Below are 114,693 nucleotides of genomic sequence, written 5' to 3' on the forward strand. Positions count from 1 at the left end.
GCTCAGAGGTATGAAGTTAATTCCTCTCTGAGCTAGAAGTGGCTGAATATGTAAGGCAGAAAGGCCACAGGGAGGCAGATGCAGCACGATAGGCCATGGCCCTCCCTGAGCACATCGTGATCCCAAAACATGGAAAACATGGTGGCACAGTCTCATCACGAGAGTAGAGGGTCTGAATTCCTCCTTACCTGGTTGAGTCTGCAGCATGAGGACAGTGTGAAAGCCACTGCCCAGATGAGTCCTGTCCCATCCCTTCACCCAGCTCCCACCCCAACTCTTTTCCTTCAGACCTCTACAGACCTCATAAGGTACTTGAGCCCTTCTTCCCAAATAGCCTGAGATGGCCCCAGACAGCAGCCACACCCACACAGAGCCCAAGTCCACCTTGAGTGGTGACAGGCTTCAAAACCTTAATCTGGGGTAACAAATTCCTTCTTGGCAATGTCAACTAAGATACATGTGGCCACCCAAGTTACTGGGACCTTGCCCACCTGATAGCCAAGCTCCAGTCTATAACCACTTCTCTAGGGCCACAATGTGTGGACTGTGTCCAGCTGGCTGGGGCTCCATACACTGGGCCATTAGTCCCCATAACTCTTGGGAACTTCCTGAATTTCCACGCTGGAGTATCATTGTAGATATCATGGTGGGCCAGGGGCTACCACTGGGTCACAAGAAATCCCTTATCCCCGATTTCTGGGAGCCAAGCTTCCACCAAGATCCATGACTAGAGCAGCTGCCCCTCCTTGTGAAAAGGGCCTCCTTCAAGCCCCCAGCCCAACATCCCTTTATCCTGTCTTCTGGCAGCTTCTCCCCATTCTGGCCTTATACAAAGTCCTAACAGGGAGGCAGACCCTATCTCTGCAGGGAAGGGGTGGAGAGTACCACCTGGCAGGAAGCAAACTTGGGAAAGCTAGGAGGCTCCAATGGCTCATTAGCCTCTCTTTAATGTGCAGTCACTGTGCCCATGTTTTGTTTAAGGTTCTAGAGAATGAATGATGCTGGAGTGTAAGGGGTGGTGGTGGTGGTATCATCTTTCTCCCTTATCTAGTTTACACAAACCTGCACTGTGGGACCGGGTGACCAACAGCCCAAGGCAGAGTCTTGTGATGAGCTGCCCATCAGAACTAGAGCCTATCTATGGTGACCCTCGGTACTTCAGTTCTGCCACTTGTGTGTGTCATGGTGCCACAGAGCATGTGTCATAGCCAGGACTGCACCTGGGAGCTGCTAGTCCTGCTCTTTAAATCTAGAGGAACACGGTCAATGAATTTGACAGGAGGGGTCATCAGCCTCAGAGGAAGCATGGGCCTTTCCTGGAGAAAGGATGGGGACACCGGCTACACAGCCTTGCTTCTGTGACTAGCATGAGGTGTTGGACCACTAAGTCCCTGAGGCTTCCTCCAGCTCTGGGTAAAAACACCTAAGACTGGGTGAAGTACCAGGATACCAGCCAACCACCTCCTGGTCTTGGCATCTTACAGCCCTTCTCTAGGGAAAGTAGTCTTGGGCCCACTCTGCTAGAAGCCATACACTTGGGTGGCCTTATGAACCAGCTGATGGTACCCACAGGTCGACCACCACATATGCTCTTCCCACCATGTACACCTGCATATCCACTGGCAAAAACAGGAAAGAAAGCAAATTTTGGGGATGACCCCACAGTAGTCCTGGCAACCTAGTACTGGTTTGAATCACTGTCCAGTCTGGGCTTTGACTCAGCCACCTCAGCAAACAGAAACATGAGCTTCCTTCCAAGAGTGAGGAGGCCCAGGGATCCCAACAGGTCAGCACCATCTGGCTCTATGATGGTCTCCTCCCTACCCTACAAAGGCACAGCAGGGAGTTGTGGGCCTGCAGCCAGTTGGCCAGTTTTTCCTGGCACAAGGACCTGGGTGTATGCAGTGGGGGGACTTGGGCCTTCATCTTGGGAGGGATGAGTGGCAGGCCTACTCCCTACTGGGCACCTGACACACCAAGAAACCATGATGCCAGGGTCCTCTCATCCCCTTGAAGGAAAGGCCAGTGTGTTCAATTTTCATTCTTATTATAACCAAGAAAATGAGACAAAATGTTAAACCATGTTAGTATGAGCTGGCTGAGTGAAATCTGGAAAAGTAGAATATTAATTTTTTCTTCTTATTCCTGAGACTGACTGCACCTTCCTAACCAGGATTGACAGGAGGCACCCTGGGGCTTTCAAACCACATTCCTATGGGGTCATTATGGTATTCAGCAGACTTTCCAGGGCAGCAGTCTAGCTCAAACACCTGCTCCCCAGATTTTTAGTTAGATAGTGGACATCAATCTTGGCCATGGGAAATCATACCCAACTCTGCATCAGTCCCCCAGCTATGCAGGGCTGCTAGGCCTCTGACCAAAGGGGAAAGGGTTTATCAAGGGCTGACCAGACTGTACTGAGAAACTTCATGCTCTTTATTCACAAGAGAGCCATCTCATCCTTGGCTGAGCTGGCTGCCAGCTGGCTTGCTGGGGGAGCAGATTTGAGGTGGGGTGAGGGTCTGTTCCCCAAGCATGGTGTCCTGGCCAGCGAGTTCTCTGTGCAGCAGCTGACGCCTCCTGGACACATTTCCACAAAAACACTTCTTGAGCTTTTCCCTCCTGCATTCTTAGGGGCAAATTACTGAAGATCTCTCTCCTTTCTGGAGGTTCTTTATGGCCCTAAGAATGGACAATTTCAGTTAGCTTCTGATATATTCTTCATTTGATAAATACTTCTCACACCCTCAGGTCCTGCCCACTGAGAATGAGCAGGGTCAGAGGAAATAAGTTCTCCCTGGAATGGGGGAAGGACACAGAATGGAATAACCCGAGATCTGATGGGGTTCTGAGTCAGATGTCAGGCTGTCTTGGTGGAAGACAATGCAGCTAACCTGAAGATGTGCACCTGGAGGATCTGCGGCAGTGCAGAGGTGCCTGGAGACCCACGGGCTGGGAGATTGGTGAATAATGAGTGAAGGTGCCCTGTTCACCATCCAGCAGGGCCATTCAGAATTCTGCACTCAACCTGAGCCTTCAGGTAAACAGAATTCCAGACCTATTTGAAATTATGTCAGAGCTAGTTACATTCTTTTATCTGATCAAAAGCTTATAGGATTTCTGAAAGCTGTGTGAAGTTTTGCCAGGGCTTTTAGGCTGGATGGAAAAGATTCCCCATTTTGGTGTTGGCTGTATACTGGGGCCCAAAGCCTCATGATTAGAAATTGTGGGTAGTGACAACTCACAAAAAGAACTGTAAAGAGCAAATGCCACACTCAGAACTGCTTAAATACAGATTTATTGCAAACCAACACAGAGGAGCCGGAGCAGCTTTGCAGGCTGGACACCCCACTCTCCTGGGCCCCTGGACAAGGGGGATGAGTCACCCCATTTTCCTCAGACCTCAGCTGGTGGAACTTAGTGGCCAAACTGCGGCTGTCGTGTCTAAAAAGAGAAAATAGGCAGTGTGCCAGCTCCAGAGGCTAGACAGTCCAGCAGGAGCCCCAGCTTGGAGAATCATCCCCCAGCCTGGCTAGGAGTGAACCAGGCCAGGAACAAGGCTTGTGGGCCCAGAACCCACAACCACACTGTGTACCCAAGGACCAGACCAGGCTCCTGCCACACAGCTAACACCCAACGCTGCCCATCTCAGCTACTCTTTCCTAAACACTGGTTTACTGTTTGTTAAAAAAGGGCAGGGACTGGGAAGAAATGCAACACAGAAAGTAAATCCAGGCAAAAGGAAGACAAGTCAGAGAAGTGAACAACTCAGTCTCCCAAACAATGAGGAGCAGGGCTCACACACCTCATCCCTCCTGGAAGACTGTCCACAGGGAGGGGGGCAGGGAGGAGGCAGCCAACTCGGGAATCACAGATAAGATGGGAGACATGCACATTCATCCCGAGACCTCTTTTTTGTTAGGTGTGACAGTTGTATGGGACAGTGTTTTGCAAATCCTAGGACCTTGATGAAACTTCAGGAAAAAACAACAAAGGTTTCTTCAGAATCTCTTGAAGGTGAATCAGTTCTGCTTCCTGGGGTTTAAGATCTCTTCAGAGGGGCCACACTAGCTTGGTGACAATGTCAGACAGCAGAGCTCTCACATTTCAAAGGGGGCATTTGGGGTCCTCTGCTCTCCCTTGACAGTCAGTATGACATTTCTGGACCCATAGAATACCTCCCAGAATGTATGTATGTATGTATGTGTGTGTGTGTGTATATATATATATATATTTGTTTTTTAGTTGTAGTTGGACACAATACATTTTTTTAAATTTATTTTTATGTAGTACTGAGGATCAAACCCAGGGCCTCATATATGCTAGGTGAGTGCTCTACTGCTGAGCCACAACCTCAGCCCCAGGATGTACTTTTTATAAGGGCTGTTGGCCACCACTGTAAACCAGAAATCTAGCCCAAAATGACTACAACAAACTAGATCCTATCTACACAGTTCAATGTGGAAGCCTTTGGAAGGATGTCCCACCAACTCGTTCTCCTAGACAGTCCCTCTTGAGCATTTGCAGAGAGCTTGCAGGCCAGTGCTCTTTGCCAAGAGCAAGTTGCCCAGCATCTTTAGGCTTTGACTCCAGCTGGCCGTGGGTATAACCAGGGTACAAAGACTTGTGGTGTGACTTATTCATACACTGAGGCTGGCAGCTAGGTGAATGGACAGTGCTGGGCACTGATGATACCACATTCCTGGTAACAGGCAGAGAGAGTCCTGTAAGTACTTAGAGCACCTGGAGCCCAGCCCCTCAGTCAGGTCTTCATAACTTGGCTAGAGTCAGTGCTGTGGCTCAAGGCATGGGTTTGGGGATACTGAGATGGTACCTATTCCCTGGACAACAGGAGGGACAGACTAGGAGATCCAGGGAGCACAGTCCAGTGCCTGGTATGAGGGTCTTCAATTTCTTGGGATCTGTCACAGTGGGACAGTGTGCCTTCGTGCCTGTATAGAAATTCCTCTTCCTGAGGCACGCGAGGTCAAGGCTGCTCAAGGTTTGTGGCTGACATGATCTGCCAATGAGCTGCTAGACCTGGTGTGGTCTCCTGAGGATGCCTGGTTCTTGCCCATGCTTTGACATAGCACACCCAAAGAGGTCACACAGGGAGCCAAGCAGAGTGTACCATGCAGTGGTGGCCAGGCTCAGTTCACTTTAACAAGAAACAAAGCAAAGCAGCCGCAATCCGAGGGCAGACAGAATTCCCACTGCATCTGGGCCTGAGACCAGAACCCCAGACTTTCTCCCAACATCAAGAATGTGAAAATAGGACTGCAGTTTCTGCTGTTCTGCCTATGCGGCCGAGGCAAACAGAGCACATTTACAAATGGATGAGCAAGACTGCACGTGAACATACCTAATGAGGTCAAGGGGTACGGGTTTCCCACAGCGGCCCCAGCAGCAGCTCCACAGCTGTTCCCCACTTGCCTTCATGCAAGTGCTGCACCCCACACACTTCAACTTTGGCTTCGTCCAAGAGCCCAGCAACTCCCCACTCCCAACCAGAAGAAAAGCAAGCAGAATAGCATCAAAACAACAGCAAGCAGAGAGCAGAGGAGGAAAGAAATGCTGCCTGCAGTGGCTGGTTGCTGTGGAGACGAAGCATGTGCTCTCAGTTTACTGGGACGTGTCCCTCCTGCATTTCAAACACCTTCATTCAGTGTTGGCCGCAGCGGCCACCAGGCAGCAGCTGGCCCCGCACCTTCTCTGGAACAGCCTGGAGGTGCAAGGTCAGGGTTGATGGCCTGGTTCACCCTTAAAAGAAAGGATGGCTAGGGGTGAATGAGACGAGCAAGTCCCTGGCACACAGGGAGCTGAGAGAGAGGGACAGCTGAGAACAAAGCCTCTGCCTCCCTGCTGGCGAGTTTCCTTTCCTTCTGGTCATTAAAACTGCACAGCCCCCGGGGAGATGTTGAACATGGCTGGGTCGAATCGCTGGCCTCGGAAGGGAGAGCCTTCAGCATCCCACCCCTTCTTCAGCATCTCATGGACTTTCTACAAACAGAAAATAGAGAGATTAAAGGGGATCACAAGGGACTGCATGCTTCCTCCCAGAGCAGATGGATTGCAGGAACAGAATTGCTTCCTCAGGGATTGGGAACTTGCCCCATAAGACAAACTGGCTGGAGGACCGTATACCCTCCAGCAGCTCAAGACCAAGGGAGGCACTGGGTGACTGCCAATTCCTGTAAGACTGCGCTCCCCACAGACTGAATTTCTAATCCTCTCTTCTGTCTCCAGTAAAGCAATGACAGCGCTCTGTGGTTCACTTCTTCTTTCCTTTTCTACCAGGATTTCTGTCCATATTCCAAACAGCCTACAGAGCCTAGAACCCCACTAGGCATTTTCCCATATCGCCTTCCCAAAGGAAAAAGTTATTGTCATTGACAACTGCCATCATCACACAATTCAAGGTTGACCCAAGATGTGGTGCAGGAGGAGAGACCTCAGAATGTCCAGTAGGGAATCCACCAGTCAAGAATGTCCCACTATTTCCTTGGGGACCTAGTCAGGGGTGACAGACTTAGCTCCTTTCTAGCACATGACTACTGTAGAACGCCTAGCCTCCAAGTGTCAGCAAGCAGACCATAGCAGTATGGCCGTAGTCAAGGGACATCAGGAAGGCTGTAACCCTGAGGGAGGCACCTGAGCCTAGGCTGGTGGGCCAGCCCTTCTCTAAGCATCTGTCCTCCTCACCTGGTCACCTCAAGTGTACCCACAGATGGGGGATGATCTCTTCTTTCAACCACAAGAAATGAAGAGGCTGATGTTATAGGGCCAGGGGTTATCCCACCAATGGAGTCTGTGGTTTCTGTTGCAGAAAGCCTGAAGAACAGGCCTGGAAGACAGATACACAACTCTAACAAAAATTCCTTCTGGATTTTCCGCACCACAGCTTCTCCTTGTAAAATAAAACCTTCCTGACAAGGGGGCTTTCTTTTTCCTAGTAGCAATGAGCATGTTGGATCCGTAACACATATTAGGGACTGATCAGTATTCTCAACTTCTTATAGATAACTCAGATCAGAGCCAATGGAATGACCACTTTAAGGCACTGCAGTGGGGTCAGAGCAATTAGCGCATACCAAGTGACAGGGGTGGCAAGGAGGACTTCAGGAAGCCCCTCAGCACAACCCTGATGGCCTGGCCAACAGGAAGCATGAAGCTGGATGGTCTCAACCAAACATAAGAATGGACCTGACATGCTAAGCAGGAGGCCACAGGAGGCCTCTATACCCTAACAGAGCTGTAGTCAGCTGGAGGGTGAGGGGCAGCTAGAGGGCTAACAGTTACAGAGCTGTACAGCAGCCTCCTCTGACCCCAAGAGTCTGGAGGCTGTGTAGAGGCTCAATGTAGGAAGCCAGATGTAAGGAGTAGATTTTTAGACTTGATCTTAAAATTGTTGGAGCCCAGGGAATCAGGATCAGTGTCCAGACCTTCCCTGGAGCAAAGGTGGAGAGTAGACATTCCTGTACATCACCAAATTCACTCGTAGGTCCAGCCACCATATTAATGCTGGCATGTGCTTGCGCGATGTCAGTTACTGACTTTTAGGGTGAGTTCCACCCAGCTGGAGATATTCTAAATAGACACCTCTGAGTGCAGACTGAACACCTGTGCACTCCACCCTCCCTTTCTAGATGAGAAACCTGCTCAAAGAAATTAAACTGGGGAAAAAGATGAAGGGGAGTAAACTTGTTAACCTTGAGAAGAGGTAAATTCACAGTGACATCAAAAAATTTAAAGCAACAAAAGAAAAGTGTTATCATTTTGAAATTAAAATGCTTCAAAATACATAGCATCTGTGGCATTAGAAGCACAATTTGAAATCCTGGCAAATTTAGAAAACTCTGAGTTCACACCATAAATGGGCATCAATGCCAGAGCACGTTGGTAACTGTGACTACGCTGATGTGCGGCAGCAGATGGAGGCTGACAGGAGAACCTGGCCCTATTTCCATTCTCTCTACTAGTGAGGCCTGATGATCCTAGCGCAGCGACCTTGACCACCCACCTGACTTTTTGGAGGGTCCTTCTGCCCATGAGGTACCCTCATAACAAAGAGTAAAGTGTGACTAAATTATATGAGGCCACATAAGGGTATGGACCTTTCTGGGTCTATTTCTTCATTTGATAAAAAAGGAGCTAAGGATATTTTATATGGAACCCATAGGTTGTCAGGGCCCCCATGAACTGAGGACCTTTCCCCAAGCTGTGCCAAGACCAGTGAGGAGCTGACACTTTGGCATTGGTGTCAGGCAGGTTGTGGGATACACATTCTTCTGAATGACAACAGTTCCAAGAAGGGGGTTCATTAAGACCCACAGCCTAGGGGCATGAAGCTCTCTGGTCATCTAAGAGTAGGTCAGTCCTGGTGAGGAGTCACCCAGAGTCCTACTCATGGGCTGCCAATCCTGGGCTGCTGAGGGTCTCCCAGGGTAGACCTTTGGGCAAGGTCATACAACCCCTCAAATATCAGCATGCTGCTTGGACCATGTTGCAAGTTCATGGCTGAATCAGTTTAGACTCAAAACACAGATCTATGCACTAGACTATAGTGTCCTCAAGGTTCTTCTTTGGATATTTCCTAATTGAGTTACTTCCCAACCCCTAGGCTCCCCAATGCTGGTCACAATCAGTTGTCCAGCCGTCTATAGATATAGCAAGCCATCTAAAGCCCAAGGCAGTGCTTTTTCCTCTATAGTACCATGGAGTCCAGGGGGAGGCTGCATGTAAGTGCACAAATACATGGTGCACATGTATGGTATATGCTGCTGCTACTTCTTGCCCGGTGAAGCTAGTCTTTTTAGTAAAACTTTCCTGGAAGCTGCCTCAGTTTTCTAGGGATAAGCAGCAGATGATTCTGTTCCCAGTCCTGGGCAGTGGGCAGAATAGCAGTCACCAGAACAAGTAGCCCTCCGACCCCCCTCCCCCAACAGGACCGCAAGAATGAGAAAAACAGAGCATCCTTTTCCTGAAGAGGACCATCAATAAGACTGCAAAGCTGGACTGAACTAGTCTTTGGAGAGATCAGATTTAAGTGGCAGGACTCTCCATGCTTTCAAGGCAGATCTGTGTCTGCCCTTGCTGAGGATGCAGAGACTAACACCATGTCCAGCTCATGTCAGCTCTCAAGGACAGTGACACTGGGCAAAGCCAGAGGACATCAGCACTGAGTGTAAAGAAGGGAAAGAGAGAATGAGCCAAAGGTCAAGAAGAAGGAAGGATACAGGGAGGGGAAAAAAGGAAACAGAGAACAAGAAGCCCCAATACTTCATGTAGATCCTGTACTATTGGCAACTCCCAGACAAATGACATTACTGGTATTTTGCAGATTACATCTGCAAGAGATGTAATCACAGGGACCTTGAGGGCAGAGATGCAAAAAGTCGTAGAACATTCTAGCTTATATCATATATCATAGTTAAGTCTACCAAGACCTCACTGAAGCTTGGCGCAAATATAGTTGAAGCCACAATAAATTTAAATTTTTAGTGTTTCTCTGTAACAAAAACTTGATGTTGGCATCTGGGGAAGATGTGAGGATCTTGGGTCCTTGTTCTCTCTGTCCTGTGGCACAAATACATGCTTCTGAAGAATGCTTGATAGGATTTCTTTCTCATTTTCTCAGCACAATGGGCATCTGCATGTATGCTCTCCAGTCAAAATAGTTTCTCCTTCCAGGGAAGTCAACCTCAGCCCTCTGAGTGCTGACCCCAGACACAGGATGGACTGGTCCTCAGGCCCTACCCACAGGGCAAAGGCTCACAGGCAAGGGCAGTGGCTAGATTAAATTGCAACCACTTAGTTCTGGCTGTCCACATGATCTGAGATGATGCTGGGAGCTTTCTGTGACTTCTGTACCACAGAGACCCTGAAGAGATGTTGTTCAACCAAACTGTGCTCTAGGTGAAAAAGGGGGCCAAACCGAAAGGAACATTCTCTTCCACAGAGGAATGGGCTGAGCTGAGGGAGCCAGGTCCACAAGGACAGGAAGGTCTGAAATTAGATCTGGGGTCAAATCCTACCCAGGCTGCTTGAGCTGCCTAACCATATTCTGAGACCTTGAAAACTCAATCTTGGGGCTAGGGATAATGCTCAGTTGGTAGAGTGCTTGCCGCACACGCACAAGGCCTTGGATTCAATCCCCAACACCACACCAAAAAAAAAAAAAGCAAGCAAGAAAGAATGCTCAATTTTGCTTTTGTGGGGGGGGGGGGACCATCATTCCAGGAGTAGTGTGCAGAGCCTACAGCTAGCCAACCCACCCCACACATACATAGTATGTGCTCACTACATGCCCTGGTGTGGCAGGGCCTAGGAAGGAGAGGAAAGCAGCAAAACTTCCAGGCACCTCAACCTTATAGAGATAGGGACATACCTGTGAAGATAGGAAACAGTGGCTGACAAAGCAGCAGAGTATACAGAAGCCCCCAATATGTATTGCCACCCCAAAAAGAAAGGGAGAAACCACAACATGAGGCTTCTTCCAGAGACAAAGAAGAAAATATGAATCTGTGTGGCTTTTTGGACACTGACCCATGCCCAGCAGCTGACCTTTCCCTACTGATCCAAGGCTGTATTTGGTCCATGTGCATGCTACTGTCCAAACCTACAGCACTGTATGGATAAACCCTGGAAGGTGACAATAGGAAAAGCAGCCTTTTCTTCCCTAAGGCGCTACCTGTAGGATTATTAAAATAAGGAAAAGTGAACATGTTTTTCTAATCAATCATTTTCTTTGCTGGGTCAGACATGAACCAGCCTCCTGATCCCCCAATAGCTGCTGACCTCATACCTCCCCAGTCACAGCCCCAACATTCATTCACAATAAGTGAATTGCTAGCTACCTGCCTTATATCAGGCCCTCCACAGTCAGAAACCAGGCTGGCCCTACAGGCCGGCTCTCCCCTCCTCCACTGAGGGGCCCATGGAGCTCTAGGCAAGTTATGTGTGGATGAGGCACAGAGGTAAGAGCTGTCAACACTAGACATTTCTAGGCTCCAGTGTGGGCAGGGCACATTGCATAACATCCTTCCAGGTCCTGCCTCCTGGGCTCTTGGCTTGGATATGAGAATGTGGCTGGAATACCAGTGTGTATCTATCCTCAGGCAGGGAACAGGTGATAAAAGCAGGTAAGAAGGGGCCCCTCCTGGGCCTCCTGAGCCAAGACTGGCAGGGCAGCTTGTGGTACAGCAGGCTGAAGCAAGGCTGGCCCATCCACCACCCTCCTCCCCACCACCAACACTGCCCACCCCACTGCTGCTAGCAGTCTTGTCACCAGGGCAAGGAAGACCGTAGTGTGCATACCAGCTCGTGGCTCTGAGGCTTGCCCTGTAGCTTCTGGTGGTAGTCAAAGGTGAGCCTATCTAGGACTGCCTGCTCCTCCTCGTCCACAGTAGCCATGGAGCGCTCCTTGTTGATCTTGTCGATGTCAATGGGCTCCTCTCCCTCCAGGATGGCACTCCACCAGTACTCACCCACCTTGCTCAGGTTCACCTGGGACAAACAGGATAGAGAACTATATTAGGGATGGGAACTGATAGCCATGGGTCAGGTCTCCAAAGCTAGGGACAGAGCAGAGAGGCTGCTGAGAGACAGACATTTCAGGGTGAGACCAGGATCAACCATTCAAAGGAAGGCGCCATACAGGAAAGAGTGCCAGAACACTTTGAGCCCAAGAACATAATGGGAGCAAAGAGACCTACATCTTGCAGGTACCTCAGACCTTCACCACCAGGTCCCAGATCCTCAGAGTCAGAATGATGCCGACAATATGTGCCCACCCTGTCCATACTCACAAGAGGATATTCTCTTAAGAGATACTCCTGGCCCATCTGGACCTAGTCCTGGTCCACCCTAGCCTGACACAATCTTGCCATGAAAAGCCTATCTGCAGTGGGCAGTAGCGCATGCCTGTAATCCCAGTGACTCAGGAGACTGAGACAGAAGGATTGCAAGTTCAAGGCCAGCTTCGCAACTTAGCAAGCTACTGTCTCAGAACAAACAAACAAACAAACAACAACAACAACAACAACAACAAAAATATATACATATAAATTAAAAAATTTTAAAAAAGGGCTGGGGATGTAGCTCAGTTGTAAAGTGCCTCTGGATTCAATCCCCAGTAATCTCCCTGCCTCACCCCCACAAAAAAAGTCTATATATGTACGTACGTGCCTCTCCAGGTCTTTACTGCCTATTTGGATCTTGTCCCTGCCCAACTCTTATAAACCACCTTCTACCTCAATGATCTTTCTTGCTTCCAAGAATAAAGTTTCCTGCCATCTCTTGATGTTCTTCCTTGCTCCCTTACTGCAGTTTCACTTAGCTTTTGAGTTTCTGTTATTATGGGAACACCAGTCTCCTGCCATGTTTAGGTGACTGGGACTTATAAGACGAAGAGCTTGGCCTAATGTACGACAAAATCTCCCAGGGCCCCCTCACTCCCCAACATGGGGCCCTCGTGCCCATCTCCATTCCCTCCCTAGAGCTGGGTTTGCTTTCTGTGGGGAGTTCTCCAGATCCACAGGCAGAGATGGCTCTGGGAGAAGAAGCCCCATTAGGAGTGCCCCAAAACTGGTCCATGCCAATTTGGGCACCTCTCCAGGAAAGCCCAGACTCACCCAGCCTCACAGTACAGTCCTTAGTGTTGAGATCTGCAAAACTCATTACAGAAACACAAAGCAGAGCGGGACTAAAGCAAGGGAGCAAGGAATTAGCCGTGTACCATAGTTTGTGCCCAAGGGTACCTGCTGCTCAGTCTGCCACAGAGACAAATGGCAAGGCCCCAGATCCACAGAGACAAACAGAAAAGAGCCAGGACACACTATACCCTGAGGTCAATCGTCATAGGGATGTACAGGGAGTGGGCAAACTGGCTGTATCCCTCATGGTCAGTAGCTGGGTTCATAAAAAAATTCTTACCAGAGAAACCATGAAGGAACAAGTGGATTTTTCCCCACCTTGTCCTGTGACTCCAGTGGGATGAAACTGTTTAGTCCTCACAGAAGGGAGAAAAGGTGGAAAAGACTGCCAAGTGAGGGTAGCTCTTCTCACAGACGTGCATCCAACAGAACCACTGACCAGGGGTGAAAGCCACACTCTAGGCAATCATGACAGATGGCCAAGAGTATCCACAGAAGGTGCCACCTGTTTGATCAGGGATGTTGTGCACCCCATAGGGAGCATGGAGTCCTAATAGGGTCCCTCTACCTCCCATCTTTGAGCCCCTGCTGACCAAACCTACCCACACCAGGCTGAGGTGGAAGGGGCTATAGAACACACACAGAAGGGAAAGTTTTTCAGAACTAGGAAAATCAACACAAAAACTTGCAATCATGACATAAGGTCAGCATCTCAAAACCCTCCATTCCTGGCTCCCAGAGCAGAGGGGGAGTAAAGAAAAGGGGAGATTGCATATGCCACCAGATGACAGCTTCACTAATAAATGATTCCTGTTCTGCAATGCCCAATTTAAATTCAGGATGAAACTTCCAATCCAGATACTCCATTGAGCTGGCCTATTGCTAACTTCAGTTTGTACCTTCAGAGACTCCAGGCTGAGAACTCTGCCCCATCTTTAATGAGCAGAAAGCATAAAAAAAAAAAAAAAAAAAAAAAAAAAAAAAAACCCCTCTCAGGTTGGAAATACACTGTTTCCAGTTTCAGAGATTTTTGAGGCACTTATAAAACTGTAAATTCTGAAAAGATTTTGAAAGTTTTTACTATTATTTTCTTTAGTAATTATCATTACTGAGAACTACACAACATACTATTAGAATTCAGAAGCCCTGTAACATGCACACTATTATCCCTATTTAGTAAGGGCAAACCCTCCAAATCCCAGCTATGCCAATAGCCCACTAACAGAATCCTGAAGTCAGCTGGTTGACTCAGCAAGTCTGGGGGGCCCCATTGCTGCTGTTGGGCCTTTATACACTGCAAGACCAGACACAGGACTACAGACATGCCTGACTTCAGTGAGCACAGTAGGAGATGAACTGAGGATAATTCACTGGTCTGCCCAAGAAGAGGGAGAGGGCATATTTTAGGAAGGGGGCTCATTCTGTCTGTTCAGCAGAAGGGAGAGGACTCACCACCATGTCCTTGTGTCCACACATGCATTAGCAAACCCAACAAAAATTGAGATGAGCCTTGTACTTTTTTTCATCAGAAATGTTTGATCTGTATTTAGATTTCATAAAATTTATAATTAAGAGCAGATTCATATGCTCATGTTGTTTCAAAAATACTTAAAAGTTTTCCAATGACTATATCAAGTAGATTTTAAAATAAAATTCATTTAAGTAAAAACATCCAGTTCCTCCAACATGTCCAGGGCATACCTGACCACCATAAGTAGCCAGGTATACTGGATGGTAGGGTCTTGAAGATGGCTACCTTGCTGTCTGATGCCTCTCATGGGCACCACTGGTATATCTTGAAATGAGATGTGAGTTTCACTTTGTAAAAATATTCTTTTTAAAAAATACATGTTTTTTTTAGTTGTCAGTGGACCTTCATTTTATTTATACGTGGTGCTGAGAATCGAACCCAGTGCCTCACACATGCTAGACAAGCACTCTATCACTGAGCTATGACCCCAGCCTTAAAAATATACTATTAAATTAAGGTGAAGTTTAATACAACATAAAGTTTTTATTCATAGGCAAATGATTTAGTAGCATTCAACACATTCACTAGAGGGTGCAACCATCACCTTTATCTTCAAAATATTTTCATAAAAGGAAGCCCTGTACTCATTAGTGGTCACTCCTTACTTCACCCTAATCCTTCCCTTAAGCACCTTTCCCCCTACCTCTGGCAACTGCGAATGATTTGTCTTTATAGGATTTACCTATTCTGGACATTTCACACAAAAGAAATCCTACAATATTTGTCTTTGTGTCTGGCTTATTTCACCTAATCCTTAAGGTTCATCCATCAGAACTACACTCCATTTCAGGTTGAATAATATTCCATTCCATGGATACAACACATTTCTATTTATCTGTTCATTTGTTGCTGGACACTTGAGCTGTCTCTACCTTTTGGTTATTGTGAATAATGGTGCTGAGAACAATTGCGTACATTTACCTAGGAATGGAACTGCTGAGTGATATGGTAATTCTACATTTAACCTTTTGAGAAACCACCAGATTGTTTTCCACAGAGGCTGTACCATTTTACATTCCCACAAGCAGGCACAAGGGTTCTAACTTCTCTACATCCTCGCTGACACCTGCTATCTTTGTTATTACAGCCATTCTTAAGTGTATGACCGGCACCACTTGTCCTTTACCCTGACTGCATGTAAACATGCCTACTCCTCTGCCTTCAGTAGACCTCTCATCACTGTAGAGGCCTGAGCTGCCTTCAGTGCTGAAGCAGCAAACAGGACCTGAGGTTCTTATAAAGGCCCAGAAGACCAATGTCTCACTTCCAAAATTTTAGTAAATATTTATTTAGCACTTTTAGATTAATCTCCTAGTACTCTATTATTTAAGAATAATCAAACTAGTAAAAGAGTAAGATTAATGGCATTATTAACATGATAATTATCCTCAATGAGTTCATTCTAACATTCTTCTTCACTTCACTAGTCTGTCTTCCTCCACACTGGTCCCTTGAAGAATTCACCTCTCATTCTGGTCCATAACCCCCAAATGTAGGTCCCCATCTGCTTTTCTTTAAATGGCCCCATGCCCCAAAAGTCTTAGAGCTGACTAGTTTCTTTACGCTCGGAATCTCCTTACATTCTACATAACTGCTCTTATTTCCCACATTTAAATACTTTCCTTGGAGGGTACTTCTAGGAGGCCTCAGATCTAAATCTTGGGGCATTTAATCTTCAAAACTACTCAAGGGTTCAGAGTACACAGATCTTTCAAAGCCATCTCTGATACCTGGGCCAGAATGGGGGGCGGGGCAGAGGGGTCAAAAGGACAGAGGAGAAATGTTCCCAGAATGGACTTCACAGGTCCCTAGCTAAGGACAACACCCTTGGACAAGTAGTCTGATAATTTGCTTAGTATTTGACTTGTTTTAACATTTTGTGACTTTTTATAACAAGTCACTATTGTGGTGGTATAGTGTGCACACAGTAACTCACCGCTTGATATTACATCTCCCTGAGCCACTGTAAACCCCTATACCCTAGGCACCCTATTCCCCTTCACCTCAGCCTATGATGTTCATCTTGTGTCCATCTTGTCAGTGTTCAGAATGCCATTACAAAGAATCATATAGCTTGCAGCCTTGTGTCTGTACTTTCTTCCCTGAGTATGTAGGCTTTGACATCTGGCCAGACTATTTCATGATGCAGGTGACCACACATCTGTCCATGTTCATGTGGGTGTTCCCAGGGTTTGGCAATTAGATAAAAAGCTGCTGTGAAAATCTGCATGCTTCCATTTTTCCTTGGTTGGCCCAAGAGTGCAGTGTCAGGCTGTGTCCATACTGGTACATGGTGTCCATGCTCACCAGCAGTGCAAGAGTTGTGGCCAGCATCGTAGCTACTCCAGGATGGCACCTTTGGCCTCTCAGTAGCCATTCTCATGGAGGTAAAGAGGCATCTCTCGGTCGTTGTGATTTCATTCCCCTAATGATGCTGAGTTTCCTTTGGTGGGCTCAGAGTATAAGCTCATGTTTTTTTAAACTTTTTTTTTTTTTAATATTTATTTTTTAGTTTTCAGCGGACACGACATCTTTGTATGTGGTGCTGAGGATCAAACCCGGGGAGCATGCATGCCAGGCGAGCGCGCTACCACTTGAGCTACATCCCCAGCCCTTTTAAACTTTTATTTGGAAATAATTTCAAATTTGTAAGTTGCTACAACAAAATAAGTACAAAGACAGTCATACAGGTGTTTAGCAGTTGCGTGGCTACACTCTGTCCAGCTTTGTATGTGTAATATATGAACATTTAAAACAAACATAATGGCTTTTCTGAACCATTTAAGAGGAAGCTGAATGTTTTGGCCCTCTGCCCTATTATTTTCCCTTCTTGGTAATGGAGATAGAACCCAGGGCTTCATGCATGCTAGGTGAGAGTTCTACCACAGAGCTCTACCCACTTCCTGCCCTTTGCCCACAGTATTTCCTAAAGGTAAAGAGTTTTCTGAGGTAACAACTTTGCCTCATCTTCCCTCCAGGACAGGACCCTTCCTACCCACTTTGATCTGAAACATTTACATAATCCTTCTATCTCATCTGGTGTCTACCAATGAACGCGACTGTGTATGCCCAGCTGGACTTGCATATGTTCACCTGCAGGCACCTTGAGGAGGTGCTCTTCTGGGCCACCTGCCATACAGTAACTGAGGTGCAAACTTGTCTTCCTCAGAACCCCTGTGAGGATTCCTGTCTGGTCCTACCTTTCCCACAAACATTGGGACATCTGATGGTGGCATGGGCTCTACTGAAGTAGCACCTTCTCCTCTATAAGGAAGCCATCTGTCTTGCTGCTGTCAGCACTGCCTCCTGGATCCCTTGCTTCTTCATGGTGCAGACAGTTGCTCAAAGCCATCCTTCGCTGTGTTGGAGTACGACGATCCCAGATGAGGTCCATGGAGGTCACTGTAAACTTCTGGACCCACCATTTTCTGGGAACGTTCTCTTTTTCAGTATTATAAGACACCCCATGTTCTTTTATCTATCTGGTCCTACACCCACAATCCATTTCTCTGAGAAACCCAGACTGTTGGCTGAACAGTGCTCCCAAAAATGTCCTCACAGAAACTTCACCCTCAACGTGAATAAACTTACCTCAGCATCCCCCGATCTGTGCTGATGACTCACCAGCATTTATATCCCTTTCCTTCCTTAGTAACGGAATCTTATTTCTATTCAGGGAAGCAATGTGCCCAGTGAGGACGGCTTTACTCCTCACAGCTGCCTGTGTGATCAAGTTTGGGCCAATGGGAATGTTGTGGGATGTTCCTTCCAGGAAGGCACCTTGGAACAAGGACAGTTAACAGGGTAGATTTGACAGAGCATGGCAGGGGTCCTTGCTGGGTTTGATACCAACCACAGAAAAGATGTGGGCCACATGGCCATGACTGGGTGTAGTTAGAAGGCACATAGCTTTACCCAAGGAAGCAGAAAACCTTCATATTCTGAGTGCCAGGGATGATGGGGCAATGCTAAACTACGACCCATCCCCTCATCCCAGTGCATGAGAAGAGGGGCTATGGGCCTATCCACATAGGCACTTCAGGAAGCACCTTAAGCCAGCACTGCAGGAAATAATCCTGCTCCTACTCTTGACAGGCTACCGTGGGCCACTACCTTCTGTGCAATCCCTAAGCCTTAGCTCCTCCCTATTAGAATCCAGGGATAGGCACAATGTGAAGTACTATAATGCCCTGGAGACAGTGTTCACACTAAAGACACAAGGGCTCACATTTCATTTCATGTAAGAATTCCCAGGCTTAAGGCTCTTGCCAAAAATGCTAAACTAATTTAATCTGTAGCTTCTACTCTGAATTTATGAAGTCTGTTTAGTGATCCATAAGGACAGACTCACAGGGTAGGAAAGATTATCTGAGAAGGGAAAATGGCTCATCAACCAGGAAAGATAGACAACGGACCAGTTCATCTTCACAAGAAAGCCAACTGGAACAACTAGTGGTGTCCAGATAAACCAGTAAAGATATGGGCATTTGAGAAATCCATGTCTATGGTTACATGGGGATGCAGGTACATACATCACTGGCAACACTCCAGTAACAATCCATCCTCTAGGGAGAGCCACAGCAAAAGGCTCACAGACTGTAATTACCCTGGAATTCCACTTTTGAGAAATAATAACTTCATGAAATCATCTCAATCAGGAGGAGGGAAGGGAGTGCAGCTTATATAAAAATACTCACATGGTTCAAAAACCATAAACAAATACATTGCAGTGAATTTTAAAGCCTGAGCTTCAAGGTTTAATTCCTCAAAGAATATTCTAGAGCTACTTCACCAATGTTAAATGGCTTTGTGTGTACATTATTGTCAGTACATGAAGATGTGCATGTGAAATGGCAATCTCCTCCTATGTAGCTTCTACCACCATTTTCAATATAGACATGTCTGAGAGTACCCCTCACCCCCGCAGCAGAGAGTGGCTACCCACCTACAACCATTTACACAGTGTGGAGGGCAGCCTATCATCTCCCAAATGGAGGAAGAAATGAGGACAATGTACAAGCCAAGTGCCTAGCTTCTGGGACTGAATGAGACATCAGGAAAAGAAGCTGGCGCTGTTGCCACGGCTGACTTTATATCGCCGTAACCAGGCAAGTAGCTTGCCTGAGTCAAGAAGTCTCATTTAACATTCTCAAGTGTGGGAGGGAGGGAGGCAAGAGCTGTCACACGGTTTTAGCTGCCACCCCTGCCTGCCCTGGCTGTGTGGTATGGGATCCACTGCACAGGAGAAGAGAAGCAGTCCACGTGGAAATTGTTAATAAGCCAGTGGCATGTCTGCACTCACCTTTAAGGAGGTGAGAAGGTCAGAAGCTCTTACTGTAAAGTTAGGAGTGATAGTGATGACTCCAAATACCATCCCTCCTCATAGCAGCTGCAAGGGGAGACCTGCACAAGTGTTCCAGGGCTGCTATGACAGACGAGGGGATGTAAAAAACAAATATCTACTCTCTTATAGTTCTGGAGGCAAAGAAATCACAAAACAAGGTGTTGACAGGACTGTGCTCCTTTGAGAGTTCCAGGGGAGGATCCCTCCTGCCTCTTTCAGCTTCTGGAGGCTGTTGGCATTCCTTGGCTTATTGTCTCATCACTCAAGTCTCTGCCTAGTCTTCATATGCATTCTGTATATGTGTCTTCTCTTCTGTCTCTTATAAGGATACCTGTGACAGGATTTAGGGTCCACCCAGGTAACCCAGGAAACTCTCATTTTGTGGTCTTTAACTTAATCACACCAGCAAAAAGGTCCTGTCATAAAATATCTTCTGGAGTCCATAGAACATACCCTTGACTTCATCTCCTTGACTATAATCTGTGCCTATAGAGGTCTGGATTTTAAAGATAAGTTAGCCAACTAATGTGAACATCAATCAGGCCAGGCACTCTGCCTTGTCTGAAGGACAAGAAAAGAAGTCTACAGTGGCTACTTTAGCCCTCGACCAGTGCCAGCTTCATGAATGAAGGTTCGAAACGTGAGAAATCTCTAGGGAGTTTTGAATTAAAGAGACAAGACCCTAATTACCTTTAAACCAGCTCCAGGACGGTTCCTCCTAACTCCAGCCTCCAGCCACCTATTGTGGTAGCGAGGTTTGTTAAAGAGGATAGCCAGAGAGAGAACACGCCAGGGAGTGGATTTTTATTGGGGAACAAAAAATTCTGGGGAAAATCCCATCCAAAAAATTAAGGGGGGCAGCATCCCAAGGTCAAGGGTGACGCTTGGGTCTTCGGGGTAGTGGCCAGACACGACTCTGCATGGACAAGCCCTCAGACCTGAGAAGGGGTGGGGAAAGCTCTGGACACAGGATGTGCCTAAGTGCCTCTCTACCAGCCAGGGAGGTAATTCAAATCATGTGTGAGGATGGCCTCCCATAGGCTACAGTGATGGTCCAAAGCCAGCCCCCAATCATTAGCAACCCCCTCTCTGCATCCACATGCTCAAGGGAGACATTGTGTCAGGTCCCATACAGCAGATGCAGTGTAATATATGGAAGGTAATCAGGATCTTCATGAATCAAAACAATATGCTTACTGATTTACAATATTATCTCAGATACAAGATCAGAAGACAAATCTGGCCCCAAAAAGTCACCAATAAATAAATAATTAAATAAAAAACACAGTAAGCCCTCAGCTCCCATAAATAGTAACATTCCTTAACACTCAACATTTACTATGCTGGGGCTATATGGTCAGGAATGGGGAGAGTCAGGCAGAGCTCTACACCCCAGTCAGAGGTGACCCCAGGTGCAGGTTGGGACCTAGCTGATGGGAGAGCCATTGCAAGAGGGTTATGCTCCACATGACTCCTTTTTCTGTAGACCCTGTTTAGTACGAGAAACCAGATGGCCAGGTTGAGAGAAACCTATAATACAGTCAGAAACTGAAGGCCCAAGGGCCCTCTGTTGGGCCACTGGTGCAAGTTCTGTAGTTCAAAGTGAAACTATGATAGAAATATAATGCTATCCACTGACAGTAACAGCCTTCCCCCAGGAAAGGAGCCCTCTAGGATCAGGCAGGTGTGGCTTCATGGCCTACCTCCACCCCTGGACATCTACTTACCATCTTAGAATCTCAATATCATAACCTGTAAAACGAGTTTGCAAAGCGCCAAACAGCATTGTAAGGCACCTCACCTGAATCCTGGTCAGCAACATGTTCAATAAATGATGACCATTAGTATTAGAAATTAATGCTTTGGGATCTGACCATATCTTATTCCATTTGTATTTGTACACACAAGTTTACAAGACACTCAAAAAAAGTAACATGGCTTTGAAATATCCGTGAAGAAGTCAGAGTCACCTCTAGCAATGAAAACCCTTAAGAGGTGAGCAATATTGTAATAATCATATTTTACAGAAATAATGTAAAGTAAAAGGAATCTCTGGCAGATTATAACTCCAACAGGTTTTGAATATCATGGCTATGGGCTTAGAGACCAGTCACAAATGTTGGTCATAACTGTCACAGGTGAGGAAGTTATCAGCTTCAAAGTGCAGTAGACCATGTGAGGAGGGCTTGCCAAGGGATCCCCACTCACAGAGGGACTACTCAGAATACTGAGACCTTCCCCACACTCTGCACTGAAAATTTGCATGTATTAGAAAACTTGAAAGGGGAAGACCTGCTCTGAATGTAGGCAACACCATCCGGTAGGCTGGGGCCCAGATGGAAAAAGAAGAAAGGTTGTTGAAAGTTCAACAACCAAAGGCAGGAGGCAGGGCTGCTCCAGACAGTACATTGGGATAGAGGCCCTAGGGTCACAAAGACCCAGTGTGGTTCAGGTGGCCAGTACAGTCAGTGTGTTGCTCACATTCTTAAACCTCAATAACTGTGCAAAGCCCGAGTGAAGTACAGGCTGTGAGGATACTTGAATGTCAAACAGGACTCAACAGAAAGGAGTCAGTGGTGTTCACAGGAGGCTGCAGCCTGCAGCTATCTCAGTACTGCCTTGATACCCAGGTTTTATATGGTTTGGTATAGGGATAAGGGACTAAGATGCCAGGATGATAAGAGCTCTAAGGGTTCTCCAGAGAGACAAAACCAAACCGCTGTGTATGTGTGTTTGGGGGGGGGGGGTGTTTTCATTTATTTGATTGTCTCACATGATAACAGAGGCTAAAAAGTTCCATCTGCATTCTGGAAAGCCAGGGAAGCTAAAGTTACTTAGTACAAGAAACCAGATGCCCAGGTTGAGAGAAACCTATGATACAGTCAGAGACTGAAGGCCCAAGGGCCTCTGTTGGGCCACTGGTGCAAGTCCTGTAGTTCAAAGACCAAAGAACCTGGAGTTTGATGCCCAAGGGCAGGAAAAGTATGCCCACTCAGGAAGGAAGAGCCAGAGAGAAAGATGTTCTCCTTTCTTCCATCTGGGCCCCAGCCTACCGGATGGTGCTGCCTTCATTCAGAGCAGGTCTTCCTCTTTCAAGTTTTCTAACCAACATGCCAATTTTCTGAAATATATTCACAGACATATCTGTAAATATTTACCAGTTCTTACAAGCCAGTCAAGCTGATGCCCAAAGTCAACCTTTAAAGAGTCAACTGACACACTGTCACAGCACTCATGAACAGAAGAGCACTTTCTTCTTTCTGGCTGAATGCTACCTCAGCACAGGATGTGGGACAGAGTAAGATATAAAACAAAAATTGAACTACCTTGGCTTGTACAAGGCTGCCTGGAGCCCTGTGCCAGACCCCATGAGTATCACCTCTGTGAGCAGAGGTGTGCCGGGGTGCCTGGGAAAATCAGAACCAGGGACAGGCAAAGTCCAGTCCCACTGCTGGAAACTCTGCATATCTCACAAAGGACCTTAGGTGAGAGAGCAAGCCACAGCCCTGGCAGCACTGAGCACTTGCTATCTGTGCTTGGGTCAGTGGGTACCCCTACATAACCCACAATAAGCACCATTTTCCAGGTTTAATGATGAGATGGAGCTAGGACATTGACAGCACCTTCCCCACTTAGTCCCTGGACCATGTATTCCCTCTTAGCATGCAGGCAGCCAGGACAGAGTGCCTATGGGTCTGCAATGCTCTCTGCCCTGTTGACACCAGCCAGGATGGCCCAGAGAGGTCTACCACCACTGAGTACCTCTTACAGAAATTGAAAAGATCCTTGTTTCTTTTTTTACTGAATACTTTGCACATATAAAGAATATATTTGTATAAAACTTTGAGGTTTTTTTGGTTTGAAACTATATTTTTCTTTTCATCTCTACCATGCTCCACTTAAGCACCTCCATAGAAGGAAAGAAGAAACAAAAAGTTAGTTCAAAATACATCATGCACCAATTTTCCTGCAGGAAGCCTCTTTTTAGGTAGTATACACTCTCTGCTAGCAGGGATCAGAGTTGTCAGAGGCGACTTAGCAGCTGACATACCTGGCTCAGGTGTGCAGCCCAATTTGTGGGAGACTGTTAACTGATAACATTTGAATTTACCACTTAATTTGAATTTACAACTTAATTTCACTGTTCCAAAATTTAAGTCATGTTTTACCAGCTTTTGGGTGAGAATCACTTAGTCAAATAAACCTGTTTATCTGAATTTATTAGCTCTCACCCACTAGATTGGCATTTGGAAAAATTCAACCCACTTTTTTTTTTTTCAGTGTACTTGTTTTTGCGTTACATATACGGAATAACCAAGACCCTGAAGGCTGAGGCTGCAAATGGGAAGACCCACAAAGGTGCACTCTGAGCAGTAAGCAGAAATGCTCAAGAAATTCCATTTGCTCTGACTGCAAGAATGTCAAGATCTGGCTGTTGAAATGTAAAGACTGGGTCAAGGGGTATTACATCAAGTTCGAAACCTACCTGGCAGCTCTGCACACACATACCCACACTTACCAAAACACACTTCCCTGGCTCGAGGCTCCAGAGCGAACTCTCCGTGTTGATCTTGTGGGTGAGTTTCCCTTCCATGAGAACCCGCTCCCCGCTTTCTTCCAGCATGGCCACACGGATGGAGCCACTACTAAGGACCACTGAGACCTGGAACACAGAAGAAAATTATCTCACCTGTGAGGGTGGTCATTGGTGTGCTGTATGATGGAAAGACAATCATTTGCATACTATAACACTCATCAGCTTAACTAGGCATCTGTGTGAAGAAAGCCATTCCAGACTAATCCATACCCAGAGCTACCTGCACATTGTCAGTTCCTTCAGGCAAACACAGCAAAAAGTCTTTCTCAAACGACAACATCAGGTGCTATGTTGAAAGTTACTAGTTTTCTACCCAAGTCCCATTTACCTTCTCCAGTTAGGGAAACTGATTGTCAGGGTGGAAGGTAAGCAAAGGGGACAGGTGGTGGGTGTTTTCCCTGGCTTCCCTTGGAGGATATAGAAACTCAGCCCTGGACCACAGCATCCAGGACAGTTATACAGCCTTATGCCAGGACTGCTTGCTGTCATGCAAAAGACAAGCACAGCCTCTTTCTCTAAGTCGCTGCATAGCCTGTGACCAAAGGTCAGCCTTCACCTAGGACAATGAGTCCAGTTACTCTGGTTTGTATTTTGCCTTGGTTCTTTACAAAACCATGTTTTGAGAAGCCTTAGGTTATCCTCCTCCTTCTATGCATGTCCTGAGAAGAAACCAATTACATGCCTGCCTTGTCCTGGGCACACTTTTCCCTGTCCCACCACCTGTCTCCACACTTGATTGGGAACTACTGGGAACAGGTTCTCTTTACTTCACACCATGTAGCCCAGCCAACACTCTCCAAAGCAGAGTGAATGCCCACAAGAGGTCCTAGGATCAGCAATTGAAGGAGGAAAGAAAACAGAACTCTTCTTTGAATGTTACACTCACTCTTTTTAAATTCTAAAATCTACATGTTTTATCATGTAAAAATCCTTTTGTAAGAGTAAAGGCTGAGTATCTCTTGTCTGAAATGCTTGGGACCATAAGCATTTCCAATTTTGGAGTTTTTCAGATTTGGGGATATTTCTATAGACTTCAAGGATTTAGTATCCCTAATCTGAAAATCAGAAATATGAAATTTTTCTATTACAGATGTTCACCTATATTTGTACAATGTACATGTTAAATAGAAATTGGCAGAAAGTACTTTTGAAGCATTTTTCTAGTAAGTTTGTGGAATTACAACAGTTTAGAGACTATCTGGCAGTTGCTCATTAAAATGCTTAGAAAATGATTGAAAAAAAAACCCTCAAAATTACAGAATTTTCCAAGTGGAGTTTAGTATTTACAAATGAAATGATACTATGGCTTAAGTATAGTTCAAATACCCATGAATACAAAAGAAAGGGGAGTGACCATGTGCAGCAATTGCCCCATCAGATGCTTCTCAATGAAAGACTATGTGTACATTCAGGGGAGGAGGTGGCAAGAGCGCTGCCCCAGAGGACACAGGACCCCTGGGAAAACTCAGCCACAACATTCCACTTGTGTCAGGCTGCACTGCCAGTTTCAAGTACAGACTCAGAGAGGCATCCTCCCAAGAGGTCCCCTTGCACTAACCTCTCATACAAGTATTCACTGTAGAAAAGACTGTAACCTGTCAGCTCACACCAGAAAATCTTTCTCAACATAAGTACAACATCAGGTGCTATGGTGGAAATTACTGGTTTTCTACCCAAATCCCTCTACTATCTTCAATTAGGGAGACTTTCTCTCAGGCTAAGAAGGTGAGCAGAAGAGACAGGAAGTATGGGCTGGGGATGTGACTCAAGCGGTAACACGCTCGCCTGGCATGTGCGCGGCAGTGGGTTCGATCCTCAGCACCACATACAAATAAAGATGTTGTGTCCACTGAAAACTGAAAAATAAATATTAAAAAATTCTCTCTCTCTCTCTCTAAAAAAAAAAAAAAAAAAAAGAGAGAGACAGGAAGTAGGTGTTTCCCCTGACCTCCCCAGAGGCTAAAGGAGCTCAGCCTAGACCATAGCACATGGGAGAGCTGCGGTCCTGTAGAGCAGAATCACACAGCACTGCCCACCTTCTAACAGCAAAAGAACATAAGAAAACATGATGAAGCTCAGCTCATTTCTGGATGAATCCTCATAAATCCTGCACCAAATCCAGTCTGTGAATTTCTGTGGGTGATGACCAGACCGCAGGTCAAGACTCCCTTAGTACTGGAGTCCCAAGCCCACTTTAACAAATAAATTCTCCTAGCAGCTTTACATGACATGATAATTTCCAACTCTGGGCAAGATTCTCACATGGCCTATCCAGGGGAATGAACTAAATCCTCAAGGGAAAAAAAATCAGACAAGATTTGCTCGTTGAAAATATCACACCTTGAAAAGATGGACATCACTCTGATCTGCAGCCTACAGAAATGACATTAACAAAGAACAAAATCTCAGTTAGTAAAAGGAGAAAAAGTGGGAGCTCCCATTTTTTTGAGATGTTAACAAATCTATGGAAAATAGAAAAAGGAATGGCAACACGCAATAGATCTACAGAGTCAGGGACAGCTAGGGTCTCCAGCTGGAAGTCAGCAGGCATGGAAGCAAAGGTGAGGTCAGGGACACAGGGGAATAGCTGGGAGCTAGCCCCAGGGAACAGGTGCACGCATGGAAGCCCTGCCAGGAGAGGCAGGATTCCACTGTTGGTCACAGAGCAAAGGATAGCCTTCTTTCAGAAATCGACCAGGTATCTGAGGAGCGTGATATGGATATGAATGCCCCAAGTGAAGTCCTATTCACTCAAGCACTGGGACACCCAAGGTCTCAAACCCTATAAAGCAAAGCTAAGTGGTCTACCACTCAGCTGTCATATGGTGGGAAGAACAGATCACTGACACACAACAGAGAAACTGTCAACACTGCCCCACATTCAAGAGAACAGGGAAAAAATTTAAAAGAAAAGAAACAAAAGATGCTGAAGATTCTGAGGGACAGAGTCAACTATAGAAGAAAAAGAAACAAGTTCAGCATCTGTAGATACAATTAATAAAAATAGGGTGAATATGTGGTGGGTAAATTACCTTTGCAAAATGGTATGGCATGTAATAGTACTTTCAAACTTCTGAAATTCAGTCTAAGCTGAATACTGAGCTATACAGTAAACAATGAATAAAATTCAAAAAAAGAAAAAGAAATAAAAGAACTATTAGGGGGCATTACAGCTTTTGAAACCAGCAGCATGAGTAGAAAAACTTAAAAACAAAGATTACAGAGCTAATTAGAAAAACATTTATTCAAATATTTCAATTTTATATCCTGACAAGATCTGAGAAGATACTGCATCAGTGGAGCCAGGATAAAATATGAAAAAAGAGCTAGTAGGGCTGGGGTTGTAGCTCAGTGGTAGAGCGCTTGCCTAGCATGTGTGAGGCATTAGGTTAGATTCTCAGTACCACATAAAAATAAATAATAAAATAAAGGTATTGGGCCCATCTACAACTAAAAAATAAATAATAAATAAAAAAGAGATAGTAAACCAAAAAGAAAGAACACAAGAATTAAAAACATAGTGGCTAAAATAAAAATTTCATTAGAAAGGCCATAGAGATATAGAGATCAATTTAAGCAATTAATTGGACATTTCAAAAATTATGACAATAATAAACAAATTTCCCTGGGCAGAAGAAAAATATGCCTTCAAATTGAAACGATCTACTGAGAGCTAAGCAGAACGAATGAAGAATAATTTAAATAAGATCATGTAATTTCATAACATTGAATGCTTTAAAAAAGGTCCTTAGAGTTCCAAAGTGGAAGAGACCAAGTTTACTCACAAAGAATCTGAAAGGATGAGACTTTGAAAATTAGTAACACTGGACATAAGAAGTGTCTTTTTTTTTTTTTTTTAAGTTGTAGGTACACACGATACCTTTATTTATTTCTATGTGGTGCTGAGGATCGAACCCAGTGCCTCACATGTGTTAAGCATGCACTCTACCACTGCGCTACACAGCTCCAGCCCCCAAAAGAAGCATCTTTAATCTTCCAATGGGAGAGCTATTTTAAGACAGAATTCTAAATGTGTTGAAATTATGAAATAAACAAAAGGTTAAAATATACACACTTTAAGACATATAAGAACTCTGAGGTCATTTGACTTGAATCCCATGCGCATTTTTTTTTAACTCTGTTACATATCACTTTGAGAAAAACAAAATGAGAATGAAAACGTAAAACAAAAAAGTCAACTGGACCCCCCAACCCCCCCCCCATAAAAACAAAAACAGTGCACTTAATCTAGAAGTATAGGATGGTAGCTAAATAGCAGAACTACAGAGAAATCAGTCAGACTGAAGTCAGAGGTAATAGTTTCAGGAAGAAGGTGATTTCCAGACAACACAGTATAATTGAGTCTGAGTAACTCTGAGGTTATGAGGAAAGTATACTACTTTTGACAAGATAAAAAGTGAGGTAAAAAGAAACTACAGGAAAATGAAAACAATGGAAAATTCCTAACCCAAAGGCACGTCAGTAAATCCAAAGGTATGTCAATAAAAATGACAAAGTAAATAACTCTTACAAATCTCTATCTTACATAAAAGCAACAAGAAAAATGGCAAAAATTATCTGAATCAATTTCTTATGAACTCTGGAAACTAACCAAAGGTTTGTGGGAACTCAAGAAATATCTAATCACAAAAAATGACCATACCCTAGTAAGAACAGTAAGCTCTGTGACATTTTAATTTGTGCCAGATGCATCCCTACCTGGCTCCTTGGCAGTTTGCATTCCTAGTGCATCCTAGCAGCCATCATAGGGAGTAAAACAAAGCTAGAGCTCTTTCAAAACTTTATTCCAACAAAGGCCATTTTTTGACTTGTCTGTTGACTCACTGGAAGACCTTGCTTGCAAGACTGTTTTCAACTAGACTGTTTTACCCTCAGGGAGTGTTTGTTGAGAACAATTATGGGCAAGTGTTTAACTTTCAAATTATTGAAAGTAGTGGATAACAACTGAGGCAAACAAAAGTCTGGGGAATAAAATATTCACACAGCTTTGAAAAACTGACATATTCCAGGACATCTAGAAGGACACATAAATGTGCAGAGCTCAGTGCATGCTCAGGAAAAGCATGGTAAGACCTGAGGCTCTTATCTCTAGACTGACCTTGATTCTGAAGGAAGGAGGCAAAGGCTAAGGCAGAGTGTTAAGGATGAGCTCCAGTATGCACACAGAGCCCCTTGACAAAGGCTGAAATATTTACTGGTCTCAGATGTTTAAAGAAATCTACTTAATCATTAGCTGACCCTTAAGTTCACCAAGTAGAGTTCACTAGCCACCTACATCTAAGAAAATAGACTTTACAGAATTAGTTCAGGAAAGACACTAAGTAAATAAATAAACAAATAAGAAAAATTACTTTAAGTACGAATAGCAAACAACCATGGGGAAAAGAGGAAATATGATTCTTAGGCTTACCACATTGTGTTATTTAAAATATCAAGCTTTCAACAAAAAAATTACAATACTTGCAAAGAAACAAGAAAGTGTCGTCCGTCCATACACAGGGGAAAGAAGGCAATCAACAAAGTCTACCCCTGATAAAGCCTAAATATGGACTCAGTAGAAAGTCTATAAATCAGTTATTTTAAAAATATGCTCAAAAAGCTAAAGAAAACTACGTATAAAGAACTAAATGAAAATATGAGAAGCCTTAGAGAATCAAAAAAGTGAAAAGGCAACCCATAGAATGGGAGAAAACATCATGACAAAGCTGTGCTATCTAAAATATGTAACAAACTCTTACAACTCTACAACAAAAACACAAATAACCCAATTAAAACATGGACAAAGGACTTAGGTGGACATTTCTCCAAAGATATACAAGTAGACAAAAAGCACATGAAAAAATGCTCAATTATTAGTCATTAGGGAAATGCAAATCAAAACCACAATGAAACACTACTTCATATCCAGTAGAATAACTACAATTTAAAAATAAAAACAAAAACAGACAAGTGTTGTTGAGAATATGGAAGTTTGAAACTTTGAATATTTCTGATGGTAATGTAAGATGTGAGACAGTGTGACCATCTTAGAATATAGTTTGGCAATTCCTCAAAAAGTTAATTATAGCTAAGTATAGTGGCACACACTTGAAATCCCAGAGACTCAAGAGGCTAAAGCAGAAGGATGGCAAGTTTGAGACCAATTTTAGCAACTTAGTGAGACCCTGTCTCAAAATTAAAAAAAAAAAAAAAAGGACTGGGCATATAACTCAGAGGTAAAGCACCTCTGGGTTCAAACCCAAATACCAATAATAATAATAATAATAATAATAATTATAAAGATACCATATGATGCTGGGGATGTGGCTCAAGTGGTAGCACGCTCGCCCCGTGTGCATGAGGCTGGGTTCGATTCTCGGCACCACATAAAGATATTAAAAAAAAAAAAAAGATACCATATGACCCAGCAATTCTATGTCTAGATATTTACCTATAAGAAATAAAATTGTATGTGCAAGGATGGGTAGCGGAGGAACAGAATGGGGTGCAACTGGGCACAGAGTGGGGAACACAAAGATGTTCCCTTCTCTTCAGTCTCAGACCACAGGATAAGTCCAGAGATACAAGTGAAGGACTAGCAAGGCATCTGAAAGAGGGACAGAGGTTGAGGCTACATCCGAAACAACCTTGTGGCACATTCATGCTCAGGGAGATGTCACCTGGGGTACTGATACGAATCCTCTAAGATTAGAAATGATATCCAGAAAGCCGAGTGATTCATTATCCTTACTGTAATAGGATTGTACACAAGTGCACTGTGTAGTTATATCCCAGGAGCACATCCACATATGCTAAGCATAATGAAGTATTCAAGAACTGGTTTAAAACCCAAAGTATTCCCCACCAACACATCATACCAGCCTCATCCGCATACAACAATTTGTAACAGATGGTGCATATAATCTACAACAGTTTTTAAAATTACAATTTTTAAAAATCAACACTAGTGTCCATTTTCAACTCCAGTTGTTATCTCCCTAATTTTGTTCAATTTCAAGTTCACATGTTTTTTTCTTTCTGGTGGCACCGGGGATCAAACCTAGGACACCTTGAGAATGCTAGTCAAGAGTCCTAATGCTGAGCTACACTCCCAACCTTCACCTATATATTTTTTTAATAGTTGCATTCTAGAATGTCTGTATCTAACAAACACAATAGACAAGTCAACTACAAGTGATAAAGTTCATACTGTAAGGCTGTTGGTTATTAATGCATGAGATAGAGCCCAAACTGTTATACAGAAGGGTCTTCTTTGAGAAAAACATAATATTTCATGTTGACAACAATTATTTGGAAATATTAGTAAAACAAGACTGCTGTAAGGGGGATAAGAAGATCAAAGTAGATTATAAGGCAGCAAAAGCTCAAATAACTGGTTATCATTGAAACGTTGTAAAAATGCTATCTACTTTCCCTTTTCCAATCCTGATTCAAACTCCAGAGGCATTTTTATAAAGAGCTGATTAGCTGAGTGAGATGGCTCACACCTGTAATCCAGGAACTTAGGAGACTAAAGTAGGAGGATCAATAGAGTTCAAGGCAAGCCTTAGCTACTTAAAGAGTCTGCCTCAAAATAAAAAATAAAAAGGGAAAGAGGTACAGCAGAGTGGTAGAGCACCACTGGGTCCCATCTCCAGTATGACAAAAAACAAAACAAAAAAATTATTATGACTACATAAAAAAATTACTATGCTGTGCAAGGAAAATACATAAACCAACTCAGATTCTAAACAGCAAAACTAAACAACAGATGTGCAATATAGTAGACCTCCTCATGCACAGTTTTGCTTTCTGTGATTTCATTTACCCACAATCAACTGTGATCAGAAAATATTACATGAAAATCTCCAGAAATCATAATTTATAAGTTTTAAATTACATAATATTCTGAGCAACTCGATGAAATCTTGTTACCAACCCACCCACCCTACTCCATCCCACCTGAGACATGAATCATCCTACTATCCTGCATCTCAGTTTTATATGCTTTTTGCCAATTAATCACTTGGTAGCCATCTTGGTTATCAATTCTACTGTCATGGCATCATAAGTACTTGTGTTCAATAACCCTTATTTTACTTAATAATGGCCCTGAAGCACAAAAGTAGTGATGCTGGCAGTACGGATATGCCAAAAAGACGTTATAAAGTGCTTCCTTTTAGGGGCAAAAAATGCAAGTTCTTGACTTAATAAAGAAAGAAGAAAATTGTACTGAGGTTCTAAGATCAATGTTAAAAATGAATCTTCTATCCATGCAATTGTGAAGAAGCAAAAGGAAACTTGTGCTAGTTTTACTTTCACACTCCAAACTACAAAAGTTATGGCCACAGCATATAAGTACTTAGTTAAGATAGAAAAGGCATTAAATCTGTAGGTGTTTTTAATTGATGGCACTTTATTACATCAGGAAGCACTGAACCTATATAAAGGCTTCAGCAAGAGGTATCCTGAAATGAGTGCTACCAAGTCAATTTACTTCAAGTAAGGGATGGTTACACAGATTCAAGAATAGAATGGGACTTAAAAAATATAAAATATATAAAAATTACTGGAGAAGTTACTGAACAATATGAAGTATATAACAATTACTGGAAAATCTACTTTTGCTGAAGCAGCAGCTGCTACTAGATTTCTAGAAGAGTGGAAGAAGTTGAATATGGAGAAAGCAAGTTTTCAACTACAATAAAACCAAACTCTTCTAGAAGATGCCCAAAAGAACCTACATTCATAAAAGTACAAAGGAGGCAAAAGGGCATAAAACGTGGATGGGCAGATTAACCAGTACTATGAGGCAATGCTGTGGGGCATATGATAAAGCTAGGCATAGTATACGAAGAACCAACACACTCTCAAAAACAAAAACAAAAATTATTTGCCTATGTTCTAGCAACATAATCAGAAAGCGTGGGTGACAGCCATCTTATTTATGGAATGATTCCACCAATATACTTCATCCCAGAAATGAAAAAAAATACTTGGATGAGGAAGAATTGGACTTCAGAGTCCTATTAATACTAGATAATGCACCTGGGCATCCTGAATCTGTTTGCTATGAAAATAAAAATGTGGAGGTCCGAAACAATCTCACACCTTTAGCCCCTTCACCAGGAAATTAATTTGGTTTGTCAAGGCCACATGTAACCCCTGGTATCTGGTCACATATGATGAACAATTGATGCAGACCACAATCTGGACATAATGTACTACTTGAAATCATTCACTACTGCTGGCACAGTAGCATTCATCAAAGCTGTAATGGATACCAGAAACTAAATGCCTTTTGGAAGAACTTATGGAGAGGAGTTGTAAATTATGTTTGAATGCTTCCTGGGGACAGTAGCTGGAGAAATCATTCATGCAGCAAGATAAGTTGATGGAGAAGGATTTGGGTATGTGCTTGATGACAATGTGGAAGAACATATCAAAGGCCTGTAAGAAGTGATAACAAATGAGGAACTGGAAGAGGAAGAATAAGATGTTGAGTCATCTACAGAGGAAAAGGAAAATGAAGGAGAGACATTAAAGGACAAAATTATGGATAACAATCCTCAGATAGAACACATTAAAGTTACCCATATGACTACCAGGATTCCAACCTCTGCAGCAACATTTTGATAAGAATCCAATTACAATGGGTTTCATGAAAAATGTTTAACTATGGAGGATCTTCAACCACTGACATCACCAAAGCTCAATGATCCAGGATCACCCAAAACAGATGACTCTTTTCACGCATTATCAAAAAGTCAGTAGCCAAATGTGGTATCACAACGCTTATGTCATTCACCCCATTCATCTCATCATATAGGCACTATATAATGTCACATCATAACAAGAAGAATGGTGAGTATAGTAAGATATTTTGAAAGAAAGATCATATACATTCTCATAACTTTTATTATCATATATTGTTAAAGTTGTTCTATTTTATTATTATTTTATTATTGTTGTTAATCTTTTACTGTGCCAAGTAGAAATTAAATCTTATCACAGTAATTTATGTATAGTAAAAACAGTGTGTGTGTGTGTGTGTGTGTGTGTGTGTGTGTGGCGGGGGTGGGGGGATTGGTGCTATCACCAGTTTGAGGCGTGACTTAGGAGTCTTGAAATGTATCCCCCAAGGATAAAGGAGAACAGGTAGAACATAAGAACATATCGTTAAAAAAAAACTGATCTCTAATCCATACAGAACTCTCAGAAAAAGTGTAATAACCTAACAAAAATGGGCAGAAGATTCAATTTATTCTAAGAAAAGGCTCAAGTACAAAGATGCTTATTCCTAAAAGAAATAAAAATTTATATTATACCTAGATGCTATTTTTCACCGATTCAACTTTAAAAACCCAGAAGTCTGATAATATTGTCAGCAAATTTGTGAAAAAGCAAGTTTTTTTTGTACACTGTTGGTAGGCATGTAGGTTAGTACAACCCTCATTGAAGGCAATTTTGTAATACCTATAGAAATATATACATGTATTCTAGATGATTAAAGAATATATAAGTATATAAATTTATATGTTCTATAAATATATAGGTATAATTATGTAAATATATAAACATATTTACATATAAATATGTATATGAATATATTCTACATATTTAAAGATACATATATTATATATTCTATATAAAGATATATATCTTTCAATCTAGCAACTGTACTTCATGGAATTTACTCATATGGAGATGCATACATGTAAAATAAAATACATATTTATTGCTTTAGTGTTTATAAAAGACTGGAAGTAACCTAAATATCCATTAGCAGGGGACTTATTTAATAACCAGTCTGGCTGCTTATAGGGGGCAAAAGCAAAGGATGGAAGCCTCAGGTGTGAGGGGTGGCCACCTGAGCCAGGTGACTATGGACAGTGGAGTCCACCAAGCATAGCACTTGGTTAACAGAAGCAGCCAGAGCCACCCTGGTGGGGCCAGGTAGACACTGGGCAGGAACAGTGAGGTCATCTCAAAAACAGAACATATGTGCAAAAAGGGAAAATATGTATTCACACTTGATTAAATATGCATTAAAATATCTGATGAAATATTCCCCAAATCTGTTACATGATGACTTAGGTCAATACAGGGCAGAAAAAGCACAGAGCCAGGACAGTAACTTTTCATTGGCCATGTTATACCTGTGAACATACAAATGTGTCATGCATTCAAAAATTAGGGAGATTTAAAAATAAAGTAGATAAATGTAGTCTATTAGCCTTTTCTGTTATGGAAGTTTCCTATAATAAAAAGTCTTCCTACAGTGTTTTCCAAATAAGTTCTAAGAAGAGAATGCCATATGTTATGTATGTTATGGAGCTTTCAGCACAAATTCCAGTATCAGCATCAAAGCTCAGGAAATGCTACCACAGGTCTAAACCTGAAGACTGGTAAAAGACATATAAACCATGTCCAGGGGCTCTGGAAGGTTCTTGGGATGAAGACAGAGGTGGTATGGGCATACAATAGGGTGATGAGCACCCACCTGTATCTTTGAGAATGAGGACATTTCAGGAAGAAACAGATTTCCTTATCATTCAACAATATCTAATAATGATTGTGTTTACAACAATTTCTCAGCATTTTCCATGCAAAACAGTCAATAAAACAGGGTGGGGTGGGAGCTTGAGTTCTGGTCTCCATTCTATTGCCATTTCACCAGGAGAATTTTCTCAACTGCAAAATGAGAGGTTAAACAAAAATCTCCACAGTTCAATTTTCAAAAGCATTTAAATTTTATGATTCAATTAAATGCCAGGTTTATAACCACCCTGGTCAGATAAGCAATCACATTAATATCTGTCATCAACTCAGAGTTCCTTGTCCCTATTCTGAAGATACACTGAGGAAAGGGAGGGAAAGAAGTCAGCAGCTTTTCCTGAACAGCAGAAAGTGGATTATGCAAAGAACATGGTGAAAAAAATGACTAAACCACATTCTACTGAGGCAGGAGATTAAAAGCTTCATACTGAGGTTGGGGGTATAGCTCAGCTGGTAGAGTGCTTGCCTTGCATGCACAAGGCCCTGGGTTCAATCCCCAAGACAAAAAAAAAAAAAAAAAAAAAAGCTTCATACTGGGAAACTGTTCTTTCAATTTGCCAGTGAAGTGATTTTTTTTAAAATGCTATATGTAAAATAAGAAATTTTCTATTTTTCCTCTGAAAAAACTTGTAAGTTGCATTGGTGAGTTTCACAAATACCCCAATACTAATGCCTTGTGCACATAATCTCATTTGTTTCCCATGACCCTTGAGAAGCAAATGTGTCCTTGCCACCATACCAATTTCTGCAGAAAAGAGATCAATGTGAAAAAACTTTAGAAAGGAAAAGCTCTGCTGATGTCTGCAAGGCATCAAACTACAGCTGGAGGATAGAGGACCTGGACTCTGCTGCAATGCTCCATCCAGTAACACCCTGAGACTCACACCCTGCCCAGACCCAACACAAACAGAGCTGCCCACATAAGGCCTTTCCATCACCAACAGAACCAATTCTGACTCAATCTGTCGAGGTGCTACAATCGTGGCTACCATCATGATTATATCTGATAGGTGCTAAAGACAAAAACCAAAAATAAACACTGCTGACAGGCAGCTGTGACAGGTACGGTTAGGAAGCAACTGGAAAGGAGCCAGTCTAAAAAGAAAGTGCAACTCTAAGGAAAAGCCCTTAGACTAGTGAAACCCAATGAAATGAACTTACTCCAAAGTTTTAAATTAAACATGACTAAAACTCTCAGATCACTAAATGAGAAGCCAAAATTTTAAAGAGATGTTTACAGTATTGTAAAAATGACATGGAAAAAATGTTATTGATAAAAGAAAAATTTCTACTATGTAGGCCATGAAGGTTTTCACAAGTAGGTTACAAGTGCAAATTACATCAGTGAGTTTCACAAATACCCTAATACTAAATAAGTCAGTGGCTGATGCAAAAAGCCCCTTCCTTCCACCTTTCCATCCAGTGTGATAAGGAAATGCTCAGAGACTTCTATGTATAGGAGGGAGCCATAGGAGGAAGCACTGGCTTCTGACAGCTGAGACCTGCACATACTGCTCACCATCTTCAGTAAGTGTGCAGTGGGCCAGAAAGTAGGATAGGAAGAGTCACAGAGATGGGCACTCCATTAGTTCTGGATACACATACAAACTACCCATTTTATGTTCTGTATCATGCTGCTACCTGGAATTGCCTTGCTCATTATGTGCTGACTCTTACTACCCATGCAATAAAAGGGATATATACTTTGGACTGCAGTCTGGGGTCTGTCTTGGTAATCACCAAATAGCTCATGTGCTCAGAAAACATCCACTGCAGAATGAGCCAGATCTAGGGTTACAATTGTTAAACGCAGGGCTGTGCCAGGAGCATTGGTGCATGCCTGTAATCCCATGGGTTTGGAAGGCTGAGGTAGGAGGATCACAGTTTCAAAGCCAGCCTCAGCAACTTAGTAAGGTTATAAGCAATTTAGCAAGAGCCTATCTTTAATTAAAATATAAAAAAAGGGCTGGGAATATGGCTCAGTGGTTAAGCACCTCTGGGTTCAATTCCCAGTACCAAAAACATAAATAAATAAACAAATAAACAAACAAACCACCCTGAAATTGTGGTTTAAAAATTTTTAAAAAAAGATTATAAACTCATTTACTTTAAAAAAAAAAACAGGACCAATTAATCTAGAAGTCATAACAAAAGCATTTCAGAGAAAATAAATCTAAATCTGAGGCAGGACAGTTTGTCATTTTGCAATATATACAGGGCAAGACTCTTATAACTTGGTGCTCACAGAGTAGGAGTCACAGCTCCAACCTCCAGTTCGTGGGCTAGCACGGTTTCTGAGGAAGGAATGGCAAGATTAGTCAGCTAACCTGGGTCTATTGAGTCCAGGAAAAAAAAAAAAAAAAAAAAAAAAAACCTAGTTTGAGGACAGACCTATTTTCTACCCTTTCAGAGAAAGCCCCAAAAGTCAGATTAAAGCCCAGAAAACTATATAACTATATATATATATATATATATATATATATATATATATATATATATATTCCAAAGTGAATAAAGAATAGTAATCAACATTTTTCAGAACTTGGCAAACTTATCAGACAATGAAATGGAAATAACACCCAACCCACTAACACCCCAAGAAAATTCTTCAGAAGGATAGCCAGCACCTGTTCCTGACTTATTCAAACCAGACATGGTGGAGTCATTTGAAGCTGGAATTCTGTGCAGATAATCCCTACTGATCTGATCTGACCTGCATCCTAAAGTTATACTGAACTCTGATTCTAGGGGTCATGAGGTACTGGTAAAAGGTATACTATAATGGGTGGTGAGTGGGGGGCAGTGAGAAAGGAAGAGTTATGCAGAGAACTGCTTCTGCCAAAGCTACACCATCCACAGTTCACTGATTCACAGTTGTGATATCATAAAGGTTCATGGTTCCTATTTTTGCCCTGTTCATGGCAAATAAGCATGCCCTATCTGTCCTGTCACAGAATGAACTACATTCATCCAAAACTGGCTATTTCTCCTTATTAGAAGTCACAGTGGGCCTGCCATAGCCCTATCCAACAGCTCAGGTGCAAGACGTCTGCTTATTCCAAGCAGAGACTGGAATGCTGAGGAGAGCCCTGCAGGAGAGGCATGCAGCAGGAGGGCTGGAGGTTCTTGCTTAAACCCAGCTTGGATTTTACATCTACTTTGAGCCTAGTGATCTGTCACTTTGTAGGATGTGGGGTGCCAGCCAGTCTGACCCCACTGTCAGAGCAGAGAGTACCCCACAAAAATAAATGCAACTCAACTTCCTGTTACACACTCTACAAAATCTCTTCTTCCATAAACTAGCAATGCTGGTTGATTATTTATTTATTCTTTTTTGTTTGTTAGAGTTATTTTTCCTCCAGTACTGAGTATTGAACCTAGGGGCACTCTACCACTGAGCTATGTTCCCACTGTTTTGCTAAGGTGCAGAAGCTGGCCTCAAACTTGTGATCTTTCTGCTTCTGTCTCTTCAGCAGCTGGGATTACAGGTCTGCACCACAACATCAGACAATATTGATTACTTATAAAGTGAGGAGTGTGCCCAGAGAGAAAAGTATAGTTTAGAGCAGGCACACTTAAACCAAACCACAGCTCTGCTCTTTATACATCTATTCATGATGAATAAAAGCATAATTTTATAGTATAGCACCCCACACCCTACAAACTATACTTTTATTCATCTACTAATTCACCCAAACCTGTATCCAGAATGCTCCCTATTCTAGGCTAAACAAGGGCAGAAACACATGTCTGTAAGTTAATAACTTTTCTCAGTTTCAATATCTCATCTATAAAACAATAATACTTTGCTGGTTGCAGGTTCTTAGGAAGACTGAAGTAAGGACACAGTTCTGACACACAAATCAAGTCTGTTATACTGTGGATTGGAATTATGTAATGTCACATTTGGCATTATTACCTGGGTTTTTTTAAAGTGATGCCTACCTATTTACAACAACCTATAACAATATTCCTATCATAGTTTCCTGATGAAACATTTTTCTCCCTCTGAAAGATTAAATTCTACTCACTCTGGCTCACTAGATAAAGGTTTTAGAAATCAACTCAAGATGTGCATGTTACAGATACAACTGACACACCTTCTGTCCCATGAAAAAGCCCACAGGGACTGCAACTCAGTTACTGTGACCTCAGATTCTTCAATTTGCTTCCAGATTAGGCAGGGCTTCAAAGGGGTTTAACCATGACCTGACATGGTTTAAAGGAGGGTGTAGGGAGAGTCCACATTAAAAAAACAGAAGCAGTTAGTGCTTGTCAAGAGGAAAGAAAAAGATCATAGTGTGGCACTTATACCTGAATAAGTGGGAAGAGTTTCCCAAGAGCACTGGTGATGATAGGCCAGGCCACGAAGCCCAATCAGTGATGGGCTGCATCCAACAACACCAGAGCACTGGCCCTGGCAGGGACAGGATGCTCTTTAGGGAACCTAAACCAACTTTGGAAAGGAGACTTGGGGTCAGGGAAGCCTGCCCTCAGTGCTCATATGTCACCTATGTGAAACAAGCAATAATAAACAGATATCAGAAGAAGGAGATAGGGATGCTGAGGCCCACTGGGCCTGTCCCTCCTTCCTGGTACAGCCATCTTGCTGCCCCGGGAGGACTGCAATGTCTAGGATACACATACTTGGTCTCTCCTTCTTCCTCCTCCTGCCCAGTGATCGCATTACAAATATTTTATCTACATGGCACATAGTTCACCATACATGGAGGGGTGTTACCCACTGGTCATTTCTCTAATGTGAGTTTGCTAGGCCCTAGACTGGTGAATTTGGGAAACCCACAAGACATCCACTATGCAGCCACCTGAGTCCTCGTTATGAGTTCAGCCAACTGGACTTTTCCTGGGCACACTGAGGCAGACTTGATCTTTAAAGGAAATGTAGAATTCACCAAAGTAATGTTTGGGTATACTTTTGAAAAGTGAGGGGCTAGTGTTGTGGCTGGCTCAGTGGTGGAGTATTTGCCTGGCATGTGTGAGACCTTGGGTTCAACACCCAGCACTGCATATAAATAGATAGATAGATAGATAGATAGAGATACATAAATAAATAAATAAATGGTCAATTGACAACTAAAAAAAATTAGAAAAAAAATTTAAAAAAAAATATTAGAAAAAAAAGTAAGAGGGCTGGGGATGTGGCTCAAGCGGTAGCGTGCTTGCCTGGCATGCATGCAGCCCGGGTTCAATCCTCAGCATCACATACAAACAAAGATGTTGTGTCCGCCGAAAACTAAAAAATAAATATTAAAATTCTCTCTCTCTCTCTCTCTCTCTCTCTCTCTCTCTCTCTCTCTCTTAAAAAAAAAAAAAAGTAAGAAGCTGACCATCTTCAATGGGACCCTGAGAATGCCTATGACTTTATTAAGTCAGCTGAGGAAATCAAATATATGAAGTTCCCTCTTGGGGTTGATGCTGCTCAGAATGAGAACTGGATCTGCTGTCCCCAAGAGGAAATTCCTGCAGACAGCTGAAAGAACCTCACTGGTCGAAGGAGGCTTGAGGCAGGAGTAGGAATGTGCCTCATGTTCTGAAGCTGATCCTAATCCTCCTGCAACAATGCTGAGTCCCTCCAGAGACGCCTCAGACTGGCTGAGCCACTCCCTTGCCCCAGCTATTACCTGCTTCCCCTTTACCACATGCTTGGGCACCGGCACCCTGACCTCCAGGTCAGTGTAGTCCTGCGACCAGGTGTAATTCTCACGTACAGCACCGTTGTAACTGTCAGGGTTTTTCTGGAACTGCTCTTGAATCCTAAGAAAGAATAAGAAAGAAGAGATGCAGCCAGGTAGACATGAGCAGCAGGCCCTGCAGGCAGCCTGGCATATTCCACTCTAACATCCTGAGAAGTAACAGACCCAAGTTTCATGTCAAGCTCATTTGCTTTTGCACCTGCAACCCCCTCTATTTTGGGAGGATTTCCTTTCTGATCCTGACAAGAGAAAAGCTACAGAAAAGAAACCCATATGTGAATCCTCACATTTAGGAAAGCAACTATGACCACCATCAAAGCACAGCCGGGTCCTGCCAGCTGCCACAGTACTCAGAACTAGGCCTGCCAACTAGTCAGATATGCTCTCATTAACAAAATCCTTGCTCACGAAAGCTTGGTTTTTCTTTCCTTTTCTTTTTTGGACTAGGAATTGAACCCAGGAACACTTCATCACTGAGTTACATTCCCAGTCATTTTTATTTTTTATTTTAAGACACAACCTCACTAAGTTGCTTAGGGCCTCACTAAGTTGATGAGGCTGGCCTCGGATTTGCAATCCACCTGAATCACTGGTATTACAGGCAAGCACCACTGCCCCCAGTGGTGCTTGATTTCTTATACACTGCTTGGCAGGGCCTATCTTTTTAAAAAGGCAAAACAATTTAATTCTGCAACTATCAGACTTCAATCTTTATCTGACACTGAGTCTCTATTTTCTCTAGTAAGTCAAAGCCAAAGGACTGCATTATGCTGTTGCATCATTAATAAGACATAAGCAACATATTTACTAAGATGGCCTAAAAAACCCAGTCAACCAAATCCCTTTGAATATCTGTTACAAACAACATGCAAACATGCCTAGCCAAGAAGCTGATGTTGAAAATATCTGTCATAAAATTTAACAATGTTAGTCATATACATACTTAATTAAAATGAGGTTAGATTCACAATTCCACTTACTCATTTGAGGATCTAAGTCACAGACAAAAGCCTTATAACAGAAGAGGCAGCCAGACACTGAACATCCTGAAGTGAGTATACTCAGTCACCTTCTCCAGGGCCTGCTCAGAGAACAGCAGATGAAATCTGGTAGAGAGCCCCATAGACCCAAAAACAACAGGTACATTTCCTTTCAATCATGTGGGAAAACAAAATTTCATTTGTTTATATCTGTGTTGATGGAGACATAAAACAAGGGTCAGGAAGGGATGGTAAAAGAGGATATCCTTTTTCTGGCTAAAGTTTTGAGATAATAATATATTTGCCCACTTTGGGTGTGCCTATCTCTATACATGCATGAGGCTGGGCCTTCAATCCAGCCCAAGTTCTCTGAGCTGGTTAATGATGGCTGTTAAAGGTTGAATTGTATCCTCCCAAATGATATGTCAGAGTCTTAACCCTCAAGAGCTAAAAATGTAATCTATTTGGAAAGAGGATCTTTATAGATGTGATCTGGTTACAATGAGGGCATTAGAGCGGGCCTTAACCCACTATGACTGGTGTTCTCAAAGGGGAAACATACCCAGAGAAGAAGGCTATGTGAAGAGAGGCAGAGATTGAAGTGATGAGGCTACAAACCAAGGAACAACAAGGACTGTTGGCCACAGTCAGAAGCTGGAAGAGGCTGGAAGATCCTCTCCTATAGCCTTCTCAGAAATTTGAGGCCAATCACCCTAATCTCTGATTCCTGCCTCAGAACCATGATAGAATCAATGTCATTTAAGCTGCCTTTCTGTGGCACTTTGTTGTGGCAGCCCAAACAACCACAGTAGCTAATGGAATTGTTTTCAGAGATGAAACTCAAAATTCAGAACTGAATATTAGCAGGACCAATAAGTATGGATGCCAGCCTGAAACTACCCACAGGGACAGTAATGTACTGCATGGAGATGACACACAGGAACCAAGAAACACAGAGCATGTTTGCCTCCATGATTTGAGAAAACAGGGTGGAGTGAAGGTAGCAAACGAAAGATAATGTATATGCAATCAATAAACTGTTTTCAAAGACTAGTTAGACTATTTAAAGAACGCTTTCAACATACTATAAAAATGGAAAAAGAGATCTGTAACTTTTATGTATGGTATAGCCTCAACTTCTAAGAAGAAGAAATTATATATGTGCATATACATATAAAAAAACTGAAAGGAAGCAGGTTAAATCTCTGTTGTTAGCTCTGGTAGTAGATTAACAAAGAATCTGACCTTCTTCTTTGTACCTTTAGGTATTATTTCAAATTCCCTATAATATGCAGACATTTTAACCAACAAGAAAAAAATAATTATCTTCTGAAAAGTGTCAACAGGAGGCAGTGATGTTCCCTATGGACCTGATACCCAGTGCCCTCCTGAATCAATCCCAGAGTCCCTTGAATCAGGATGAGGAGGAGCAGGGATAGCCAGAGAGACTTGCCTAGCTACCAGTGTCCACAGGACCCTCCCATGTGAGCTCCAACTGAATTAAGCTCCCATCTAATATGGACACACATGAACATCAATGAATGTCTCTCCAAAATAATAAAAGGCAGCAGCAACACCCTCTAAAGCTGGGAACTGGGAGGAAATAGATGTCCTTCACGATAGCCTACATCTATGTTACCTTGTGAAATTAATCAAAATTATGAAAACATAAATAAAATATCCACACACACAAAATGAAAGCCAACATGGCCTTAGCATTTGACAGAGATGAGAGAATAAACATAAAGACTCCTCAAAAGTGGAGAGAAGGGGCTGAGGATGAAGCTCAGCAATATAGTACTTCCCTGTCACATATAAGGCCCTGGGTTTGATCCCTAGTACCTTCAAAAGAAAGGGCAGAGGATGGGGGAAGATGGTCCTCTAGAAAGGAGAAAATGTAACAGGGAGGGGCTGTGGACAGCTGTTCTAACACAGTGGACACTCACTCCACCAGCAGTGACATGGGCTCTGCTCCTCTAAGGACAAAGGGTTGCCAGTCTCAGCCTGGTGAGTATCTGCCAGACTGATCCCATGCCCTGCTCCCAAAGCTCTATACTCCTGGAGAGAGCTCTGGTAATGCATGACCCACCTGACCCATCCTCCCTCCGAATCCTCAGTTCCCTTTGCATGGTCCTGCAGCTTCCTTCCAAAGGAGACAAGAGAATCACTCCTTTTAAAACAGCCCTAGCAAGTTGTTGGGTGCTGTTTTTAGCACTCTGAATCCACATTCTCTTTAAATAAAGCTGATTATTTCCAGCCAACAGTATGTAAAAATAAGCGCCCTGTCAAGTGCAGGTGGCTCTGGGCCCCACCAAGTGAGAGTCCGCTGGCCACCCCTGCAGCTGTGGGCCTAGGAGGCGGGTACGAGAATGCACCAATGCTTAAGCACCAAAGGTGGGAGTAAGACAGTGAGTCAGCAGCCAGGCTGCAGATTATGGAGCAGGTCTCAATGAGGCTCCCACTACTGATGAGCTGGGACAACAAGATTTTTAACGTCTTAACAGAAAAATGCAGAACCGACCCCGCAACCAGCACTATGGCCACAGATCCTGTCTCTGACTGCCAGACCCTTCCAGGCAGAAAGTCCTTCCCAGCAGGCCAGGGCATTTCTGCATTGGGGTGAACCTGCACAGGTGGGTACAGGCAACACTGTAGCCAGGAGTTGCTGTCATGCCAGCATGTCGGAACAGGACTCGTGCTTGGATTGGGAACCATCCCACCCAGTCAGCCTATCCCAGTACTACCAATGGGAACAAAAAGTCCTCTCTCTTTCCATTTGTTTTTAAAAGCCTAAGGATCACAAAAAAATTCTGGATTTAGAACACCAAGTACCATTTAGTGCCAAGTACAAAAAATGATGAGCAAAAAGAAGCCAAACCCTCACCTAAAGATATTTGTCAAGAAAGATGGAGCCCTAAACTAGCAATGGATTTATAACTCAATGGGGCCATAAGTGCTGCCTTCAAGTTCACATTAGGCATTGATTATTTGATAGAAGGAACCAGGGGTTGGCTCTCCCAAGTTATGGTCAAAGTGAAGATGTCAGTAGCAGAAAATTGGGCCTGACACCTTCCCATCCCAGAGCACAGTGTTGTTGCCCATCTCCTACCCTCCAAAAAGCAGTTCCTTCATGTCTTGTAATCAATTCTATCCACACTTTAAACATTCATACTCACCCTGCGTGTGATACAAAGACCACAACCACTTTGTCAATTATAACATCCTATTATCCTTATTGCCCTGAGTCACCCCAGCTTTGACTACTCACATCACACCTCACCACCCACCTGAACTCCACTGCCCCTGCACTTTCAGGAGAAGCACTACAATATGTATGTGCTCTGAAATTTTGTGTCCCCTCAAAATTCACACTGAACCCCAATCTCAAAGTGATGTCTGTAGGAGAGGAGGTATGGAGGTGATTAGTCATTGGAGATGGGCTCTCATGAGTGAGATTATGTCCTTATTAAGACACCTCAAAGGGATCCCTTCCTCCTTCCACCATGTGAAGGAAGATACATAAAAGGCACCATCTACTTAAAAAAGATAGTGGAATGATATGGACATCATTTCCCTAAGTACATGTATAAAGACACGAATAGTTTAAATATACTTTGTATACAACCAGAGAGATGAAAAATGTGCTCTGTATGTAATATGAATTGTAATGCATTCCACTGTCATATGTAACAAATTAAAATTAAAAAATAAAATTTAAAAAAAGACACCATCTATTGAGCAGCATGCTCTGAATAGACACTGCATCTGCCAGCAACTTGATCTTGAACTTTCAGCCACCAAAACTGTGAGAAATAACTGTCTGTTGTTTATAAGCCACCCAGTCTATGGAATATTTTTACAGACTCCCCAGCAGACTGACAGTGTATGTCTAAATGTGGTATGTGCACATGTGAGTGTGCTGTGTGCATACAAATTATACATGTGTGGTGTGCATGCCTGCAGCAGGTGCATGCCATGGGTACAAGGCAGTCAGTAGAGAGAATGGATCATTCTCTCCATTCACTTTCTCCACCTCTCTCACACAATTCCTTCTCTTCTCACTGACCCTACATGTCCCAATGTGAGTTACATCCATGGCCTTTCTTGGCCTCTTCTTCTACCACTGTGACCATGTGGTCTTCAACAACCTTCTATGGTTCCCCATAGGCCTGGAGACAAAGTCTAATACCTCAGCAAGGCCCTAAAGATACAGTTTTAGTTGTCATGGTTTCTCCTCCTCCCCCCAATTTTTTCTCTGCTCCTACAAAGGAATCCTCCTCCACGCTCTGTCAACCTCTTCCTGCCTATGCTTAGTCTCAACCAAAGATTTAACAAAATCTTTTCCACCTGGTGAAAATATAATGACTTTTCTTCCGGGATTCTTCATTTCTGAAGTATTATAAAGAAGGCCCACCCTATGGCCCACTGCCCTGCTCCTGAAGCCTCCTACTTGTCACCTGCCTGGCCTATGTCCTGTTTTTTTTTTTTTTTTTTTTGGTCTCACCTTCCTGGAGTGTCCACTCCACATATTCATCCTTGTGTGCTACTCTCAATCCCCTAACATGACACATGATGTTTATACTCTGGCCCTGGCCTCCCAGTTGCCATGCATACCCCAGTCCTAGCAACACAGATGCAGCCTAGGACACAGCCTATACTTATATACCTTCAACTTTCTCTCTTACAAAGGGATGGGGTCAGACTGGGTCATCCCTCCAGGCTTCCCATCCAGATGAGCAATTCAAACCAAGCAGCCCTCCTGCAACTCTTCCAGGTCAGCTCTCTGCTGGGCAGCATCTCTACCTCCTGCTTGGATCTTCCTCCCCTTCTTTACAAGCTCCTTTCATTGCTACACATGCTTTACTTCTAAGTTCATGCTTCTGCATTAACAGTGATGTGACCCCTCAAGAGGCCAAAGCTGTGGACACCATGTCACCTCAGCCAACTACACGCCAGGCGCTACCGCTACTGCTACTGCTACTGCTGGTGCTACTGCGGCAACCACCACAGACCAAGGACTCTGGTCTCAAAATGTCCTACAATTCAAAGTCTCCAAGCCAGTCCAGTCCCTGAGCAGTCAAGGGCTTTCCCTAAATATTGTATTTCACATGCCTAGTGTGTCTGTGGGATTCAAACCCTGGTCAAGCTTGGCATTTCTGTGCAAAAACAGGTTATCTTGAGTGGGTCACTGGGTCTCTCTATGCTTTGGTCCCCTGATCTATAAAATGAAAACACTAACAGTATCTGTCTCAAAGGTTGGTGGGAGGAATAAATGAGATAAATCATGTAAAATGGCTAAAATTGGGTCTCATGACACTATTCTTATTATTGCCTATTAGAGAGCCTCTGGCTATGGACAGAAGACTCACAAGGCAATTTGTATGAATAAGGGATGACTCCTGACCCTCTCAGACATTTTGAGAGATATGTTATGCATTGTGCCCAATAATTCACGCTCTTACCCTTGAGCCTCTTTTTCTAAGAATTTAACATCATTAACATTTTTTACACTTGATATCACCAGTTTAGCATCTACCATGATTAGTTTTCCAAGGACAGTAGCTGACCTACTTCAAAGATGATGGTAATCCACCAAGAGGGGTCCGTGTTCCTCTAGAGGTAGCCACAATGCACAGGGAGAGCCTGAGCTGCATATCCTCCCAGCAAGCAAGGAAATCTCAAAGATCTGAAGCATCGTGTTGGAAGGATACATGAGCCAATTTCAAGGGGCTTCCACCAGGATATAATCCGTACATCAAAAACCATAAAAAGTCAAGAGTGGACTGAATCACAAAGTACATTTTAAGTCCATGAGTTTATAAAACAAAAATCCAAGGGACAGCTTTGGCAAGAGTAGATTTTTTTCCAAAAATTCATTAGTAAACTGATAGGAACCATAATTCTACAAGAGTCAAGGTCTTAAATGAGAATTCTAAATAATAAATGAAGAAGGTAAAACAGAATGAGAAAAATTACAATCTTGTGATACACGATAAAAACAATGAGTTGGCAACATTCCTCTACAGCTAAGCGCCAGGTGAAATGCTGATAGGAAACCTGCTGATGGACTGACCCAGAACAACTCAGAATGTCTGTGATGGCCAGATGCCAAACACTAACTGGGAGATATTCTGCCTCTAAACATGGGCCTAAAATCTATTTAAACCTAAAGGCTTAACCACCAACTGATAGGAAAGATGAGGGGAAGAAAAACATGGTCACCAAAACCACAAACACAACAACCAATCAACCCAGATTCTGATAAATTATACTAGACAAAGTCACAAGTTGCTTTGAGAAATATGTGGCAAGGGATAAGAGAAGAGAAATTAATCTAAGTTAAGAGTCTTAGAGACCCAGTGACCAACTTCAGTATTTAGAGCTTACTCAGATGCTCATGTGAGGGAGGGAAAAAAAAAAGTATAAAAAGATTATAATTAAAATTAATTAATTAATTAAAAATTAAGATTTTTTTAAAAGAGAGTGAGAGTGAGAGTGAGAGAGAGAGAGAGAGAGAGAGAGAGAGAGATTTTTAATGTTTATTTTTTAGTTTTCGGCGGACAAAACATCTTTGTTTGTATGTGGTGCTGAGGATTGAACCCGGGCCACACGCATGCCAGGCGAGCGCACTATCACTTGAGCCACATCCCCAGCCCACAAAGACATTTTTGAGACAATCAGGAATAAGGGAACACAGACTAGGTATCAGATGACTTTAAGGAATTATAAACTTTTAAGCTATGATAATCACATCAAATTTAAGTTCTTATTTTAAGTACTTATGAGTGAAATTATATGACGTTTGGGATTTGTTCTATCAAAAACAAAACCAACAAATGTCTGGGAGAAGGGAGAAAGATGAAGCAGGAACCATAACATGTTGCTAAGTGATGAAGCAGGTCGAAAGTTTCGTAGGCGTTCGTTAGCTATTCCCTCCTTTTTTGAAAATATGAAGAATTTGTCTTGGCTATACATGTAGGAGTAGAACTGCTGGGTCAGAAGTGTATACCTATCCAACTTTAAGTGATAATACCAGACTGTTTTCCAAGGGACTGCCCTAACTCACCTTCACCTGAAAAGTAATGCTGCAAACCCACAGGAGCCCTGCTTCACACTGTCAGAATTTGTAAATCCTTGCCAATTATAAAATATAAAACAGTATCTCATATAGCCTTCCTTCCTACCCCCCACCCCCAATAATGGAGACTGAACCCAGTGGTGCTCTACCACTTAGCTACATCCCCAATCCTTTTTATTGTTTTTACTTATTTTGAGACAGGGTCTTGCTAAGTTGCCAAGGCTGTCCTCAAACTTGGAATTCTCCTCTCTCAGCCTTCTGAACAGTAGCGGTAGCGGTAACATGTGCCACTTTGCAGCCTTCTGAACAGTAGCAGTAACGTGTGCCTCTAGCCTGGCTCTCAGTATAGTCTTTTTTTTTTTTTTTAATTTTTTTAGTTGTAGATGGACATAATACCTTTATTTTATTTATTTTTATGTGGTGCTGAGGATCAAACCCAGTGCCTCACAAATGCTAGATAAGCACTCTACCACTGAGCCACAATCCCAGCTCCTCAGTATAGTCTTAACTCACTTTTATCTGCTTACTCATGATGCTGCTTCATATGCTTATTGGCTATATCTGTGAAATTCCGTTCATGTCATTTGTGGTTTTACTTGTAATTCCTTTTTTTGTGAGTGCTCTTTATATATTTTGGTAAGAATTCTTCATTGGTTTAATAGTTTGTTAAGACCTTCTCCTGCTTTGCAAGTTGTCATTACACTTTAAGATATCTAAACACGAGCTCTTTGTTTTAATATAATCAAATGCACCAATTTTTTCTTTCACATCAACACTTTCATATCCTCACAACTCCTTCCTTCCTCAAGAACTAAAAGGGAGTTGTACCCATTTTCAACCAATAATATGCTCTCATAATTTTTTCCTTCTCTATTTGTTATGAGTCATTATCCCCTTTTCATTCTACCTTGATTTCTTTTGAATTCCTTTCTTCTCTTGACCAGATTTACCAGAAGTTTGTCTATTTAATATTTGTTTTGTCCAAAGAATCAATTTCTGTCTTTGTTGACCTTCTGTATTGTGCCATGCAGTCTAGCTGAGTAACAAAGAGTCCCCTGCAGCTCCCTTGTCTCTGAATTGCCTCTGCTAGGCTGCTGCACTCTAAACAGGCCCTCAACTCATGTAGGCAACATTCCAGGGTCCAGGGTAACCTTTTGGTCCTATCAAGCCACCTGAGCAGCCAGGAGATTATCTGCTATAGGTCAGTCAGGGAAACTCACACTATCAAAAATTTATTATAGAAAGCATATTTTGAAAATTTGCTTTTAGTTTTATAGTAACTGCTTAAAACCCCAGCCCTATATCTTAGTCTTTAACTCAGTATTCTTTTCTTATTCAAAATCAGAAACATTAATACCAGCTTTACTATTTCAACTCCCAAAAAGCCAAACTGAAAAATAAAGCCAGGGAAAACTACTACCACTCAAGCTTTTGAAACCCCCAGTAGCACAATTTCTCAAAAACATCTTTCTCTGAAGTAGGTAAGGTACAAGTGCCTTTAGCCCAGCATCAGACAGGGGTCAAAGAAGGGAGGCAGGGTAAGGCAGCGCTACAAGAGAATCCAAACACCTTCATGGTCTCAAAGTCTCTAGCTCGGGCAATGGCGCAACTGTTCCCAAAGATCCATCAACTCTATAATGGGATCCATCAATTCAACCACAATTTACAACTCAGACCCATGAATCCCTCCTTCAAATCACAGTTTCACAGATTCTCCTCACCTAGTCCTGATCTAGACCCTCACCCCAACTTTAGTCCCAATCCATACCACTACACCTAGTCCTAATCCAGACCCTACCCTTGGTACAACAAAAGAATTAGAACAATAAGACTATAAATTATAAACTGTTGGAGGATGTATGCCTCAGAACAGTGTTTTGTATAAAATCTCCCTGTGGATTAGAACTGAACAAAATGGAGTGAACACCTGCAGATGCACAGCACAGAGAAAAGAGCAAGCTGTTTTGTGAAACCGCCTGTATGTGTTACCTGGGAGCCTTGTCATATGCATTTCTCACCATGACTGCAGGTTGCAGTCAAAGTCTGAAAGTCACTGGCCGTGAAAACTCATCACACAGCACTGCAGTTTCTCCTGTACCACAGAAGGGGCAAGGAGGACGAAAGGAGGATGTCACATGGTCAGAAAGAGGCTCATATCAGAGACCATCTAGTATCTAGTGAAGAAATGAACAAACAACAATTACAAGCACTGCTCAAAGAGTATTCACCTCAAAAATTCATTTGCAGGAAAATGGATGGAACTGGACTATATCATGTTAAGCAAAACATGCTAGACTCAGAAAATCAAGTGTCATATGTTTGCCTAGCACATGTAAGGCACTGGGTTTAATCCTCAGCACCACATAAAAATAAAACAAAGGTACTGTGTCCACCTACAATTTTTAAAAAAATGAATGGAAGGAAGGGTACAAAACTCTTTCTTACAGAAGAACACCAACCTAAAATGTAGGAAGAATTAGGGAAATAGGAAATCACTGCTTATACTATCGCAGTAATAACACTGAATGAATCTGACAGCAATGGAGTTTAAGGGGAAACAGGGTATTTGCATAACCTTTAAGTATCTACCCAAAGATACTTATCAGTTACCTGGCAGTTTTAACACATGCCCACAAATTCCTTGAAAATTTTCCATCCTCCTAGGAGGTGGATTAACTTCATGCCCTGGCATGAGACTGGACATAATGAATCCAGTGAAGAAAGAAGAAAATAGGAAGGAATACATCAAGTAATGGTGCAAGAACCTGTAGACAGGCCTTGGTCACATGATCCAGGCTACTTTAGAGTACTAACTTGTGTTGACATCATGCACCCTATGTGAGGTGATAAGAGGGGCATGCCCTTCTTCTGTGTAATTAAGACTGGAGTTGGTCAATTAGATATCAGTCCTGGATACTGAGTCACAGTTCCAAGCAGAAAAATTTAGCATCACTTTTAACTCAAGATTACTGTATTTACTCTTTTCCTCCTTTGCCTCCCATATTTCCCCAGTCCACCAATTCTGAAAAGCAAATAGAAGGGCTTTTTCTCTCTGCATAACTCCCCGCTGGCTGCCATTGTTCATGGCACTTGACATAGCAAGTGCTGGCAATGTCTTTCCGTTTGCTTTATCTAGAAGGTGGTTATTTCTGCTCCTGCTGTTTTTGGGGGCGAAATTGTTAGCGATCTTCCAACAGGGCGTTCCATAAATAACCAACTTCTGTTTTCACAATAGTTAGTGTGTGGAGGGTGTTGGTTTCTTTTACTCATAGTAGAGCAATGATGGGTTTTAAGCCTAAATTAACTTCAATATGGAATAGTGAGATGGTCTTTTGTTTCCTGGGGAATATCAAATCCTGGAAGGAATTTCAGTACCTACAGTTACCTAATCTGTAGAGCTTAAAATAAGTTTTACACTGTTCAATTTTGCTTACCACAGCAATAGCACCAATCTATTCTGTCTGAAATATGGGTGCATGAGGCGTGAAAGCAACCTGCCCAAGGCCTTGCCATGCCCCACTTACTCTGCCTAGGCACTTCCTTGGGCTGCACCCATCAATGCCAAAGAGAAACCTCCTCTGCCCATGCTGGGATCCCAGGGTCCCAGGATAGGGTTCTGCAGCCAGTTGGCCCATCAAAGATTGCCCCACCTGCCATCCATAAGCACTAGCCCAATACCTGCCAGGTTCTTGCACTACTGCAGATGCCAGGGGCACATGAGGAAATAAAGTAGAACTCACAAACTCACAGTCAATTGAAAGCCACAAAGTGGCACCTCAAAACCCCTGGTTGCTACAGTGACAACTTGGGACCCAGCTCTCTACAAACCCACTGTGACTGTAGGCTCATGCCTCCATTTCCATACCTGTAAAATGGGGTTGTATGAGTGCCAGTCCCAAAACTGCTACTGGGTTAAGGAGTAGGTAGATACAAAGTTCTCAGAACAGCATCTGACTTAAGAGTGTCAGCTGCCATCACCTCTGTTCACATCCAAATAATAATCTTATCAATGTGGATTACCAATACTATTAATAGTATTATGATCCAAAGAAGAGGCTGTCATACCACATGATATAAGTACAGGACTTTCTAAATCAGAACTCAGAATTTAATTACAAAGTGATCATAAGTCACTGCAGGGTTGAAATGAAGTGACATTATTTGATTGTTTTTAAAAAGTCACTGTACAATTGACATGTGGAGAGTGGGCAGCAGAATGCTAAAGAGTGTGGATCTGGAGGGTGTCTGGGGGCACCAGTCGATAGAAATGGTACAAGCCTGAGGGTTTAAGAATGCACGTCGGGTATAGGGGTATACACCTGAAAAACAAGTGACAGAGCCAAGGACTCTAGAAACCAAGTGTGGGTGATGGCAGGAACTAGACTCAAGTTTACCTTGACTTGTTCATCTGCTCCTGTCTCAGCTCTTTTGTCCTCTTGCCTTCAAGCCTCTATCAAAACTGAACTTCCTTCTTAACCAAAAGAGAGAGTGGGGCAGGGATTTTTCCCTTTTCTTTACAGCTCCTTCTCACTCAACATCATGACATCAAATATCACATTTTATTCAAAACATATAGAGCAGTCATTTTTTCACTGGTTCATTTTACATTAACTAATACAGCCACATAAGATTATTTATAGTTGTCATGCAAGCCCCATATGAGATTACAATCTTCTAGAAAAGAGAACAAAATACACCCAGCACAGTTTGCAACATACCTTGCATACAACTGGGACAGTCAATATAAAAAACAGAACTTACAAAATAAGTGCAATAAAACTGCATACTAATTTTCTAGAAGACATTCTGTTTGTTTCCTTTAACAGGATTCCTAGGACATTATTATTTTTTTTTTTTTTTAGAAAGAGGAGAGGGGGGAGAGAGAGAGAGAGAGAGAGAGAGAGAGAGAGAGAGAGAGAGAGAATTATTTTTAATATTTATTTTTCAGTTCTCGGCAGACACAACATCTTTGTTGGTATGTGGTGCTGAGGATCGAACCCGGGCCGCACGCATGCCAGGCGAGCGCGCTACCGCTTGAGCCACATCCCCAGCCCCCTAGGACATTATTAAACAAGATAAAAGTAAACCAAACTCTGAGTTTTGTTTCTACTTTACAAAAACATCTCTGGAATTCTAAGGACTGGATGCTGTTTAATTCAACGTTCTCAACTGTCCTGGTGAAGATCTGGAGCCTGGCTTCTGTTCAAGACAGTATTGAGGAGGCTGGGGTTGTGGCTCAGCAGTAGAGCGCTCTTGCAAGGCCTTGGGTTCAATCCTGAGCACCACATAAAAATAAATAAAGGTATCATGTCCAACTACACCTAAAAAAATAAATATTTAAAAAAAAAAAAAAGACAGTGGTGAAGAGTCCCCACCACAACTCAAGGCCTAGTCATGTTCTCCTACAAGGTGTCAACCTTAAGGTCAGGTTTCTTTATGAATACCAGCCTCCTCTCATTATACCTTGAAATGCTTGTGTTTGTAAATAAAACTGTGCAGCTGAAATGCAAGAAATCTATGATATTTTATTCAAGTGACATCCCAGTGCACTCATCTGAGAGCAACACACTTAGATACATCTCAGCTTCATGAAACGCTATCACAAAATGAGACAAGCACTTTTTCTATAAAAAGAAAATCTACCGTGTTGAGAACAATGTTTGTGGAATAAGAAAGGCTCAGGCCAGTGTCTGCAGATACAGGATTCCAACCACTATTTTCACCTTCTCACCTCACTGCCTTGTTATATCACCTATTCCCAGACCCACCAAAAAAGGTAAAGGAGCCCCTTTTTGTAACCCACCACCACCTTTTATCTGGGAAGTCACTCATATAAAACAACTTTTGCTCCCCCCACCCACATGCCCCAGATCTGGGGAAAGTACATGTAAAGAACAGAAAACTGTCACGAATGGAATAAACTGCCTTATCCCTAAGGATCTTTGTACAGATATAGCATTGTTTGAGTCAGCTTTTTCACCACTGTGACCAAAGGACAAGAACAGTTTTTAGAGGAGTTAGAGTTTTAGGGGGCTCATTGTTTTAGAAGTCTCAGTCCATAGATGGCTAACTCCATTGCTGTGGGCCTGAAGTGAGGCACAACACTGTGCCAAAAGGGTGTGGAGGAGGATAACAGCTCAGGACATGACAATAAGGAAGCTGAGAGAGAGAGAGACTAAGCTCCGCTCAGTGGGGACAAAATATATACCCCAAAGGCACACTCCCAGCGACCCACTTCCTCCAGCCACACCCTACCTGCCTATAGTTACTACCCAGTTAATCCCTATGAGCAGATTAATAGGAATAACCCAATTATTTCACTTCTAAATCCCTTAGAATTGTCTCACACATGAGCTTTTGAGGAGCACCTAATATCTAAACCATAACAGGTACTGACAAATAGTCACAAGATGCTAAACAAAAGAATGTTTAAAAATGCATCTTTCTGTGTTGCGAACATTGTGGAGTGTACTCATACAAACCTAGATGGTAAAACCTACAATATATCTAAGCTATAACGCTTATTGGTCTTAGGCTACAAAACTATACTATAGGCAACTATAACAGTGGTATTTGTATATCTTCACATATCTAAACATAGAAAAGGTACAGTAAAAAGACAGTACAAAAGATTTAGAGTGGTACACCTCTCTAGGGCACTCACCCTGAATGCAGCTTGCAGACTGGAAGTTGCTCTGGTGGGTATATGAGTGAGTGGTGAGTGAATGTGCAGGCCTAGGACATTACTAGATGTTACTAGACTATATAAACACTGTACACTTAGGCTACATTGTTTATAAATTTTTTCTTCAATAATACATTAACTTTGGTTTACTGTAACTTTATAAAATTAATTTTTATAAAAACTTTTTGACTTTTATAATAACATTTAGCTTAAAACACAAACACATTATACAGCTGTTCAAAAGTAATGTAATATTGTATATTAGTATCCTTATTCAGTAGCCTTTTATCTGTTTTTAAGTATTTAAATTTTCTTTTTATATTTTGAATTTTTTTGTTAAAAACTATGATACAAACACACACATTAGCCTAATCCTATATAAGGTCAGGATGATGATCGTTATGACGGTCTTCTACTTCCACCATCTTGTCCCAATGAAAGGTCTTCAAAATAGACCTTCCTATGTCCCATTTCCTATGGCAACAACATCTTCTTTGGGAATTCCTCCTGAAAGATGTCCCTGAGGCTCTTCTTGAGGTGGCACTCTTTCAGAAATATGTCCATAGGGGTTTGCCTGGTTTCTTTTCAGCATCATAGATTTGCTATAAGCAGATAATAAACCATCAACATTCTTCTCTAGTAATGAAAACCTTTGGGTGTTGGGGCCATGTTTTCAAATAGCAGCTTGTTGAAGTCTGCAAAAGCTTCTGCTAAACCCTCCTCTATGAATTTTCTTAGAGGTTCTTCTTTTTCTTCTCCTGTACTTTCCTTTTCCCTTGCCTCTTCTTCAGCCATACATCACTAGGTGTTAGGAATTTTTCAGCCTTATTATAATCTTATAAGACCATCATCATTATGCAGGATATGACTATACATTTGCAAAAAGAAAATGCCAACAAACTCAGGAATTTGCTATTCAATGGAATCTTAGGGTTAATCCTTTTTTGTAAAGAGAAAAATTACTTTGACAGAATCCTAATTTTGAACATTTGTAGAAACACACTTTGGCATCGATTACTAAGCATCCCTAATACTAATGCTGAGTCCTGTGGGCCTGTGAAGGGTTCCTGCTCCCACCTCTAGCAGTCCTGTACATCAGTATCCCTTTGTCTCTAACACCATCATGCTCTTCATACACTCATAACTCACCCTACCCTAAAATCAAACAAAAGGATTCACAACTCTTCTTAAAGCATTCTCTGTTCAGGCCTGCACTACCTTTTTCCTTATTTTTTCCAACTAAAGATCCTGAGTCATGTTCTCCTCACCCTACCTTCCACCACACCTCTCTGCCCATCACTAGGGACTTCCAAGCCTCAAATCCAAACCTGTCTTCTTATAACTTCTGTTATATCCAGCTGATACTGCTAAAACATCTAATATCAATGCCCTTACCCCTGGACTTTCCCTCTCTTGCAATCACCACATGCACTGCCACCTGGTTGCCTTTGACCAACCTTTCCTGCTGCCCTGCAAGCTCCAAAGAACATAAAATCCCTGTGACTTGCACAAATAACACTGAGCCCTACAGTAGCTTCCTGATGCATATCTTTCCTGATCCATTATCCACTCTGCCTACTACCTGCTAACTTCCTAAAGAACCAAAACACAACAGTCTTGAGTTATAGACCACTGGTGTTTCTACTTTCTAAAGTCAAAACTCCAATTCTTTAGCATGTATCTGGGTCTTCACAGTGTGCAAATGAAAGTATGGTTCCTTTCATTCTCTTCCCCCAGGAATACAGAAATGTTAACATTACTTTAATGCCATCATTTATTTGCACAGGTTATTCCTTGTGGCTGGGTGCTTTTACTTTCTCAATCTGTTAACTTCCAATACCATCTTCTTTGGAAAGTCTCTAAAGGTTTCTCCACACTGACTGCTTCTTGGAAGGGTGAAGGGGTGATTGTGTATATCCCCACAGGTGTGCACAATGGAAGGTGTATCTGGCCAGATTAACACAACACAAACAGGCATATATGCAGCTGGGAACTAGGTTCAGCAGCTCTGAGTTGTTGTGAAGTCCCATGAAGCAATGCATTCCCTAATGAGAAAATGAAAAGCCATGGCAAAGAGTTATTTAAAAAAAAAAAAAAAAAAGTGAGATTTAAAGCAATACACATCTCAAGAGTTCCAAATAAAAGAAAAGAGGAGGCAGCACCACTTAGTGCTTAAGGGCATAGACTTTTGTCAAAATCCCTGCTTGGCTACTGTCTAGCAGTACAATGTTGGACTAGTTATCTCTAGCTCTAAGCCCCTGTCTGCTCATCAGTAAAATGGGGGAAACAGCATCTCCACTACAGAAGCTATACAGAGCTCATGAGTACTCGACATTCTACACACTTGCCTAAGACAATCTCAGTCCAATTTTTCTAAAATTGAAACACAAGGCTAAGCTATTCAAGTCCAAGTGGATGCCCTGGCCCATCCTTCTCTTGCTCAGCAAGATGTGGTCATATTCTCACAATGACAAAAGAGGATTTCCCTGAGACCATTTTGGGGTCTTGGGTAAAATATTGCTGTTTTCATCACCTGAGATAACAGCTCAACATGGAAAGGATGGCCACCCTCAAGAGCAGCAAATGCAACCACTGATGATAAGGCACCATGGGAGCACTGGAGTCAGCCAGCTTAAATCTCTGCAAACAGTACTTTTCCATTCTCATTAGTTACATGCTGCCAGAGAATTTTAGCGCTGAACAGAATGAAGACAGGCTGGAGAAACAGTCCTACTATTTATAAAGTCTCAGTGTTAGCCAATTTGATCCTCTTCTGCATGTAAATGGGCTAAGATTCTCCAGACAAGCCTGTTTTGATAGGGCTGGATATCTGCCTAGGATACCCAAAGACCCAGGCCATAGGCCATTCAACTGGAGTCCTTCCAACATGTAGGATGTAACTGTGTATTTTGTTGTCTAGGTTTCTATTTGACATCCAGGTAACAGACAGATTGTCTAGCTCACTACATACCCACCAGTCACTTTTTATTGCCTCCCTTAAATGTATTTCAGAGGAAGATCTTTAACAAATGTATAATTAGTAATCCTTATACAGTTACCTTTTTTTAAAGATAGAACTGCATACTCCATCAAACATAATTGCATGATTTAACTAAAACTCACGGGGTGGGGGGAAATAAATAAGCAATACCTCAGAATTCTGACCTGGTTTCTGGCAATATTCATCAAATTCATTTGAGAAATCTTTGTAGTAAATTATACAGTTTTTCAATAAGTACAGCCTCAATGAAACAAATGCCATAATGTCAAATTTGACAAAAGAGCATTTGCTTAGGCTACAGAGGAAAAGCAATTAGTTCTTGGCTTAAAAAAAAGCCTTTAACAAGGAAGAGTATTTCATTTCCTGGAGCAGGCCTAGTATAAGCAGAATTGGAAGTCCATCAGGAAGTGTTAACATGGGACAGTCCAGGCATGTTCAACAGCTGTGACCTTCACTTACCAAAGCCAAATATCTCCAGATGAAGACATTAAAAATGCTTCTTTAAATGACATTTGTCATCTTCTATGGTTTGAATGTGTCCCCTCCAAAATTCAGGTATTGAAACAATGTGATGGTACAAGAGGTGATTAGGCCATCATGGATCCTCCTTCATGAATAGGATTAAGGCCCTTATAAAAGAGGCACTTCCCAGCATTTGGCTTTCTTGCTTTTCCATCCCTTCCACTATGCAAGGACACAGTTTTCCTCCCCTTCAGACAATGAAGCAACAAGGAGCCATCCTGAAGGCAGAGAGAAGCCCTCACCAACACCCAACTTGCCAGCACCTTGATCTTGGACTTTGAAAATTGAGAAAATGATTTACGTATAAATTATCCAGTCTCAGGTATTGTTATAACCATAGATCCTAGGTGATGTCAAGTTCATACCACAGACCACCCATACATAATAGCAGTGCAAGGGGATGAAGAAGGACAGGCCACCAGCAAGGGGTATTTTTGCCTCAGCACACAGGACTACATGTAAGATTCACCACAACTGTAGGGGACTGTCATCTCCACAAAACAGGTTCCTAGAGAGGCTAAAGAAACAGTCAAAGGTTGTGAACTCTGGGTAACTGAGCTAAATCCTGGCCTCACACCTATTCTCCAAGATGCAAGAAGTCTACCAGGTTCTTGCCTGCACCTAGCAGACTCAGGGACTGAAGATGGAGTCAGATCCTTAACACTCGCTGCCACACTGTGGTCATTCTGTGATATGTTCATGTGACCTCCAGATTCTACTATCCTTGCACTTAATAGGTTTCTCTCCTTTTCCTTATTGCACTCCTGCCAGTCCTTTTAGGAGTCTAACAGGCAGAAGCTAATGTTAATTCCTGGTTTACAGCACACAATGAACATGAGCATCAGCAAAGCCTCTGGGAGCCATGGGCTGCCTTTCCATCAGTCTTCCCACAGGCACTCCCCAGGACAGATGACCCTGCCTGTCCCAAGAGAGACATGGAGAGTGACCGATGACCTGACCAAAGGCTCTTCAGAGAGTCCCAGAACATTTGCCAGAGGCACTTGAGAAAGAGTGGGTGTGATGTAATTCCACCTTAAGTTTAATTCACAGGTGATGATTCCACTTCCCAATGCTGTGGTTCTGAGAAGACTCTTGGCTTCCCTGATTCCAGAATTGTAGTCAAACCACAGGGGACAGTAACATCAGAGAGAAATTAGACTCCGCTGACACGTGGGAACTGTCTCCACAGTAAAATCTAGTCTAAGCTGACTAACAGATTCCTGAGTCCCCCCATTATGCATAAGCCCAGCCACATGCACCCATCCTGACCAGAGGCCCTGTTCTAGCTAAGGCAGGAACTAGACATAGACTGCCTACCACCTTCACTGTCCCATCCTTACTCCAAAAGAACAGATGTAGAGAAAAATGATCTGTAGGTCTTTCTCCTCAAGGATATGCTCACTTTTTTCAGGATATCAAGAGAAACACAGTGAAGTCATAACTCAGTGCTGACCTTGGGCAATGGGGAGAATGGTAGGATCCTTCACAGAGAAGATCCTGTAGATTTGCAGGATATGAGGACAACCAAGGTATAGGGCCAAACACAGAGAATATGGAATGAGCCACAGATGTGCAGTTTCATGCTCTGGAAGTGAATAAGTTCTCCAAGGGAAGAGATTACAGCAAGAAGAAAGACAAGGGCTGATTATAGACATATCTCCAGAACACCCACATTTAAGGGGTGGAAAGAAGATAAGCCCAAGAGGCTGAAAGACTAATCACTGGGAGGAAAAGAACCAGAAAAGCACAGAAACCAAACGCACTTATTTCAAGGAAGAGCAGTCAACAGCATCAAATGTGGAGGAGATCAAGAAACTTGAATACTTAAAGAAAGGTCACTCATTCTTGCCCCAAGAAACATTCCACAGTGTGAGAGAGCCAGATTTTTTTTTTAATTTTTTTAGCTGTAGATGGACACAATACCTTTATTTATTTTTATGTGGTGCTGAGGATTGAACCCAGTGCCTCACACACACAAGGCGCCCACTGAGCCACAACCCCAGCCCGAGGGCCAGATTTTAACTTAAAAAGACAAAAATCAAACTGCTAACACAAGAGTAAGAGACAAGGACTGGGCTGAACCACGGACAAAGAAGGAAGACAAAGGATAAAGTAAAAGGGAATAACTTGCTTGAGGAGAGGTGTGGGATAAGGAAGGATTACCCTTCAAAAATATAGATGACAAAAGGAAATTGGGGGGGGGGGACATTTGGTGATACGAGCCTGTAATCTGAGCAACTTGAGAGGCTGAGACAGGGGGATTGCAAAATCAAGGCCAGGCTCAGCAACTCAGCAAGACCCTGTCTCAAAACAAAAAATTAAAAAAAAAAAAGGGTTGGGAATATAGCTCAGTAATATTACACGCGAATACACGCATACACGCACACACAAACACACACACATACACAGAGTTCAGTGATTAGGAACTAAAGGTGTAGCTCAGTGGTAGTCCTGGGTAAATCCATGGCATTAAAAAACAAAAGTTCAGGAAAGAAGGACAGTCATTTCAATAAATGATACTGGGGCTGGGGATGTGGCTCAAGCGGTAGTGCGCTCGCCTGGCATGCGTGCGGCCCGGGTTCGATCCTCAGCACCACATACCAATAAAGATGTTGTGTCCGCCGAGAACTAAAAAATAAATATTAGAAAAAAAAAAAAAACAGTTAGCAGTTTAAAAAAAAAATAAAAATAAAAAAAAATAAATGATACTGGCCCAACTGAACATCCTTATACAGAGATGAACTTTAAGCCACACCATGCACCATACACTAAAAATAATTCAAAATCTGAGACTATAAAACTTCTCATAGAAAAAATGAAGGAAATATTTGTGACTTTGTATTAGGCAAAGATTTCCTAAATACGACACCAAAAAATGTGATCCATAAAAGAACAAATTGATATTTTGAATGACATCAAAAGACTTGTTGTTCAAAAGGCAATTTGTAGCTTAGTGGTAAAGTATGTGTTTAATGTGCACAAGGCCCTGAGTTTGATTCCTAACACCACCAAAAAGAGAGGCAATGTTAAGAGAATGAAAAGACAACCCAAAGACAGGAGGAAATATTTGCAAATTATATATCTAATAAAGTATTCATATCTAGAATATACAGAGAACTCTCAAAACTTAGAAAGAAAATGAACAACCCAATTTTTAAAAATAGACAAAAGATTTGAACAGACACATCACCAAAGAAGGTATAAAGAACTGCACTATCATTGCTTATTAGGGAAATGCAAATTCAAACCACAATGAAATACCACTGTGCATCTATGAGAATGTCTAAAGTTAAAAAGACTTAAACATCAAATACGATTAGGATGAGAAGCCACTGAAACCCTAAAATGCTGGTGGGTGGTGGCACGTGCCCTGGGCAGAGCCTCTCCTCCTAGGTTATTCACAAAGAAATGAAGCATCCATCCACACAGATTTGTACACAAATGTTCCTTCACAGCTTTGTAACAACCAACAGACAAGTGGATAGAGAACAACAAGAACAAGCCAAAAAAATAAATCACTGGGCAAAGGTTGTGGCTCAGTGGTAGAGCTTGCCTAGCATGCGTGAGGCACTGGGTTTGATCATCAGCACCACATAAAAAATAAAATAAAGGTATTGTGTCCACCTACAACTAAAAAATAAATGTTTAAAAAAATGAATCACTGTTATATATAACATGGTTGAATCTCAAAATAATTATCCTGAAAGAAACCAAACCCAAGAAAAGTATATACCTTGAAGAAATATTTGTACACTCATATTCATAGCAGCATTATTCATAGCAACTAAAAGATGGAAGCACCAAATATCCACCAATGGATAAATGGATAAACAAAATATAGTCTATCCATACAATAGAATATTATTCAGATTTAAAAGGAAAGAAAATTCTGATGCATGGATGAACCTTGAAGATATTACACAAGGCAAAATAAGCCAGTCACAAAAAGGCACTATATGATTGAGTAATCAAATTCATACAGACAGAATGGGGACTGCTAGGGACTGGGCAGGGAAGTGAGGTGCTGTTTAGTGGGGACAGTTTGAATTTGGGAGGATGAAAGAATTCTGGAGATGGATGTTGGTGACAGTTGCACAACAATGTGAATGTACTTAATGCCATTGAATGGTACATTTAAAATTGGCTAAAATGGTAAATTTTATGTGCTATGTATCTTACCACCATTTTTTAAAACTAAGTTTTTTAAAGGTGCATTCTTATGATTCTACCTACACAATTCTAGAATACATAAACTAATCTGTTGTGACAGAAAGCAAATAAGTGGTAACCTAAAGATGAACATGAAGGAAGCCAGCCACAGAGGGAGCACATGGAGACTCTCGGGCAATGGTTTCTTATGCATGTATATACATCATAACTTACCTAATTATTATATTACAAAGACATGCAACTTAGTATATAATACACAAGAAAATAAAACAGGCTAAATTGAAAAGAAGGTGGGCAAAGAGGAAGGATAGAAAGGGGAAAGGAAATCAGAGCAATATCTGTGACAGCTAACAGAATCACCCCAAAAGAAAGAACACAAAAGTATGCACTGTGGATTTCAGCATAACATCTCTTTGTGCAGGAAAAGTATCTAAGGAAAAGGAGAAAAGGCCCAGGGGAGAGAAAGTATCACTGACGAGGAGAAAAATGCCTTTCCTGTACCATATGGATGACACAAAATTTTGAGCAGTGTGGCTCAAAACTAAGTAAGAACCAGAGTGAAGGCAGACCCCCTGAGAAAGGGCTAAGAAGGTTCCAAGGACAAAGACAAAAAAGGCTCTATGACTAAGGTAAGAAGTCAAGACCAGGTATAGAGATGATAGAGGCACAGCACTACACCAGGACAATGAAGACAGCCCCACACTGTCAAGACAGCTTGAAGGAGCTTCCTCCAGGGGTGGCACAAAACCCAAGAAGTCAACAAAAGAACAGGAGCCGGCTACAGCCAGGCAAAGGCTCACAACGTTGCCTCTGTACCTCCTTCTCCTTAATGTTTTAGGGAGCAGACAAGCAAGGTTGTAATGTCACTCCTTTGCTATGAATGGTTTGATTAATATAATCGAGTCAGAAGGAGCAGGAAGGGCAGACAGAGAGACCGACCAGGCAGCAGAACTAGCCATTTGGCTGCCCTGGGCTCCTCTAAGGGAGAATTCACATACAAACGGTTGATGTCTGAGGTCATGAATGTAGACTCACTGAACTCTTAAGTCCTTCATGTGCTGAATCCCACCACTTTTGCTGTTCTGGGCAGCTTTGAGAAAGAACCAGCTGTGGGGTTAAAGTGGCATTGCTTTCCCAGTCCAAGAACTCAATGACTATTATAGAGGCACAGCAAGGTTCTGCATAATAGTACAGACTGCTGGGAAGAAGTGACTGTAGAACCCCATGGTGGGCCCTGGGAAGATAAGCTCACTAAGTCACTATGAAGAATTTCTTTCAGGACTTTACTGTCCCTATAACTATAAATCTAACACTATGATAAGTGTTGAGATGGTGCTAAGACTGGCAAGGCCTCTGTGGCTCTGAACAGCAGCACACCTATCCAGCAAGGACATACCCAGGCAACATCTAACACCCACAAGACCATGTGCAAAAGGAAAGGCGGTGCGCAGGAGTATGAACACCCCAACACCAAGAGGCTGGGACTGCCAAACATCTTTAAATGTAGAGAACAAAACTCCCACCTCCAAAAATTTGCAAAGAGCACATGAATAAAATGTATTCTCCATCTCAGGTTTGGTCACATTACTGTTGATCAAATGAATTTGACTCCTTTCACCTGCTTCCTACCCAAGGCAAATAACCACTAAAACCAGCATTCTCCTCCAATGAGGTCTGCCACCACCTCTGCCCTCTCCTTCCAATTCTTTAGCCTCAGGTCATTGAGGCCTTAATAGGACTTTCCTATTAAATCTCTGATGCAGAAACCTCCAGACTCACCTTCAATCTGTCCTATCCTCTTCTACAGCTACTCTTCTCAGCCACCTCCCACCCCTTATAGACCTTCCTCACCTTAGTACTGACCTTTGCTCTCCTCACTCCCTTCAGGGACATCTCACTGCCGTGGCTACAACCACTTTTAAGATGATAACTCCCAACTCTAGCTCAAATCTCTGTTTATTTCCCACAACTTCAGAACCCACTGCCAACTGTCCACTGGAATCTTCCATTTATATCTCTAACCATCCTCTCCTAGCTGAAAACAGACACACATCTCCTATCTGCCTGAAGAACAAGGATACTAGGGACCAGGATTATCTTTCTATGTGTTCCTATATCCCTCAAGCCCTCCTTCCCATCACTGTCCATCCCCCAACTCACATCTCTCCACCAGCCTGGGCCAGGATAGCCACCTCCTATAACAGGGACTTATAGGCTGCTTTGCTAAAAGCACTGTTTTAGCCCTGCAATGTCCAATGGGGTAACTAAAAGTAGAATAAAAACTTGACATCTCTGCCTCCATTGTGTTACCAATCTCCTTTCTATCTTAAACTCTGGGTGAGATTCCTGCTCAACTCTGCACATAGAAATGTCAATCATTTAAGGAGTGTCTGTTTAAAAACTGGTAATACAAGATTGATTGGCCTTAAAATTTACCTACTTCTCTCATTTTCCTTTAAGGCTGAAGACACCAGATAGGAAATAATTAAGGTATTTTCAAGATTTGCAGGGACCTCATAGTCAGAAAATTGTCAACTGTCCGCTTTTACAGCATCCTGTTTCAGGTCACTGGAGTAGCAACTGTAAGTTCCCAGACACTGTCCTAAACCTAAAGGAACTAACTCCATCCTGCCTTTCTGTTGTCCTTTTCTCTAAGTCATTCTCTCCTGCAGTCACCTTGGATTTTAAGAAAAGCAAGCCCTACAGGCAGATCACCATTGAATGCCCCCACCCACCCAGTGGAAGCAATTACCCTGTAAGAGAACTGAGGCTGTTTCCCCACTAAGTAGAAGCAATCATCTCGTGATGGGAACAAAATTGTCTCCTCAAGCAGTAACTTCTCCAGGACTTCACAGAACCAGACCTATCATCAATCTGACCAAATTTGATCAAGACCTTTTAACTATACATCTCTCTTGCCCCCTTCCCCAATTCCTCCCAAACCTGAAGCTCACGTCAATACCCCTAAAACAGGGCTGAGGATGTTTGGTTCCCTTTTGTTTTCCCAGTATGGCAATACTGAATATTAAATTCCTTTCCTACTTCACCATTACTCTTGCCATTTCGTTTTCTTTGGGGACAAATGACCATACTGCTATACTATATGTACCTGGTATATTGAGAATCCCTGACATCAGCTCCCTGCTCCTGGCCTGGGATTCCAGCAACACTCCCAGCCATGCTCCCTGTAGCTAGCCTTTCCCCTCTCCTTCCCTCCCAATCCTTCTGGTGTATAATAAAGTGTATAAGAGCTTACATTTGTGTGTGTGCATGTGTGTGAGTGCATGTGTGAACACATGTGAGAGGTCGTATGCGAGAACACTGTGTAAGGGTGAGAGAGCTGTGAGAGCAATGTTGAGTGTGTCTGTATGTCCATCTTCTCAACAATGCAACATTGCACCCTTGAAACTAGAACACAATATCATGTAAACAATAATAAGAATCACTTCCACGGGCGGGGGGTGGGGGAGCTTTTGGAAACTAAGAATGATAGCAAAGAAAAAAACAAAACTTCATGTGAGGACTAGAATACACAGTTGAGGAAATCATGTATGGGTTTCCAGGAAAAAGAGCAAAAAAGTCAGAGACACAGAATATAAGAGGAAAAAAGGGAATAAAAGAACTAGCGAACCAATTTCATAATTACAGAAGATCTAGACAGAAAATAAAGGGAAGGAAATTACATGAATTTAAGGGAATCTATAAATTCAGAGATAAATGACAAGACTCTGTAGCTAAAAACTCAGCAAGCACCCAGTACATAGGATTAAATTAGAGCCAAACTCAGATAAAGCATAATGTACTTTTACAACACTGAATGCAGGAAGAAATAAGAGCTTATAGAGAGTACAGAAGTACATATTATACCAAGAGCAAAATCAGAAATGTATCAGCTACCTAAGAGCCATGCAATAAGCCAGAAGAAAGCAGAGCAATGCAGGGAATATTTTCAACTTAATATTCAATTATCAGTGATGTATACATGCAGGCATGTGGCAGTGTGACCAGCTCACCCTAATTTGCCTAGAACCATCAATCCCAGCTATGGTTTGAATATTGTTTGTCCCTTCCAAAACTCATGTTAAAATTTATTCCCCATTATGAAATTTAAAATTAAGAGGTAGGACAAGGTGATCAGGGTTCTGTGTATATGAATGACTACTCCATTCACGTGATTAATAGGTTAATGGGTTAACAGGTTATGTTGAGAATGGGTCTGCTATAAAAGCCAGTTTGGGTAGGTCTCCATATATTCCTTTTCACCTGAACCATCTCAGGACTCTGTCAACAAGAAGCTATCAACAGATGTGGACCCCTGACCTTGAATCAGAACTATAAACCTGAATAAACCTCTTTTCTTTATAACTTACCCAGAACTGCACCTATCCTGGACAAACCATTTGCTAAGAACTGACTTGGTTTTAAATTAAAACTCCCATGTCCCAAGAAGCCCTCTCTTCCAGGAAAATCAGAAAGATGAGTAGAACTAAATGAGGTCTCAAAAATTTTCTTTCTCATAGTTACTTTCTTATGAGGATACTAAAGGATGTTCTCAACCAAATGATTAAAGCAAACAAAGAATAAAGACCACAGCTTGCCTCACCCTCAATGGTCAGAGACTGAAAGCTTCCTCCCTGAAGACCCAGGAACAAGAAAAAGATGCCTGCGCTCACCTCTGCACCCCCTGGTTGGCCGGCTGTTCTTACCCAGCTGCAGCCCGCTAAGCTTGTCCCTGCCCGACATGTCTGAGACCAAGAACAACCCTGAGAAAGCGTCGTTCTTCTTCTCTGAGATCACCAGCGCCTCGTCAGCCATGATCTTCAGTGCCCTGGGTGCCACCTATTGCATGCCCAAGAGTGGCACCGGCATCGCAGCTGTGTAAGTCATGAAGCCAGAGAAGATCATGAAGTCCATCACCCTGTGTTCATGGCTGGGATCTTTGCCATCTATGGCCTGGTGGTAGCTGTCCTCATTGCCAACTCCCTGAATGATGGTATGAGCCTCTATAGGAGTTTACTCCAGCTGGGTGCAGGCCAGAGTGTGGGCCTCAGTGGCCTGGCAGCTGGCTTTGCCATTGGCATTGTGGGGGATGCTGGTGTTCAGGGCACTGCCCAGCAGCCCTGACTGTTTGTGGGCATGATCCTGATCCTAATCTTCACTGAGGTGCTTGGCCTCTAAGGTCTCATCATGGCCCTCATACTTTCCACAAAGTAGCCTCTCAAACTCACCAGCCACAGAACACGATGTAAAGATCACCCCCTCCTCATTCCAGAGCTAACAGGCTGACACAGATGCACTGGCAATGGCCCCTTCCACCCTGTGCTGTGGACATTGGGCCCACTAATCTCCCATCCAGGCCCCACCAGTGAGAATGCCAGCCTCCATCCCTACACACACACACACACACACACACACACACACACACACACACACACTGCCCCAGAGTGTTCTGTGTAAAAGGATGAAGTAGAATTGTCAGTTGTGAAGCAACCCTTATCTCCCAACTATATAGTACCCTTTAGGTAGAGTGCTGCCTTGTGGGGTTCCCCTTGCCAAGACTCCTTGGATGGAACTGCCCCCTGTGCCAAGTGCCCAGGGTTGGAGGCAAAAGGTCAGCCACCAGGCCCTGGCTCCAAGCTGTGTACAATAAAGTTTTCGGATTTGGGGTGGGGTGGGGGGATCATGATGAGATACCAAGATACCAGTTCATACTCACTAGAATAGCTATAATCAAAAAGATAGATAACAGGGCTGGTGCTGTAGCTCAGTGGCAGAGGGCTTGCCTTGCACATGTGAGGGACTGAGTTCAATCCTCACCACCACATATAAACAAGTTAAAAAAAAAAAAAAGGTTCATTGACAACTAAAAAATTTTTTTAAAAGGATAACAAGTGTTGGTGAGGATATGGAAGCATATCTCATAAAACACCACTCCAGCAGTTAGTTACTCAAAATGGCCCAGCAATTACAATCCAAAGAATATACCCGAAACAAATGAAAATATGCCTACGTAAAAATATGTCTACATAAAAGCTTGTATATGAATATTTATAACACCATTACTCCTAAGAGCCAATTCAAATGTCTGATGAATAAATGAACAAAATTGGGAATATCCATACAACAAAAGATCATTCAACCAATAAAAGGAACAAAGCACTGGTATGTGCTACAAAATGGATAAACTCTAAAAACATTCTATTAAGTAAAGAAGTCAGACACAAAAGGCCACATATTATTACATTTATATGAAATCCAGAATTGGCAAATCTATAAGGCAAAATAGATTGGTGATTGTGTAAGGTTGAAAAGTTTGGGAGGAAATATGTATGAAGTTTTTCTGGAGTAATAAAAATGTTCTGGAATTGGATAACAGTGATAGTTGCACACTCTGTAAATACACTTAAAAATGCACAATTGTACATGATAAAGGGTAACCTTTAAGATATGTGAATTATATCTAAATTTAAAAATTGTGTGCATGCATCCACACTATACTGTTATTGGCTGCACAATTAGAAGGGATAGAGCAAATGTTTATTTTTACATATTTGTAATTTACTTGTCACATTGACCATGTATTTTCTAATATTAAAATTATCTAATAGCAAATGTAATTTTTTTTAAAAAATCAGGGGAAACTGAACAAGATACTAGCAGGATCAAACTAGAATAATTTTCTCTATTTTTCAAATTATCTAAAATCTGATCTTATTACTTTTATGATTAATTAAATAACTGCTTCCCTGTCATCCACCTATAACAAATATTGGGAAAGACACAATTCCTAAAAACAACACCAACATTAATTATCTACTAACGCAACTCAGGGCACATGAGATTTGCATACAATTCTGTAGGCAAACTTTTTTTTTTAAATATTTTTTAGTTGTTCATGTACCATTATATTTTATTTATTTATATGTGGCTGAGAATCAAACCCAGTGCCTCACACATGCTAGGCAAGCGCTCTGCCACTGAGCTATAATCCCGCTGCCTAGGGGCTAACTTTTGGTAACTGATTTTAATGGAAGAAAAAAGAAAGCTACCAACAATGGAATGATAGAACTTCTTACAAGGAATGAATAAAAGTGATCATATTCTTCAAGTTAATATGCAGTTTTAACATGATATCCTCAACAGGTATAATATAGAAAGAACCTCATCAAGTTCCAGTGAAATTCACTTTAAAGAAATCAAGCAATATTGAAGAAGAGTCTTGAGCCTTTTTGTAGATAATGAAATGGTACATTTAGCCTACAACAATCAAGGAAGAAAATTTTCTAAAATCTTAATATAAATTAAATCACTGACAAAATAACAAACCAACTAGAAAAAGGAAAGCAGTGAATGAGAAAACATGGAACATTTTATTTGTAAAATTCTATAGAAGAGCAATATCCAGACACTCATGAATGAGTTAACAAAATAGGAAATGCCAATAGTAAAATCAGATAGAAAATATAATCTTTCCTATAAATAAAGGAATGCAAATTAAACTATAAAGTATCATCATAACTGTAAATTTAAAAACAAGGCTAGCAGGAAAGTGCATATGGCTCAGCAGGAAAGTGCATGCCTGGCATGTATGTGGCCCTGGGATCAATCCCCAGTACCACGAAAAAAAAGTTTAAAAATAAAACATACTCATTAACATTATGACCTAGACCTGGCCTCTCACAAAAAGGTAAGGGCAGAAGACAATTAGGAACTTGCTTCACCAATTATGAATGTGTTCCACGGCATTAGCAATACGTGGGCAGTTACCACAAGACCCTGCAAATAAGATATCAGACTTTATGTACCACAAGCCCTCTTTCAAAACCATCAGCATTTAGAATTCGTACCATCACCAAAATTACATTAGGCAAAAGAAAAACATCTTTCACATGAATTTAACAATACATATATACATGTTACATATGTATATAAATGTTTTAAAAGAATTTCACCTGTATGTATATGTAGAAAATACCAACAAAAACAAATACACGAGTGAAAGGAAGATCAATAGAAGAGAGATGGCAGAATAGGGGGAAGGCGGGGAAAGAGGGGATGGGGACTGAAATAAAACTTCTTGCATGTATTATTTTATCAAAATGAACCCTAATACTATGTATAACTACAATGCGCTAATTTAAAAAAAAAATCTTTCACCACTGACTACATCTGGGTTTTTTTTTTAAATCAATGTTTTATTTAATATATGACAGCAGAATACATTACAATTCTTATTACACATATAGAGCCCAGTTTTTCATATCTCTGGTTGTCTACAAAGTATATTCACACCAATTCATGTCTTCATACATGTACTTTTTTTTTTTTTTTTTTTTACATCTGGGTTTTTAAGCTACCTGAGACTCTAAAACTATCTATGCCTCTATTTCCACAGAAGAAAACAGAACCAGATATCCCTCCTACACCCACTATCCAAAAAAGGAAATGAATGAACCATGAAAATAAAGATGAAAAGGATTAAATGCTTTAACCTGGGAGTGAGGGTACAAAAACTTAAGTCATGTATTCAGGATTCAACTCCAGCCTACCCTGAATTTCACAAATATCATGAAATAAGGCTCCAAGTGAATTAACTGTATAGATTACACTAGTCAGGTCCTTGCTACTATGCTTTTTTGCAAGATCCGCATTAAGAGATTTTTGGTTTCCTCCATTGAAATATCTTTCAATGTCTTTAAAAACATATTTGACCTCCATCATAATTCTTTTCTATTACCACACATTTCAGGTGGCCCCTTGACAACAGACCCAAGAACAAGAATGGACCCAATTCTGCTCATTTCAAACTTTCCTTCCAAACTCCACCCCTCTAAGAAAATCCTTAACACAAATCTTGCATCCTCTCTTCTTCCCTTCTCCTGGCTCCCCAAGACCAGGAATTCACAAAGGCCAGCAAAGGCACCCCCAGTCTAGGAAACATTTCTGAGATTCTAGGGACTGGGTATGATCCCCTCCTCTACACTCATTATGCTAGACTGCAGCTGTCTGCCCAAGTCCCCCTAAACTGTCAGTCCCACAAGCATCTCCCACTATGTGTGTGCAAATCCTAAAACAAGACCTGACACATCACAGAAGGTACTCAACAAACACAAGGAATGGAAGGATGGAAGGGTATATCACATATGAAGAAAAGTCTTCTCTAAAAATTAGTATGATCTGCAAAAGGAAGAGGTCATTTCAAATCATCCTGAAATTCCTGATGCTGGAGATATGCTAATAAGTACTAACAATTTCCCATTCATCATGGATGTTGTGGAAAGCACTGAAAAGCTCCCAGTGCTGAGTGAGATGGCTGTACACAACCTGCACCCTGCTGCTTAAAGTCAAGCAGTCTTTGAAGATGCACTAAAGGCAGAAAGAAAGGAGTCATTCACCAGCCATGTCACATGCAGGGTGGCCATGCCTCAGAAAAAGTGATTGTAAAGGGGCAGAAACAAAGAAAGAGGGAAGTCTAGGAGCCAGGCCCTGACCTAGGGCCATGTGAGAGTTATCCACAGTTGAGATGAACAGGTGGTGACAGGACAGTGTCCAAGTGCCCAGCTCTACCAAAACAAAAATCAGGGCTCAGACAATTCAGCTGTGCAAGCAGATGGTCCCTGAACACAGGTAGTCTCCCCAAGGAGATGTTTTATAGTATTATAGAAATATAACTCATGTAGGCCTATATTCAAACTCGGACACTTCACTATTCTGAGATAGAAATTATCAGGGACAGGTACACACATACACATACATCTTTCATACACACATATAGAGAGAGAGTGTAAGGGAAATACCTATCTATTCTTGAAGATATCTTGAAGATATTTTAGGTAATTCTATCAAGGAGCAAACTATATTTTGCTTACAAACAACATTTTATGAAATGCTTTGAAATTTCATACAAAACACCTAATTTACAGGACTTTAGTTACAGTTCCTGAACAAATGTAACCATTATGCATGAAATTAGCATTTCACTATATAATTAGCCAGAACAAATGAACACATACAACTTATACCTCTAAAATCCCCTAATGATCATGTCTCCAGAAAAATTCCTAAGTAAGAAAACACTGACCAATATATAACTTAAGTTCTCATGGAATAAAAAAAAAACCATAAAGCAGATTATTCCAACTTTTCAAATGTGAACAAAAACAGAAAATTATGAGGGAATACTGGGTGCCTCCAGGAGTGTAGGGACATGCAAGACAGCAGAGGGTACCCTCAACCACATCACTGGACAGAAGCATGCCTCGGCATGCATTTTACAATAAATTTTGTTAGGACAACTGAACAGCCATTCGGAAAGGATAAAATTGAATCCATACTTCACAACGTGGGTAAACTCCAAATAGACCAGAGATATAAATATAAAAATTGAAAACCCACAAAGATTGTTTTCACAGAACTACAAGTAAAAAATATAAGCACTACAGGAAAAATGGGTGAAAGCCTTCAAAACCTCAGGAAAGGGAAATCTCTCTGATTCAAAATTCCAGACACCACAAAAGAAAAATATTAAATATTTTATAACAAACATTTTAAATATTAAAAAGAACTCTTGACAAACAAAAACAAAAACTCAGAAGCAATAAAACAAAATAAAATAAACAGCATGTTCAAAGCCCTAGGTTTGATCCCTAGTACCACCAAAAAGAAAAAAAAAGATAAAGTGAGAGAAAACATTAATAATATATATTATAGGGGCTGGGATTGTGGCTCAATGGACAGCACTTGCCTAGCAGGTGTGAGGCACTGGGTTCGATTCTTAGCACTGCATATAAACAAATAAATAAATAAAGTTCCATCAATAACTAATAAATTTTTTTAAATAATATATATTATAGATGAAGTTCTAAAATCCCAAAATAAAAATGAAAAAGTACTCTTAAGACTGTGTATCTTAACACACAATTAAAACAAAATGTTAAAACATCAGCGCACACCACCTTTCAGATGAGTAAAATTCAAATTTTACACATATACTAGCTAGTGAGCTGTGGAAACAAGGCTGCTCATATATGGTGGAAGGAATGCAAAATGGCACGTCCCTCAAGGGAGGTTTGGCTGGCATTATCTACCAAAACTATACAGCCATTTTCCATAGGAATCTGCTTCTGGGGATGTATCCTGAAGATATAACCTCTCTCCAAATTAAAACACCAGAGAGCACAAGGTTATCACTGTGAAATCATATGTACCAGCAAAATATAAGACACTGTGTGAATGCCCCTTCACAGAAGATTGCAGGATCAATAAGTGATACACTGGAGGCTGATGCTGCAATCATAATCAGTGCAGATCTCAATAAACTGTGAGGGCAGGATTTCCAGGACATACTCACTGTCAGCTTAAAAAATAAAAAATGTAAGAGTACACAGAATACACTAGCTTATTTATAACAAAGAAGAGGAAATTTTAAAAAACATGCACACATATGATGTAGCATTATTTATTTTTGACAGAAAAACAAGAAAAGTACACCAGAAACTGCTCAAAATTGTTCCTGGTAGGGGTGGGGTCATTGAAGCAGAGTAACAGGCATGAACTTGCTCTCCAGACATCTTTTCATAAAACTTTGACTTGTGAACTATGAAAATGATTTAAAAAATCAAAAAGTGAATTTTTTAAAAAATGTTTTTAGTGGTAGATGAGCACACAGTGTCTTTATTTATTTTTATGTGTACTGAGGATCAAACCCAATGCCTCACACACGCAAGGCAAGTCCTTTACCACTGAGCTACGATCCAGCCCCAAAAAGCCAATTTTTAAAAAGCTCTAAAATTGAATACAAACTAAAATGAACCTAACTACATTGCAACCACAAAAAGAATTCAAGTAACTTCTAACTGGGATATGTTCTAATGACAAAAGCAACTACAGAGAAATCCTTAGCTTTTCCTGATAGGTTTGCTGTTGATGACAACAATGGTACAGGTATAGGAATTCTAAAATACTCTGCATGTACATTAAAATAGAAGAAACAGAACACTGATCTTGGAAACTGGGGTTCTTACTGTGAGAGAAGAGAAGCACAAGCCAAAGCAGAGAGAGTAGTGCTGTGGATTTGAACTGGAAGTGTCAAAAGGAACTTGTGATTCCAAAATATGATTCCTAGCTCTGTCCACTGGAAGGATCTAGAAGTAATTATTCTCAGCTGTGAGCACACTGCCTGTCTGTACGTTAAATACCATCCCACCAGAACAAAGCCAGAGCTTCTTGGGAAAAATAACTGGTCCCACAGCTGAGGCAGAGAACACACAAGTGACCCTAGTACATTCTGTGCCAGATCAAGGAGTGCTCAAAGAACAACACAGACATGCCAGACAAACAAGCCAGGCTGAGGAGTTCCCACTGGCCAAACCAGTGGACTGAAAAATCAAAGGAATTAATAACAGGAGAAACAGAATGAAAATCCTTAAGTCCACAGTAGTTAATAATATAATAATAATAATAATAATAATAATAAAGAAAGGAATGCCAGCTATTATGGGTAGAAGAAGTAATGGAATCTTTTTTGGGGGGAGAGGAGGGTAACCAGGGATTGAACCCAGGGGCATTTAACCATTGAGCCACATCCCCAGCCCTTTTACTTTTTATTTTGAGATGATCTCACCAAGTTGCTTAGGGCCTCACTAAGTTCCTGAGGCTGGCCTTCAACTTGTGATCCTCCTACTACAGCCTCCCAAGTCGCCAGAAATACAGGCATATGCCACCATGCCCAGACTAAGGAATCTTTTAAATTATCATTTTGCAACCACCAATGGCATAACTGATATGGGGAGAACCATCAATGGATACAAAAAGCTGTAGTAGCCTCAGATTGTCTCCCTGCAAGTTATTTATTAATGATGAAGAAAAAGCTGCCTTTCCTGAAAAGCAAATAACCAACCCTTCCAAGGGCACCCATCCAGAGTTACAACAGTGGGCTCTCCACCTCAGAGTCCTCCAGTGCAACAAGACCCAGGGCTGGACAAAAATGTCTCATCTGAATTTAATCATGGGAAGCAACCAAAGACTGGTCTCAACTTCATAAAAAGCCAAGATCAGAAATAACAGAAAAAATAATAACTATTCTAGTTTAAGAGTCTAGAGACACAAATGCAACATATGATCTCTGAATTCTGAACAGAAAAAAAAAACAATCAATGATAGAATGAATTAAATTATAGCCACAGAATTAAATATTATATGAAAAAGAACTATTGATTCTGTTTGTAAATGAGTCTTACAAGCATAAAAACAGAAGAGGTCAGACAAGGAAAGAGTCCATACCATATGATTCCATATGTAAACTTCAAAATCAGGTAAAGCTACTGTGCGGCTACAGTGAGATGAGTGGTAACCCACAAAAAAGATATGTCCATGTCCTAATCCCTAGAACCTGTGAATGTAGCCTAATTTGGAAAAAAGGACTCTGCAGATATAACTGTGTTTAGGATCTTCAGGTGATGTTGTTCTTGTAATTTCATGAGCCCTATCTCCAGAGGCAAGCATCCTTAAAAGAGACACACAAAGATGATCATGTGACAATGGACGCAGGACAAAGTGATGCATCCACAAGCCAAGGAAAGTCTGGAGTCACCAGGAGCTGAAAGAATAAGAAGGATCCTCCCATAGAACCTCTGAGAGTATGGCCATACTCACATCTTGATTTTAGACTTCGGTCCTCCAGAACCATGAAAGACTATATTTATCTTGTTTTAAGGCAGCAAGTTACTGGTGATTTGTTACTACAGCCCCAGGAGTCAGGACAGTTGAGCACCTGGTTGTGGGAGTTAATGACTAGGAGGAGGCAAGGGGGACACTTTCAATTACTGTTTATTTTGGTAATACTTTGCTATGGGTAGCAATTCCATAGATAGTTTATAAAATCATCAAACTGTACTAATGACTAGCAGCAGACCTTGGATGAGATTCAGAAGGTTCAAGAGAAGGGCACCAAAGCACCATGACTATCTGAAGATTCATAGTCTGACACTATCCTAAACAGGCAAGAGGTGTGTGATGGCTCAGGCTTACCTGGGCACATTCAATTTCATCACTTTAGTTAGTTCCCTAGCAGGTGGTTCTACTGAGAAGCTATATTTCCCAGCTTTGTGTTTAACTGGGAACCCTTAGAAGATGGGGTTAATTAACATAGTCCTAAATGCTGTCAGACCTGCAAGAATGCTCACTAACACTACACAGCAGAAAGAGCCAAATACACCAAGAATTTGCAAACCTCCTCCCCAAAACACCCTTGGGCCAATGCATGAGATAAGCCAGGATCCTACAGATCTGGACCTAGAAGGTTTAGCCCAGGTAAGCCAGTGAGCTGCAGAATCGCCAGGCCTGGTGATGCGGAGATATCTAAAGATCACATAATCAGAACTCAGTAACACACAGAGCAACCATGTAACCTTGGCAGAAATCTCTTCTTTCTCTCTGGATTTACTGCTGATTGAAGGAAGAGGAAGGAAGCAGAGTTCATTTAACTGTGCTATGCATAGCCTGCTTTCCACGAACAGGACTGTGATGCTAGGGAGGACAAGAGGTGCATGAGTGTGGTCAGAGTTTCTCTCCCCCAAATCAGGAAAGCAGTAAGAAACAAGCACAGTTCCATTAGGATGAGATTTTCAGTTTTTCTAACTTTTCCAAGATTTTCTAAAATTTCAGATTTTCTAACATTTTGAAAAGGAAAATAAAGTTACTAAAAAGTGAACTGTAGACTTCAAACATCAAGTAATAATGATCCACAGGAGGGAAGTGATAGGAGCTGGAGAGAGAGATTACTGGACATCAGTGTGAGGTGCCAAGCCTGGATACGATGGGACTATGTGTGTCCACAGAGTAGGACGGAAAAGATAAGACAGCATGTAAGGTGAGGGAAACAGAAAAGGAATAAGGGAGCTAGGAGGAAAATGTGCTAGAAGCTGAGGAAGGAGAGTGCATTAGGCATGAATATGGTAAGAAAAGAAGCAAGAGATAAACATGACTTCAAGAAGCTCAGAGTAAAGGGAAGGGGTGAGTTAACCAAAATCTTTAGATGAAGGAGGAGTGGTACTGGGGTTTCCCGTTATTTCAGTATACGTGTGTGCAGATGAGACTTAAACCAATTTATAAGCTAGAAGGAAAAACAATTCAGAGAGGGAAAACCACAGACCATTGGAGGATATGGGTCAGTTAGAACAAAGTCCTCAAACACCCTGGTCTGAGATATATAAAAGATACATCCCAACAGAGTTGGGAGGCAGAGATGGCTAGAAATCCAGTCAACTCTAGTCTGACTTGAGGAATTTTGAGAGTTGATGGAGTTGGGGTATAACAACAGAATGGTTACATGCCCATGCCCATGCCCATGCCCATACACACACATAACTCTACACACTGGAATACACACTGAAAGACAAGAGGCATCAAGACCAGAGGGAGGGAAATGGAGAAAGCAGACACTCAGTTTGAAGAGTAAGGCTGATGACAGACGCTTCATGAAGACAGGGCCCTTACCTTTCCTGAGAACTAGCAGCTGGTATAGTTAAGTTCACATCAAGTCCCCATCCAAGATCAGCTGCGGAAAGCTGATACAACTTCCAGACAGGCTGACAACCACCTCAAATATAGAAGTGAGCACAAAACTGAGAATCTCTAAACCCTGAGAAGAGGGCAACAAATTCTATACCGACAAAGGTTAATAAGGACATGGAGTTAATAAGCATCTGGGCTTCAGACAGGCCCAACAAATAGCCTCCTGGTGCTGAGAAGGGGGCACTGCCCTCATAGGAAAGAACAAGTGAACTTCAACACTAAAAAAACTGGGATTGCTGAAATTTTTTAAAATAAATAAAAGGTGAACCTAAGAACAGAGGTTATTTCTAGGAGGGTTCTAGGATTGGGGGATGGTCAAAGGGGTCTTGAGGTTTACATGTTTACAAAAGGAATACACTCTTTCTAAATAATAATTAATGGGGAGGCTGGGGATGTGGCTCAAGCGGTAGCGTGCTCGCCTGGTGTGCGTGTGGCCCGGGTTCGATCCTCAGCACCACATACAAAGATGTTGTGTCCGCTGAAAACTAAAAAAATAAATATTTTTTAAAAAATTCTCTCTCTCTCTCTCTCTCTCTCTCTGTCTCTCTCTCTTTAAAAAAAAAAATTAATGGGGCTGGGTTGTAGCATAGTGGTAAAATGCTTGCCTAGCACAGCTGAGGCATTGGGTTCAATCCTCACAACAAATAAAAATAAATAAATAAAATAATAGTACTGTGCCCATCTACAACTACAAGATTTTTTAAATAATAACAATCAGGAGCTGGGGTTGGGGCTCAGCGGTAGAGCGCTTGCCTCGTACATTTGAGACCCTGGGTTTAATCCTCAGCACCACATAAAAACAAATAAGTGAAATAAAGGTATTGTTTCCAACTATAACTAAAAAATAAATATTAAAAATAATAATAATCATCATCATCATTACAGGCAGAATCCCAGCAGCTCGGGAGGTTGAGGCGGATCACAAGTTCAAAGCCAGCGTCAGCAAAAGCCAGGTTCTAAGCAACTCAGTGAGACCCTCCCTGTCTCTAAATAAAATACAAAATAAGACTGGGTAAGTGGCTCAGTGGTCAAGTGCCCCTGAGTTCAATCCCCACACCCAAAAATAATAGTAATCAATGAATTGGAGGCTGAAATAGAAGGATCACAAGTTCAAAGCCAGCTTGGGCAACTTAGTGAGACCCTGTTTCAAAATAAAATAAAAGGCTAGGGATATTGCTCAGTGGTACAGCATTTGCCTAGCATGAGTAAGGCCTGGATTCAACCCACAGTACTGGGGAAAACACATTAATAAACATTTTCAAAGACATATTTTTCAGAGGAAGTGAGGAGAATTTCAGGTAGTATAAAAGACCAACAGAATTATTTCCTAAATTGGGCCTCCAAATAAAGTCTCTCAAAGGGACAGCAGACAAACTACCAAGGAAAATGGCTCCATGGTCCCATTAATTTGGATTAAATTACATATTCCTTCACTTCAGGAGTCTAGGTTAGAATGACACAGCTCATTCACTGAAAACAGTCACAGAAATAGGAACCCTAACCAAGAAACCACCAAATTTTGACATAAGCTTTACTTATTTACTTATATTTATTTTTTAGGTGTAGATGGACACAACACAATGCCTTTATTTTTATGTGGTACTGAGGATCGAACCCGGGTCCCGTCTGTGCTAGGCGAGCGCTCTACAGCTGAGCCACAATCCCAGCTCTACTTATTTTTTTTATTATGTGGTCAATAATCTTTTAGGAAGGTAACCCTATTCCTTGGCTTTTAGATTAAGACTCCCAACAACACTGGTGTTTACCACATAATTTCCAGCCCTCTATTCCTTATTCTAAATTCCTCATTGTGTTCTTAAAGTGCAACCTCCATCTTTAGGAAGTTGGGGAGTTTGAAACCTTTCAACATGTGACACAACACTATTCTGCAACAGCAACTTAAAATTAGTGTCATTTATTTTGGATTTTCAATTAAAAGTATCTGCAATACAACAAAGAAATTCACATGCATAGAAGAAGTACCTGGGCATATGAACAGAGCCCAATACAGATGTAGAAGAGTATCCAGTCCAAAGGCATGTGCCAGCAGAAGCAAGACCCGTGCCTATACTACAGATACTCCCTGGAAATTTTCAGGGAGCATTTTAAATCCCCCCCCCTTTTTAACCTGTTTTTTCAAATTTTCCTCAACATTACTTCTAATAAAATATTTCAGGATTTTTCTTTAAATCTCATAATCATTTGTTTGGTCACCATGGTCCCTATAATTCCACCAGGAATGAGGCTGAAAAGACTAGACACAAAGACAGCTAAAGCACAGTTCATATAGCATAACATGATAAGGACCTAAGGCCCATTCTGGTAAAGAATATTAAGCAAAGGAAGAGTAATACAAACAGTAGCTATCATCTGTGAAAGAGATAATTTTTTTTAGATGTTTACATGTGGTGCTGAGAATCAAACCCAGTGCCTCACACATGCCAAGCAAGTGTACTACCACTGAGGCACAGCCCCAGTCTCAAGAGATAAAATTTTAAAGGTAGAGAATGCAGGGTTTTGACAATGTAAGTTGGGGAGCAGATTATGAAGGAACTCTACTTTCTGCTCAATTTTGCTGTGAACCTAAAACCACTTTAAAAAGAAATAAGTCTATTAAAAGAATAGTAGGGGGAGAGACATAAATAAGTGCATTTATATTTCCAAAATATACCTCCTGACTGATATATAAGACACTGATCACAGCAGTCATGTAAGGTAGGGGATAAATCAGTCTCTCTATGGAGAACACAGCAGGGACTGGGCTATGGCTAAAAGGACACTGAAATTCCACTGCACACATTCCTGCACTTCTTTAATCACTTCTGGCATGTGTATGTATCATCTCTCAAAAGAATGGAAGAAAAGTTTTAAGGAAAAAGAAGTTCTGGGGTAGGAGGTATCCAAAGAGTCAGGTCTAAATAAAGGTATAAGCAGCAATATTGCAGATGCTTGGCCCCCGAGCTAAAAAGCCTACCTAAGAAGTACAGTTTGGGGACAGAAATGACCATGGATACTAAGTGTCATGGCCATTCAAAATGAGATGCTTCAGCAGCCTACACAAGACACCAGTTGCCAGGAGCCCCCATATAGCACAGCCTTAATGAAAAGCTCAAAATGTCCCTACAAGAAGAGACAACCACCCAGGGTCAATCTAAGGGAAGAAAAAAAGCTGAAAAATAGAAAATCTAAGAGTCCTCTTCCTCAGAGCTACACTAATGTGAAAATGCTCAGCTGGTGCTAAGTGCCTCTCAAAAAGACACTACCAATCAACATGCTGGTGGGGGTGGTAATCACATCCTATAACCTGAACACATTTCTGAGGCATGCTTCTGGCTCCTCAGCTCTGGGAGGTACCTAATGGGTTTTATTGCTTTTGTTATTTGGAAAGACTGAGGCTTGTTTTCGTTGCGCTGGGAGGGGGTTCAAAGGTTTCAGAAAGGAGGCTTCCCCCCCTCTCACAAGTATCCAGTGAGACCACTGGTCACCACAGTCACCTGTACAGGCCCTACTACCAATCATTCAAACATCAGCCTCAGCTACATGGCTTTAGACTCAGTCACACTACCTGCAAAACTGAGGGGAAACAAAGAATGTGGAAGTTTGCTCTCCTGGGAGAACTTGAGCTTCCAAAGTGACATTTCTCCTACTGTATTCAGCTTCTCACTAGGGACACCCAAATAATGCTGAAGTATTTTTAGGTCACAGCTAGTCCTACCTACCCACTTACTGTGGAGCTCTGGCAGCAGCGGAACAGGAAGCTCTGGATAAGCCTGCCAAGCAGGAGGCACGCTGGTGGGGGTGGGAGGGGGAAAGTGTGCAAACACTGCTGCTTTCTGAAATCACCAGGTCACAAAGCCTTCAGGGACTGGGGTGGGAGGACAACCAGGATGTGTGATAAAATCAGACACATGTTCCAGACCCTGCTCACAGCCCATGAGAGCACTGACTCTCCCTGAGAAAGGACTCTGGTTCAAGCTACAGTGAGGCCTGGCCACCTGCAGAAGACTGAAGTGGTCCTCAAAAGTTTCCTTCCCAGTATCTACTCTCACAGGCTCAGTAGTAAAGAAGGTTGTCTGACACCTCCTCCAGTCCCCAGAGGGCTGATTGCACCTGCCATTGACTGGTCAGCACCACACCCCTAGAGAAGAATGGATCAATAAAGACACAAGATTGAGCTGGGGTTGTGGCTCAGTAGTAGAGCGCTTGCCTAGCATTTGTGAGGCATTGGGTTCAATCCTTAGCACCACATAAAAATAAGTAAAATAAAGGTATTGTGTCCATGTACAACTAAAAACTTTTTAAAAATTTTTTTAAAAAGACAAAATTTATGCCAGAAAAGGAGGGAGGGAGGAAGGAGGAGTCCCTTCCAATGTACAACACAGTAATACCACCCACAGATCAGTGTGGGGGTTTGTTTTCAGAAGCAGAATGTGCCCAGACAGAATCAGGACTGCTCATTTAACTTGGGAACAGCGAAACACCCACTCCAAAACTCCTGGTAGTGGGTAGCCAGAAAGAATCCTTCCTTTTTTCCTTCCTGACTCAAACCATACAAGAGCTCAGGTGAACAAAGAACAGAGAAGTAGAGGCTCTTCTCCATCAGCCAGAGGCCAAGATCCCTGATAGAGGCCAGCAAAGACAGAAGAGGTGAGTGGAACAGGCTGGCATTCCCAAACCCAATTTATCCCAAGAGCCTGAAACAAACATAAATGTTTATTCATTGCATAAATATTTACTGAATCCAAGAATCAAATTTAGTACAGTCGTGCACCAGACAACGATGTGTCTACCAACAACAAACCACAAATACAATGATGGTCCCCAGAGATTATAATGGAACTGGAACAGGACACCAAGCTGAAAACAAGACAAGAGAAAAAGGAAACTTCAAGAAAGGAAAAAAAGAAGAATCTACAAGAAAACTCACAGTGAAGAGTTCAGCATAAGTTTTTGCAGACCTCAACGAATTCCTTAAGAAATCTTAAAGACATGATCCCAAAACCGGAAGGTTTCTTAAGAGAAACCTTTTAATATAAGAAACCTTATTAGTGCTAGGGTTGTGGCTCAGTGGTAGAGTGCTTGCCTAGCATGTGTGAGGCAACACCACATAAAAATAAATAAAATAAAGGTATTGTATCCATTTACAACCAGTATTAAAAATAAAAAGAAACCTTATTAATATAGGAGAGGAACGTTCATGGTACATTATCTGCTTATGAAGAGTTCTATGATGAAAAAAAAAAAGCAAACTACCACAGATATATTTCTGAAAAGTGACAGTTCCCCAAGAAGAGTCCTTCAGGAAGGACTTCAGAAGGCACTGAGTCACAGGAAATAACAGCTCCATGAATGTTACTGCTTCTGAAGACGTGGAGGTGAAAAATGGTGATAAAGATGATCCTGACCCTCTGCAGGCCTAGGCTAATATGTGTGTTCGTATCTTAATTTTTAACAAAAAAAGTTCAAAAATTCAAATGTTTAAAATTTAAAAACAACAACAACAACAACAAACGCTTATAGATGGGCTGGGGATGTGGCTCAAGCAGTAGTGCGCTCGCCTGGCATGCGTGCGGCCCGGGTTTGATCCTCAGCACCACATACAAACAAAGATGTTGTGTCTGCTGAGAACTAAAAAATAAATATTTAAAAAGAAAAAAATTCTCTCTCTCTCTCTCTCTCTCTCTCTCAAAAAAAAAAAAAAAAAAAAAAGCTTATAGAGCCGGGCACAGTGGTGCATACCTGTAATACCAGCAGCTCAGAAGGCTGAGGCAGCAGGATCGCAAGTTCAATGCCAGCCTCAGCAACTTAGCAAGGCCCTAAGCAACTCAGTGAGACTCTATCTCTAAATACAAAAAAGGGCTGGGGATGTGGCTCAGTGGTTAAGTGCCCCTGCCTGAGTTTAATCCCCAGTACCCACCCTCCACCAAAAAAAGCTTGTAGAATAAGGATATAAAGAAAGAAAAAATTTGGACAGCTATACAATGTGTTTGTCTAAGTATTATTACAAGAGTTGAAAAGTTTTAAAAAATTAAGAAGTTTATAAAGTAAAAAGTTATAGTAAGCTAAGGTTAATTTATTATTGAAAAAGAAAAATTTTATCAACAGTGTGGCCTAAGTGTACAGTGTTTATATAGTCTAGAATAGTGTGATAAACATAATAGGCCTGTATAGTCACTCACCACTCACTCACATACTCACCAGAGCAACTTCCAGTCCTGCAAGCTCCATACAGGGTGAGTGCCCTATGCAGGTGTACAACTTTTTATCTTGCTGTACTTTTCCTATGTTTAGGTCTGCAAATACTTACCATTGTGTTTCAACTGTCATCAGAACTTAGGACAATAACATGCTATACTGGTATATACCCGAGGATAATAGGCTTTACCATACAGCCTAGGTTTGTGGTAGGCTTAGCTTCAAGTAAGCACACTCTAAAATGTACACTCAACTCCTAAATCACTTAACGATGTTTTTCTCAGAATTTACCTCATTGTTGAGCAATATGTGACTGTATTGAGCTTGTACTGAAATTTTTAATTAAACTATCTCATTTAACCCTTACAACAGCCTCCTTTTTTATATATAAGAAAATTAAACCCAATGCAATGAAAGAATCTGCACAAGGCCAGATAGCTTATCAGAGCCAGAGCCAGCAATCAAATGTAGCATTTTCAGACTCCAAGATTTACAGTCTATACCATAAGATTTTTTAAAGTAGGCCAGGTACAGTGCCATATGCCTGTAATCCCAGCAACTCAGGAGACTGAGGTCGGAGGATTGCAAGTTCAAGACCAGCCTTAGCAACTTAGTGAGGCCCTAAGCAACTTAGTATGACACTGTCTCAAAATTTAAAATTTTAAAAAGGTCTGTGGATGTGACTCGGTGTTTAAGTACCTCTGGGTTAAATCCCTGGTACCCAAAATAATAATAATAATAATAATAATAATAATAATAATTTTAAAGGGGAAAAAGGTTGGAATCAGAAGATAAAAGATGAATGTAATGATTTAAAAGGTAAAGAAGCAAAACACAAAAAGAGCAGGAGATAGGCACTTTTCTTGCTTATCGCTGGGACTGGCTAAAAGTATAAAGGCACATACAGGCCCAGCTTCTGGTTTCTAATCAAAACATCAAGCCTCCTTGGAGAAAAGATCTACTCCACAGTTAAAGTAGGGAAACAACATAAACCTGGAACATCTCATGGGTAAGAATAAAAAGAAGTGCTTTGAAATGATGATTACATGTCTAAAGACTACATCAACTAGGGGCTGGGATTATGGCTCAGCAGTAGAGTGCTTGCCTAGCACATGTAAGGCCTTGGGTTCGATCCTCAGCATCACATAAAAATTAAAAAATAAAATAAATGTATTTTTTTAAAAAAGACTACATCAACTAGAAGGAACAACTTGAGCAATAAAAAATGTTAGCTATGGGATAAATATCAACAAATGTATACTAATATAAACAAACAAACAATGAATGAATAAATAAGTAGAAGAGAAAAAAGAACTCTTCCTTTCAGGACGTTAAACAAAAATTAAAAAATGCCGTTGATTTGCACTGAAGTTCCTACACTAGGTCCCAACAGACCAGACCAAAATAGAGTCACTCATTCTAAAAATCACCCAATCAAACTAAACTCTAAAATGGGCCAGTTTAAAAAAAAAGGCAATTCTAGTCAACCTGAGTCAGTAGAATAAGGAACTCTGACAGTCTATTTTTTGCTCCGTATCTGCTTACCTCAGCCATTTTCTGTCTATCAAACCAAACCCCTTCTCAGCTCAAGAGAACACTCATTCTATTTCACAAAATAAGGTGTTTCCTGATTCTTGAGTCATAAATAAAAAGCCAATTTGATCTTTAAACTAAATTCATTATAATTTTTTCTTTTGACAAGTATGATTATAGTTAATGAATGCAGAATGGTGAAAATATAAAATAATTTGGCAAACCAAAGTAAATATTGTTTTGGGCAAGAATAATCAATGGTTGCTAAGAATAGTGGGCAAAAGTCTGTTGAAAAACAATATTTACCTACTCTCAGACTATCTACCTATAAGAAACTTATTAATTAATAACACTGGGAAACATCGTAACTCCATGGTAGAAAAAACCTGGCAATCACCACCATCAGCAAAGTGATCATAGTTAACATTAGCAAGAATGAGCCAAATGAACATTGTGAGCCTCTTGACATGAGGTGACCATAACACAGCATCAGTTCTGTGGTATTCTTACCCAAAATATGTAACATGAATATAGTCATAAAGAAGCATCAGACAGAACTATAATAAGTTTTGTCCGTGTGCCCCTGGAGCCTATAATCTTAACAACTCAGGATGCTTAGGCAGGAGGATCCCAAGTTCAGGCCAGCTTCAGCAACTCTACAGGATCCTGTCTCTAAACATAAAATAAAAAGGGCTGGTGATGTTGCCAAATGGTAAGGCAATTAGGTAGTTCTCTTTAAAAGTGTCAAGGTTATGAGAAACAAGGACTAAGAAATTGTCCCAGATAAAGAAGGCAGAGGAGACATAACCAAAAATGCAATGACAATAACAGATTGAACCCCAGACCAAGGAAACAGGATATAACTGGAACAATGGGAGAAATCTAAACAAGGTCTACAGATGAGCTAATAGCAGTCCCTGGTTATAAAAGATGCTAACATTTGGGGCTGGGGCTGGGGCTCAGTGGCAGAGCACTTGCATACCACATATGAGGCACATGGTGTGATCCTTAGCACAGCATAAAAAAATAAATAAATAAAGGCATACTGTCTATCTCCAACTATTAAAAAAAATTTTAAAAAGAAGATGCTAACAACATTTGAGGTAGCCAGGTGAAAAAAGTATGAGGATTTTTAATATGATTTTTGAAAATTTTTTGATAGATCTGAATCATCAAAGTGTTTTTTAAAACCAGATCATCATCATTATCATCAGACACTGACACTTACATTGCTGGTCCTTGGTTAGCCAACAACAGAATGGCTCCATTCACAGCTGCCAGCATATGAGACACATTCTTGACCCTTTCTCTCCAGAACCCATGGCTTCTGCTCATGGGACCAGAGCTCCAGATCTCATTTTGCAGTTCATAGGACAATGAATCAACTGATCTAAGATGCCCTACTCTAAGGGATCTCAAGAACTCTGCAAGAAAGACTTGCCCCCACAAGTGTGCTAAATTGGAGCCCTACAACAGCCAGATACTCAAATGCTACTTCCACAGTAAGTTCCTCAGCTTAATAAAAACACTGAAAACTCAGGACACTACAACTCTTTCAAGCCTGTTCAATGTTCAAGGCCATGGGAATGTGGTCTGCACAGTCATGGGCTGTCACACAAGGGCCACATGCATTAGGGGAAGAGAGAGATGGGCAAAAGTACACACATCAAAAACCAGAGGCTTGGGCTGGGGTTGTGGCTCAATAGTAGAGCATTTCACCTAGCATGTGGGAGGCACTGGGTTCGATCCTCAGCACCACATAAAAATAAAATAAAGGTATTGTGTCCACCTATAATTAAAAAATAAATATTAAAAAAAAATAGAGCCTCCTCTGACCTCACAGCCTGAGGCTCAGTGTAGAGTAGAATGGAGAAATGGTCTCAGGACTCCATTCACAAGTAAAAAACAACTCAGAATTACTCTAAGATGATGGGAAATTAAAGAATATGCATAAATATTTAGAAAAATGAAAAAAGTCAAATGTTGGACTGGAGTTGTGGCTCAGTGGTTGAGTGCTTGCCTCACATGTGTGATGCACTGGGTTCAATTCTCAGCACCACATATAAATAAATGAATAAAATAAAAGTCCATCAATGACTAAAAAGTATTTTTTAAAAAGGTTAAAGATTGCTGTATGAAACCATTCATGAGCTATGTTAAAATTCCAAAATTGATCATTTTAAACATGAGTTTTAACTCCCATCATTAACTTGTTCAGCTCTTTACCAAGTGCCCCACTGTGTGCCAGGTGCTGGGCTCTCCAGTGAACAAGTAGATAAAATTCCCATTTGCATGGGAAAGTAAGACAATGCCAAATGGAATGCCTCAGTGGAAAAGACAACACCACAGTGGAAAAGTCAGTGACATCAGCTTAGGGCCAGTGATGGAGCTGGCTCAGCTTTGCATGCCTGACTTGTCTCCTCCATACTCTGCCCACAGAAAAGAGCACAGCAGTAGGAGGGGCAGAAAGAAAAGATACAAAGGGCAGTGTACATGGACGGATACATGGCGAGTTGGACGTGCACAGCCACCACGCACAGGACAGAAAGCAGAGAACAACAACTCGAAGGCAACCACAGAGCAGAGATGGCACAGAGATCCTAGATATGCATCTCGGTGAAAGGGCAATAAAGTCTAACCAAAGCACTCATGAAGACTTCAGGAAACATTAGAGCTGCAGCAGCAAGTCTGACCTCACTGGTGCTCTGCTTCCAGGATTCTCTACTCCTGGACCTCAATCCATTAGCTCCCAAGCTGGCTCTCCCAGTCCCCTTCTTGCTTCTGTAAGCAGAGTCTCCCTCCTCACTCTCCTGGCCCCTCCTTCCTCACCTGAGCAGAAGCTTCTTTGTGTCCACAACACCCAGGCTCAATCCCAGGACCTCTTCTGTCCTCTTCCTGCAGTCTCTGCCTCAGTGATACTCATCCAATCTAAATGCATCTAAATGCTAATGACTTTCAAATGCTTTTCAATTCCCTTTCTCCCCAGAACTCCAAACCCATGTCTACTGGTAACACCACATAGACTAGTGGGTCAGCTTCTCAGATCAGCAAAGCTGTGTTGCTGGCAGAAAAACCCACAGAAGTTCCTCCTCCTGTGCTTTTGTGATTATCAGATCCATCCTTCCAGCTGCTTGGCAACAAAGTTTGAGGGGGAGAAAAATATACAGTTACATATAAAATTTTCTAAGTGTGAAAAACATATAATTTATTACTAAATATAGTTATTATATAGCAATAAAATATCATTTATTACTAAATGTAATAAATACTAAATAGTCAACATACCTAGAAAATCTTCAGCAACCAGTAAGATAATTCAGTATTTGGTGTACAGAACCTATTGAATAGAAACATTAAAATTCTACAGAACATCATGAAACAAATTTTGAGTAAATAAGACAAAAACTGTTCTTAGAAAGTATAAAAATATCGGGGCTGCTAGCACAGGTGAGGCACTGGGTTTGATCTTCAGCACCACATTAATTAGTTAATTAATTAAAGTTATACAAAATATATATTTAAAAAATAAAGTATAAAAATGTCAACTTTCCCTAATCCAAAACAAATTTGATGTATTCTTAAGGAAAATTTCAACAGAATTTTCATATGAAAAAATTAATTTCAAAGAATAGTCAAGAAAAGTCGGGGGGGGAGATTAAACTCCAATCCTATCAAGTGTTAAATGTATTATAAAGCCATAGTAAATTAAAAAGCTCAATACCAACAAACAAATAAATGGTTCAGTATTTATCAATAAACAGAACAGTAAAGGGGAAAAACCCAGAAACATATACAAAGCCAAATTAGAATCTAAAATATGTCAAAAGTGAAGGGAAGCCCCATGTGGTGGTGCATAGTTGAAATCCCAGCTACTCAGGAGGCTGATACAGGAAGCTCAAAAGTTCAAAGACAGCTTGGGCAAATTAGGAAGACCCTATCTCAAAATGCAAAAATTAAAAAAAGGGTGGAGGGCTGGGGATGTGGCTCAAGCGGTAGCACGCTCGCCTGGCATACATGCGGCCCGGGTTCGATCCTCAGCACCACATACCAAAAAAGATGTTGTGTCTGCCAATAACTAAAAAATAAATAATAAAAAATTCTCTCTCTCTCTCTCTCTCTCTCTCTCTCTCTCTCTCTCTAAAAAAAAGAAAAAAAGGGGTGGAGAAGGCTGGGATTGTGGCCAAGCAGTAGAGCGCTCACCTCGCACAGGCGGGACCCAGGTTCGATCCTCAGCACCACATAAAAAAATAAAGGCATTGTTTTGTGCCCATTTACACCTAAAAAATAAATGTTTTTTTAAAAAGGTGGGGTGGTGGAGGTGTGTAGCTCAGAGGTAGAACACTCCTGGGTTCAGATCCAGTACCAAAACAAACTTAGTGGCATTTCAAAGAAATCCAAAGAAAAAAAGGTAAAAGTAACCCAGAAATGGGTTAGGACCCTTGCTAGAACTTGGATGGGATCAGGTTTCCTCAGACAAGCTGGCAGTGAGAGCAAACTGGTAGAATCTCTCTGGGGCTAATTTAGTAACATCGATCAAAACTAAAAACCCTTTGACCAAGTAATTCCTGTTCTGGGAATTCATCCAACTGATACTCAATCACATGTTCCAAGAAACACAAGCATATTCACTGCAGCATCAGTTAAGACACTGGCAGATTAGAAACAATTTAAATACACCCCCTTATACTCATTCAAAAATTATGTTAATGTTTCTAGGGTAGAATACTATATGGCAGTTAAGAAAAATCTTGGCAACATTTCAAAGTCACTGGAAAGCCTCTAAAAATCCATACATGACATGCAGCCCTTTTTATTTTGAGACAGGATCTTGCTAAATTGCTGACAGTCTTGCTAAACTGCTAAGGCTCGTCTTGAACATATGATTCTCCTGCCTCAGCTTCCTGATTCTCTAGGATTACAGATGTGCACCACCACCCAACAAAGAAATTTTGAGAGGTAAAGAAAAAGAGAAATAGAGGGTTAACCATTAGCTACTGGTGTTTGCAGTCTTATTTGTAGTCTAATTCAAACAACTTTTTAAAATTAGGACACTGAGAAAACTAAAATTTAAGACCAATTAAGTCAGATCTCTCAGGAGAGAGCCCCAATAATCCGCATTTTAAAGCCCCAGTGATTGCAAGGACAACCAACCTGGAGAATCTCAGAGTGAACCATCCTAAGACAAGCCCAGCTTCCACTGCTCATAACCAACAGGGGCATGAGCCATTTTTCTTAACTACAAACTGGTAAGCAAACAATCTACCTCATGAAATTGTAAAGACTGGTAAAAACCCACCTGTGCACAAAGGAAAAGGGTGCCTAGCAACAGTGCTACCTGCTTATCAAGCACAAGTGTTCACAGCACATTTGGGGATGCGGCAAAGTCAATACTCACAGATGTGGTATGTGTACACATATACTGTATACAATAGGTAGAGTATACACACACACACACACACACACACACACACACACACACATATTTACAAAAGAAGGTATTAACAATGGCTACCTCTAGAAAAAGCAATTCACTTTAATTGCACTTGTAACTTTCAAAAAATGTTACTCTCTTAATCAAACTCCAGGAAATAGGGCATAAGACATGTTAAAGCACATCATGGGTAACCATCAGCAAAATCAAAAAAATGGCAAAACCAACAAACAAATTGATTTCCTTTTCTTTTTTTGTTTGCTTTGCAATGTTGGGGACCAAATATAGGGCCTTGCTTGTGCTAGGCAAGAAAGCACTCTATTACTGAGCTATATCCCCAACCCAATCTGATTTCTTTTAAAATAAATTATTTTCTTGGTCTTGGAGATTGAACTCAGGCGTACTAGACCACTGGCTACATTTCCAACCCTTTTTATTTTGAGACAGGATGTTGCTAAGTTGCTGAGGGTCTTGCTAAATTTGCTAAGGCTGGTCTTGAACTTGTGATTCTCCTGTCTCAGCTTTCTGAGTCTCTAGGATTACAGTGTGTACTACCACACCCCACTTAACAAAGAAATTTTGAGGGGTAAAGAAAAAGAGAAATAGAGGGTTAACTATGAGCCACTGGTGTTTGCAGTCTTATTTTGTAGTCTAATTCAAACTATTTTTTTTAATTAGGACACTGAGAAAACTGAAAATTTAAACACTGGCTGAAACCATTACCAGATGAAATGGTATAAGGCAGAATTTGCTTCAAAATAACACAGGACAGGGAGACTTGAGGTGTTGCTTGACAATGAATACAAAGGAATCTTACACTTTTACATCAACAGTGGTTTCTATTTCAAGTTCTACCTAACAATTTTTTGTGAGGTATAAATATTACCTTTTTAATGAAGAGGGGAGAAAAGCCCTACCATAAAATATAGAAAAACATTCAAATAAGTTTTTTGTTTTGTTTAGCTTTAAAAAGTATCTCTCAGATTATCTGGTAGTAATTGCTTTTTTCTTCACAAAGCAAAGCAGATCAATCTATGTTCAGCCCACGGATGTAGTACCACTTTAATTTCAACACCTCTGGCCCTACTAACTGTAGGATTTTAAGCAAAGCACAATAGATCTCAATTTCCTCACTTACAAAAAAGGATGATCAGTGATTCTCAATATTTTGAAATACACATTTTTTTCAGGTGATAGTATCATGCCTCTTCCTTCCTCCCCAACCTGTCTGCTCCCTGAGACCCTCCAACTCTGATGTGCCAGAACACCAGGTCATTTTCTTTTTTCTCCTTAAATATTTTTTTTTAGTTGTAGGTGGACACAATACCTTTGTTCATTTATTTTTATGTGGTGCAGAGGATGGAACCCAGTGCATTACATGTGCTAGGTAAGTGCTCGACCACTGAGCCATGACTCCAGCCTACCAGGTCATTTTCTTTTTTCTTTTTTTAGTTGTAGAAGGACACAATGCCTTTACTTTACTTATTTTTATGTAGTGCTGAGGATCGAACCCAGTGTTTCACACTGAGCCACAACCCCAGCCCTACCAGGTGATTTTCTAATACAGCTTCAGTACCCAACAAACTCAACATAAACTGATGCTTTCTTTAAAAATGAAGCCAGTAAAGCTGTATTACAAGATAAAAATAAATGAATTGCAAAATAAAAAATAAAAATGCAATGTGTCTGGAGGGAAAAAAGTCCTCTAAACAATCCATATCAAGGTTTAGCTGACCTGTGCTTTAAATCAACTCCTCTGAAGGCCTCTTATGCCTGAATTCCCTTAGAGATGAGGCAAGAGTCCAACTTTCTCCAGTAGTGTGACTATATAAGCAGCAGCAGCCCAAGGCCCAGAATGCAGGCCTCTGTCTACTCTGAGAATCCACCTGAGGAACACCAAGGGGTACTGATGTCAAGATAAGTGATGAAACTGTAAAATAAGGGCTAATTCCCCCTCCCTGCCCCTAGCAATCATCCTAAAGGTATTGATATTTAGAGGTGGGCCTTTGGAATATAATTAGGTCATGAGGGCAGAGTCTTCGTGAATGGGGCTTGAAAGAGGCCCCAAGGAGCTCACTGGTCCCGTCTACCACAAAAGGACTCAGCAAGAAGACCGAGGTATATGAACCCGAAACTGGGCCTTCACCGGATGCCGAGTCTCATGGCACCTTGATCTTGGACTTACAGCCTCCAGAACCATGAGCAACAAATGTCTACAGTTAATAAATCATCCTAGCTATAGCTATCATATTTCATTACAGCAGCCTGAAGGAACTAAGACATTAAGCAAATTCAAAGAAAAGGTGCTAAGAAAAGAAATCCACCACTAGAGTACTCCCCTTGCACAGGGCTAGGATATAAGAAAGGATGGATAAGTCTCTGCCCCCATCACTGAAGACATGGGAATAGCCATTTTTTTCCCCAAAGGGAAAAAATGAAATGAGGTACAAATTCAGAGAAGACATGATTACCTGCTGGGCAGAGCAGAGATGCACAGCACTGGAGAGACCTTGCTGATGAGGTAGAAATGAGTGCAAGCATGAAGGAGAGTGAAGAGACTGCAAAGACTAAAGCAGGAGGGAAAAAAACAATGGAGATGGAGCATCTGCCAAGGGTACTATTAGGAAACCCAATCTTTCTCTTCCAAACAATGTCATTCACTTCCCAAGAAGCATGTAGGTCCCTGTAATACTGGGCACAAAAGCACACCATTAAAAATAAAATACCAGTTTATATGGTACGAAATGGTTCATAGGTCAAATAGTTCCATGATACTCTCTTCTCACACTGCCTCTACTTTGCTTCCATGTACAGAGAAGGAAGGATTGCCTGACTGGGCACAGGCTCATGAAGGTGCCCATTCAATAACAGCATGGGAGCACCATGTCTTTCAACCAAGGGACAAACAAGACACCCAGGCCCAGCACTCAAGGTGACTATTTCCCGATGATAACTGAATTATTTGCTACTTTTTTTCCCTTCATTTTAAAAGAATTCTGTTCATGTCTTATACAAGGAAAAACTCAAAACTGGCACAGCCTTTCAGATTTTCGTCAGCATCCCAGCACCATCAAATACCACTAATATTCTACTGCCTTGCAGTGACACCTGCAGGTCAATGGCCTGAACTGCAGGTACTGTGAAGCTCATGCTGTCAGGGAACCAACATCAAAACTACTGAGATGGAACCCAAAAGACAGACCCAACTCTTGCCTGATTATGACTGAGATGTAAGATGCTGCAGACGGTGTGTCCCACTACCTCTGCAGTGCTAGTCATGCCTACAAGCACTGGTCACTGATCAAGTACAATATAAAACCCTGAGACTCAAATAGTATTTTCACAGTTTTGTCTATAAACAAAGACAACTCTTGAAAAACTGAGAATATTGTAAGTACATTCTCCAATACTATCCTGTACAAACAGGAAAATTTTTCTGTGCAAAATTTTTCTACTTTGAGGAATAAGGTAGCAATTTAAGTACTGGGGCATTCTTCAAGGTCTCATTTTATTACCCAAGCTGAAGTTAATCTTGAACCTGTGGGCTGAAGGGATCCTTCAATCTCAGTCTTCTAAATAACTGGGACGATAAACATGCACCACCATGCCAGGCTCAGCTCTGGGGCATTTCTGATCTTTCCTTGACATGTCCAAGCAATGATAGTAGAGCAAGTGATAATAGCAATGACAGTAGACCAAGAATGAAATTTCCGGACAGTTGCAGCTTACTAGCTGGGAAAGTACTAAAATTAGAGTGATGGCAAAATTAAGCCAGACACAGTGGCACATGCCTGTAATCCCAGTGGCTCAGAAGGCCGAGACAGGAGGATCATGGGTTCAAAGCCAACCTCAGCAACAGTGAGGTGCCAAGCAACTCAGTGAGACTCTGTCTCTAAATAAAATACAAAATAGGGCTGGGGATGTGCCTCAGTGGTTGAGTGTCCCTGAGTTCAATCCCTAGTACCCACCCCCAAAAAAAGTCTAATTAAAATTCCTCACAGACCCCAAATCAAAAAAATAATTGTGATTTTATTATAAAAATATTATATATAAATAAAAATATATACTAGAAAACCCTTAGGGACAAACACTTCCAAGATTGCAGGGCCTGAGGGTTGAGACAAAGAAGCACAGTGAAGTCCAGAATGATGCAATGTCTCTAACATGATTAAGGACTTTCATGACAAGACTGTATTTGCCCAAAGTCATAAACTATATTCCAAACAGAGTGTACTGTTCTGTCATGTAAATTATACTTCAATAAAACACAAAAAAGTATACCCCAAACAATAACAAACAGCTTATAAAAGACATGCAAAACATAAATACATAAAATCTTTATTATCTTTTTTAATGTTTATTTCCTATATGTTCTTTATTTTTTAGTTATAGATGGACACAGTACCTTAACTTTATTTATTTATTTTTATGTGGTGTTGAGAATCAAACCCAGTGCCTCACATATGCTAGGCAAGTGCTCTACCAATGAGCCACAACTCCAGCCCCAAAATCTTTATTATCCTGTTTCATTTTTTTCTCCAGTTTCTATCTGAATTATTTAAATTAAACAAGTACATGATATGACTTTATTGTAGAATAAAAGAAAAGAGTGTCTGCTAAAGAAATATAGAACCAGCAGCAAACATGGGCCCAACAGGGGTTTTAGAAATAGCAATCTAGGACCTAGATTGTAGGCAATTAACTTTGGACACAGTACCCAGAAGGAGTGGTGCTTCAGTGTGATCACAGGAAGACTAACTAATCTCTTAAAGTATTCAATTGACAGAAGGGCAGAACTACCTTGGACACTGACAGAACAACTTGGGGTCCAGATTCAGACAGAATGCAAAAAAAAGATGAACTTTCAAATTCCACCAAAATATGTTTTAGATGCAGCATTCTCTAGATCTGTGCCTCAACTTGCTATTTTGTTCATGAAAAAACAGTAATTGAAGAGAGAAAAGGCTGCAGTCCTTGTTAAGTGCTGGAAAATCAGGATTCTTACCGCAGCAGTCCAATCTGACCCATAGTAAAGGCTACCAAGCAGAAATGTTAGTTTCCTGAAACACACCCAAGTCTTCACTTTATACTAGGGCAGAACTCACAAAATTAACCTGAATTTTAACCCAGAACCAAACTCCATGATTCAAGAACAAAAAAGCAGAATCTCTACAGGACAATAACACAGCTATTCTAGTTTGTTAATTGGCAATCAAAAACAAATTTCCTTTGAAAACTATAAATTATAGGGGCTGGGGATGTGGCTCAAGTGGTAGCTCGCTCACCTAGCATGTGTGAAGCACTGGGTTCGATTCTCAGCACCACATAAAAATAAAATAAAGATATTGTGTTCACCTAGAACTAAAAAATAAATATAAAAAAGTGAAGAAAACTATAAATTATAAAATACAAAAAAACATGTATAAAATATATGCTCACTGTAGAAAATTTTAAAATACAGTAAGGGACAAAGATAAAAAAAATTCATAATTTCTCCACTGTGATAACCACCATTAAGTATTTACTTCCTTCTAGGCCTTCCTTTACTCTGGATGTATATAATTTTAAATAATTTTCAAATTTGGTACTAGTTTGAATTCTCCTTTTCTCACTTAACATTATACCCTGAAAACATGTTATCAATCAGGGATCATCCAGAGAAACAGAACCAGCAGCAAGATAACCATCTCCCTTGCTTAAAGTTGGCCAATTATGGTTTTACCCATCATCTACAAATCCCTTCACAATACTACTCAGATGAGTGTTTGCATAACTGGGGACTGCTGTCTCACCAAACTGACACATAAAACTGACCATCACAATATCCATGTCAGCAATCGTTTCTTTCTTTTTCTTTTTCTTTTTTTCTTTTTTTTTTTTTTTTTTTTTTTGCAGTACTGGGAATTGAACCCAAGGGTACTTGACCATTTAGCTTCATCCCCAGCCCTTTCATTTATTGCTGATATCAAGACAGTTCTTATGGTGCAGACAGAAGATCAAACCAGCCATAATATTCCCTTAAGCCAAATTCTAATCCAAGAAGTTCACTGGATTAGACAAAGAGAAATGAAAGAAAAGGAGAGGGGATGGGAATAAGAAAGACAGAAGAATGAATCAGACAGAAGAATGAATCAGACATAATTTTCCTATTCTTATATATGAATACATGACCAGTATAACTCCACATCATGTACAGTCAAAAGAATGGGATCCTAATTAGAATAACTTATACTCCATGTATGTATAATATGTCAAAATATATTGTCACATCTACCTAAAAAAGAAAAAAAAAAAAGTCTGATCCAGGGCAAGGTTCCAACTCTCTTCACTTCTATGAAGGTTAAGAGAGGTGAGAGAGCTGCAAAAGGAAACTTTGAAGCTAGCAGAGATTGGTTCAGGAGATTTAATGAAAGAAGTTATCTCTTTATCAGAAGAATGCAAGATGAAGTTCCAAGTGCTGATATAGAAGCTCCAGCAATTTACTCAAAAGACAATTGAAAAAGGTGGCTACAGGACTGGGGCTGTAGCTCAGTAGTAGAGTTTGCCCAGCACATGTGAGGCACTGGGTTCAATTCTCAGCACCACATATAAATAAAGGTTAAAAAAAAAGTGGCTACATTAAACAATAGATTTGCAATGCAGATAAAACAGCCTTTATTAGAAAATGCCATCTAGGACTTTCTTAGCTAAAGAGAAGACAATACCTAATACCTGTCTTCAAAGCATCAAAGGATAGGTTGACTCTCTTACAGACTAATGGTGACTTGAATTGAAGCCAGTATTCATTCACCATTCAAAAATCCTAGGGCCCTTCAGAATTAAACTATATCTACTCTGCCTGTGTTTTATGAATGGAAAAACAAAGCCTAGATGACAGCACATTATTTTTTTAAATATTTTTTTAGTTTTCAATGGACCTTTATTTTATTTAGATGTGGTGCTGAGAATCGAACCCAGTGCCTCTCATACATGCTAGGCAAGCATTCCACCACTGAGCCACAAACCCAGCCCATGACAGCACATTATTTACAAGATGATTTACAGAATATTTTAAGCCTACTATTGAGATCTACTATTCAGAAAAAGACTCCTTTCAAAATATGATTGAATTCATCAACATTGTACCTAGTCACCCAAGAACTCTGATAATGTATAATGAGATTAAGTGTTTTCATATCTAATATGATGTTCATTCTTTAACCAATAGTCAAGGAATAATTTCAACCAACTTTTTTTTTTTTTTTTTTTTGCTATATAAGGATTGAACCCAGGCATGCTTTTCCAATGAGCTACATTCAAGCCCCCTTTTAAATCTTTTATTTTGAAACAGGGACTTGGTAAATTGACAAGGCTGGCCTTGAACTTGTGATCCTCCTTTCTCTGCCTCCCAAGTAGCTGAGATTATACATATGTACCACTATTTCCAGCTAATTTCAACTTTCAAGTCATATTATTTAAGAAATAAATTTTGTAAGGCTATAACTACCATGATGATTCCTCTAATGGATTTGAGCAAAATAAATTGAAAACCTTCCATAAAGGATTTGCCATTCTAGATGCCATTAAAATAATCTGCGATTCACTGCAAGAGGTCAAAATATCAATATTAACAGGAGTTTGGAAGAAGTTGATTCCAATCCCCATGCATAACTTTAAGACTTCAATGGAGGAAGCAACTGCATGCAGATGCGGTGGAAATAGAGAATTAGAATTAAAAATGGAGCCTGGAGATTTTACTGAATTGCTGCAATCTCATGATAAAACATTAACAGATTTGTTTCTTTACAGATTAACATTAACAGGAACTGTTTCTTATAGATGAGCAAATATTCTTGATGGAAATTATTTCCAGTGAATACAACTGAAATGAAATCCAAGGATTTAGAATATCACATAAACTTAGTTGATAAATCAGCAGCAAGGTTTGAGAGGAATGACTTAATTTTAAAAGAAGTTCTGTCTGTAAAATGCTATCAAAACAGTATCACTGCTACAGAGAAATCTTTCATGAAAAGAAGAGTCAATCAATGTGCAAAACTCACTGTTGTTACCAAGTATGGTAGCACACGCCCATAATCACAGTAGATTGGGAGGCTGAGGCAGGAGGATCTTTGGCTGAACACTAAACTGCACATGTGTACTGTGTGATTCCATGAGGCAAATTCAAACCACCCTCAACAACTTGTCAATGTCCTAAGCAACTTAGCAAGACCCTGTCTCAAAATGAAACATAAAAAGAGCTGGGGGGACTGGGGTTGTGGCTCAGTGGTAGAGTGCTTGCCTAGTATGTATGAGGCACTGGATTTGAACCTCAGCACCACATAAATATAAAATAAAGATATTGTGTCCACCTAAAACTAAAAAACAAATATTAAAAGAGAGAGAGAGAGAGAGAGAGAGAGAGAGCGAGCGAGCGAGCGAGCTGGGGATGTGGCTCAGTAGTTAAGTGCCCCTGGGTTCAATCCCTGGTACCAAAAAAAAAACCACTGTTACCTTATTTTAAGAAATTGCCACAGCCACCCCAACCTTTAGCAACCACAGCAGCCATCAACATTACGATAAGACACTCCACGAACAAAAATATTATGACTTGGGGATGAGGCTGTAGCTCAGTGATAAAGTGTTTGCCTCACATGTGTGAGGCACTGGGTTCAATCCTCAGCACCACATAAAAATAAATAAAGATACTATGTGTTCATTGACTTAATGAAAGCTCAAATGATCGCTAGCATTTTTTATTATTTTATAAGTAAAAGTATTTTCTAATTAAGTAAGGTATGTACTTTTTTTAGACATGATACATGGCACTCATAATATACTACAATATAATGTCAACATAACTTTTATATTCACTGAGAAATCAAAACTCTCCTGTGGCTCATTTTATTGCATTTTTTTCCTCTACTACAGTGGTCTAGAACTGTACTAGTTGGGGCTTCCCAACTTATAGACAACAAATCAAACACCCAATCTCTGAGGACTTCTTCCAAAATTTTTTGATGTAATACTACAATAAATAAAACTGAAGTGCACATCACTAGAGACTGACTGTCTAAGCCCCCCACACTCACCAAATTCATATGTTGAATCCAAACCCCAAAATGGTGTTATTAAGAGATGGTACTCCGGGACCCGATTAGGTTAAGGGGTTTCCCCATGACTGGGATTAGTACCATTTAAGAAATACTCTAGAGAGCTCCCTTACCCTTTCTACATGTGAGGACATAGTGAGAAGACTAAGATGTATAGACCTTCACTAGACACTGAATGCCAGAAACTTGATCTTAGAATAACGGCCTCAAGAACTGCATGCAACAAACGTCTACTATTTATAATTCACCCAAGCTATTTTATTTTGTTACAGCAGCCTTAACACAAATAACTATGCCTATTCAACCTTCATCTTCCTGTCTTATTTCTTTAAAGAGAAGTACACAAAGAACTCCAAAAAATTGCTTAGTGGGGCCTGGGTTGTAGCTCAGTGGTAGAGCACTTGCCTAGCATGTATGAGGCACTGGGTTTGATCCTCAGCACCAAATAAAGATAAATAAATAAAATAAAGGTATTGTGTCCATCTACAACTAAAAACATTGTAAAAAAAATTGCTTAGAGGTCCCCTAAGTCTTTGGTTGAACACTAAACTACACATGTGTAGTGTGTAACTCCATGAGGCAAGTAGAAAATACCTGGGTAACTGATCTAGATGATTCTTAAGAGTTCATACAGGGCAGTAAGATGTTCAAGTTTTAACCAGTCAAAATGGGAAGACCTAACTGAACACCCAAAGCATTCCAAAATAGACATTCCAAAATCGCCCCAGAATAGAAGGTACCAAGACATGCCTTAATAAAGCTTGAAAACAAACTTTGAAAGATAATGCTGATATGCAAACAAATTGCCTACAAAAACAAAACTTAACACTCTTTAAGGGAAGAAAATGAAATCCAGAGACTCAACAACACACTTCTCATAATATCTAACATCCAATCAAAAGTTACCAGATATATGCCAGGTTACACACACCTGTAACCCCAGTGGCTCGGGAGGCTGAGGCAGGAAGATCATGAGCTCAAAGCCAGCCTCAGCAAAAAGTAAGGCACTAAGCAACTCAATGAAACCCTGTCTCTAAATAAAATACAAAGTAGGGCTGGGGATATGGCTCAGAGATTGAGTGCCCCTGAGTTCAATCCCCTGTATCCCACCCCATTCCCCCAAAAAAGTTAACAGACATGTAAAGAAGTAGGAAAACATGATCCAAAATTACAAGAAAACTCAGTTAAGAGTAACAAATCAAGAAATGACTGAGATAATGGGATTTGCAGATAGACTTTAAATACCTGAATGGCTGACTAGCTACCCACATGGATAAACAAAAAGATTTAAAGAAAACAATACTAGAAGAAATCAAAGCCACAAAAAAGAATCAAAGAGAACATGTAGTACTGAAAAATACAAACCAAAACAAAAAAAATGTACTGGATGAATTTAACTAAAGATTATAGACACTAAAGGAGAAAAAGATAGTAAACTTGAAGACAGGATAACAGAAACTATTTCAAAGGAAGCACAATGAGAAAATTTGTATGTTTCCCATACAAATTTTTTTTTCTCTGAACACCATTATTTAGCTTGACCTTTAAAACTATAGTCTTACACTGGGCATGGTGGCACATGCCTATAATCCCAATAGCTTCAGAGGCTGAGGCAGGAGGATCACAAGATCAAAGCCAGTCTCAGCAACTTAGTAAGGCTCTGAGCAACTTAGTGAGACCCTGTCTCAAAATAAAAAATAAAAAAAGGCTGGGGATATAGCTCAGTGGTTAAGTATCTCTGGGTTCAATCCTTGAAAAAAACTGTAGCCTTACCCTATCCTGTTTTATATAGAACTTCATATTAAGTCATTCAGAGTTTTTCAGTTGCTTCATTAACTAGAAACTAGATTCAACACCCCCACACAAAAAAAATCCTGCCATTGAGTACAACTATAATGCACCAACCAAAAATATGGGGAGGAAAAAACTTCACACAAAACAGGTTGGAGTGCAAGGCACGGGAAGGAAAAAAAAGAAGTAAAGCAGGAAACAGTCCTATCAAAGAGGAAAGAGTAGATTTTCCTAAAAAAACAAAGTAGGTCAGGAAGATCACAACTGTCCTGCAGACACTACCCCAAGTCACACACAAGCTACCAGCTCTCCTTACCCAGACCACAAGGAAAGACTGTATGACTCATTGATATTATATGGAAAACATCTCCTGAAAACTGAGTACAATACAGCACAAGCCTTGATGCAGAAAAACCCAGTGGCATATTCAAGCTCTGTCACTTATTAGCTGCTTGACCTGCAGTTCATTTAAAATTCACAACAGCCCTATGAGATAGGTCCTATTAGGATCACAAGAAGATTACAGTGTTTACCCAAAGTAGTGCATTCAGGAAATGGGAGAGAAAGGATGTGAATCCAGGCCTCCTACATTGAACTGCCTCTTCAAGTATACATCCTATCTTGAGTATGTGACACATACTCTAGCAGTGTTCCTACAGGGAGAATATGAAATCAAGATGCTCATGCTAAACCTCTACATGTCATGTCTAATTCTGGCCCTGGCCCTCAATTAGATTCAACACCCCCACACAAAAAAATCCTGTGGAAAGATACTGCCCTACAAGGGAGAAAAAGGAAGAAGACAAGTCACCTGTATTCCCAGAGCTAAATAAATACCAAGATAAAGAATTGGTGCTTTACAAATGAGAACTAATATGGATAAACCCAACCACCAGTTGTTAGGAGAGAAAGAAGGAATCTGCAGAGGAGGATTTCCTACCTGGGGAGCGCTGGTGGTTCCTGAGGGACTACAGTAGCACCAGCCGCTGCTCCTGGAGCTTCTGCCTCCTCCAAGCCACCAGCCACTTCCTGTTCAGCATCCTGTGAGCCTGAAGGCTGCACTTTCTCTGCATCCCCAGGCCCACCTAATTCTGCAGGAGAGTCAATCTCTATTTCCTGAACTGGGACTGGGACTAGTTCCTTCTCAGCTGTACCAGTTACCACAGCCTTGGCTTCTTCTTCTTCTTTTCTTCTGATTTTCTCTTCAAGTTCCTTCCTTCTCTTCTCATCATCCTGACGGGCCATTTGATCAAAGGTTTTAAATACCTAAAATCAAACAGTAATCCAGCAGTCAGTTCATTTGCCCAGTACCGTCCCACACATCCTGTAGAAATATAGAAAAAATAAAATACAGAATAAAAAAGAAGTAAACAGAAAACTTTTCTTTGGAAAAATGGAAATGTGCTGCAACTTCACCAAAAACCTTTAAAAGTAAAGTATCAAAACCAACAAAATCAAAAACAAGCTAAGACTAACAATATTTACATAGATGATCCTAGCTATCATAATTTTTATAGGCCCCAATCTTAGTCACAATGCAAAGAACATTCTCCTGGTACTGTGGGTCTGTGAGAGTGCCAACAACTCAGACTCAAAAATGAAAGATGAGGGGCTGGGGCTTGGGCTCAGTGGCAGAGTGCTTGCCTAGCACGTGTGAGGCACTGAGTTCAGTTCTCAGCACCACGTATCAATAAATAAAATAAAGGTTCATTGACAACTAAAAAAATATTTTTAGAAAGATGAAAATATAGTTGAACTTCAATCCTCAAAATGCACCTATGCTGGGCTGGGGTTACAGCTCAGTGGTAGAATGCTTGCCTAGCATGTGTGAAACACTGGGTTTGATCCTCAGCACCACATAAAAAATAAATTAAAAAAATAAAATTATTTAGCTGGGCGCCGTGGCCCACACCTGTAATCCCAGCAGCTGGGAAGGCTGAAGCAGAAGGATAGCGAGTTCAAAACCAGCCTCAGCAATAGTGAAGCACTAAGCAACTCAGTGAGCCCTGTCTCTAATACACAATAGGGCTGAGTCCCCTTGAGTTCAATCCCCAGTTCTCCCACACACATATACACAAAAAAAAAAGTGTTTAAAAAAAAATGCACCTAATCTTACTGAACTGCTGCTACCCTCCTACACTGTGAGGGCTGAAAGGAGGCATGGGCATTCGATTCTACAAACATCCACTGTGTGCCTAACAATATATGAGGAACACAAAATCAAAAACAAGTTTCTACATTTGCAGATCTGGTGTGTAGACAAGTCCTTACCATTTTCTGTAACTCAGTCATACCCCTGAAGATACTCAGACCCCTCCATCAAAAGAGTATAAAGTTAAAACAGACCCACACCCAACAACTCTAATACAAGAGGGGCATGATGAAATACTTGATATCCTGTCAAGACTGCAGGCAGGAATGAGCACTTCTGATGAAAGAAATCAGAGGAAGTAGAAAGGGGATCTCAATTGGACCTGAAAGAAGAGGCGTATCTTCCAAATGCTACAGCTCTAAGAAGTAGGCTCATCAAGAAACAGAGCCTCTGTAGTAGCTGAAGGAACAGCTAAGAAACTAACTGGGGAAATGGGTGGGAGTCAGACTACAGAAGGCTAAAATGCAGAAGGCATTCAATAACAATGTCTGTACACTACACAGGAAGACAGAACAAAAGACAGGTGCTACTACAGGAACTGTGCTGAACAATTCTAAAAACACTCTTGAAAATTCTGTGAAGAATGGGCTGAAGATAGAGCTCAGTGGTAAGAGCACTTTCTTAGCATGCATGAGTCCCTGAGTTCAATCCCCATCGCTAGAAGAAAAATATAAAATAACACAGGAAGAATACTCCATCAACATTCCAAAAATGAGGACAAATAAGGCTCAGAGAGATCAAGTAACTCACCCACAGTCCTGTCAATAAAAAGGATAGTAAAAAATTACACATGACACAACAAGCAGCAAAAGGTAATGTAAGCAGAGGAAAAATAAATAAAATCCTATAAGGTTAAAAACTGGAGACAATCCTAAACCCATTTCTATTCTGCAGATAAGCGGAAGTCCTTACTCATTTCTCTCCAACATTTCATCCTGACAACAGCTCAGGTCCTTTGCCCTCAGAGGCACTCCACCTCTCAAGGTCCTAGATCTACTTAACTCCAAAAAGCAAAGTAGCAAAGAATCTCTCTCACAACCTAAAACTTCTAACACAGGACCCCCACTGTTGGGGGGGGTCAGATGGTCCTCAGAGTGCATACTACCTCTGCTACTCAGCACATCCAACCTTCTCTGACCAGCACAACCTAGAAGTACTCTCAAATCACAAAGACCTCCCAGCTACCACATGTTCTAGTACTCATTTTAGAGTCACAGAATACTAGATTAAGAGACCTCCAATCAACCTGACCTCCAATCAACCTCCTCACCTGACAATAGGTGAAGTGACTCTCCCAATAAGCTATATAAGGAACAGGACACAGCTGGCTTTCCCAATTCTTATACTGAGGACTTCTACTTAGCAGCACTTCCCAAACTGAACTCCAAGATAAACACCAAGTTATCAAAAATGGCATGTTTTCTTAAAACATACACTACCTTCTAGAATGGAATGCAATTTTCACATATATCATTTATGCTAAGGGTTCTTCAAGTTGTACATCCATACTTGCTTAGACTGGGAAGAAATGTGTGAGACACCCTACACTAACTATACCAACAGTCCTCTCCCCAAAATATCAGAGGAAAGCTTTCAAGTTCCAGAAAGCAGTCCAACAACACTCCCATCCAACCCATCTTTGCCTATGTTCACAGAGAGCTGAAGCATCCCACCTCAGGTGAGGGAGTCACAGAAAGGAATCTTATGAGAGCCAATCAGGAACAGAAAAAAAACCCTAAGAGGCAGATAAATGGAAATGGTCAGGAGATGACCTACCCCCACCCAAAGATAATGCTGTGCTGTTATCAAACCACTTAATCTGATTCAATATTTTATTGTCCTACCCTCAACACCTTTGCCAATATAGAAATCACCTTTACAAGTCTCCTGCCACATGACCTTCTGTGAAAATGATTACACAGAACTCACCCATATTTATCCAACAAAAATGGCCAAAGAATGTACTTTAAAAGTTTCTTGGATAATGCTGATGTTTGCGAACGACTTCCAGGGGGATAAAAAAAAAGACACCCCTTTTAGTCATCTGCTGGAGACTTGCCCCTTGGTTTCTGTGAAACATACTGCCCTTCAATGATTATTCCCCAAAATGTTCTCCACCTCTGGTTTTTCTACTTCAAATCTCTCCAGTCCTCCATCTCCTGCAAGATTTGGTCCTAGGCTGAGTATGGTGGTGCACACCTGTAATCCCAGTGACTCAGGAGGCTGAGACAGGAGGATTCCAAGTTCAAGACCAGCCTGGGCAACTTAGTGAGACCCTGACTCAAAATAAGAAGTAAATAAGGGCTAGTTGTAGCTCAGTGGTAAAGCACCCCTAAGTTCCATTCTCAGTACTGCCAAAAATAAAAATAGAAAGAGGAAGGCCAGGCACAGTGGCACACACAGCGATTCGGGAAGCTGAGGCAGGAGGATTATCAGCAACTTGTCGAGGCTATCAGCAACTCAGCAAGACCCTGTCTCTAAATAAAATACAAAAAAGGGCTGGAGATGTGTGGTCCAGTGGTTAAGCGCCCGTGGGTTCAATCCCCAGTACCAAAAAAAAAAAAAAAAAGGAAAGGATTGTGCATATAGCTCAGTAGCAGAGTGATTGGGGGCAGAGGGCACAGAAAGATTTGTAATCAAAAAGCAATCTTTTACTGGACACAATGGTACACACATATAATCCCAGCAGCTCAGGAGGCTGAGATGTAGCTCAGTGTTTAAGTGGCCCTGAGTTCAATCCCTCCTCCAAAAAAAAGTACCCTCCAAAGAAAGCTATGATGAATAAGCTGTGTGTTCTTATCATATCATTCAACCTTACTGAACTACCACATAAAATTCAACTTTATTTCAGAGATACTTTGAAGATCAAGAAACAAGATTTCATTAAACTGCCATAATGTCCTGCTAAAAACCACCTATGACAGCTCTCGGATCATACAGAAGGTACTTGGGCCTCCAATAAGGCTGAGGAATAATGGCCTTTGATTCTGAAATTGAAACCCTAATGGAGTGCCAACCTCACTTCTCACCTGACCATCATTATGTTTGTAGGTACTGGGTCATTCTAAGCTTTGGTTTCTTCCTGGAGGTGCTAAAGAAAGTAAAACCTGATCATCATCCTGGAGCCTGAAATAAGATTTCAGACAGAAATACGAAGCACTTTATAGGTGCTAGAGAACCATGGGAGGTATCAGCAGTATTTTCATCTTCTCAGGTTCCTACACTCAATGCTCACCTGAATACTTCTTTCAATTTTGTCAAAAGCCCCATCTCTCTTACAAAACCTTCTCAATTCCCTATTCCTTTCCTTTCAACCAGCTCTATTGCTTAAGTGGTCCTGCAAGTTCTCTATTATATTCTGTGTTTTATTTTCTTAACTGTAAGCGTCACAAGTAACAAGACCAGTATTTAAACACCCACATCACCAGTGTCTGTGACAGCCGACTGTAAAACATATTGAGAAAATGCTCATTACTACATTCAAAAGGACCCGGTCAACCTCATTCAATAAGAATTAAGAGTGCTTCAAACACACACACACACACACACACACACACACACACACACACACACAAATTAACCTGGGATGTATAGATTTAAATCCAAATGCAAATTTAATAATCATATCGACCTGGGATATCATATTTGAACAAGCGGCCACACCCACAGATCAACACATTACTTCAGTTATCCTTGCCACCTCTGGTCTGGTAGCTCTGGAACGTGCAAGTTTCTGCTACTGTAAATGTCTTTCCTCTGGTTCTCCTAACGCTGTTTTCACCTTACATCCAGCAGTCCCCCTCACTGTGTAGTCCCCCTCACTGTGATCGTAAGCGTGAAGCAGGGCCAATAGCCGCCTGGCTGCTACGGACACCAAGGTACCTCCGACATAGGGCCAGAGATGCTCCCACCGCAGAGCAGCCTGACATCTGATCCGCACAAGTTACCCACGGCCATTCGTTCGGGGTCACCTCGGCGATCCCGGGGAAAAGCGGAGGCCTGAGAGGAGCTGCGCACAGGGTCGAGGGTATGGGATCCTGGCCCGGTGCCGGGCGGTGTTAGGGACGAGACCCCACGGCCCACACGTTCCCCTCCTCACCTGCAGCACCAGAGCTTGTGCGGCCCCGGGCGGGAAGCCCATGCGGTCCGATGGGTGGCGCAGCAGGCGGTAGAAATCAGTCTTGCGGTAGAGGAAGCCGAAGAGAACGCGCAGAAAGTCCTGGACATTGCCCACGTGTTGCAAGATGCCCAGCAGGGCCTGGTCATATAGTTCAGCAGCCCCGGGCTCCATGTCTCCGCAGTCCGAGGGACCCCACCACCGGTACCAACTCAGACCGGCCAATTGACCACTTCCGGCGTGCGCTCCTAACGGCTCCCCGGGACAGCGAGGCCGTGGAACTTCCGGTCCGCGCCTGTTCCTGTCTGCAAACCGAGTATGCTCTCCGCGGCCCCCGCGGCCCCACTGGGCTTTGCCCCAGAGCAGCATTCGCTAAAAGAGCCTGACGTGAGCCCCCTTGTGGCTCCTACGCACAAGAAAGCCCATGGTTACTGGGCAGAGCGTGCCTGGCGGCCATGTTCGAAGAGGGCGGAAGAGTTGAAGTGAGTAGCATCACATGATCGGTTGGTTTTTGTCATGTGTTGTGATGTTAACTTCCCGCCCAAATATCTCTAGCCCCTAGGTAAACCTGGGACCGTGGTGCTTGTTTAGTTGTTAGTAGGTCGGAGAAGGGAAATTCTGTGCTTGTTATTTGTATGAATTTCTTATTAATACAGGGCTGTGGTCAGGCGAGATGGTGCAGCCCGAAGGCTGAGGCAGGAGGATTTCCAAATTAAAGGCCAGCCTCAGCAATTTAGCGAGGGCCCAAGCAATTTAGAGAGAACTTGTCTCAAAAATAAAAAGAGCTGGGAATGTGGCTCTGTGGTAAAGCGCCCCAGAACACCCGCACCCCCCCCCCCCAATAAAAGAGTCTGAGTGAAACTCAGGCCTGTTGCAACAGAAGAAATTAAAGATGACTTTAAAAGGACAAGAAAAGAAACATAGAATGCATCCACTTATAAGTTGGAAATGCCCCGTGCAAAATAAAGAATCTAATATGCTATCATTGTGAAATAAAAGTCTGTGTTATGTGTACTATGATATATAGCTATGTGTCATATGTACCTAAGTGTGTGTCAAAGTATAATCTCAAAAAAACTTTACCAGAGATGTGGTAAAACTGCTTCAAAGAATTTTTTGAGGAACTGGGTGTTTACAGATATCTTAAGAAAATGTTAAACGTAAGATGGTTGGAATATATGCTAATCAGGTTGGTGTTCTACAAGATGATAAAACTGTAGGTAATCATTTCTAGTGGACAAATGACTTAACACCTCTACTGGACTAAAATCCTGACAGCACCTTGATCTTGAACTTCCAGCCTCTAGAACTGTAAGAGAATACATTTCTGTTAATCCACTTTAGTCTATGGTGCTTTGTTACAATACCCTAGCAATGCAAGTACTTTGATTTCTGTGAGACAATTACAGTTTTACCTTCTTTGCTTTGGGGCCATTACCACCAATGCTAACATAGTAAAAAGGCAAATAATATTGTTATTTTGACCTTGAAAGCAAACCAACACCACCACCCCACCACCCCGCCTCCCGGAGGGTTCACATACTACATTCTGAGAATCTCTGCCCTGAAGAAGTAATGAATTGTTGGGTGAGCCTCAATAGACTTTGAAAGAACTTGCGGTCATCTCACTATATTTCAAACTTTTCAATAATTTCTTTAGCATTTAAAATTATCATAAGAAATAAAACAATCTCCAGAGGGGGAAAATCAACAGAAATTGCAGTATAAAAGAAAACAGTTGTGACTGTATGACTAATGTGATGCTACAATATGTATACTCAGAAAAATGAGAAATTATATCCCATCTATGTATGATATATCAAAGTATATAAATGCATTCTATTGTCATGTATGACTAATTAAAAAATAAACAAGCATTTTTTAAATTAAAAAGATAACAGAGACTTACTTTTGAATCTGATACCACATGCATTACCTATTCAAAAAGTATATAAAATTATTTTGAAAATAAAGTTAATAGGGGGCTGGAGATGTGGCTCAGCGGTAGCGCGCTCGCCCGGCGTGCGTGCGGCCCCGGTTCGATCCTCAGCACCACATACCAACAAAGATGTTGTGTCCGCCAAGAACTAAAAAATAAATATTAAAAATTCTCTCTCTCTCTCTCTCTCTCTCTCTCTCTCTCTCTCTCTCTCTCTCCTCTCTCACTCTCTCTAAAAATAAATAAATAAATAAATAAATAAATAAAGTTAATAGAAAGCTAAATATAATCCTACAATACGATCCAGCAATTGTGCCCTTATGTATTTACCCAACTTATTTGAAAATTATGTCCACACAAAAACCTGCAATAAATATTTATTGCAACTTTATTCATAATTGTCAAAACTTGGAAGCAACTAAGATTTCCTCAATAAACGAATGGCTAAGCAAAGTGTGGTATATTCATAAAACAAAATATCACTCAGCAATAAGAAAAAATGAGCTATACAACTACCAAAAAACTGGATTAATATTAAATGCATGTTGCTAAGAAATAGAAGGAAGTCAGAAAATCCTATCATCCACTTACATGACATTATGGAAAAGGCAAAATATGGAAAGAGTAATAAGATCAGTGATTTCCAGGCCTCAGTTGTGAGAAAAGATTGAATAGGCAAAGTATGGGAATTATTTAGGATGTAAAACTATTCTGTGAGATATTAATTATGGATATATGACACTGTAAATTTGTCAAAACTCAGAAATCTAAGGTGTAGAGTGTTAATATATGCAAAATTGCTTAGGAAATTGAGGGATCTGAGAACAGAATGCAGAATATGACAAATGTAACAATGTAACTTTATTACAAATATGTGAAACATCTTATCTGAAGGGAGTAGTAGAAAGATAGTGACCTAAGTAACTTTGGAAATGAACAGAGTCAATAAGACTGAAGGCAAAAGGAACAGTACACAGACTTTGAACTGTGGCCAATAAGAGTTTATCACAAGGGGTTGGGGTTCTGGCTCAGAGGTAGAGCACTCGCCTACCATGCGTCAGGCACTGGGTTTGATCCTCAGCACCACATAAAAATAAAATAAAATAAAGATATTGCATCTACCTACAACCAAAAAATAAATATTAAAAAAAGAGTTTAACACAAGTATCCTTGTGTTTCCCAGAAGAATATAGATTATCAGTTCTGAAATCACTAGATATAGGGTGGAAAGAACAATCAAGTAAATGGTTGCGGGTAGTAGAAGCCAGATTTTTCACTGTTGGAGTAGGAGGTTACAGAAAAGCAAAGGAAAGACGCTAGAATGATCCATGTGCTAATGAGTCTAAGTTGGAGACATTGGTATAAATTTAAGTTTAGCTTACTATAGATACATATGACTGCATGTAGAATCATTTATAGAACTGTGTCTGTGCTGGTTAGTGTACATGCATATTTCCTTGCTCTCAGCTGAAAGAATCCAGAAGCATTGCCTCAGCATCAATGAATACACCCCAGAACCCAGATCTTGGTTTCTAATATCATTCTCCAATAGAAAACCAGGACTCCTTGGAGAAGTGATTCTAGAATTACTGCAGAAAATATGCAAGATTAGTCTGGGTAATCTTACAGTGTCTCAAAATTAAAAAGCAGTAAAACACACAATTATGAGGTATGACAAAGGAATAAGAGTCAACTGAAAAGAGTGCCCAGTAACCAGAGCTGGAACAAGCCAAGCAACAAAATAAAGTAGCATTATATTAGAACACAAAGTACAAAATGAATACATATGAGTCCAAACTTATATTGATTGATATATAATACACATATACAGATATATAGATAAATATATATTTACATATATATATATGTCATACTGAACAAATAAATGGAAGAGAATAGTCAAATAGCTGTTCAGAATTGCAAATAGTGGCGGGCACGGTGGCACACGCCTGTAATCCCAGTGGCTCAGGAGGCTGAGGCAGGAGGATCGTGAGTTCAAAGCCAGCCTCAGCAACTTAGTGAGGTCCTAAATCAACTCAGTGAGACCCTGTCTCTAAAAATATGAAAAGGGCTGGGGATGTAGCTCACTGGTTAAATACCACTGGTTTCAATCTGAGGTAACAAAAAAAAAAGGAGGAGGAGGAAGAGGAGGAAAGAAGAATAATTCCAAATAGTATATGTAGATACTTCCACTCATTGAGATGAAACATGACTTCACTCCTTATGCTTGGGATATGCATAGTGACTTTTTTCCTAATGGTACAGTATAAAAAGAGGGTTACTTACCCTTTAAGCAACCTGTAAGTAACCCTTATGTATACACAAAACATACATATATGTGTATGTATAACTTCATAGAATTGAACAAATGTTAGAGATAAAGAGGCATATTTTGTAGATATTTCATAACTATAAAAGTTTCTATTAATCAAGATGCTATAACATTCCTAAATTAGTAGTCATCTATTGGATATATTGCAGTTTGGATATGAGGTTTGGATAAGCTCATATGTGAGATAAAACAGGAATGTTCAGAGGTGAAATGATTAGATTTGAGAGTGGAAATCTAATCAGTGGGTACATCTTTTGATAGGTTAATAATTTGAATGGATTAATGGGTGGTAACTATAGGCAGGTAGGGCATGGCAGGAGGAAGTAGGTCACTGGGAGTATGCTCTTGGGGATTATAGTATCCCTGACTTCTTGAACTCAGTCTCTTTCTGCTTCCTGGCAATAGTATTAATGACAAAGTAGTATTATATTAGAACTGAAAACATAAAATGAATATCCCTGAGTCCATACTGACATTGATTGATAGATAATATACACATATATATGATTTATTATATATTGATACATATAAACATGTCTATCATACTGAATAAATGGAATTCTCATTCAAAATAATTCCAAATAGTTTATGTAGAATGAGCCAAAATAAACTTTTCCTCTTCTATGTTGTTTGTGTCAGGTATATTGGTCACAGTGACAAAAAGCTGACTGAAACAGAATAGGATTTATTTTTGCCAGAATTTT

The 114,693-nt window shown here is 41.2% G+C and overlaps 1 protein-coding gene and 1 pseudogene across 1 annotated transcript; one reads left to right on the forward strand and one right to left on the reverse strand.

The window, feature by feature from the left end:
- Positions 1-3,280: 3,280 nt before the first annotated feature.
- Nudcd3 (NudC domain containing 3) lies at positions 3,281-110,132 on the reverse strand. The gene is made up of 6 exons (XM_026399463.2): positions 109,701-110,132; positions 104,390-104,715; positions 41,327-41,459; positions 24,048-24,191; positions 11,317-11,505; positions 3,281-6,000 (listed from the first exon to the last, which is right to left on the reverse strand). The coding sequence occupies exons 1-6, from the start codon at positions 110,085-110,087 to the stop codon at positions 5,890-5,892; spliced, it is 1,290 nt and encodes a 429-aa protein (XP_026255248.1). The 5' UTR covers positions 110,088-110,132; the 3' UTR covers positions 3,281-5,889.
- On the forward strand, positions 68,576-69,048 carry LOC113190260 (V-type proton ATPase 16 kDa proteolipid subunit c pseudogene; annotated as a pseudogene).
- Positions 110,133-114,693: the final 4,561 nt, after the last annotated feature.

This window comes from Urocitellus parryii, chromosome 3 (genome assembly GCF_045843805.1).
Source record: "Urocitellus parryii isolate mUroPar1 chromosome 3, mUroPar1.hap1, whole genome shotgun sequence".
NCBI classification, from domain to species: domain Eukaryota; kingdom Metazoa; phylum Chordata; class Mammalia; order Rodentia; family Sciuridae; genus Urocitellus; species Urocitellus parryii.

What these genes read in the sequence shown, in the direction of transcription:
- Nudcd3 (XM_026399463.2), bottom strand. Translation starts at nt 110,087, where the DNA reads ATGCTGCTCTGGGGCAAAGCCCAGTGGGGCCGCGGGGGCCGCGGAGAG. An exon ending in CACAAGCTCTGGTGCTGCAG is followed by an intron (nt 104,716 to 109,700) that starts GTGAGGAGGGGA and finishes GTTTGATTTTAG; the next exon opens with GTATTTAAAACCTTTGATCA. An exon ending in AGCCAGGGAAGTGTGTTTTG is followed by an intron (nt 11,506 to 24,047) that starts GTAAGTGTGGGT and finishes TGTTTGTCCCAG; the next exon opens with GTGAACCTGAGCAAGGTGGG.